The sequence below is a fragment of the Pongo pygmaeus genome, chromosome 9 (genome assembly GCF_028885625.2).
Source record: "Pongo pygmaeus isolate AG05252 chromosome 9, NHGRI_mPonPyg2-v2.0_pri, whole genome shotgun sequence".
Classification (NCBI taxonomy): domain Eukaryota; kingdom Metazoa; phylum Chordata; class Mammalia; order Primates; family Hominidae; genus Pongo; species Pongo pygmaeus.
In genome coordinates this window covers 121,384,616-121,526,259 of record NC_072382.2, presented here as the reverse complement: position 1 = coordinate 121,526,259, position 141,644 = coordinate 121,384,616, and the positions used below count along the sequence as shown (strand labels likewise).

General features: G+C 54.0%; 1 protein-coding gene, 1 long non-coding RNA gene and 1 other non-coding gene across 4 annotated transcripts; 1 reads left to right on the top strand and 2 right to left on the bottom strand.

Moving 5' to 3' along the window:
- The first annotated feature begins 29,604 nt into the window (after positions 1–29,604).
- Positions 29,605–124,106, top strand: NECTIN1 (nectin cell adhesion molecule 1). Of its 2 annotated transcripts, XM_054438541.2 has the most exons (8): positions 29,605–29,736; positions 79,441–79,791; positions 80,349–80,651; positions 80,987–81,104; positions 82,886–83,037; positions 122,257–122,404; positions 123,414–123,489; positions 123,972–124,106. In XM_054438541.2, the coding sequence occupies exons 1-8, from the start codon at positions 29,658–29,660 to the stop codon at positions 124,104–124,106; spliced, it is 1,362 nt and encodes a 453-aa protein (XP_054294516.2). In that variant the 5' UTR covers positions 29,605–29,657. The 2 variants fall into 2 exon arrangements, with proteins under 2 accessions (XP_054294516.2, XP_054294515.1); XM_054438540.2 differs by lacking the exons at positions 122,257–122,404; positions 123,414–123,489; positions 123,972–124,106 and adding an exon at positions 92,993–97,332.
- Positions 44,247–48,239, bottom strand: LOC129007506 (uncharacterized). The gene is made up of 3 exons (XR_008492335.1): positions 48,129–48,239; positions 45,161–45,281; positions 44,247–44,578 (listed from the first exon to the last, which is right to left on the bottom strand). It is a non-coding gene; the product is annotated as an uncharacterized LOC129007506 (long non-coding RNA).
- On the bottom strand, positions 101,950–102,055 carry LOC129009099 (U6 spliceosomal RNA). The gene has a single exon (XR_008492642.1). It is a non-coding gene; the product is annotated as a U6 spliceosomal RNA (small nuclear RNA).
- Positions 124,107–141,644: the final 17,538 nt, after the last annotated feature.

Here is a 141,644-nt window from a genome sequence, read left to right as displayed (position 1 = left end):
TTTCATTCATTTCATCTTCCAGGGCTGATACCCTTTCTTCCATTTGATCGCATCGGCTCCTGAGGCTTCTGCATTCTTCACGTAGTTCTTGAGCCTTGGTTTTCAGCTCCATCAGCTCCTTTAAGCACTTCTCTGTATTGGTTATTCTAGTTATACGTTCTTCTAAATTTTTTTCAAAGTTTTCAACTTCTTTGCCTTTGGATTGAATATCCTCCTGTAGCTCGGAGTAATTTGATCGTCTGAAGCCTTCTTTTCTCAGCTCGTCAAAGTCATTCTCCGTCCAGCTTTGTTCCGTTGCTGGTGAGGAACTGCGTTCCTTTGGAGGAGGAGAGGTACTCTGCTTTTTAGAGTTTCCAGTTTTTCTGCTCTGTTTTTTCCCCATCTTTGTGGTTTTATCTATTTTTGGTCTTTGATGATGGTGATGTACAGATAGGTTTTTGGTGTGGATGTCCTTTCTGTTAGTTTTCCTTCTAACAGACAGGACCCTCAGCTGCAGGTCTGTTGGAGTACCTGGCCGGCCGTGTGAGGTGTCAGTCTGCCCCTGCTGGGGGGTGCCTCCCAGTTAGGCTGCTCAGGGGTCAGGGGTCAGGGACCCACTTGAGGAGGCAGTCTGCCCGTTCTCAGATCTCCAGCTGCGTGCTGGGAGAACCACTGCTCTCCTCAAAGCTGTCAGACAGGGACATTTAAGTCTGCAGAGGTTACTGCTGTCTTTTTGTTTGTCTGTGCCCTGCCCCCAGAGGTGGAGCCTACAGAGGCAGGCAGGCCTCCTTGAGCTGTAGTGGGCTCCACCCAGTTCAAGCTTCCCGGCTGCTTTGTTTACCTAAGTGAGCCTGGGCAATGGCGGGCGCCCCTCCCCCAGCCTCGCTGCTGACTTGCTGTTTGATCTCAGACTGCTGTGCTAGCAATCAGCGAGACTCCGTGGGCGTAGGACCCTCTGAGCCAGGTGCAGGCTATAATCTCCTGGTGCACCATTTCCTAAGCCCGTCGGAAAAGCATAGTATTCGGGTGGGAGTGGCCCGATTTTCCAGGTGCCGTCTGTCACCCCTGGAAAGGGAACTGCCTGACCCCTTGAGCTTCCCGAGTGAGGCAATGCTTCGCCCCTGCTTCGGCTGGCGCACGGTGCACTCACCCACTGACCTGCGCCCACTGTCTGGCACTCCCTAGTGAGATGAACACGGTACCTCAGATGGAAATGCAGAAATCACCCGTCTTCTGCGTCGCTCACGCTGGGAGCTGTAGACTGGAGTTGTTCCTATTCGGCCATCTTGGCTCCTCCCTTTTTTTCACTTTTAAAAAATTGTGGTATATACACTGTAACACAAAAATACACATAATATAAAATTTACCATCTTAGCCTTTATTAAGTGTACTAAATACATAATGTGCAACCATCATTACTCTCCAGCTCCATAACTCTTTTCATCTTGTCAAACTGAAACTCTGTACCCATTCAATGATCATTCCCCGTTCTCTCTCCTCCCAGCTCAGGGCAACCACTATGCTACTTTCTGTCTCTATGATTTTCACTATTCTAGCTGCCTCATATAAGTGGAATCATACCGTGTTTGTCCTTTTGTGACTGGCTGCTTTCGCTTGGTATACTGTCCTAAGGTTCATTTATGTTGTAGTGAGTCAGAATTTTCTTCCTTTTTAAGGCTGACTATTCTATTGTATGTAGGGACCACATTTTGCTTACCCATTCATCTGTTGATGGACATCTGGGTTGCTTCTGTGTTTTAGCTATTGTGAATAATGCTGCTATGAACATGGGTATACAAATATCTCTTCAAGACCCTGCTTTCAGTTCTTCTGGGCATATGCCCAGAAGTGAAATTGCTGGGTCACATGGCAATTCTATGTTTAATTTTTTGAGGAGCTGCCATACTGTTCTCCACAGCAGCTGCACCGTTTCACATTCCTACCAACAGTGCACAGGGATTCCAAGTTCTCTACATCCTCACCAACACTTGTCATTTTGGGGTTTTTTGCTAGTAGTCATCCTCATGGGTGTGAGGTGGGCCACATCTTATATTTTTGCATCACGCAGTAGAGCCAAGCTCAGAGGAAATGAACAATACTGGCATAGGTGGGCAGTGTCCCCAGGGCTACAGCAGCACTCATATGCAGAGGCATGCCCTGGCAGTGGGATGGGGTGTCCTGTCCTGGGCAAGGCTGCACACGTCTATAAGATTCGCAGGCCCAGGCAGATCAAACCCACTCAGGCCTGGCTGCTCATACACAATCTTCTTCTGAAAGGAGCAAGCAATGTGTTCACTCTTCATTCCACTGAGTCCACTGGGAAAACAGAAACCACTCTAGGCCTTTCAAGCAGAGGGATTTAAACGAGGGATTTGGTTGTACAGGTAACAGAAGAGGTAGAGCAACCCAGATTAGCAACGGCAGGAAGCTGTTCCCTTCCTGGGGCTGGAAAGAGACAATGTCTCTAGAAGCCTCGATGCTGAGGCCATCAGACAGAAACCGGAGCCACTGCAGGCCCCCCACAGGGAGCTGGGCAGTGCAGGGCAGGGCTGATCAGTAGAAGCCAGAAGAGACACAGATACTGCAGGGACGTGGCCTGAAACAGACAGAGGGAAGAAATATCCTGGCTTTTCCCCTCCTCCCACGATCCACCTTCTTCCAGTGCCTCCTCTGATTGGCTGAACCAATCTAGAAGACAGAAGGTATGGGAGCCTGGGAAATGCAGCTCCCAGCAACACCAGACAGGGCAGGGAACAGGAGACAGATCTGGAGCTACCGGCAAGTGATCGGCCCACTCATTCATCCTTTCGCTCCCTCATTTGTTCGGTCAACATTTATTGAGCACCCAGGTGCTGGGGACATAATGACAAACAAGAATTCTGGGTCCTGTCCTCACCAAGCTTAAGGCCAGCAGTGCCTGGACTGTATCCCTCACTGCCCACCCCTGTTGGCCAGGGGCACCTTCTCACCTAGCCTGGGGGCAAGGGCTGCTGCAAAGCTTCTGGGGGCCCCTGGGAAGCTCCCAGTGTACAGAGAAGATGGAGCTGGGCTGTGCTTAGGCTGTGGATGTGGTGGAGCAAGGAGCCCAGCGGCTCTGCCTCCTCCTGAGCTGAAAGCTCAGCTCGGAACACAATGTCTCCAAAAAGAGGAAAAAACCCTTAAATCCCACTGTTTGTCTTTGGAGCCTGGGAAGCGAGGATCTAGTGAACATAAAACGTGCGGGCTGCTCAGAAGTTGCCTTTGAAACCTCCCCAGGCCGGCTTTGTCAAGGAGCAGCATTGCCTTTCAAAGCTGCCGGGCTCCAATCTTCCCTCTCCCCTCTCCCCACTTAACCGTAGCAGGCAGCGGCTAATCAGTGGGAGATGTTAAACGCTCCCTAATTCACAGAAGTCCCCAGGCTTCTGGGGAACCGGTAGCAGGGCCAGTGAGCTGGGTGCCTCCATTCCTGCTCACCCCATCTCACGGCAGCCTCACCTCAGCCCGGTCCCCTCTGAAGGCTGCTCCTCTACGTGAAGCTCACCCCCTCTCCCTCACGCTGGCCTGTGCTCAACCTACCTCTGCTTCCCAAAGTTGTGTCTTCTCCTGGAATCTGCCTCTTCCAAGAAGACCTCTCAGACATAACACACAAGTGATGACCAGCCACACCCTGGGTCTCTGCCCTCAACCTGGCTTTTCTCCACATCCCTTTCCATGAGTCCAGGCCCAGGGGTCCCTCGCTGGTCACCACTCGGCATAGCCTCCCTGAGGGAAAAGGTCTCCCCCTTACCCCCAGATGAAGTGAGCAGGTGCCCCTGGCCAAGGGGATGGACAGTGCTGGGCTTTAAGCTTGGCGAGGACGGGACCCAGAATTCTTGTCATTTTCTCCCCAGCACCTGGGTGCTCCAGAAATGTAATGAATGAGTGAGGAAGTGAAAGGTTGAACAAGCGTGCTGATCATCTGCTGTGGCTCCCAGATCCACTGCCTGCTGTTCCCTGCCCTGTTTTGTGCATTTCCCAGGCTCTTACCTTCCGGCTTCTGGATCCCTGATCCCTGAGTATTTATGCCAGCTAAGGGGAAGGACAAGTGAAAAAATCCATGGCTTCACCACAAAGATATCCACAGATAGGCAGTCTGGCCCGGAGTCATAACCTGACAGTGACGTATTTTCTGTGGCCTTGGGTAAGGCACAACTCTCTCTGGGCTTCAACTCCTCATCTGTAAGGCAAGAGGGTTGTACTAGACCAACAGTTCTCAAACTGGGGTGTGCGTCAGAGTCACCCAGAAAACCTGTTGAACATGAGCCACTGGGCCTACCCCCAGATTATTGACTCAGCAGAACCTAAGAATCTGCATTTTGAAGATGTCTTCAGGTGATGCTGATGCTTCTGGTCTCGGGGACCACACCAGGAACCAGTGGGCTGGCTGGCTGGATTTTAAGCCGTATTTGTCAGAATTAAAAAGGGCTGCAGGATGCTTGCTCACTCAGGGGCATGCAGAAGTGGTCATGCGGGTGAGGGTGCTGTGCAGAGCTCCCATCCACATTAACACAGGCATTTTGGCTTTAATCAGTTTTGTTTGTTTGCATGTCTGGGTAACCGTGGTCAGAGCCGAGGTTCCACGCATGAAGTGAAATGTTTGCAAACCTGCTGACTAGGCTAGGAGTCAGGGTGGTCCCTTTGAGCGCTGACATTCCAGGGTCCCATGATCAGTCCACACCCCTCCTGGGCTGTTCTTACTTCCCTTTTCTTTCTCACAGCCAAGAAGGGGGTACAGCAAGAGCAAGGCTCAGGATTTGGGTCTTTAATCTTAGGGGAGGGGGTGTGGGGACGGATGGAGAGGTGGGTCATTGTCCTAGGTCACTGTCATCAGTAGGCACATTTCAACCCAGAGATGGGCCATAGAGTGGAGTGGAGTGGGCACACACTGCAGGCAGCCCCCATCCTGAGAAGGAGGCGAGGTCCCACCTGAGCTGGGGAAGTTCCTGGAAAACCCAGAGTAGCTAAAGCTGCATCTGCATGTGCATGAGTGTGTCCACATGTCTGCACATATGTTGTCTGTATAAACTAATAAGTCACAGAGATGGAGATGTTAATTGGAATGATCAGGGTGCAGCTAGACTCTAAATAAAGTAGAAGTCTCCTAGATGCTCAAAATTTTCAAATTAAACTAAAGACCTTTAATTCCAAACTGACAGATCTGATGAAGAAACTGAGGTTCCTCTGGAGCAAGAACCAGGGTTTCTGACTCCTGGGTCCAGGCTCTGGCCCCCTGATCTAGATGGATGTCAAAGCCTCTCCCACGTACCAGAATGACATCAGCTGAAATCAATGGATCATGGCAAATGGACAAAAATTTTCACAGAAAAGAATCCAAGGCAAACTAATTCCTTTCCAGCCCTGCTTGTCCCCACCCACGTAGCCATTCCCTGGCCAGCTGCTCCTGCGGCTGCCACTTCCAGGAGGGGGCCTGCCCAGCTCTGTACCCAGCTGGGAGAGCCTGTATGGAGGCTGGGAAGGGGACCCAAAAGGCCACACAGACTGAGAGATCAGTAGCAGGCCTGGTAGAGCCCCGTCAACAGTCAGAGCTCACAGGAAGGCAGAGGGCACTAGGCAGTGGGGAAAGAAACAGGAGAAGAAATAGCCCAGACCCTTTAAAGATTAGTGGGGTTCTCCAGGCCCCAGAGCTGTGCATGGATTGGAGTGAAAGACCAGAAGACAAGCAGCTAAGAAGCAGAGGGAGGGACAGACTGAGGGTTGTGTGTGCATGTGTATGCCTGGGCGTGTGTGTGTGACACACAACAGAGTTATCAGACTACGTACGTGTGTTTGTGCAAACCTAAGAGAGGCCAACAGACAGCAGAAAATTATGCAGGCTTAGGAAGAAGAGATACACACGCACACACGTACACACACACACATACACACACACACACACACACACACACACAGAGACAGAGACTGGATGTGGATAAGGCTGGGAACAGAAGAGCCAAGGGGAGCACCAGGAGGTGAAGGGCTGTAAGAGTGAGCCCGGTGAAGGGCTGTAAGAGTGAGCCCGGTGCAGGCCTGTTTTTTGTCTGTGATGACAGGCTATGACAGAGGATGACGGAGCATGTCTGTGCATGTGTGCAGTGTGGGTATGTGCCCCAGTAATCTGGAGGGCAAGGAGACCATGGGTACCCTTGCAGTCAACAGCCCACAGGACTGGACCCTCCCAAAAGCATGCTCCCACACTTCTGGGGCCAGGCTTCCCCACTGTCCCTTTCCTGGGATCTTTTCTAACAGCCCCCCTACCTCCAGCCACTACCCAGGTCCTCTCCTGCCTTTGCCTCCCACACTTGCCACCCTGCCCCTCTGCCAGGCAGTTTCCTTCTTCCTCCCCAGGGGTTAATGTCACTGGAATATGACAGTCCTAGCCCTGGGACAATAATCTCTGCTTTGGGGACAATGGATGGCATCCCAGTTGGTACAGCTCCAACCCTGGACCCCCAACCCCACCTCACCTGTCTCTGTCTCCAAGCAGTGGATCCAGTACAGACCTTGAGTCCTACAATCCTGACATCAAAGTTCACCTCTGCCTCTTATACCACACGACCTTGAGCAAGTTGCTTAGGCCTTCTCAAGCCCCCATTTCTTCTGTTAATGAAGAAGAAGAATGGGGTTCTTGTGAGGATCAAATGAGCTAATGAGTTAATGAATGTGAAGCCCCTGGCATTGTGCCAACCATAAAGTAGGTACTTCCCTCTCTGGTCTCTTTAAGTCATGCTCCAAGCGGGTAAGTTTCTGTTAAAAAGTCCCAGGGGCTTCCCAGGTAGTGGCATCTTCTTGAAATCCTGAAGGTCCAGGAACCAAGCAGTTAGGAAGAGAAATGTGGAGGGGGAGGCAGAGAAGGAAGCAGGCAGGAAACAGGCACTGCTGGGGGCTAATATGATAGGAACCAGGGACCAGATGAGTAGACTCACCTCCTCAGTCTCCTCCTGCAGTGACAAAGAAGCCCCTGCCCCATCAGCAGCGCCTCCAAGGACACAGGAGGCCTGGGAGGAGGCAGAGGTCAGGAAGGGAATTCAGGGGTTGGTGTGCCCATGCCCAGTCTCCTTGCACTTCCTTAATTCCAAAAAGAGGGAGCCAAGAACCACCCCCAACTTAGACATATCTGAGGGCACAGTCAGCCCATACTCCTCAGCACCTGACTGGGGAGGAGACGGGAATGGGAAGGAGGCTTTCTCCAAAGGGCTCTTCATGGGCTTCCTTTCCCTGTGCAGATGATCAGGAGCCAGGGGTGTCCTGCTCATCAGCACCATGTGATCTAATGCAGAGGAGCTGCACCATTCACTCCTCCCCAAAACTCATTTGTCAAAAGTGGCATACATTATAAATATGTAATGTGGGCTGGGTGCAGTGGCTCACGCCTGTAATCCCAGCACTTTGGGAGGCTGAGGCAGGTGGATCATTTGAGGTCAGGAGTTCAAGACCAGCCTGGCCAACATGATGAAACCCTGGCTCTACTAAAAATACAAAAATTAGCCAGGTGTGGTGGCATGCACCTGTAATCCCAGCTACTCAGGAGGCTGAGGCAGGAGGATCACTTAAACTCGGGAGGTGGAAGTTGCAGTGAGCCGAGATCGCACCACTGCACTCCAGCCTGGGTGACAGAGTGAGACTCCATCTCAAAATAAATAAATAAATAAAGTGTTTCATTCATTCCTTCATTCCTCTAAGGAGGCAGTAGAGCACAAAAGCTAAAAGCATGGACTCTGGAGCCAAACTGCCTGGCTTGAATCCCAGCTCCACCAACTGATGGCTGTGTTACCTTGGGCAATTTACTTAACCTCTCTGTAGCTCAGTTTTCTCATCTGTAAAATAGCAACAATATCAATAGCTACCTCATAGGAGTATTGCAAGGTTTATATGTGTATGTCAAGTGCTTAGAATAATGGCTGACATGTAATAAAAACTAAGCTTGTGCTAGCTGCTATTGTCATATACTCGGTCATCAAGAAATTATTGAGCACATATGTCAGGGTCAGTTCCAGGCTCCCATAATAAACCATCCAGATGCAGTCTCTGCTCTCATGGAGCTTACATTTTCATGGGAGAGACAAACTTTCACTAATCCTGTAAAAATGTCCATATATAACAAACCGTTGACGAGAGCTACAAAGACCAAGGATGCAGAGCCCTGAGGACCTGTAGGGCACTAACTGAGATTTGCAGGTCGGAGAGGAGCTCTTGGGGGTGACGCATGTCCCTGCCATGTCTGACTATCCTGAGCGCACCATCAGCATCAGCAGGCATCCAGTGGGGACAAAGCCCAGCCTGTGCTCTTCACAGGCCTGGCCACAGCATGTGTCTGCTCACACCCTCAGCATGAGAAGCCCAGGCAGCACCAAGGCTCCTACATGCTACCTGCCACCTGCCACCACCCCACTTCTGGGTCCCAAGGTGGCCTGGGAACAGAACCAAGATTCCTGCTTCGAGTCCTCACATTGTCCAATCAAGAACAGGCACTCTTCCTGTGGGATTTCCTGGCACAATTTGGCCACCTTGAAGGTCCCAGCTCCCCCTCAGGAGTCCTACTACCTCCCGTAGAGACTGTCCTCAATCTGATCCCAAGCCAGGAAGATGAAGAAATGGATTGTCCGAGGTGCTTTACAGTTCGCTCAGCAAATGTTTCCAGGTGTCTCATTCTATCACCACAACTTCATGTAGTCAGTGTTGTGATTATTATTATTATACCTATTTTACAGGTGAGGAAACAGACTCAGAAAGGATAAGCCACTTTCCCAAGGTCACAGAGCTTTTAAGTAGAACAGCTAGCCCTCCAACCCAGGTCTGCTTGATTATGATCTTTGAAATAACATGAGTGACTACAATAATAGATAATCCTTCTATAGCACCTTCTACATGACAGGTATCAGCCTATAAACTTTATATATTTAAATCATTTAATCCTCATAATAAACCTATGAGGTAGGTGCTATTGCTATTCTCATTTTACAGGTGAGGAAACTGAGGCATGGAGAGGCTAAGCCACCTGCCCAAGGCCAGTTAGATGGGGCATAAGGCAGAGTCACCATGAGGAGAGTCAGAGAATGGTGGCATTGGGAATGGCCTTAGCAGCCCTCAGTCAGAGGCCCAGGGGGAGGACGGAACAGACTTGAGGCTGTGGTGGAGCAACCCTGCACCCCTGGTGGCGCCTGCTGCTCCACACGCTGCCTCTCTGACCCGTCCGTCTCCAAGGACGCAGGGGTCTAGGTTGCCCTTGGAGTCTGCCCTTCCCTGCCCCTTCAGTTTGCCCACACTAGTGAGGGCAGGGGCACTGCCTTGTCCCACTCCGCATCCCTTCTTCACCCAGCCCTATTGCCCCCATCAAGAGACACCCCTCAGCAGCGGAGTCAGGTATGGCTGAGTCCAAGGCTGCCCCACCCACAGTGATGGAAGAGGCGAGGGAGAAGGGTCAGCTCATGGCCAGCTCAGAGGCCTCAGTAAGGGTGGTGGAGAGCAGCAGAGGAGCCCCTCCACTCTACTTGGGTCTGTCTCTCCAGGTGACCTTGACCCAGCACAGTGGGCCTATCCTAAAAAAACGGGCCCTAGAGAGGGGCAAAGGGTGCCCTTGCAATATCATAGCTTCCACCCAGAGAAGGGTGCAGACCACGACTCTCCCTTGTCCCAGATACCCCACTTCCTCTCCCCCCTCCACCTACTCCAGAGACACCTCTGCCCTTCTCAGAGCCAGTCCCTCTCCCAGGAACACAGGCCCTTCTCTGTCCTCACCACAGCTTGGGAAAGGGCGTGGGGTGAAGGACACGGGCAAGGGGCAAGGATTAAAGGCAGCAAAGTACTTGGGAAACTAGAGAATTCCTCTGGCTTTTGCCTTTTAGCCGATGGCACCATCCTGGTGCCGCCACCTGAAACCCATGGGGGACTCCACCGCTTTGGCCTGCATGCTTTCCACAAGCTGAGCCACCTCTTCCCTAGGAGGCAAGGGGAATAAGAGGAAGGTTTGTTCAAGAGCTGCCCCTGGCCAGGAAGTGGAAAGACCCCTCCAGCTGGGCCAGGTGAGGTAGAGCAGAGGGAGAGAACGCAGGAGCGGAGGCAGCATGTGCCACAGCCCATCAAGGTGACCCTGGCTGTTTCTCTCCCTCCTGCAGGTCCCCAGACACAGCTCTCCAGAGGTCTAGTGTAGAGGACAGAGCCGGTGCACAGACAGAAAGAAACCCTCAGGGCGAGGCTGGGACAGGGCCCCAGGATGGGAAGGCAGGGCGGGCGGCAGGTTGTAGAGGGGCTGTGGGACCCACGTTCAAGTTGCACTAAAGCACCTTGAGGAGGCCTTGTGCTGAGCTGGCTTGTTTCTGCCTCCCAGCTGGACCACAAAATAGGAGGAAACATCCCATAAAGTTGCCGAACTGCCTCTGTGGCCGGAAGTGCTGCCAGGGGCTGCTGGTTCCCTTAATTTCTATGATTTGCAGGTCTCAGGCTCACGGAGGGCCCATTCCCCATTGTGATAGACGGGCAGGCACAGTCAGCCTGGTGAGTCAGCCCCTGCAGGCTCCGACTTGGCCCAGGCGGGTCCTGCAAGGTATGGGGCACCCACCTCTCTCCTCCTCTTCCTGGGCCCAATCCAGAACCCTGGGCCACAAGCCCCCACTGAAGCTCCGTCCTTTCTCCTGTTTCACCTTTGCAGGAGGGTCCCGCAGCCTTTCACACAACAATAGGATGAGGAGAGATGATGCGCTTGGGACCTGGGTTCAGGTTGGAGCTCTGTCATGTACCTCTGGGAGCCCCTCCTAGGGCCTGGCACATAGTAGGTGCTCAATAAATACATGACCCTCCACTGCTCCGCTGACCTACAGGGGACTCGGCCTTACACCATGTGAAATTTGGACATTTCCTTGTGACAGCGACTGAGGTACAACTGTGGAGTCAGGCTGCCTCTATTTGAATCCTGAATATGCTGCTGTCAAAGTAAACTTGGGCAAGTTGCTTAGCTTCTCTGTGCCTCAGTGTCTTTATCTTTAAAATGGGGGTAATAACACTACCCACCTTACATCCATCTTTTGTGTGAAAAACTTCAAGTATGTTGTGGTAGGCAGAATAATGGACCTCAAAGCTGTCAGCACCCTAATCCCTGGGACCTGTGAATACGTTACCCTGCGTGGCTAAGGGACATTGTGGATGTGTTTAGAGAATGACCCTTGATATGGAGAGAGGATCCTGGATGCTCTAGGTATCCCCGACCTAATCATATGAGTCCTTAAAACAAAGACCCCGTCCAGGCTGGGTTAGAGAGACAGGTGATAACAGAAGAAGCATCTGAGAGAGAAATGCATTATTTGCTGGCTTTGAAAATGGAGTGGGGAGGGGAGTCACAAACCAAGGAAGATGGTGGCCTCCAGAAACCAGAAAAGGCAAGGAAGTGAAATCACACCCCTGGAGCCTCCTGAAAGGAACACAGTCCTTCCAATATCTAGATCTTTGTTTGTTTGTTTGTTTTTGTTTTTGAGACAGAGTTTCACTCTTGTCGCCCAGGCTGGAGTGCAATGGCACGATCTTGGCTCACTGCAACCTCCACCTCCCCTCCTGCATTCAAGCGATTCTCCTGCCTCAGCCTCCCAAGTAGCTGGAATTATAGGTGCCCACCACCACACCCGGCTAATGTTTTGTATTTTTAGTAGAGACGGGGTTTCATGACGTTGGCCAGGCTGGTCTCGAACTCCTGACCTTGTGATCCACCCGCCTCAGCCTCCCAAAGTGCTGGGATTACAGGTGTGAGCCACCACGCCTGGCCCCAACATTTGGATTGTTAGCCCAGTGAGACTTGTGTCAGACTCCTAACCTACCACAGAGCTACATGATAATACATTTGTGTTGCTTTATGCCATAAGTTCAATGTTTGAAGTTTGTGATAATTTGTTACAGCAGCCACAGAAAACAAATACATATGTGTAAGCACTTAGAGCGGTGTCTCTGGCACACAGTAAGAGCTCAAGAAATGCCAGCTCTCTGTTATTATTATTATAGCACTGCGGTCACACAGGGGAGAGGACACACTGTCGCTCCACTCCAGGGCAGCTCCTCCCTGGTGTGAGCTCCTCAGAGCTCACGGCTTGCTTTGCTGGCTACTGGAGACCGAAGGCAAGACCAGGGGGTAGGGACATCCTCAAAACAACACGTCACTCAGCACAGCCACTATGTGGGCATCAGACAGATGATCAGACTCCTGCTGTCCCTTTCTTCTAAAGAACAGGAGTGTGGGCACCTGGAAGAAAGTGGTGGAGTGCCTGGCACAGGCATGATGACATTCCTATAGCTGTCAGTGCAGAGAGGACAGCCCCGGGGCTTAATTGCACTCTACCCCATCCTCACACAACTGGGACTGCCAAGGAGACAGAGTGGCTGGGGCAGGCTTGGCCATTTAAATGGTTTGCCATCCAAACGTTGTGCCAGCTGGACTATGGGGGGATGAGCGAGGCCTACAGTAGGAAGGACGTCGAGTCAGACAGAAGGAACATGGGATTCCTCAGAAGATCCAAGAGAATGGGAAGGGCTGCTTCTGAACAGCGGCGGGCTGGCAGTGGGGCCAGGCAGACAAAACGGTCTCCAGAGGTCCAGTCCTTGATGGGTTGTGGGTCCCCCTCACAGAGCAAGCCCCTCCCAATGCCCACTCCCATGGTCCCCTCACTCTGCCACCCCCTGACTAAGTGAAAGGGAGGCTTTGCCCCCACAGAACCCCCAGCCCGCCCACCTCCCCTTCATCCTTGCAGAAGCCTTTCGTCCCAGGTTTTCCTCCTCAGTGGCTCCCACATCCTCCCTGGCTACTGGGGGTCCTCAGAAATCTGTCCCCAACAGATCTTCTACCTCTGAAGGGCCAGTGAGGCCCAGTTTGGTGACTCCTTATAGTCCTCGGTCCTAGGGTAAGAGCCTTCACCTCAGACCAGACTGAGCCCAACACAGAAACCAGACTGTCTGCAATACCCACAGACCCCGCCCCAGGAGACAAGGGCCACTGGCATTAGACCTGTGCACAAAAGCTCCCTTCGATGGCAAGTTCCCTGAGGGCAGGGTCCACGCCTCTCTAGTAGGCCCACCCTACTAGAGAGTGGAACTCTACTAGTGGAACTCTACTAGTGGAACTCTACTAGTAAGGGAACACCCACTACAGAGCCTGCAGCCTCTCAGAGAGGGCCCTGGAGAAAACCTAACCCCTTGCCATTTCCCCCAAGAGGGGAACTTGGCAGAAAGAGCCACTCCAAAGAGACCACTGCTTACACCACAGGAGTGAGCAAGGCTGGGGAGCAGGAGAACCACCACTCCCAGGGGTACCCTGAACGCAGCTAAAGGGGCCACTGTCAGCATAAACCCGCCCTTCTCCCCACCAACCTCCCTTGACACATTTCCACTGCTCTCTGCCCCACCTCCACGTTCACTGACCACAGCACTTCTCCCTGATCCTCCCTCCATAGCCCTTATCCTCCACCCCCGAACTCACAATCTCACTTTCTGCTAAAGGAACTCCCCTTCCCATCTCCACCTCAACTCCAACTCTAATCACAGGACCACTGCTAGTCCCTGTGATAACTGTGCAAATTAGAAAACGTGCCTCCTTCTCCAGGTGGATGCAGGCCTGATGAGAAAAGCATAGGCTGGATTTCAGCCCCCAGCTCTTTCTTGGCCAGGTGTCCTTGCACAGTGCACAACCTAGCCACCTGCACACAGTAGCCCCGTTTGACAGACTCAGGGAGTGCACCCACTGAAAGGCCTTGATAGACAGCCCAGGCATGGAGACCCAGGAGAGTGGGCTAATTTATCCATGGTATCATGGCAAGCTGGTGGCACAGTCAAGGTCGAAGATCCAGGTATCATGACTCCCAATCCAGTGCTCATTCCCTCTCCCCACTCCACCTATGTCTCACTCTTGGAAACAAATGGCAAAGCCAAGACAGCACAACCCGTGAAAGCAGCGCCTGGGGAAGCCTTCTTGCACTAATTAGAAGAGAAATGATAACCTCATCTCAAGCTCTGTCTAGACATAAAATTGAACATAAAACTTTCTGAACCGTGTACCACCTAACCCTTGGCTGGTGTGGAACGTAAATACAGATCTTCCCTATTTATTTCCCATCTACCAACCACATTAATCTCATGCTACTTCGTTGTGAGTATGGTCCCTATGTCTGTCTAGGCCAATGTATCTGTCTTGGCCTGGAAGCACCCAGATGGAGTTTCCAGCTTGCAAGGAACCCCCGAACACACTAGTGCTGAGAAGATGGCTTTTAATTCAGATGAAGGTGAGGGCAATGGTGATGAAGAAGAAAGGGGATGGGAAGGGAAGGAAAAGGTGGGGAGGAGGAAGAAGAAAGGCAATTTCTGATGTCTTAATTTCATATCCAGTCTTCCCAGTTGCCTCTAACACCACTGAGCTCTGCTTCCCAGAAATGGTGGTGAAGATACACACACATGCCTGTGCATTCTTACTTGCTCTCTCTGTGTCTTTCTCTCTGTCTCCATCTCTCTCTCTCTCTCTTTGGGCAGTGCCTGCAATATAATGTGGTGATTAAACTCAGGCAGAGCCAGGCTTCCTGATTGTATATCAGGCGTTGCCACCTCCTTGCTGTGGGACTTCAGGCAAGTGTCTTAACTTCTCTGTGCCTCGGTTTTCTTTTCAACACAATGGGGATAACAACAAACATGACCTCATAGAGTTTCATGAAGATTATGAGAGTGAATATACGTAAAGCACTTAGTACAGTGCCTGGCTAGGGAGGTATTCTGTAAGCATGAGCTGTAACTATCTTAGGGTGCTGTGTTTTTGGCATCTTGTCCTGGTCCCGTTTTCATGCAGATGGGGTAGGGGGTGGGGAATTGTCCAGGTTGCTGGCACAGTTTCCAGCTCAGTTTTCCAACAGTCAGCAGAGATGGGCTGCCTGGAGAAGAAGTGAGCTTCCAGTCACTGGGAGTGATCAAGCAGAATCCAGATGAGCATTTGGCATGGATATGGCAGAACAGGAGAGGGAGGAGGGGGAAGGCGTCTTCCAAAGTCCCTTCCAACACTGAGAGCCTGGGAATGTGTGAGTAAACCCACATCTCCAGGCACCTGCGTGGGCAGAACCTTGCCCGCAAATGAGGACACACGTACAGGGGCACACTCTCTGCCCTGGCATTGAGGAGCAAGAAGAAGTATTATAAACCAAGCAAGCTAGCACCCCCACCCATGCTCTCCCCGGCCCCCAGCCAATTCCTGTGTGCACACAGGCATCCAGGTGGCGAGCGGGAGCTTTGAGGGAGGTACCAAGTAGATATCACTCCTAGCTCTCTTTTAACGGGTACCAACTGCCAGCCACACCCCACCCACCACAGCCCAGCTAGGAGGCAGGGCTGGGGGCAGGAGCCAGGAACGGGTTAGATAGTAGGGTGTTCGTTCTACTTCTGATGTGGGTGGACTGATAGGGAACCTGGGAAAGTCCTGGCCTCCAAAGATCAGGGTGCCCAGAATTCAGGTGTTGTGGGATGGAAGGCCTTTGCCCATCACGGAGGGAATCAAGCAGGAGTTTGTAGAAGGGCCGGACACCCCACCTCCAGCAAAGGCTCAAATTCAGCTCCACCTTCAGGTCCAAGCGGCCTCCTTTTAGGGGTAGGATAAGAAGAGAGATTGCGAAAATCCTTGCTGCCTAAACTCTCCTGCCCTGGCCTTCTCCTCTCCTCGCCGCAGGGCGCACCGTCTCCAGCCCTCCTTCCATTGGGAGCCGCGCCCCCATTAGCCATTCCGCGCTGATAAGCCCGCGCGGCCGCACACTCAGACCCTCCCTCAGCCCGTGATGCATTACTGCATATGATTTGTCTTTGCAGCAGCTGCCACAGCAGTTCTTCCTGCCTAACAATATTGGCTTCGCCTGATATTAAAAAGGGGCCGTAAGTGCCACCGAACATCTTTGCTGGGGAGAGGAGACCGCACACTGGGGGGATGGGGAGGCTGGCCCGCCCCGAATGAGCAATTTGCTGCGGATTCATCCAAAGGCCGATGATCCATAGGCAAAAATTAGGCAGGGGGTGGGGCGAGGGGTTGGGGAGGAGACGAGAGCGAGTACGGGGCGAAGAGACGACATCCGGGAGGCGGGGCTTTCCCCCCCAGGCCGGCGCGCCCAGCCCCACGCCCCCTCGCACCCCTGCCCACCCACCCCCGGGCCCTGCGGAGTGTCAGGCGCGGCAGGAGGCGGGGTGTGCCTGTGTGTGCCTCTGTGTGTGCGTGTGTGTGCCTCTGTGTGTGCGTGTGTGTGTGTGCGTGCCTCCGTATATGTGTGCTTGTGCCTCTGTGTGTACCTGTGTGTGCGCGTGTGTGCCTGTGTGTGCCTCTGTGTGTGTGTGCGCGCCTCTGTGCGTGTGTGTGCCTGTGTGCCTCTGTGTATGTGTGCTTGTGCTTCTGGGTGTGTGTGCCTCTGTGTGTGCACGTGTGTGTGCCTCTGTGTGTGCGCGTGTGTGCCTCTGTGTGTATGTGCCTGTGTGTGCGTGTGCCTCTGTGTGTGTGTATGCCTCTGTGTGTGCGCGTGTGTGCCTTTGTGTGTGCGTGTGCGTGCGTGTCCCCCCCAGCCTTCCTACCACAACCCAGCCGCTCTTCCCAATCAATGGCCTCTTTGTGGCGGAGGGACTGGAACGACGTGTGCGGGGGAGGGTGGGAGGCTGCCTCCTGGGCACCCGGCGCGCCCGACCCAGCTGACAGCCGCGGGGCAGGGCTCCCTGTACCCTAGTAAAAGTACGTTCCCCCGAGGGTCTCCACCCTCTGTGGACCTAGAGAATGGGGCCGACAGAGGCGGTGGCTGGAGCCTCTCGGACTCTGCGCTATGGCGCGGTCGCAGGTCCCACACGGGGAGGGACCGAGACGCTCTCTCCGCGGCCCGCGACCGCTAGGTGGCGCCGTGCCCGTCCCGCCTCCAGGAGGCCCCGCAGGGTCCCAGGCGCCCAGGGCACCTGGAGGCTAGCTGGGGAGGCGGGGAGGGGGTTGGGGCAGCATTCCCGCAGTCTCATTCATTCGTGCATTTGACCATGCCCACTAAATTGGACAGTCGGACAGAGGGACAGGTGCACATCCTTCTCTTGAAGGTCTAAACGCCCAAACCTCAGAGACACTAGAGAGATACCCCACAGGAAAAATGAATCCAAGGTCATCTATGGCAAAGGCCAAGCGAGAGGTATACCCAGTGCGCTAAGTTCAGAAACAACCGTAGAATTCGGCAGCACGGAACCCCGAGATGGGTTATCTTGACCATTCTGCACCAGACCAATCAGATGGGGGAGAGTCATTCATTCCCAGCAGTGCCAGGCCCTGGGCTGGACTTCGGACACTCAACTGTGACCTGTCCTCGGGGAGTTTATGGACTAGTGGGGGAGAAAGACATCAGGCAGATAAATACACAAATAATTCCCTAGCTACAGCTGTCTTGCACGTGTACAGGTGTAGAAAAAGGAAGGAAGAGTCAACCCTCGCCCTGGGTTGCCTGCTCCAGCCCTAACTAGGGTTGGAAGTAGGGGTGTTTGCCTTATGAAGAACATAAATCACTTCCTCTTAGTTCAAAATAGAAATAAGAGCAGTAGTCTAACATCTGAGGCACAGTCAAGGCAAGAGTGACCATTTTTCGGGGGTAAACTGGGGACCACAGGAAAAGAGCCTGGAGACGAAGTGCTTAATTCTATGTGCGGGGCACGGTGCATGGTTACTCCTTTAACCTTTGGTCCACTCTGTGGAGTGGATGTTAAGCCTACTTTACAGAGCAGGACACTGAGGCCCAGGGAGGTAAGAGACTGGCCCAGAGTGCCAAGAGCCAGTTTATGACAGAGCTGGGACTGGACCCTGTAACTGCCTCAGGCCCAAGTCCCATACCTCTTCTGCTGTAACAGCCTGCCTCTAGGACCATGTCTGGATGCCCTGCTAGGGCCAGAGCAGTAGCGTGGAGGGAGATCAGAAAGAGAAAGGGGCTGGGCAGGTGAAGAAGCCTCCAGATTGGGGCCCTCGTCACCACTCCCAGCTCATCACAGCCAGCCCTTTCTCAGCATCTCCTGACCAAAGCACCACCCGCTTAACATTCTGCTCAGTTTCCTCTGTACTCCGACTCCAAATGTTTATCAACACATGCTGTAATGTAATCAGCTCCTGGGAAAATACACACCAGGTAATGGATGCTGATAAGAGTGTCAAACAGATGTCCCCTCCCTGCCCCTCCCTCCCAGCCAGAGCTGGCACACCCAGGAGGCTGGGGAGGCATCTCTTGTCACACCACCCCTCCAGCCCTGGCAGTGGAGGCATTCCTCCAGAAGCTGCCCAGGCAGGCAACAGGGCCTGACCCTGTGGGGCCCAGCATTGTGCCAGGCACTGTGCCGTGAACTTTACACACCTCACAGTAGCGCTATAAGTTTGGTGTTACTATTCCCATTTTGCAGACAGAGAAACTAAGGCACACAATAACGATGAAACCAGAGTGAAGCAGCAGCAGCATCAGAAGCAGATTAAGGGGCCATCACTCCACTTCATTCATCATCAGGCCACCTCCCCACTGAACATAGCCCTTTGAAGGAAGCTGCCCTCATTACCTTTCTAAGTTGTTGGATCTAAGGCCCCAGCCTGTATGGACTTGGCAAGTCAGGTGGAGGAGGGCTTGCAACCTGTTCCTCATTTCTGGCCCAGCCAGGTAGGAGACAGCGTCCTGAACCTGTCCTGAAGGCTCAAGCAGAAGAGGGAGGCTCCCACTAGGCATGTGGGAGCAGAAGGGGATCCAAGGGAAAGGGAGAGCCTTCTTTGTCCTTTTCTCCTCCCTTTTCCTCAAGGGGCTTAAGGATCCACACGTGGACCTAGATAGAGGGGAGAGAAAGTGCACAGAGTTGAGGACAGCCCTGATGGAACAGGATCCCCCCACCCTCAGGACCTTCCAGGACCAGCTGTCTGAGGCTGGGCAGTCCTAAAGGAAATCGGTATTTGCTTTTCCCTCCAACGCAGTCAATTGCTCCTTTCATCTGGCAGGGAGTTGTAAATGAGACTTTATGGGATTTCTAATGATGGCAGTTTCCCTTTATCAGCCTCCAATTCCCACTTCTCAGCTGGGGTTGACTTGGGGAAATGTTTTGACCAGGAATCAAGAATCTAGCAGGCCCCTGCCCTGGCTGCTGCTTTCTGTAGTGAGGGCTGGAAGTTGTCAAATAGGCATGGGAAGCTCACTACCGAGAAGTCAGATCTGAGTTTCAGGCCGCCTCCCAGATGGCGAACTTCACCCCTCTAGCTTCTGTTGCTTCAACCATAAACCTGGGGTAATAATGCCTGCTCCACCCACCCATCTCACACCCATCTCACTGCTGCGAGGATCAAATGAGATTACAGGCCTGAAAGCCCTTTGAAAAATATGAAGCAATCATCCACCCTGGTTTTGCTATTATTATTATTGTGGTGGTGATTGTGTGTAGGTGCAAATGGGAAAACACATTATGGCAACCTGCACGTCTTTGAGAGTGAGCTTGTTTGTGTACACGAAGTGTATGTGTCAGTTTGCGGAAGGGTTGAGCTCTTCTGTGTGCACCTCGGTTTAAAAAATGTATGGGGCAGTGTGTGTGCGTCTATGAGTGTATCAGTACATGTGCACATATTAAAGTGTCTTAATATAATAATAGCATATTAAAATAGAATATAATAGTCCTATGTGCCAGGCATTGTGCTAGACACTTGATATGGATGCTTCTTTTTAATTCTTGTAATGTGTTTGTAAAGGCATGAGAAGGGGTCTGGGCCAGTGTAGGTGTGCGGGCATCTATGTGAGGCTGTGTATAGAGCATTTGTGACATCCATGTGTCAGTGGTGAAGGGGCATGTCTCTGATGAAGGTAATGGCATGTAAAGTAATGCAATGCCTACTCATCTCATCCAGGTAGCAGGGAATCTCTCCATGTGCTCGCCTGAGTTTCAATAAAAGGATGGGCATAAATGTCAGTGAATCTGAATGTGTGTGCGCATGCATGGTGTGCATTCACATGCATAGGGGTGCACACCTGCCTTCCTGTTCCTAGGCCGATTAGTATAATTGTTTGTTAATCATCATCTGCCTGGGCTCTGTGAGCCCCCAGCATGCCCTGAGCGCCATTGCCATGCAGCCATCAAACCCACACAGACACACTGTGGTGATAGCAGCATGCTTGGGAGGGAGTGCCACTCTGCTCTCTGGAGTCACAGTCTGTGCCAGGCAGCAGACCCCTGCCAGGGGAATGTCCAGATTGACTACACCAGGTTTGGAGCTGCAGAAGTGCTCCACAGATGGGCTAGGCTCAGAGCCTTAGAGCAAGACAGACAGAGCCCAGAAGACCTGGGCCTAACAGGCAAACCAGTGCCTGGACCAGGAATGCCATCTGAGCACAATACGGGTTGGGGCCGCTGAGTGGCCAGGTATAAAACACGCTTGCTGGGCTACAGCCCTACCATGCACAGCTCCCTGCGACCCTCAGGATGAAGTCCAAACTCCATAATGCAGCACAAAGACCCTCATGACATGGGCACGTGACTCCCCAGTCCCCTCTCTAACACTCCCCTCTTGCACTGCACCAGCCAGACTGAACGAACTACTCTCAGTCCTTCGGATCACCCAGCCTCTGGGCCTTCTTGCTGCCTTCTCCTGTGCCTGATTTCTCTACAACATGACATCCCTGGCCAGCCAGTCCTCATCCCTCAAGGCAGCTCTACTCATCTCTGCAGGAACATGTCCTGACCCTTCCTGACCCCCTAGACTAGCGAAGGGTCCCTGCACACCTGACATTCCTGAAGTCCCTAGCTTTCCCTGCTGTCCACTTCCTTATGGATCCTTGCCTCCCCCATTAGACTTTGGTCCCAGGAAGGAAGACAGCATGTTGCAGCCATTCACGGAATATCCAAATGCCTAGCACAGATCTGATTGTAGGTGGCCCATACACATTTCTTGAATGAATTATTGTTAAAAGCCAGTTGTGAGAGACCAGTTGTCTTAAGATCTCCATATACAAATCATGGTACCCATCCAGACAGGCTCTTGGTCTCTCAGATCTCAAGGCTGGGGAGAAACACCCCTTTCCCCACTCCCCTCCTCCATCCCACCCCACCAATGATAATCATCATCCCCAACAGGTATGAAGATGGCATACAAAATGCTTTTACAAAGATCCTGGGAGTCGTCAGTGTCATCTTACAAGCGAGGAGACTGAGGCTGAGAGAGGTATTAATAGTTCATTAATAGGGTGACCAACTTGTCCCACTTTGCCTAGGACCTTCCCAGTTTTAGCACTGAAAGTCCCGTGTCCTGGCAACCACCCCCTCCTCAGCCCCAGGTAAACTCCAGGTTTCATGGTTAGTAAATGGCAGGTCCAGGACTCAAACCTAACTCCAGAACACAGCATCCTCTCCCTTGGCTGCCTCCTGGCAGCACATGGTCTCATGTTCCTCAGAATTCAGTTACCTGCATGGGCATTTTCCACCCTCTGGATGTCACCTGCAGGCCACTTGGCAGCCTTCTGGATCACCTCTTTCTGGAAACATGTACTCAGGATGTACAGGGCATTAATATTAACCTAAATCAAATATAATTCAAAAGCTCATTTCTTCAGGAAAAGCACTTTACATAATAGAGAAAAAAATTAAATCTATTATTAAAGTAGCCTCATAATGATAGTAAAGTAAATTTTACATAAAATAAAAACTCTTCACCCACAAATTATTTTCATTTCTCCATGTCACCTTCACATTTTTCTCTTTATAAGTGTATATTTTTACAGAATTATAATGCAGTCTATGGATAATACTTGTTCTTTTCACTTCATATTATAGAAGTCTGGGTTGGACTTTCCTCGTTTGGGGTTCTCCATGTCATTAGCATCAGTCATTAGCCCAGATTACAGGGAGTCTGGGCTCAGGGCTGCCTCCTTCCGAAAGCACTCCTTCTTCAGCAGGGATTCCTAACTCAAGGCCCCAGCTGGGCTTCAGCAGGTTGCCACGTGAACACTGTCCTTGTGTGTATGTGCAGTTTTCAGGGACACAGCACTCATAAGATCCCGAAAAGGTCTGAGACCAAAGAGTCAAGACCCACATCTCCACAGCCCCAGCCTCACCTCCCCACTCCCAGGCAGGCGTCAACCATGAGCTTTTTCTGCTGGGGTTGGGCTGATCCAGGAACTCTGCTCTTCCCTAACAATACCTTCTATTTCGTGGTTTCCACATAACTTGCAAGAAAAGTCTGGTTCCTCTAGACAAGTAGTCCATCCTGATAATTATCCTGACCATAACACCCATCCCTGGATATAAAAGCATCATCAAAGGGAGGAAAGTGTGGGTGGGAGGTTGAGTATCTTCCTTTCTCAAAGCCCTTTTCCCTTTCGTCTTTCTACATAAGGTATGCTCCACACAGAAGCTCCACTCCATCCCTTCCCATCTTCATGACCTAAGCTCTCTGGTCTACGCAGATCCTGGATGAAACCCTCTTCTCAGTATCACTGTTGAGTTTTAAGTGCTCCCATCCCTAATCAGGAATGCCACCTCTACTCACATCCAGAATTCTTTAGGATTTGGGATGTCATGATTCACAGAAGTATATTGAGGGCCTTCTGACCAGACACAAGGCATAGACCAATTTCCCTTCTTTCTGGAGAGTTGGATGGTTCAAGATGGAACTTGGGCCTTCCTATCACCTCTCAGAGCTCAGCCCCAAATGCCATGCAGATCGCTGGGACACCATGGCCCACAAGGGAGAGGCTGGTGTCTGTTAACCATCTTGGCAGCACTTCAACACAGTGGATCATTGGACTGGGGAGTGGGTGCAGCTGTGTGTAGTTGCTCCATCCCCAAGAGCAATGGCAGCCAAGACTCTGCAGTGATCTCCATAGGAATAACAGTAATTAAATGTTGCTAAGCGCTGTGGGATACAGAGGCACCATCATAATCACCACAGCCACCAGCGTGATGATCATAGTAATTAGGTGCTGTGGCTTCCCATCTACCCTGGGAGCACTGCCTGAGGTGAGGTTGGCCTCAGGTTAGGGCAAGAGGGTAGCCATGCCAGGTGGGTCCTCTTTGGGGTTGGCTAAGGCTTTCGCCATACTTTCTTCATGGGATTCCTCCTCCTTTCCTCTCCCCTTGCTCTCAGCCTCAACTGACACCAGGGTAAGGACTGGGGACACAAAAAGAGGTGACCCCCATCCAGCATGCCACTCCAACATATCTTCTCCTATTGACAGATTTCAGGGGATTGGGGAATCTTGGGGAATTCGTAATAGGGCTCCTCTCACATCAAAGTGAACTTCATTAGCCAATTTCTGAATGACACCGAGGGGCCTGGGATATGAACAGGAGGGGAAGTCATTATTGTATTGACTTTGCGCCTTTTCCAAGCCCAACAGCCACCTCTCTGAAAGAACCTGTGGAAGTCAAGGGAGGGCTCAGAGGAGAGTTTCCTAGGGATGGCACCTTCCCCAGGGCCGATCTCTTGTCTAGTCACCCCACCTCATGCCTCCAGCCCTGAGGTGGGTGAGAAAGGTGAGCCCAACTGTCTGCTCTTCAAGTGGGCTGTCATTCCTGCAGTTATCAAGTCTCAGGGCCAGGAGGGAACGTGGACCTCATTGCATCCATGTTCCATGCCAGGGCAAGAAGCCCATGGACAGCATGCCTGATGAATGGGCCTGCTGCCTGAGTCTGAAAAGTGACTGAGAGGTCAATCCATTGTCAGTCAACTAAGATCCCTCAACAGTCTTGCTTAGACTAAACTGAAATCTACCTCCCCCAAAAATATGCCCATTGGTCCTGACTTTTCCCTATGAAGATACACAGGTGATGCTTGCTCCTTTCTCCGTGTAGATTTTGGAAGCTTGGTAGTCATACCCCACTTAACACTCCCTTTGGCCTTCTCAATTGTGAAGTCTGAAGCCGCTTTCCAACCTCTCTCTGCAGATAACTTCAGCTCCCACTGTACTGCAATGACCTTATTATAAACTTCCACTTTCACTACTCCACCCCAAAACTTCTACCTTCACTACTGTCTTCACCTTCCCTCCAGGCTCAGAGAAAGATGGGTCTTCTCCTTTCCAAGTCTGACCCCTTCCCACCCTCAGTGCCCCCCAGCCCAGGACTTACTCCATAAATGACACCCTATTTCACTTCTTACACTTGCTTCTCCACTCCCTCACTGTCCACTAGCTCTTTTCCTTCTGACTACAAGATGCTCGGTAGCTTTTGATTTCCGATGAAAAAAGAGAAAATAAGCCTCTTGGTCTGTCTTGCTAACCCTCTCCGAGCTTCTCATCCACCTCGCTCACTCCGTCCGCCACCAAACTTCTCAAAAGCAGAGAGGATACCTGCTGCCTCTGCTTTTTCACCTTCCAGTTGCTCCTCCTCCCACTTTGATCTGGGTTCAGCCCCTGCCTGGTCACCAACATCACTCTCTCAAAGGTCACTGGTGGTTTTGCCACTGCTTCCAAAGACCCCTTCTGATCCCCACCTGCTTTCTGCAGCATCAGACACTGTTAGCAACCTCCTCCACCTCCTCTATTAAATCCTCTTCTCACTTGGCTTCCATGACAACCCTCTCTCCTCACTCCCCTCCTCCTTCACTGACCAATCATCATCTGTCCATCCTACCCACATTGTTGCCAGATTCATCTCCTGAAGCACAGCTCTGACAGTTCCCAATAAGTGCTTCTCTGTTCAGAAACTTTCCATGGCTCACCACTGCCCGCAAAAATAAATAAATAAATAAATAATAATGGAGTTGTAAAATCATGCAACTATATGTAATTCATAATATACAATAATCTGTTGGGTTTTCAAACCTTTTTAAGCAGCAGAGTCTTCAAAGTCCATTAAAAGATATCTTTCTCAGAAGCCCAATTTTCAAGTACATGAAAACACATGCTCTTTAAATATGGCTCCTGTTGAGCCTAGGAAATTCTAGGGTTTCCAAAACACAGTTGGAAAACCAGTGAACAAATTAAACTCCTCAGTCTGCAGATGAGAAAACTGAGGTCCAGAGAGGGGAAGTGATTGGCAGAAAGTGGCACAGGATGTGAGTTAATCAACACATTTTCATCACAAGCCTGTCAGGTACCAGGCATCTTCTAGGTGCTAGAGATATAGCAGAGAACAACAGCAACATGATCCCTGCGCTGGAGGAGCTGACAGTCTAATGGGGAGTGAATCAAGCACTATAAACCATCACGAAAGTGGTCCCAAGTATGCAAAGTCTATAGCAGGGGATGATTGGAAATCCCAGTGGCTCCTCCTCAAAGCCTCAGAGCAGGGTGAGATGAGGCTGCAAAAGCAGGCATGGGCCCCTTAGGCCTTGTTGAGGACTTGACACTGGTCTCAGAGTCTGGCAGGCCAAGAAATTCTTCCTGGGCATTGTGACTTGACTATCCGCATTTGAAAATAATCCACTACTAAATTTAATGTTGTATCCTGGATTAAATTGTGGAACAAAAAATAGACATTAGTGGGAAAAAACCTGGGGAAATCTGAATAAATTCTGTAGTTCAGTTAATAGTATTATACTAACACTAATTTCTTAGTTTTGATAGATGTACCATGGTTCTATAAGATGTTAACATTCAGGGAAGATAAATGAAGGGCATATGAAAACTCTACCATTCTTGCAACTCTATTGCAAATCCAAAATTATTTCAAAATAAAGCTTGTAAAATATATATAAACCATTTTCAGGAAGGGGAAAACTGGATGTAGAGAGACAGATGACAATAATAATGATGACTAATACTTAAACAGTTTTTCCTGTACACCAGGCATTGTTCCATGCACTTCACATGTTTGGCTCAAGGCTCATTTAATCCTCACAACTTCAAGAGGTAGGTGCTCTTATTTCTCCCTGTTTTACAGAGAAGTTACCTGAGCACAAAGAAGTTAAGTCACTTGCCCAAGGACACATAGCTATTGGGTGTCAGAGCTGGAGTTTAAGAATTCCAATCCAGGCAGATTAGCTCTCCAGAGTTCCATGTGCTGGACCATTACATTTTACTCCCCACCTCAGTGCAGACTGGCTATAGTGTCAGAAAGTATTGTAAAGACCAGGTAGAAATCGTGAGTGCATGGACTAGATTAATAACAGGAGAAATGGAGCAATGTCACTAGACCATATATATATATTTAGATTTAGATTTAGATTTAGATATTTATATTTAGAGATATATGTATTTATATTTAGATATATATATATTTATATTTATATATATCTCAGGGGCAGAATCAACAAAATTGGAACATGGTGGTTTAGGAAGAGGTAAGAAGCAAGAGTGACTCCTGGGCTCACAGCTTAAGAGCAGGAACCAAAGCCTGCTTTCCTGCTGCTTGGTCCTGTGTTTCTTCCCTGTCACTAAAGGAAACCTTCTGGTCCTTTTGCCTTCTGTTTGCGCCTACCTGTCCCTTTCTCTTATACATCTCTAAAACGCAAAACGAACTGGAATGCCTACTGTCCTAACACAGGTGGCACCTCTCCCACCTCCACGTACCTCCATGTTCTGTACAAGCTGTTCCTTCCACTAAGGAGTCTCTCTCCTGCCTCTTTTGGTCCAAATCTGATCTGTCCTTCAGGGTCTCAGTTAAATGTCCCCTCCCCCAGCAACCTTCCCTGCTTGTTTAAAGATGATGAGTGAACAACCATACTATATCACTTACTTGCTTCCATCTTCTCCACCCAACCAATCCCCAGGCAGCCACATCTTCCCTGCTGGCCGCACCCTCTTTGGAAGCTCATTTAAGATCAGAGGATCAAAGAAGCCTGACCTAAAGATGGAGAGAGTGCAGCCGGGTACAGTGGCTCATGCCTGTAATCCCAGCACTTTGGGAGGCCAAGGAGGGTGGATCACCTGAGGTCAGGAGTTCCAGACCAGCCTGGCCAACATGGCGAAACCCCGTCTCTACTAAAAATACAAAAATTAGCCGCGCGTGGTGGCACACACCTGTAATTCCAGCTACTCGGGAGGCTGAGACAGGAGAAACACTTGAACCTGGGAGATGGAGGTTGCAGTGAGCTGAGATTGCGCCACTGCACTTCAGCCTGGGCAACAGAGCAAGACTCTGTCTCAAAAAAATAAAATAAAATAAAGATGGAGAGGATGGGAGGGTAAGAGCAGGGAACAAGAAGACATTGGTACATCTGATTGCCCCTTCAAACCATGCCTTCAGCTCCTACAATGTGCCTGGCACAGAGCTGAAGGCCACCACAATGAATTCAATTCAACCCTGGCCCTTAAAGCACTCAGCAGCCAGATGGGAGATTCCCAGCTGCCACAAACTAAATCTGATAGCGTGTTCCCCAGTTTAAAACCCTCCTAGTGGCTACCGAGCATGATTCAGGAATCTGCAGACCTCTCCTTTCCTCAAGTCTTAGGCTCAGGCTACTACCAGTCAACCCTTTGTGGGCCCCCTACTCACCTAACTATCGCTTACCTTCATTCCTTTGCTCGTGCTGACCCTCTACCTTAAATCCAGTCTCTTTTATGTCTCTGCCCTCCAGCACTTACCTTGGTCTGATAGATGACTCACCGAGACCCTGTGTTCGCTTCCCTGAAGCCTTTACACCGACCCCACCCCGGGCTAAACTGGGCACTTTTTCTGTGACCCACCAAACCCACACAATCCCATATTAAATATTTGTTTACGACATCCGTTTCTACGTCTGTCTTCCCCCACCCTTCAACTAGATTGAGTTCCTTCAGGGCAATGATGATGTCTCCGTATTCCCGAGCCAGGCACTGTGTTTTGATACAAAGAAAGCCCAGGTTACATTTGTTAAATGTAAAAGACCATACAGTGAGTGGGTGAGTGTTCATGAGAATGCCAGATCTGACTACTTCCGCAAGAAACCGAGATACTCCAGGGCCGGATTCCAGGCAGTGGGAATATGGCGCTGTCTTTGCCCCTTCTCCAGTGAGGAACCAGAATTTACATGTTATCAGAAACAGCCACTTCCCCTCTGCTCCTGCCAGCCTAGAGGGCTGGGCAAAGGGTAGAGGGAGCAGTGTCCGGCCAGGGTCTGGGGAGAATTCGGCTCTCCTTAGTGGGAAACTCTGTCTGTCTTCCTCCCCCAGGGGGAGGGGATGGGGATAGGAGGACCAGAGTAAGGGGAGCAAGGCAGGGCCGGAGGGCGCAGTCGCCTTGGCAGAAATCCTACCACACCCGGATGTGGTGGGTGGTGAACGGGATGGGGCGGAGAGTCCCTGCCCTGCCAGGGACACTGACTGGACGATCCACTTTCGCGGGAATCCCACAAATCTCTAAAAACTAAGGTCCTGGAAACTGGAGAAGAGCTCGTTTTCAGGCTATGTTTGGGCAAGGGCGGGGCGCGGAGTGCTTCAATTTTTGGAAAAGGAATCCCCGAAAGGAGCAGGGATTAGAAAAGAAACTCTACCAGAAACCTCAGTGGGCCCGTCTCACCCACTCATGCCCACCACTGACTTCTCTGGCAGCTCCCCGTCGCCCCGCGCACCGCTGCCTCTCAGTGGAACGTCCAAGTGGTGCAGAGGAGAGGGATCTCCGGAGACTGGGTTCTGTTGCGAGCTCTGCCACGTTCCGTCCCGGGCGGAACTCTTCTTTGGGCCTTTGTTTCCTCGTCTGTGAAATGGGGCCAGGGTGGGAGCAGAGGGCTTGCAGAAGCCCTGCCAGCTCCGACGCTGCTAGCCGGGATTCTCCATTCCGCCCTCTCCTCCACCGCCGCCCCCGGCCCCGTCCTACCTCCACCCCCACCCTCCTCGCCTCGGCGCCGCCGGCCGCTAGGGGTCACTGCCTGCCTTTGTCAGCGGAGGAGGAGGGCAGCCCGCGCTCCAGCCGGCTCCCCAGCTGGAAGGCGGCCGAGGGGTAGCTCCCCAGCGAGGGTCCTGAGCCGGACCCCGCGGCCCGCGCTCGCGATCCGCCTCTGCTTCGGTCGGGAAGGCGCGTGCGCTCGGGCTCCGACCGGGCCCCGGCGGGCGCGCATCGAGACCAGGAGGGGGTTAACGCTAACCCCTCCCCTCTGGCTGACATCACGGGCGAGCGGGTGAGAGGCTGGAGCTCGGCGAGTGAGAGAAAGAGAGCGAGAGCAGCGAGCGCGGCTCCACATTGTTGCGGATCGCCGGCACCCGGCAGAGCGGCGGCGGCTGGGACGCGCGGCGCCTCCGACCCGTTCTCCTCGCGCCCGGCCACGCAGCCAGAGCCACCCGGGCCGCCGACCGCCGAGCCCCGCGCCCGCCGCCTGGGCCCCGAGCCTTCCGCGCCGCCCGGGTGCGTCCCGCCACCCTCGGAGGACGGCCGGCCATGGACGCCTGCAAGTTGGAGCCGAGCGGGAGGGTGTGAGCGCGCCGGGGCCAGGAGCCCGCGCCGCGCAAACGGGCAGCCGGGCGCGCCGGGGGTGGGTCCCTCTCCCCAGCCCCGCTCTGCGTGGAAGAAGAGGGTGGGGACCGGCGCCGGGAGGAGAGCGGAGGAGGCGAAGGGGCATGACTCGTGCAACTTGCGGCGGGCATCTGCCGAGCCTCTGAGCCGGCGGCGGCCCGGGGCCCGGACTGCGGCCGCGCGGATCCCACCCAGCCCACCCCGCCCCGGCCGACGGCTGCGGCTGACCTGGATCCTCCGAGGGCCCGCCGACCGCCAGCGATCTTCCCTCATCTTCCGGGCTGGTTTCTGCTTCGCGAGGAGCGCTGCCCTTGCCGCCCCTCTCGCAGGACCCCCGGCCCCCGATGGCTCGGATGGGGCTTGCGGGCGCAGCTGGACGCTGGTGGGGACTCGCTCTCGGCTTGACCGCATTCTTCCTCCCAGGTAAGAGCGCTCACCTCTGCTTGTCCCCACCCCCATCCAATGCCTCCCCGGGGCTGGGAGTCGGATGGCGGGCACGACTGGATTGTGGGGAGTGAAAGGAGCTAGAAAAGTTGGGTCACGGCTTGGGTAAAAGGGGTGGGAGGTGGCACGGCGGAGAAAGAGGTTGAGAAGCCGAACCGCCTGCCCTGCAGGGAAGCAGTCGGATGAACGTCTCTATGTAGCATGAAAGCACTTTCTCCGCTCAGTTCTTCACAAAAAATAATAATAGTAATAGCGTTCTATTTATTTAATAACCAGCTCTCTGCTCGGGAAGCAGTTTGGAAACACTGCGTGTTACATAAATGCAAAATAATCACCGTAATCACCGTCTCGGGGTGGGAGACAACAGCCCCGGGGGAGGGCGTCAGTCTCGGAGCTGCGGGTTTGGAGTATGGCGAGGGGGCTTCGTTTCTTTCGGCGGCCCCTTTGCCAGACGGCTCAGGACGCTCGGGCCCCCTCCCGCCCCACACCGCCCCACAGCGGGCGCGGAGAGTCGGCTGCTGCGGCAGAGGCGGCTCCTCGCTCACCTGCGGTTCCTTTCCTGGAGGATGAGGCCGGGGCAGCCTCCTCCCGGCCTGGCGCGGGACCGGGCTCCCCCTCGGAACTCTGCTCCCAGCTCTGGGGGCTCTCCCTGGAGGAGACACCGCGGGCTTCCTGCCATCCAAGTAGCTGCATGACCCACTTTCCCGAGGGTGCCCCGCGTGTCCTTCCTCGAGGTGCGGTCTGCCGGCAGCCGAGGGGTTAACCTCGCGCCCGACCCCGGGGTGGCCCTGGTGGCCCATTCTGACGAGTGGGGTGGGGACGGAGGCTGGGACCAGCCCAGGCGTATTGTGCTGGGGAATGAACTGGAAAATGCGTTTAGGAGGCAAATCCGACCGAGTCCCCTCGCCTGGATTTAACCCTTTGTGTCCCTGGGGAAGCTGCCGAGCTCGCCGGCTGACTGAACACCAAGCGTGGGTCAAGGGGTGTGGGGAGTTCCTCCAGCTCTCTGGGTAGAAACCAGAGACGACCTGCAGCTCTAGCAACATGGGATTTTGGGGAGGGGGGCGGATCTTGACTGGAGCACGTGGTCCCCGCCTTGGGGTAGCAGAATAGGGGGCCAGTGTACAGAGACCATCTCCTCGTGGGGCAGGAATATTAGATCCCGAGTTCCTGCAATGTGCTTTGCCGCAGAATGGCCAGGCAGTTTGTTATCGAGGGACCAGTCTGGCTGCCTAGTTCCGGGGCTAGGGTGCACTCCTGGAAGGCAGAAGCCTGGCCTCATTCCCTTCTATGCCTCTCCTGCTGCCAGCCAGCTCACTACGAGGGCCCCGCCAATCTCGCTGAGTGGTGGATGTCTGGGAAGCAGTTTGTGAAAGCCAGTACTGGGGTGCCTCCACCCGTGAAGCTTGGGGTGCTGCCCTGCTGGCTGTGGGGGGTGGGGAAAATCCAGGGCTCACAGGTGTCACTGCCCACCCTGCCCCCAGAGGGTGGTCTTGGTGAGAGTGAGAGGTCTTCTCACACTGGATGGCCTGGGAAGCCAGCCAGAGATACAGAAGTTCAGGCTCTAGGACTTGCCTGGCCACGGGGATTTGAGTTTCCAGGAACCCTTCAATTACATATGTCCACATCCGGAACCCAGAGAAAGGAGAGCTTCCCAGAGCTCTGGTTGGTCCAGCACACTAGGGGTTAACGTAATCCTGGGATGGACAAAGCGTGGTGGGAAGGGTTGGGAGAAGGGGAAGGAACTCACCCCATTCTCCCTCCTTTTGTTATTCTCTTTCCCTAGCTTTGTGATCCCTTCATGGTTAATTCCTTCATTGGGGGCTAGAGGCCTGCTGTGCTCCACCCACTCAGGAAGTGGGAGCAGGGAGGTGAACTCACCTGGCTCAAGGTGGATACAACCCCTGCCAAAAATCTACATGAAAGGGTGGGATGCAGAGAAAGGAACCAGGGATGAGAGAGGTACTTAATAAATGCTCTTCCATTGACTGTAATTGACTGATGGGTAGCATCCGTGCACCAAAGTTCCCGGACCGCCCAGCTCCTCTGCCCAGTGGCTGGGCCCCTGGTACCTTCTCTGCTTGCTTGCTCTAGGGTCCACGGGTGCAGGGAGGCAAGTGGATACAGTTGTGCCCAGTCTGACACTTGGATGGAGGCTGGTTGGCCCAGAAGTTGCAAGCCCACACCCTACTTTGCATCACCTGCTGGCTTCCTCCCCATTGCCCGCTATAGCGTCTCTCTAGGGACTTGCCAGTCTGATGCTCTTTTCAGGGTTTTCCTGGGCTGTGACAGGGAAGCTGGGTCTGGGTGTTTGAGGAGAGGAAGAGGGAGGGGCCTGGAGTGTGTGCGATTGCCCCCAACTTCAAAACACTCCCAATCTGGCTATTGAAGTGTAAACACAGAAGTATGTTTTCAACAACACAGACTTTTCTAAGCAATGTGGTGAAGCCCCACAGGCCTCTGTTTCCTGAGATGACAATCCACGGTTTCCTCCTGTTAACTTAGAGGACAGGGTCAGTGAGGCAGGTGGGTTACATCCCAAAAAGAGACAGGGGGAGCCCGAGGAGGAGGCAGAGGACCTGCCTGAGAAGCAGGTGCATTGAGCTGTTGTCCCACCTATACCACACCCTCCCTAATTGGCTTCCCCACACCTTTTGTCTGGAAAGAGAACACACACCCCAGGTGTCATGCACACCCTCAGAAGACCTGTCGGGTCACAGCACACCCCTCTCTGCAGCCTCTCTCTGCAGCTTGTGCAGAGCCTGCTGCCATGTGGTCTTTGAAATTCCAAGTGTCAGGGCTATTGGGTTATTTTCCTTCCTCTCTCTCTGTTTCTCACATACAGTGGTGTGCTTCAGCTTGCTGGGCAAGGCATTATGGCAAAACCAATTCTGCTGGCCTGGGGTTTGCAGCATGTGTAAATGGGAATCTCCTTACCCATTTATAAGGCAGCACTGTGGAGTGCCTTGGAATTGGATTCTAGGCCTCCGTAGTCAAGGCTGGAGGGGAAGAGGAGATACGGCAGAGCTTGGGCCCAGTTGCCCTGGCTGAGTGGCCCTGAAGGCATCTCTTGAACCTGAACTTCTGAGCATATGCGACAGGTAGCCCTTGTTGCCTGAGGCTGGCTGAGGCTAAGAGTGTTATCGGTTCCCTTCTCAGCCACTCATCTTTGTACAATGAATGCACCTTGGCTACTGTTTGACCTCCAGACTCTGTTGTATGTTGCCAGGATGGTTGAGCCGGCCAGAACCCTAGTGCTGATGACTGAGCAAGTGGGCCAGGCTCGGGGGCAGAGGGTCAGTTCCAGTTGCTGTGTCTATGATATTGCCATTGTTTAGCAGCTGACTAATGTTCATTGTTCAGCACAAACAGAAAATACCCAAGGGAGGTGTGTACGTATCTTCGATTTTTCCGACTGTATCTTTTCCTGGTTAACCTGGTGAATTAAATGCCTCCTACCTCAGAGACAGACAGACAGAGAGGTGTCAGCATATTCACCTGTTTTGCTGATTTAAAAAAAAAAACAAACAAAACTTTAAACATTAGCCAGTGTGCCAGGCTAAAATGGTCATGAGCCAGCTGTGGAACTTAAGCTTGACATTTCTGACAGTCTGCATAGGGTCTCCCCTTTAGTATAAAGTGTGTGTGTGCACACAGGTATACAGGGCTTTGTGTGTTTGTGTTGGTGATCTGCCGTTCACTGTGCATGTGCGCATCTATGGGGACTAGGAGTAGAAGGTGTATGTGCTTGTGTCTGTGGGTCACTATGGGACTAGGGCCATAAATGTATAACATCAAATGTATATTCACATATAACTGACTGCTTAGAGCTTTCTGACTAGGACTTTGTGAGTGGTCCAGACTTGAGAATGCCTATCTGATGTGTCAGAGTGTCGGTGAGGGTGACTTTGGGAGGGCGCCTAGGATTTGCCCTTGGTTAGCTCTTCTAGGACACACTACCGGGTCCTTTGGAGGGTGGGAAGCCTCTATGCTGCTTCCTTTTTCTGTTCTGCCCTTGGCTTTAGACTGGGCCTCTGCCTCCTCGCAGGGAGATGCTGAAGACCTTGACCACACCAGGAGAGATATTCCTCTCTTGTCAGCCTTCTGTTGTCTCCCTGGCAGGCATAGCAGCACTGGAACCTGGCATTACCTGGGGCCTAGCCTGCCCCACGCATTCTCATGATCCATGAATGGCTGGGAGGGGCGAAGGGAGGCAGTTTTTCAGCTCCTAATTTGGCATCTTTGCTTCCTACATGGGTACTTAAGGAAAAGAACCATGGTGTGTGTGGGGAGGGGAGGTAGCATACTCTGGGCATTTAAAAAGGGCGTGAGCATGAGCTTTGGTCCTCCATGAGGGCCCTGCAGAGCTGTGTGTGCTCAGGTGGGCAACATACATGTGCCTGGAAGCATCCTGGGTTCCTGCAGCAGAAAGCAGGAGCCCCCTTATTGGAAAAAGAAGTGGGAATAAGGGACAAGGAGTGGGGAAGAGGGTGGTCCTGGGAGCCCAGCACCCCGTGCCCAAGCCGAACTGGAAAACGTTTCCCCATGATGCTCACCCCTGTCCACAGAGACCAGGTCTGCAGAGCCAGCAGCAGATGTGCTGGCTGGGGCAGGAGGTAACTTAAGATCTGAGCAGGGATCACCTTGCAGAGGGAATGCCCTGAGCTAGAGATAACACCCTTTAGTCCAGTTAACTCTTTAAGCTCTGGATTCTCTCATCCTGTTGGGGGCTAGGAGATGGGGAAAGGGAAGAGATATGAGAAAACACACGGAACATAATATCCGTACCTCACCCCGTTCCACAAGGAGAGATGAACTCAGTGTAACAGGAGAGACCCGAGATGGACACAAAGACAGACTTTCTGACAGCAGATTGTAGAATCTTCAGGGCAATTGATTATCCCAGGTTTGTCCTGGGTGGGGGCGGGGGAGGCAATAGGTATGTATTCTCGGGGGGCTAGTGGGAGGTCTGCCTTTCACAGCCTCCCAGGAGAGAGCAGAGCAGCAGTGGTCCCAGGCACTGGTAGAGGGAGAGCAGCAGACAGCTCACTTCCTCTCCCTACAACCTGATGATCACTCCATCTTGGCAGCCCAGCATAATGAGATTGCAAAGTGGGGCGCACTGGCCTGGGTTGGAATCCCAGCTCTACCAATTACTAGCTGAGTGACCTTGGTCAAGTCACTTTATAGGCCTCAGTTTTCCCTGTTTTTTTTTTTTTTGAGACAGAGTCTCGCTCTGTCCCCCAGGCTAGAGTGCAGTGGTGAGATCTCAGCTCACTGCAACCTCCTCCTCCTGGGTTCAAGCAACTCTCCTGCCTCAGCCTCCCGAGTAGCTGGGACTACAGGCACGTGCCACCACACCTGGCTAATTTTTTTGTATTTTTAGTAGAGACAGGGTTTCACTGTGTTAGCCAGGATGGTCTCAATCTCCTGATCTCATGATCTGCTCACCTCGGCCTCCCGAAGTTTTCGTATCTTTAAAATAGGTTTTTGTTAATACAGATTCCCAAACAGGTTGTGAAGATGAGATTGAGAATGTTGTATGAAAAGTGCTTAGCACATTGCCAGGCATGTGAGCACATGCAGTGAAGTGAACTTCTATCCCCTAGGCCTTCCCTCTCAATGGTCCTGGCCCCTCTGAGTCTGCTACTCGTGTTCCCTTGAGGAAGAGCCACTCAGCTGCCTGTGCACTGCTGACCTCACTTCCTGTGTCCCCAGCCAGGTGCTACTTGGGAAGCGAGTCCCTGCCCCCACTCGGGAGCCTGGCCGCCTGTGGGTAATGCACAGGTTCAGCCGAGGTGGTTGAGGGCTACCTAGGCAGCAGGTGCTGTGCGGCCTTTGTTCTGCTGCATGTCACTGAGGGCTCTCCAGGCACCTGCCTCGCTCCCTGGCTGTGGCCCAGCTGGGGCACCGTTGCCCATCTGGAGGCTAGCCGCAGCCATAGAGAGGGCCTGGGACTCAGCCCCTGCCTTCTTTCACTTCCACGTTTGAGGGGAAGGTGGACAACAGCACCCTCCCTCCAGGACTCCACTCACCCCCTGAGATGGTATCAGCCAGATGGGTAGAGAATCCCTGCTGGGGTCACCTCCTTCTCACTGGCAGAAAATCCTTTCAGCCTCCTGTTACAGACTGAATCCTTTTGCAAATTGTCATAATACTGTCTGTGGCACTCTATAGCCACAGTTTCAGCTGAGCCTCTCAGGAGCCCCATGTGAATGGCATTAGTGTTGTATTAGTTCCATTTTAGAGATGAGGAAAGTGAGACCTAGGTTTAGCAATTTGCTCACCGTCTTATGCTGTTGTGGCCAGATTAGACACTGGGTCTTCTGACTGCAAATCCAGTAAACCAGAAGGATGAAAAGATCGGGAATGGACAGATGGAAGAGGATGAACCGAGCCAGTAGGATGTTAGAAAGTATCCATGGGACGGTCCTCCACTTTACCAGCCACCACCAGCTCACACTCCCCCCACAGCGGGGCAGAGCCTGGCAGCTCCCTGGGGAAGTGAGGAATAAGTTGAGGATATAGGTTGGAGGGTGGCTTAGCTGGAGATGACCACAGAGCCCAGGTTGGTGTAGAATAGAGGATGCCTAACAATGGAACATTCCTGGGGGCCAGGGAAGCAGTGTCCTGGAGCATCTCTCTCTGGGTATCTGGGCTGAGACATGGGCAGGGCCCCTGAGGTGTGAGCATGGAGCCCTGGGGCACAGGCAGGCACAGTGCCAGGGTGTGGGCCTGGCCCGGAGCAGAGAGCAGGTGTGGACTAGACAGAGCAGCAGAGAGGCACGGGGGCTGGCCCTCTCCTGGACTATCCCCCACCCACTCTGGTCAGCACAGACCCCAATTTCATTCTCAGTTTACAAGGAGTCTCATTACCAAACCACAGACAATAAAACCCTCCTGGCCATTCTGGCCTGGATCTCATTAGAGGACATTAGTTCCACTGGCTGGTGGCTCCACAGGGACACAGCTATGGGAGTTGGGACACAGCTGCGGGCGTGGCCCAGGCAGCAAAACAGGCCAGTGGCCTTGGGCACCAGAATGGCCCACTGGGAGTCTGAGTTCAAGCTATGGGCTTAAATGGAGTCCGTCCCCACAAAGTCCTAGAATGCTTGCTTCCCAAAGCTGGAAATGTGTGTCCTGCCCACCCACTTGGATGCTCAGTTCTGCCCCCTGCCTGAAGAGGAGAAGGACACGGCTCCCTCCAGGGCTGTTCTGGGGAGCTGGCCTTCTCTGGGAGGAGCTGGGTGGAAGCTCAGCAAATCATCGTTCCGTGGAGGAAGGCCCTTGGGGACAGGGGACAGAACAGCCTCCCACACTCAGTACATCTGGATGTGCTCTGAGATATACGCCCTGGCACCAGAGATGGACTCTGGAGTCCTCGCAACAGCCTTGGCCTGAATCTTGGCCTGTCTTTCTGTCTGAAAAGTGAATGTAGGGAGTTGGGGACCCTAGAGAGGAAGCATTTCCCCTCACCTGTAGATGGAGTTTCACTGATGGCTGAAAGAGCCAGCCACTATGGAGAGCCAGCGGGTAGCCTTGGCAGGGGCTTCCTAGTCCCACCCCTCCCGGCTTGAGTACCTTGTCCTCAGTCATTGTGCTGGGGCCTTGGATTCCATCTTGTGGTTCTTCCCACCAAAGACAGGAGGATTTCTTTCTTAGCAGATTCTGGTGCCTGCTGACCCAGCAGCCTCCTCTCTGCCTGTACCTTCTCCTCTGCTTTGCGTCTGTCCCCTGCAAGCCCGCATACCTGCTGGTCATCACAACACCGCCATGGCTTGAAGGATGTGGCCATGAAAAACAAGACAGGAGCCAAGGCAAGCGTGTCCCTTCTTGATGCCTCAGGCTTGTGAAGGAAAATGAGCACCACGCCCAAATAACTGGCTTTTAGCACACACAGTCTCACTCGGGGTGCTCCCATGGGGGAGGTCACATGGGTCAGCCCACGATTTCGCAGGTGCCCGCCAAATGAGTCAGTGGAGGTGGGAGCACCAATCTGCTGGGGCAGATGTGAGTCTGCCCTGCTGTGGAGGAAGGGAGACTGAAGGACTGCGTGGGCTCGTGGAGTGCCCCTCTGGTGAGGGCCTGCCGGCAGCTGGTCTGGGATACATGCCCCGGATGGGACTGGGGAGGCAGCTGCTGTGACTGTTCTCTGTGCCCCATGCACCCTCTCCCTCAGTCCCGGTGTCTTGTGGACAAATGCTGTCAGCTGCTAGGACAAGGGCAGTGGAGGAGGTGCCTCTGGTCCTAGCCAGCTCTGCCACCACGTCATGTGGGTCCCACTGCAGGGGAGGATGGTGGCACGTCCTCAGTCTGCTGCTCCAGTCTGCCCACACTGCTCCTTGGGTGAATCCACCTAAAGCACACCTGAGGGGGCACAGCACCGCCCTAACTGGTCCCCCACTGCCCTCCCCTGCACACCATGCTTTCCATGCCCAGCGCTTTCCTGCCTCAGTGCCTTTGCACATGCTGTTCCCCACATTCCCGCTTATTTCCCATAAATATGAAATCTAAATACTGAGGTCAAGAGCCACTTCTATTGTGAAGCTTTCATGACCCGCCCCCCCAAGCTAAGGATAACTTCTCTCATCTCAAATCCCCCAGCGCCTCATCCATGCCACCCCCTGCCACCAATTACTTTCCATCCTGCTATCCAGTCACTTGGGCCTGGGATTTATCTTCATCACAAGACTGGGAGCTCCATTGCTGATAAGGCTTGGTTTCTCCAGGGCCTGGCATAGGGGACGAGTAGGCCATGCTGGGTGGATAGACAGTTGCTTGTTTGAACCGTTGATGAGGATAATAATCACACACTTGTATTGAGAATTCCTGGATGCCAGGCACTATTGTAAACATCTTACATGTAACCACTTAGTTAATCTTCATAACAAGTCATATGGAAGGTACTTCTGTTCTCCCCTGTTTTATATATGGAAAAATGAGGCCCAGATAGAGCTTAGGTAACTTGCCCAGGGTCACACAGCTAGTAAGTGGCAGAGCCAGGATTCTGATTCCAGAAGTCGGGCCCCATGTCTGTGATTATACCATGTGGCTAAGCCTCTCTTCCTGGCGGGTGGCAGACAGGTGATGGAGGAAGACAGTTTCCTAAGCCTGGAGTCCTCACAAGACTGCTTCCAGAATCTCTTCCCACCCCTGCATAGCACCTTCTTATTCACGTTCCTGTCCCTTCGATGGTGCAGCCATAACCTGGTGTTGTAGTTTTACATGCCTGATGCATTTGGGGAGTTATTAGTGCTGAATCTTCAGAGAGTCTTGGCACAGGTTGAACATCCCTAATCCAAAATCCGAAGCTTTTGGAGCGCCGACATGACGCCACAAGTGGAAAATTCCACACTTATCCTCCTGAAGGGTCGTAATCCAAAGGCAGTCAAAACATTATTTCATGCACAAAATTATTAAAGCCACTGTATAAAATTACCTTCAGGCTATGTGTATAAGGTGTATATGAAATAGAAATGAAATTTCATGTTTAGACTTGGGTCCCATCCCCAAGATAACATTTCATGTATACAAATATTACAAAATCTGAACAAATTTGAAGTCTGAAACACTTTGGGTCTCAAGCATTAGGGATAAGGGATATTCAACCTGTATTACTGGTCTATCCTGCCACAGACACTGTTGTGTCTTGGGAGTATTCATGTGGCTGTGCCAGAGTGGAATATCTTAATGTTATCACTGTTGCATCTCCTGAGTCTTTGGGCATCACTGATACCATTTGGGCCCCCCCACACACACCATGTCTCACAGTGAGACCAGAGGCAGGTATAGTAGCTCCTCTGAGAGAATCTGCCTGGTCCCCCAGCGCATGTTCCCAGGCCAGCCCCAGATCCTGGGTGGATCCAGGGCTCAGCAAGCTGACCCTATGCCAGAGCCTGTCCTAAACTTCTGGAAGGTTTCAGGCCCTCTTACCCTCACCCAGAGATCCCAAAAGATGGCAAGGGAGGGGCCCCTACCAGGGAGTGTGGATGGGGAAAATGATTTAGGGTGTTCTCCTGTGCCGGCTGCTTTGATCTCCTGGGATGAAAGGGCTGGTGCTTCCTCTGCCCCAGGCAGGATCAGGACAGCAAGCTGGGGAGACAGGCATTGATCCTGGGTCCAGGCGTCCTCAGCTTCATAGGTGAGGGCAGAGAACTATCCCAGGGAAGAAGATCACGGGGGCAGAAAAATCAAAGGCCTTCCCCAGGGTTGTGGCTGAGGACTAGGAGTTGACTCCAGACAGTTCCTGTGCAGATTGTCCTCTCGAGGGTCACCCAGGGCAATGCTCCTCCCAGCACACCCTGACCCTGCAGGTCACCATACAGGCTCAGGCCTCACAGACTCTCTTGCTTAATTAGGAAGGTAATTCGGCTGCAAAACAGTCATCTGATCTGTGTCGACGCCAAAGCGAAATTCCTCCTAGACCCTCCGCTGTTCTAGATTATCCATGCTCCGTTAGCTTGAATTACCACGCAGCCTCTGTGGCCCAGACACAAGCCAGAGCTATGCGATCAGCTCCTGGGGCTGGATCTGCCCTGCACCTAGGAAGTGCTTGGAAGCAACAGGAGGAAGCCTGACTCCCATCCAAGCCGGAGCATTGCCCAGCCAGCACGAGGGGACCAGCATTGCCCAGAGCCCCCCTACCCTGGGGCCTGCAGGTGCCTGCCGGGCTCCCAAGCTTAGCCACTTTTATGTCCCTCCCTTCTGCCCGCTGGGACCGGGCCCCTTTGAGGGTTTTGAATCAGTGGCAGAGGCTTTCTGCAGCAACTCCTAGGCATAAATTGGAGTGGAGGCAGGGACAGGCATCTCCCTGAGTGTAAATAACACTGGAGCGGAGCAGCCACACTGCACTGGATTATTTTATCATGATTGCCCACCTCCCCCACCCCCTGAACTGTCCCGATCTCATTGGCCTAGATTGCTGCATCTCTCAGAATGATGGAGGGGCTGCCTCGCCCTTCCCGGGCAGGGTGGCCAGCCCTGCCATTGAGGCACCCTCCTACCCAGCAACTTCCCAGATTTATTCCCTGTCTTTATGGTGCCTGGAGAGTCATCAGTGTCCTGGGCTGGCAGAGCACTCTGATGATCTCCACTGGCGTGATGGATGGGCCTTTGGGGGAACATGTGCGACAGCCCCCTGCTCCCGGCCTGGCTCTGCCCTGACCACAGCACCGTTCCCCACCCTCCCAGGGGTCAGATGATGGCCTCGGGGCCAGTCCTGAAGGGGCGGTGATGATGGAAGAGGGAGAGAGCATCAGTCCTCGGCACCCACCTCTCAGTGCTGCTGCAGAGTCTTTCTGGCCTCCTCCCCAAGCTCTGCTCACAAACACCCTTCCCAGGAAATATCCCCGTTACCCTCTCTTCATCTCCTATCACTCCATTACTGCTAGCCCCCCGGCACTTGTGTACACAGTTTGCGCTGTAATGATAATCTGTGTGGTTTATGTGTTTCTTTACAAGTGTTTTTATGTCCTCTGTGTGTGTATGAGGAAGGTTTATGGTGTGTGTGCGTGTATGAGGTCACGTGCTGTGTGTGTGTGTGCGTGCGTGCGCGCGCGTGTGCACACGCCTGCTTCTGATTAGACTCTGATCGCCATCTTCTCCCACACACAGGTGGGAGGCTCTCACCCCCCTCCTGGGGTTGGGGACACAGCCTGGCTACTAAGGGTGGGCGGAGAAGGAGGGGGAGCCGATCAAAGATGATGACTGTCCGGGTAAAGTCTACACTGCCCCCCAGCCGCCAGTTAGAGAACCGGCGAAGGTCAGCCTTAGATCATTGTTTTGTCTACAGGGTCACAAACAACTAGTTTGACTATTTTTCCCCAAGAAATTGACTGAACCCAGTGGTTATTTTGGAGTCAAATGATCTCAGCCTTTTATGACTTACCTGTGTCAGCGGGTGTATCTGTGTCTTCTCTAAACAAGTTCCCCTAGCTGTACAATAGGATGAGATGATAAGAGGCTGGAAGGGGTGAATAACATATGTGGTGTGCTTAGCACAAGCAATAATTTGCTTGATCCAGAGAAAGTCTTCGCACCACTGGGCTGTTATGAGCTACCACTGGGAGGGACTCCCAGTCTGGAGAAGGAGGGTCCGTTCCCTGGGGCTGGGGAAGCCAGGCCCAGGAACCCTCCTGGCTGTGTGTGCCCCAGAACGCTGTGGGGAGCCCCTCTGCTGGGCTCCTGTGACTTTTCCAGGGTGGTCAATGCAAGCAGGGTATGTCTTAGTCTCAGGCCCCTGGGTTACTGGAGATGCCCCCCCACCCCCAGATGATCACCTGGGCAGGTGTCTCCTGTGCTCCCTTCTGAAAGGACAGCAAGGGTTTCACTCAAGGTGCAGAATTCTGGCTGCCCCAAGTGCCCAGTGCCAGTCCCTGTAGGAATCCCACTGCCCTGGATGTGTTGTGGGAGAGGCAGACAGGTTCATCTCGGCATTCACTCAGCATGTGCCAGGCACAGAGGTGGGAACTGTAGACAGCAACAAACATAATATCCAGTCCAGCACTGCATGGCATCCACACTCTGACCTCTGACCTCACACACAGCAGGTGACCCCTGAGGGTGTCAGCTCTTTCAGGCAGGAATGCTAGTCAGGTTGAGGCCTGGGTGGATGGTGGAGAGATGGAGCTAGGGCCTTGTGGTTCAGGCCTCACTCTCCTTAAGCCATCCTGCTTGGACATAAAGGGACAGTGACACTAGGCAGGGGCCTGCATTCTCCTTCATTCTGCAAAGATGTGTTAAACACCTGAGCCCACCGGGCACAGTGGCTCATGCCTATAGTCCTAGCACTTTGGGAGGCCGAGGCGGGTATATAACCTGAGGTCAGGAGTTCGAGACCAGCCTGGCCAACATGGTGAAACCCTGTCTCTACTAAAAATACAAAAATTAGCCAGGCATGGTTGTGGGTGCCTGTAATCCCAGCTACTCAGGAGACTGAGGCAGGAGAATCACTTGAACCCAGGAGGCGGAGGTTGCACTGAGCCGAGATCACACATTGCACCCCAGCCTGGGCAACAAGAGTGAAACTCCATCTTAAAAAAAAAAAAAAAAAAATCTGAGCCCACTTGTTCCTCTCCCAGACCCAGGTCTGGAAAGAGCCTCCCAGCTGGACCTGCAGCTGAAGGTACCTCCCTGCCCTGCAGGGGAAGGTGGAGAGGATGTCAGAGAATCCTGGAGTCTTAGCATTGGAAGGGAAATCAAATGCTATAGCACTCCATTCACTTCCTAAAACCCCTAACCACATTCCGGCCTGTTGGTCATCCTCCAGCTGCAGCTGAATCCCTCCACTGACAGGGTACTTACCACCCTCCATGGAAGCCAGGACATCCCTGACTGCCCCCAGCTCCCCCTTCCCCCTGAAGCTCCCTCCCATTAGTGTTGGAATCGCATGGAGCTCATGTGATCCTGCAGGCATTTACAGACAGCCTCGGCCCCCATCTCTCCTCTCCTGAGTCTCACACACCTCACCATCTCAGGTGCTCCCCTCGGATCCCCAGTAACAGCTCCAGATGTGGGCTGCCCTCCCCAGGGATGTCAGCCTAGGATTCCCAGCTGCCACAGCTGTGCCAGATCTAGGAGGAGGCAGTGTGGGTGGGCCCTCCAAGCTTCCCCACCTCCCTCTATCCCTTTCCCACCCCTCACCCCCTTCCCACCCCTGTTTTCCTTAGGATTAATGATAAATTTCAGTGAAAGATCTGCTTATCTCCAGTAGGAATTAAGGAATTAAGTTGGCAATGGGGAGAGAGGGGACAGGGAGAGGGAGCATATTGCAGAGGGTCAGGATGCAGAGGGACCGTTGGCAGGGCAGGACAGGGCAGGGGACTGCGGGGATGTGGAGCAGTCCCCTCTGCCTGCATCAGTTCACCCTGGGTTGGGCTGGGCTGCTCTCCCCACCTGCCTGCACTGTCATGGGGGATGGATGTGGGGCTGCTTGGGGATGGGTGTGGGGCTACTTGGGGATGGGTGTGGTGACTTGTGGAAGGAGGTGCATCACAGGGATCCTGCAGGTGGGGTGATCTGGCAGCCTCCCGTGTCACCTGTTGCTGCTTGGTGCCATGGTGCAGTGGCTCTGTGGCACGTCACGGCCCTGGGAGGGCGAGCCACGGCATGTGGCAGGGTGAGGCACCCCGCTTTTGGCATTAGGATACAGAGGCACATTCTGCAGTTGGAAGTCCAGGGGCCACCACCCCACAGGTGGCTCATGAGTGCCATCCAGGCACTACCACAACCCCCAGGCAGGCCCTGGCTGCCCCTCAAAAGGGGCCTACGCCAGAGGCTGCTGCTCCTGCCTCTTTGCTTCTTTGGTGAGACTGACTGAGTTGGGGTTCCTGCAGCAATGGCTGAAGGAATCTCTCAGCCCTGGAGAATCTGAGCTTCAATGTATCCTCAGAGCAACTCAGAAGCCTCTGTCCTGAATACCAAGGTGGGGCCACTCAGGGTCTGCAGCATCCCTAAGCCCAGGAGACTTTGTTTAGAGTTTCTCCCCAAGTCCCCAGGCTTGCTGCTCCTTGGCACCCCCCTGGCATCAGACATCTCACTGGCAAGCAACGCCGGGCCCAGGACTGCAGCCCCAAACGGTGCCTCCCATCGCCAAACTCTGAGGCTGACCCAGGAGAGATGGGAGTTGCCCTCCAGAGGGCAGGGGGTGAGGAGGTAAGAAGTGAAGACTGGGTGGGCCAGAGGACATGACTGCCCCTCAGGTCATCTAGGCCAAGCTTCGCCTGCCCCAAATAAGTTTCAATCACTGCGATCCCATTCTTTCCTGACAGCCCCAAGGCTGGGAGTAGGGGTTGGTGTTCAGTAGCAGCAGCCACCAGGGCACCTGGAGATAAGAGGAGATAAGGGCAAGGCTGGGCGGAGACAGTCACAGTCGGGGGTGAGGGTGGCGGGGGCAGGGGAAGGGGGGAGACGGGGCACGTTGGGGAGCTCAACACTCAGGAAGCTAGGGGAGGCCAGGAATTGGGGCCTCAAGTCCAGGAGTCGAACTGGTTAATAATTAGTGACTCTGGTTAATAAATCATGGATGGTTTTTTTTCCTGATTTCAGCTTCTCCTTCCACCCCACAACCCTAGAGATCTTTCTAGGCTCTGCCCAGGCCTCAGAAAAGAAGCCCCCACGCCTACCCCTGCCCTGGGCTGTCACCTCCCAGGCAAGATTCACCCTCTGTCCCTCCACAGCCCTCCCTGGGCCTCTGCCCCCTCCCCCAGCTGGTTTCTGGTCTCCAAAGCCAGTGTGGTGTTTAATCTCCAAGAGAGATTAGTGACCTGCTTTCGCCACCCTCCCCCGCAGGCTGCTTGGATGCCCCTAAATATTCCCTGCTGGAAGGGCAGGCCCCCATGGCCACCCAGAGAGCATCTCCAGGTGCCCTCCTTGACGGTGCCATCCGCCCCACCCATTGTCCCACTTGGCTGCAGGCCCTTTCTGCTGGCCAGAAGGTGTCATGGGGCACCCTGTGGGTAACTGCCCAAATGCTTCAGATGAGGTCAGTCAGCAGATGTTCCTAGGGCATCACTGTGTGCCAGGCACTATGTGTCAAGAAAAAAATACTTTAAGCATCTGGAATTGAGGTTAAAGGCTGATGCACGTGAGCGGGGACCTGAAGACCAGATGACTCCAGGACTGGCAGTTTAGGGTGAGGAGAAAAGGGGACACTGGGCATTTTTCATCTCTAACTCCGGGATGCTTCCGTTAAAGGTCAGGCCGTTTTCTGGGTTTCTGTCCCTTTTGCAAGATTGCACCAAGGGCAGAGATCTGCTTTTGTAAGCCTTGTGGTGGTCGGGGAAAGGGAGGGAGGAAGGAAAGGGGAAAGGAGTTGCCTCCTTCCCCTTTTTTTGAAGGTTTTGAAGTTTCCCTCTTTTTGAAGGGTTGAGGCAAAAGAATGAGGGGTCCCTCTCCCATCCTAAACCTTGCACGGGCTGGGGCTGAGAGTACAGTAGTGATGGATGAACTGGCCTCAAAACAGGTGAGGCCCCTGTCTCCCGAGTGATCTTTGCACAAAGCCCCCAGAGATTTACTTAGGTGATTAAACTATGCCTGGGGCTATGGTGGAGCCGGTTGGGGGGGGGGGTCAGGGAGGCTTCTCTGGGACCGTGACCTTGATTCTGAAACCTGGAGGCTGAGAAGGAGTGGGCTGGGACGTAACCAGGACAGCCAAGGGAGACCCAGCCACGAGCATGCCTGGAAGAAAACCAGCGCCTCCGCGGCCTGTGGACTGGGACTTGAAAAGAACAACCCCCCAATCTGTTCTCTCTGATTTCAGCCTGACCTGTGCACAGTCCAAGCCCAACTTGTCCAGAGCCACCCTTGTCCTCTTCTTCCCAAGACACAGCCCTCCCTGGGCTCTTCCCATTTCTGTGATAAAAGCACAGTTCTGCTGTGCACCAGAGCCATGGCTACCTCCTTCACCCCTGCCTCTGATTTGCTGTGAGTTCTTATCCCATTTCTGTAGGACCCCTCCCCAATCCCAGCACCACCACCCCCATCCAGCCATTCCTGTGCAGGGTGACAATAAAAAGTGTCCTCAGACATTGCAGAATGTTCCCTGGAGGACAAGAGCACCCCAGTTGAGAAAACACTGGTCTAGGCCTTCACTGCAACCAGCCTCTTTTTCCAAAACTGCTTTTCCACTGACTGCTCTACACTCCCACAACTTTACACGGACCTATTTTAGGTTCCAGTCAAAATAAACTGCTCCTGGCTTCTCCAGTGCACTCCTCGGCCTTGGCTCCTGATGATGGCTGAGCCCCAACACACCCACCTGTGAAATGCAAGGCTCCCAGACACCAGTCCCCCTTCCACTTCTGTGTTGTTTAGTATTTATTTTCTCTCCTCCCCTCACCCTGCACCTGAGCTCTTTGAAGGATAGGACCCAGCCTTAAAATCTCTGCAGGCCCTAGCTCAGCGCCTTGCACACAATAGGTGTCCCATAAATGTACAGTAAACCGATGGGAGCTGGCTGGCTTCACAACCCTGATAAGCTGTGAGGTTTCCTTCTCCGTGCCTTTTTTTTTTTGAAACAGAGTCTCACTCTGTTACCCAGGCTGGAGTGCAGTGGCACGATCTCAGCTCACTGCAATCTCTGCCTCCTGGGTTCAAACGATTCTCCTGCCTCAGCCGCCCAAGTAGCTGGGATTACAGGCACCCACCACCACGCCTGGCTAATTTTTGTATTTTTAATAGAGATGGGGTTTCACCATGTTAGTCAGGCTGGTCTCGAACTCCTGACCTCAGGTGAACCACCTGCCTTGGCCTCCCAAAGTGCTAGGATTACAGGCGTGATCCACCATGCCCAGCCTCCTGTGCCCCTTTCTTTCTGGTTTTTTTTTTTTTTTTTTTTGGCAACCCTATTTAACCCCCATGCCAAGAAAGGAAAACTTCTGATGCTTCCCTTTTACTTGACACCTCCCCTCCCATCTCATTTTGTTTGCAGTAAACAAAATCATCTTTTTTCCATTTGTTCAACATTTATAAGCACCAGGAAGGTCTGCGGTTATGTGTGTGTGAAGTTGTGCGTGGATGTGTGGTTTGACAAGCGGGTGCTGTGTGATGGCATGGTTCTTTGTGTGGGGTGTTCGTGTTTGAGTCAGAAATTATACTCTCCACACCAGGACTTGTATGGGGTCTTCTCTCCCAAGAACTCCTCCACACTTCAAACTCCTCTCACACTGGGCTTATCCCCTCTGTAAGCTCTGACCTTTCAGTCCACCATGCCTTTGCTGTTCCTGTCTCCTCTGCCTGGAGGACCCTACTTCACCAACTGGCAAACTCCTACTCATCCTTCAAAGCCCAGTGAAATTTTACCTCCTGTGGGACACCTCTTGTTTCTCTAATTCTCCTCCCCACATTCATCGTTTCTTCCCTGTATCATCATGGCACTTTGTGAACAGTCCTACCGTAGCAGTGATCGTGTGAGTGAATTTATCCTGTGTCCTTGATATCCTTCACATGTATACACATGCATGCAGTGTGTGTGTGTGTGTGTGTGTTTATAGCCCTACTGGCAGGCACTTGGTAGATTCTTAATACTTACTTATTAAATAAATGAGAATAAGTTGCTTACTTGGTTTTCCAAAGCATTTTCTTTGTACTCTGTTAGAGGAATGTGTCTGTGCAATGACTCTGCCTGACCTTCCCGCACTGCTCCCGCGTGTTCCTGAGCATGTCGACCTGTGTGCATACCGCAGCGTTCAGCTGCACATGTGTGCTTGGGTGCACGTGTGTGCGTGCATGTGGCTCTGTTTCAGCGCTTCTGTAAAGGGAAAGCTGTGGCTGCCCCTCCCCAAGCTGACATTCCCTCAGCACCATGCCCCCACCTTTGAGGATTGAAGGGGTAACTGGGTGGTGACCTCCCCCAGGCAGCTTTCTCTACCCACCTGATGTCCCCCTCCAAGAACGGTGACCCAGGGTTTCCCATCCATCCTGGGGGCTGAGCTCTCTGCGGCCTCGTCACATCACACTCCCTTCCCTATCCATCTCTGCCCTGTTTAATTGGAATTTGGCTAGTGGAGACCATCTGTTCTATTCCGGCCTGTTTCCATGACAACCAAGTGGCTTGAGACTGAGGTTTGTGGTGAGAGAAGTGGCCTGGGGGATGCTGGGAAAAACCAGCTAGGTCCTCCCCCTCAAACCCGCTCCACCTCGCCCTGCCCTTTCTCCACAAACCCAGAGTTAAAATAAAGCTGTTCCCTGCCTGAGAGTTGGGGAGTCCCCGAGCATCACTCTCCTCTCCCAGCCCCCAGCCCCTAGCCCCAGTCTTTCCCAGGCTCCTTTCAGGCTTCCCACACGGGGCTCCCCTCCCTCCCTGCTTCCATTCAAGAGCACCTTCTGCCCTTACAGACTAGGGAGCTAGCCCTTCCCTTCCCCAACCCCTGAACCTCCACCCCTGGAAGTGAGTGCTTCCTCACAGCCTGGTTACAGACGCTCAGGGCCCCACAGAAAGGACTCTTTAGAGGGTAGTCTCGGCTTTCTCTGCGCCCCTGCCCCTGCAGGCTGTCCCCCGGCCCCAGGTAGCAGAGTGGCCCAGGCAAGTGCATGGCAGACAGAGGCGCCCTGGGCCCAGATGTGGAGCTGGTGATCCCAGATTCTCAGGGGCTGACACAGGCCCTGGTACACTGGGGATATGAGTGAGGGGGTCTCTTATTTCTGAACAGACAGTTCTGTTTTCACAGTGTTATTTTCTGCCCTAATTTCCCCATCTATGGCAAAGCCTCTTCGTGCCTGTTCTATTACCAAGGGACCCGCCTGTCTTCAAAAATAGGTGGTGTGGCTTGTCAGGTGACCGTCTGTCGCTCTGGTCCCAGGCATCTCATGCAGGATATGTGCGATATGTTGGCTATGTGGGCGGGCTTGGGGGGGTGGAGTGTCTCAGGATCTCTCTGGTACCCCCTCTCCCAGCAAAATCAGTCCTGGGCAGATCAGTCCTGGGCAGATCAGTCCTGGGCAGTCCTGAGGAGGGAAGCTGAGTCTTGGACTTCAGAAGGCCGGTGCTCTTAACAGCTGCGCTGAGCCGTGGGACCCCAGGGCTCCCACGCTTGGGAGTGCTACAGGCTTGCTTGCAGAGGTCTTCTGGTAGCCTGCTTGTCTCCAGCCTAGCCCTGCCATCATCCATCCTTCTTCATGTGCCTCTTTTCTTCTTTTGTCTTTGTTGAGATCTAATTCGCAAACCACAAAATGCGCCCTCCTAAAGTATACGATTCAGTGGCTTTAGTATATTCACAAGGTTGTGCAGCCGTCACCACTGCCTAATCCACAGCATTTTCATCACCTCGAAAAGAACCTCGGTATTCATTAGCAGTCACTCCCCATTTTCCCTCCCCCGGCCCCTGGCAACCACTCATCTACTTTCTGTGTCTATGGATCTGCCTATCCTGGACATTTCATATAAATGGAATCATACAGTATGTGGCCTTTTGTGACTGACATCTTCTACTTAGCATTCCACGTGCCTGTTTCCAAAGCACAGGTGTGACCATGTCACCACTTTGCTTAAAAGGCGTCAGTGGCTCCCAGTTGCCTACAGGGTGAAGTTCAGACCCTCATCTAATACAAAGCCCTTTTACAATTGGCTCCTACCTTGCTTTCCATTCACCCTGTATTCCCCTCTCCTCTGCCCCAAATATCCAGTGCTTTCGCCACATCCAAGCTTTTAAAGACACTCTTTCCTCTTTTCCTCTTCCCCTCCTGTTCCTTGCCCTCTCTCTGTCTGTCTCTGTCTCTGTCTGTCTCAAGGACTCCTGCTTATCCTGCAGGACCCAGCTAAAAAATCTCACATCTTCTGTGGTGCCTCCATCACCTTCAGACAGAATCACTCCCCCTTCTGAGCTCCCATTGCTTTGGGTTTGTATTTTTCAGAAACAAACAAAAACTGCGTTTATCACTCAGTCATTATTTGTTTTCATGTCTGGGGCCCCTGCTAGACAGAGCTTTTAAGGCAAAAGAAAATGTCTTAGTCTTTCTTATTCCTCCACGCTCCTACCTCTTGCCACTACCACTGTCACTTTCACCCAAAAGATGCCAGCACCATGCTTGACACATTGTATAGGTGTGGTAATGCTTCGTGAATTAAAGCAGGGGTAGAAGAGTGTCGAGGTGATGGATAGCCCAGCCCTGATTTGACATTTTGACACCTGCCTACAATGTGTAATTATCAAATCCGGGCTGGAATCTCGTGTACCCCCAAAATATGTACAACTACGATGTATCAATTAAAAATCCAAAAAAATAAAAGCAAGGGGAAGAACCAAAGACAGCACATTAATCTGAGACAGGCAACCCTATAGAGGAGCCAGGAGGAAGGAGAGGATTCTGCAGCTCGGCATAGCAGGGACAAGGTGGGGTATGACTGGACCTGGGAACTGCCTACATGGGCAGTTGGAGTGGGGAGACGGTGGGGAGGGGTCGTTCACCCCGTTCGACAGCCTTGTGGGGTGTCGTGGTGGTCACTAGCATGAGAGATGGGGTGCAAGGTTTGGCAGGGGTGGGAGGAGAATGGGGAATGGCCATAAAAGAGAAGGTGGAGGTGACCTTTAGCAAGAAAAGGGGAGTGGTGGGTACAGGGGAGGGTGATCCCAGCAGACAGAACCACTTGTGCAAATGCCCCAAGGCAAGTGAGAGCCAGTGCCTAAAAGACCCAGGAGTGGAGCCCAGCGTGGGGTGGGGAGAGAGGGCAGTGGTGAGGTTGGGCTGGTGGAGTGAGCAGCAGCCTGGTCATGCAGAGCGCTTTAGGACAAGGCGAGAGTGGTGGCCCTTACACCTGTGTCTGATGAAAACCTTCCTGTCTTTCAAGGGTCACTTAAGGATAAACGGCCTTTCCCTGTCCACCCCAGCCAGCAGGGGCAGTAGTGGGCCTGCTTCCCTTGCCAGATGGAAGCTACCAGAAGGCAAAATGATAGATTCTAACCCCTCTCCTTCCTCACCCAGCTCCAGGGGGAGAATTGAGGGACAGGAGCAGATTTGGGTTCCCTGCCACATACTAGCTTTGTGCCCTTGGACGCCCTACACCAACACTCTGGTCCTCAGTTTCTTCCATGAATACTGACCCACTGAGGACAAAAGTGGGATAATGATATAAACCTAGAGGGAGTTCATGAGGATTAAATAAGACAGTATATACAAATGCTCTGAAAGGGTGGTGCCAGCATTTATTCTCCTGTGTGCTGTTAGGACAAAGTGACAAGGAAGGAAGCAGAGGCCCAGGGTCTCCAGTTTGAAGGAATCACCAAGGCCCCTGCCCTCTTTTGTGCTGTTGTCTTTGATGACATTTCCAAGCAATTAGAAGCCCTGGTGGGGGCAATATCATGCTGTTTATTTGAAATCGACTTGAAAGCAATCAATACTATATTTTCTAGGGGGAAACACAAATTTAGCTTCCACCCTTACTCCAAGGGTGCAATGCGTGCAGAGAGAAGATACAGTGGCGCCTGGCTAGGAGGTCCCTCCCTCTTCCTAGGCAACCAGCAGTTCTCAGAGCAAAGGAAAATGGGTCCTTCCTGGTGCTGGGGGGTGAGTTGGGGTGGGCCCAAAGCTTTCTCCACTAGAAGTTACAGGAGCCACTGGCCCTCCCCACTGTGGGATCTAGTTCCCAAGGAGGGTGCCAAACAGACCTTCTGCCCCTACAAAAACAAACCTGTCTAATTGCCTTTAATCTTGGGCTGTCGGTCCGCTGGTGTTGGTGCTGAATAGTAAAAGGAGATCATATCTTTCCCTTTGAGTGAAAAGTTATTTGATCTCTGTGTGTCAGAGGAAAGCCTGTGCCCAGGGAAGAGGTGGGGACGGAAGGGGAAGGTGGAAGAAGAGAGGAGCGAGGGCCTGGCGGGCGGCGGAGGGGAGGCTGCAGCTGAGGGCTTTATTTCTCCCAATAACAATCATAAATAAAGGGGAACAAGCATCTCTCTTGTCTTGGCTCAGGGCCATTGTTTTGTGCAGGGCTTCTTCTTCACCCCTGCCCCTCCCCACCTCCCTCTCGGGCCCAGGATGGGAAGACAGCTTGTCTGCAGGGAGAAGGAGTGGGCTGCCAGCTGTCTCACCTGGAGGAGTGGGAGAGGAGGGCTCCGTAGACCTTGATGCAGCCCCTGCCCCATCTCTGGCCTTGGGGCTCCCTCCCCAGCCCTGCAGGGGCCGCCAAGATGCCCCAGATGATTGCAGTCACCTCCACCAGTCTCCCGGCCTGCGCTCCCTCCTGTTCATTCTCAGCAGTTGTCAGTGGTCTTGTTAAAACAAAGCCGGGTCACAGATCTCATCCCTCTACTCATGGCCTCCAACAGCACGGTCCAGCTCAGGGGAGAGGCCTGGCCCCTGCATCAGTCTCCACTGTCTAGCTACACTGGCCACAGTTACCAGATGCTCTCCTGCCGCAGGGCCTTTACACCTGCTGTCTGCTGCCTCTGCCTGGAATATCTCCTCCCAGGTGGCCACATGGTTGGCTTGCTCACCTTGTTTTGTTCTTTGCTCAAATGTCTCCTTTCTCAGTGAGATCTTCTCTGGGCATCTTTGATCTAAAATTAATTAATCCTACACACATTTTATCTTCTTTATTGTCTGGTTGCCATTGCTAGAACATAAGTTCCATGAAGACAGAGAATGTTTTCTGCTTTGTCCAATGCTCTATGCCTGAGACCTAATAGGTACTGAATGACAGCAGGAATATTTTAATAAATGAATACCCTAATGGACAGCTGCCGCCTCCTGTGCCTGCACACCCTGTTTCTGCATGCAATCACATGAAGTCTCCCTGAAATTCCTGCTCATGAAGGCCTAATCTCAAGCCCTGCCTGGCCAGCACACACTGCATCCCCCTTATGGTTCCACCCTGGCCTGTGATGTGGGCTGGCCTCCCGTAGAGCCTTATCATCCTGCAGAGCTTTATGGCATCTACACAGTTCTCTCACCTTATCTTTCTAGCACTCTCTGAGGTCAGGACTATCACCCTGGTTTACATTTGAGAAAAGAAAGTTCAGAGGTTAATGACTAATTTGCTTGAAAATACCACCACGTGTAAGTGGCAGGGCCAGGACTCAAACCGGATCTTAGCCAGAGCTGTCCCCTTGCTGCCTAAGGTCCCAGGACACCTGGTTCCCCCTCCCTGGCATGTGCAGTCATGGCTGAGCTCTCAGCCCTTTTTCTGCATCTGCTCACCTGCCCAGAGAGAGCCTCCCGAGGTGGAGTGGGGCATTCTTATCACCACCAAGGCCTGCCTCATACCCCACAGAGGAGAGGGAGACTCATTCTGAGCCCTCCCAACACTTAGTAAACCAAGTTACAGATGGGGAGGTAGAAGCTGGGAGCACCCAATGGACCTCTTCCTACCCTCAGGCGAGGGGCTGAAATCCACAGCCTCTTTCTGGGAAGCCCTTCCCTCCAGCTCTGGGCTCTCCATTTCAAGAAACATTGGGGTGGGCTGGGCACAGTGGCTCACACCTGTAATCCCAGCACTTTGAGAGGCCGAGACGGATGGATCACTTGAGGTCAGGAGTTCTAGACCAGCCTGGCCAACATGAACCCTATTTCTACTAAAAATATAAAAATTAGCTGGGCGTGGTGGTGGGTGCCTATAATCCCAGCTACTTGGGAGGCTGAGGCATGAGAATTGCCCGCCTGGGAGGTGGAGGGTGCAGTGAGCTGAGATTGCACCACTGCACTCCAGCCTGGGCGACAGAGTGAGACTCCGTCTCAAATACAAAAAAAGGAAACACTGGGGTGGTCCTGGTTGTAGAACCAGAAGGAGGAAGGAGACAGCCCCTGCCCGCAGGTTCGTGTGCAGGAAAATGATGGTGGGGTGTGAGGGGTGCACCCAGCTGTGTGACCTTGGGTGAGCCTTCTGAGGAAGCTCCTTGCCCGGAGAACTGTGTTCCTGGGTTAAGCTGGGGAGATTTGCCAGGAGGAACCATTGTCTAGGAGAAGAGGTGGCAAAAAGGCACACTAAGGCATACTCCGAGTGTGACAGGATGAGCATGATAAAGGCCACTCTCTCCCTGTGAGCGCTGTTCCTGAGCACCTGTGTGCCAGTTCCGAGCCCGGCACCCTGGATGCAGTGGAGTTGACAGGCTGAACAGGCTGAGCCGCGCATCTCATTACTCTAGCAATAAGCTGCCTTGCATTTTCCATGATCAATCCTTTTGGGATCTCATGAAGAGTGTGGGTGGCAGAGGACTTTACCAATAATCCAGGGTGATGGAAATTCAGGGTACGAGGCAGACAGGAGGCTCTTTGCTAACGTGGGCCGGGTGTGCTTTCACGAAAGAGCGTCAGCCTCTTCGTCGGGAGTCTTGCCTCAGCCACTTGCGGGTCGGGTCACCTCAGGCACTCCCTGGCCTCAATTTCCTCATGTGTACAGCAAGTAGGTTGGGCTTGTTGCCCCTGGGGAGCTCCTGCAGTCTCCTGGCCCATCCTGGGTGCACAGGGGATCTGTATGGGACCAGCTACTATAATCCTACCACTTGGACAAGTCCAAGGCGAACACCAAGAAGGGTACAAGACAGCATGGTATTGTGACTTCTGAGGGCCAGCCAGCCTGTGAGCTCTGGAGATGCCTGACTGCCCCTTGCTGAAAGACATTTATCTGTCCCTTTGGTGCCAGCATGAAGGCCCTTCCTGACTACTTGGGCCTCTAGCACGTGGGACACAGAGTGGGGCCAGGCAGAAGAAACTCGTGGTCAGATCCTCTGCCAGGAGCATTTCTCAAACCCACGTGGGTCCCAACCCCTCCCACTGGAGCTGGGGGAGCTTTGAGGCACCTTGGCCTCCTGGTCATGCCGTGTGTCAGTCACCTCTTAATTGTTGATCACCTCCCATGTGCAGGCCCTGGGAGGTGCTGGGCATCAGCTTTGAGCAAAACAGGTGCCATGCATGTTCTCATGGAGCTCACAGGCTGGTGGGGGCCAGACACTGAATATACTTTTTAAGGGTGGCAAAGGCCTGAGCCTGGTGGAAACATAGAGCAAGGGGGGTTTAACCCATACTGGGGGACAGGGAGGCCTCCCAGGGTAAGGGATGTTACTCAAGGCATGAAGAATGAATGGGCCATGGAGAAAGAGGGAAAAAAAGGAAGGGACCCTGGGAAGGCCCTGCATCTGCCAAAGGTGTGGGGGCCACAGTGCCAAAAGCTACCATCTACTGAGCAGTCCTGTGCCAGGGTCAGCTCTCAGGGCTTTGCTTATAGAGCTTTATTTAATCTTCCCTACAGCCTTTGAGGGAGTGATTATTCTCTCTCCATTTTTATAGATGAGAAAAAAAGTCACAGAGCTTGCAAGTGGCAGAGCTGGGATTTGAACCCAGGAGCCTGGAGTCAGAGGCTTCTCTGCTGTATAACTAGAGAGAACAGGGATCTTCAGCAAATGCCCCTTGTGAGGTAGGACTAGAGGGGGGCAAGTGGAAGGGCCAGGCTAGGCCCAACCAGAAGCAGAGGGAACAATATGCTTCTTCCCAGCAGCAGAGTTAGCCTAGCAGTACACAGACGGCCTCAGCCACAGCCCTGGACTCGCCTTGATGGCAGCTGGCAGTGGCTGACCCACTCCCAGGCTCTGTATCAAAAGGCTTAGGGAAATGGACTTGCTCTTCAGCAGAAGGGATTGAGATGAAACCACAGGACGAATTTCCCAGCTGTCATGACCATACGCTATTAAAACAGGCAGCCGAGGGAGGTAGAGGCCCTGGTGGGAAAGGTTAATGCCTTGGTTGCTCAGAGCTGCTGGAGAGGTGAGTGGGGCAGGGGGAGGTCCAGGATGACCCGTCCAGTGTCTAGAGATGAGATCACGTCACACAGATCAAAAACACTGTCCCACAGGAAGAGGGCACTCTCAGCTGTCCCCAGGCTGGTGCCACCCTCTTCCTGGGACCCTGTCTGCCCCAGCCCTGCCATCGGACTTCATTAAATTGCATTTTCCCAGAGCAGGGCAGGCCGGTGACAGAATGAGTCAACGCCAGCTTGCTACAACTGTCGCCCCTGGAGCCGGCGGGCATAGAGGGAGATAATTGGGAGTGGTTTGACAGCTTAATGTCTGGGGCTGGCTTCCTGGAGCAGTGGAGGGATAGGGATGGGGCCGGAGCCAGTGAGGAGGGGGCAGGTGGATTTGGGCTGCCCCTGTCTTCAGATTGACCACCCCTCACCGCCTTTCCCCTCCATTTCCCTAGCAGCAGCTTGTTGGGCAGGAAAATAAAGCACCGGGAAGGAAATGAGATCTGGAGAAGAAATTAGGCTTTCTTTATTAATTTGTCAGAACTAATTAACATCTCCCCTAGGTTTGTCTCCTCTCCAGATGCCCCCTAGAGCCCGGAGGAAGGGAAGAGTCTGGGAGAGGCCAGGTTTGGGCTTCAGAATCCCAGCCCTGGCCTCTCCCCGCAATACCAACCCCAGAGCAAAGAAGGACAGAAGAGGTGTCACTCGAAGGGGGGCCTGTGGTCCCGTTCTAGGGACTGCAAGCTGAGAGGGCCCCCACAATGCATCTTGTCCACTTGCCTAGGGTTCTGAGCCCCAGACACCCCTTGGCATTTTACCTCTCTGTGCTTGTGTCACTTCAGTGAAACAGAGTCAATGCCCACCTCATTCAGAGCTGGTGGGAGGATGGCCTGCGACAAGCACTGCTCAGAGAAAAGTCAGCTCTCATTATTTTGAGGGACAGAATGTCAATAAAGCTCTAGAAGGTTCTCAGAGTTCTTTCATACTCATAAGGTCACTTTGGTTTGACCCTAGCAATAATCCCAAGAGCTAGAAGAATCTATAATTGGTGTTCCCATTTCACAGATGACACAGCTGAGGCACAGAGCAGTTACATATGTTACGAGGCCACACAGCGAATGGCTGGCAGTGGCAGGATCAGCGCTTAGCTGAGCAAGCACCCTTTTCCCCAGCCTCCCCTCCTGAGCACACACCCGTACCCCCACATCTGCCCCACTGCAGAGACCTGACTCACGGCTGGGAGTCTCACTTACTAACAGACGCCTCACTTCCTGGGTGTAAGTTCAAGGTCTCAGCCCAGGAGCCACCCCAAGCCACAGAAGCTCCAGTGCTACTGTGGGCTGCTCTTTGACTTGGGCAAGAGCCTGGATTTGTTTCGCAGAGTTGGTGCCTTTTCTTATATACCCCCCATCCCAGAAAGGGGCCCAGCCCTGGTTTCAGAGAGTCACCAACTCTAAGAAGCACCTCTCAACAGGTGCAAGAGGCCCTTGACAGAGCCACGCCTTGCATACAACGCCTTGAAGGGTTGCAAAATCCATTCTGTTTCATATCCCGCCATGCTGTGATCACGTCCTAGTGGTTTCATTTCCGCTGAGCTACAGGACCCTCGGAATGTGGAAGTGAACACTCCCCACCCACCATCCCACCCCCAGGCCTGAGAGCTTGTTGCCTTCCACACCGGCAGCCTGTTGGAGTGTGGCTGCAGAGCAGAGACCCCCAGACTGGCCAAGCCAGATGGAACCTAAAGGAAGGATCAACCGTGCAGCCTTCCTGTGTTTTAAATGAGGAAACTGAGGCTTGGAAAGAGAAAGCCACACAGTTCACTGGCTCTTGGCAGCATCGGTATTAGTACCTGGGTCTCCTGACTCCCAAGCCAGGCCCCTTTCATGAACTAGGTGTCCGCACTTGACAAATGACATTGTAACTAAATGAATTTGTCCCATTAGGGACTCTCAGAGCCAAGAACGGGCAACCTTCCAGAGGAGGTGGGGTGTATGCCAATGGTGTCAGACCAAAGGTCAGCGTCCAGTGCTAGGTCACACCACACCCCCTCCCTGCCTCAGTGACCACAAGGGCAGATTCTCCCCCAGGCCTCCTGGCAAAACCCTCAGGTGGGCCCTCACCCCAGCAGGAGACATAGGGCCTCAAATCAGGGCCTCCAATCATGAACACGGCTGTAGCTACAGTGCCTCTTCTCCAGTAACACAGTTCCCTCTCTAGAGTTTGTTTCATTTGATGGTCTCCCCAAACCTCAGGGGCTGGGATGGTGGTGGTTCCCACTTTTAGAGGGGGAACAGAGACCCAGAGAGGTTGTGATTTTTCAACAGAGCTAGGCCTGGAAAGCAGCCCCATCCTCTGAGGCCTTGGAGAGAAAGGGTGAGCTGGTGGGGTACACACTACACTTGGAGTCAGGAGACCTGGGTTTGAATCCTGGCTCTGCCACTAACCGTGACCTTGGCAATGACGAATGCCACTTAGTCTCGATGTCTTCAGCTGTCTCCTAACACCTGCCTTGGAAGGCTGAGGACTTCCTGAGCGCTCCAGGGAATGCACCTGAGCGTCTTTCAAAAGGCCCTACCCCAGGCTTCTGCCACTCTCCCTTGCATGTTTGTGGGTGATGAGGGAGCAGGCAGAGATGGAATGCGCCCTCCAGTCATCCTGTGACTCCAGCCAGGCCTTGAGGCTCAGCCTTGCCTGCCCGCCAGAGGGGCCAGAGTACAGGGGTGGGGCGGGCCGCTGGGACGGGGGCCTCTGCTCTCCAGGACTCAGGGCTAGGCTTTGACAGAGCTGGGTGTGGCCGGCCTGGGGAGAAGGACACAGGGAGAGGGAGGAGCTGGGCTAGTTGGCGTCTGCTGGCCGGCCGTGGGAAAGAGTCCCAGAGTTCCCTTGAGGACAGTCGGAACTCTTAGACTCCAGGAACTCAGGAAGGAGACTGGGAAAAGTCCTCTCAGCTCAGGTCAAAGCTCCAGCACTGGTCCTTGTTTTCCTGCATCTTTAGGGCTCATCACATGCCACAGTATAAACACAGGCCTGTGCTGGTACCTACCAGGGGGCCGGCTGGCAGAGACACACGGCACTTCCCCTCATCCTCTGCAGAGAGGATGATCCTTTGCAGAGCTCTCCTGGGCTCTTTGCAGAGCTCTCCTGGGCCCCTACCTGAAAACCATAGGACTCCAGGACCAGGGAAGGTACCACAGGCCAGAGTGAGGATGCTGATTTTCGAGGAAACAATTGAGCTGTCTTGTGAAGCTTTGAGGCTGCCCATTTTTCTGCAGGCTGGCACAGGGCAGCTTAGACAATCCACACAAATGGGAGTAGCCGTGGCCTTTGGGGAGGGCCTGGAGCCCACTTTGGGATGCTAGAAAGGGTCTTGCTCTGACCCTGAGGGATGGTCTCAGCTTACAGCCGTGTCCATGATCCTAGGGTACCCACATATCAGTTCGCCACCTCTAGAGCAATTATTCTGTGTCAGGCACTTGGCTAACCATGTACATACATTATTTTACTGAATCCTTATAGCCATTCTGTGATAAAGTATTAAAAACTGGGATTTCATGTTACAGATGAGGAAACTGAGGCCCACAGGGTAAGGCAACTTGCCAATGAGTGGAAGAGCCCAGCCCCAGGTCTGTCCACCATGCGAACTCCCTCTCTACTCCCCACTGCTCTCTCCTTACGAGGAGGAACTACCTGATCCCCAGCCCTGGTACCTGATCCCGCAGGCCCAAGCACGCCACGGGACAGAGTGTGCTTCCCTTATAATAAGAGGAATTGAGAGTAGACATCAGGAAGAACTTCTCCACTACTCAAGGGTGTAGAACATTCTAGCAGTTTCCCGGGGGAAATGGTAGAATCTCATATGCTGAAGACTGTGAAAGAAGGGGAGACAATTTAATCACCTGGGTGGGTGTAAAACCTTGCCAGCGTCGGCGGTAGTTATGACAGCACCCTTCAGCTGGGAAAGTCTAGAGTCTCAGGCCCCCAACTCTGGTGGGGTATGACCTCTATCTGCTGCCACCTTGCCAAAAGGGTCCGGCATGGGAATTGCTTTTCCAAGAACTTTCTTGTCCAAGTCCACTTGGGAGCCTTTGCCAACTAGTGCCTGGGGCGGCATGTCAGGCAGGGCAGGGCCTGGGCCTGGGCAGGTGTGGTCCCCAGCTACCTGTCTGGGCACCAGTTGGATCCACACCGAGAGCTCTGCCATGCCAAAACCCCAGTTTTTGCTCTTTCTTTTCCCCTTCCCTGTCCCTGGTAAGGAGCTGGGAGAAGACCCAGGCTGGGCAGGACACCGAGAGCTTCAGCCTCTGCAGCTCACCCTGCCTGTCTTCTGGGAAAATCACTCTTCAGCAAATTTGTTGAGAACTTACAATGTGCACACCAGAGATTAGGCACTGCCTGCCTAGAAAGCTGGAAGCTGGTCTTAAGAGAGGGTTCTAACTGAGGAGGCAGAAAACCAAAGGTCAGTGTCAGTCTGAAAGGGAGCACAGTGGACCACAACCAGAAGACTCAGGTTCAGGTTCTGGATCCACCACCCTTTAGCTATGCAACTTGGCAAATTTCTCAACCACTGGGCCTCAGTTTCTCCCTCTGTAAAATGGGACTATCAGTCCTTGCTCCAGAAGATGGAAGTGAAAAATAGGAGATTCTGAGTGCCTGGTAGATAGAAGGTATTCAGCCAATAGTGGTGGAAATAAAATAACTTGCTGCCAGAATTCTGGGAAGCAGGAAGCACAGATACTGACCACCAGTATTTATTTTTAGGGTTGAGGGAGCCTACGAAGGAGAGGGGCTGAGCCTTATAAAAGCTTGGGCACATAATCTGTCTAATCACTTTGAAGATGAGACGTTGCTGTGAAATGCCAACCGTGCTGATGGGACCAGGGCTGGAGCAGAGATGAAGAGACACAGCAGGGCCAATTGTGCAAAAATAAAATGCATATTTTTTAATTGCTTGAGTTCACATCTCATAAAAGAAAAAATAATAAAGTGCAAGCCCTTGCCTTTCCCTACCCCCCTCTCTCGGCTGTGAGTCAAGAACCAGTTCCCACCAGTCTTTCTGGGGTTCAAAGCGTCTCCCCGCCCTAATCCTCACCACGACCTCCCCGCCCCCCACATCTATTGTGGGTGAGAGGGCCTTTCCCTGAGCTGCTCACACGCTGCCCCTCCCAGGCCCGGCCTCTGCCCGCTGCAGCAGGCAGCACACAGAGTGGTCAGGCCTGATAGGAGGCCGGGAGGGGGCTGGAGAAACAGGATGCCCTCCCGCCTCCCCTGCCAGGCCTCCTGTTGATCTTAGCGCATTGTGCGGGTGACACGGCGCGGCTATCTCACTATTCTCAGGTCTCAGCATTGGTTCTTCCCTAGACAATGTGGCAAGATGCCTTCCAGCCTCGCCCCTATCCGCCCCTATGCCGCCAGCAGTCCTGCTTTCCGGGGCCTGCCTGAGCCTGTAACCCAGGAGAGGTGGAGGCCTTGGGCCAAAGACCCACTGAGCCAACCCTGTGCAATTCCCACCCTGGGGAACCCACCCTTTCCTGGTTCCTGCCAGCCCTGGTCCCTGTGTCCTCAGAAATGGAACAGACCTCCTGCCCCTCTCTCTTGCCCCCAACACCCAGCCCTGACTCACCTCCCTTACTTCCCACTCAAGCTGTGTCTCTGGGACATGTCAGGACAGGGCACCTGATTCTGGTCCTACAGGCTCAGGCTCTGCCCGCTCTCAGTGGGGGTGGGGCAGCTGGGGAGGATTTGCTTTGACCTGCTTCTTCAGCTTCCCTCCCTCCTCCAACCCCACCCCGGGGTGCGGGCGGGGTTGAACTCCAGAACACCTCCTGATTGCACTGACAAGAGGCCCGCTCTGCTCTGTGATGCTGAAGTCTAGCTGGGGGTGGGGTGCTGCCCATCCTCACCTTACTCTAGGCAGCCTGGGTCGCTGAGCACTGCGCAGGGGGCACCAACCTGCCCTCCAAAGACAGACTCTTACCTTTGGGCTGGGTTCAGTGGCTCACGCCTGTAATCCTAACACTTTGGGAAGCTGAGGCAGGTGGTAATCACTTTAGGCCAGGAGTTCAAGTCCAGCCTAGGCAAGACCCCAACTCTACCAAAAATTTAAAAAATAAAATATATATATAGACTTACCCAGATACCTTCACCCACCAGGGCTGTAAGGCTGTGCCTTGTTGCCTCTTCCTCACCCCTTTGGCACCAAGAATGTAGAAGAAGGGTCAAGAGACTTGGATTCTTTTTGGCTTTTCAATTAGTTTATTATATAACCTATGTAAGACACCTCACTTTTCTGGGTCTTAATTTCAACATCTACAAAATAGGTAGCGCCTTCCTCTTGATTATTCCAGGATCCAGGACCCTCCTGGTAAAGGGGGCTGGAGGACAGTGATGGGATCAGCACTTGCAAACCAACCTGGGGAGCAAAGGGGGGTGCTCCTACTTCCCACTGGAGGCATGAATTGAATGCAGCCCCCACATATGCAGCCCATCAGCCTTTCTCTTACAGAGAATCTCATTTTGGTAAATAAGCATGGCCCTCACCAGGGATTCTGGTCCTTCTTTGATCACTCAGCTTCCTAAGAAGTCTTGATTAAAAGATCGCAGTGACCTGAGAAGCCACCAGGCACCCCCATCCCTGAGTTTGTTCTCTGGGATTTGACTCTGGCTCACAGTTCATCGAGCAGACCTGGATCCAGGGCCTACCGCGTGTCGGGTGTCAGGCTGTGTGCTGGGACGTCGGGGGTGAGCACATTTCTCTTCATGGCACAGCCAACACTGTGTGCCAGGGAGAGCTGTTTGAGCAAGGAGCCAGGTGCTGTGGGAACCTGAGGTCAGAGCTGGTGGCAGTGTGGGACCTGAGTGTTGAAGGGTGGGTAGGAGTTTTCCACTGGCAGCGGGGACTGGTGGGGAGGGTGGGGACCTGGGAGGGGTGGGAGAGGGAGATGGGAATATGGGCAGGGACAGATTGTGAAGGCCTGATAAGTAGTTTAGATTTACCCCAAGGCAGTGGAGAGCGACTGGGGACTTGTGTAACAAGATCTGATTTGTATTTAAATCCACTTATTAGCAGTGTGGCTTGGACGGATCACTTCACGAGCCTGAGCCTCAGTTTCTCAGCATACTAGGGAGACGGATTACCTAACGTAATACCCATTAGACAGTGGGTGCTCAGTAAAGGTGTGATATTTTCAGTACTATGATTCCAGATAAGAGAGAGTAGGAGCCTCACCTCCCTGTGGAGTTGCAGGGAGCCGAGGGAGCTGAAGGGCTGTATTCTAGACCTTCAGAAGGAGAGTCAAGGGGCTATATTGATGCAACTATGGTTGGGCCCTGGGAGGGGTAGGGCTGAGGGAGCAGCTGGAGAGAGGAATTCAGTGCACATGGAGGGCAAGATGCCTGGGGGGCATCAGGACACCTGGGTTCAGGCCCTCAGCACAGAGGTATCATTGAGGGCCTGCCCTGGAGTGGACCGTGGGCCAAATCAGCATCCCTATCCCCTTCTCTCTCCCCTATTTCTTCCTCCAGGGTTCCCCTCCCCAGAGTAATACAAAACTGGTGTGTCACCATCCAGTTCAAAGAGCAAATGTGTTGCCCACCCTGCCCTCTTCAGCCCACATCACTTCAGGCCAAGGCAGGCGGCTGTGAGCCAAGCAGGAAATAGACAGAAGGTCAGGAACCTTCTGCAATGAGAGGTAGTGAGCTTCCAGGGGACCCAGGCCTCCCAACTGCCTGCCTACCGCCAACTGCTCTCTCTCGCCACACCTGGCTGCCTCCTGGCTTGAGCTATTTGCTTATCTGGTGACCCAGAGGCAGGGTCTTTGTAACCAAAACAAGAGAAGCCACCAGGGTACATTTCTATGGGCTAGTGCTCAGTTGATGATTCTTGCCCAGGTGCTCCTGGGCCATGATCACACTGCTGAGCCAGCCGAGCCACGGAGCCAAGCCATCCAGGCTCAAATCACTCCTTCCCACCCCTGTTCTCCCTGGGTCTGACCCTGCCAGCTCCTGCTTCCCCTGATTCCCACCAACTTCTTGGCAACCTTGGAAGAGTTCCCCTTCTCTGCCCCTCCATTTCCCACTCTGTGAATGGGGAGTCGAGAGCAGACAGTCCCTGTCTCAGAGCTGCCAGCTGACCAGTACTCAGCCTGGTCTTTCCTCCTGCCCCAGACTGGTCTCAGCCTGAGTTCCCTGTCCCTTTGACTTTCCTATTTATACACAAAATTCACCCACAATATTTTAGTTTTCCAATCAAATCATTAATTACCCCAGTAATTAAATCTAATTAGCAGTGGTAGGGGCCTTTCTGAGTGAGGAGTCATTAGCTAGGGTGAAAATGCATGGGGGAGAGAGAAAAAGAAAAGCCACCCTTTCCCAGCATTAAAAATGAAAGCAGGAGTCAGCGCTGCAACACGGAGGGCCCCTATTAAAGCTGGGCCTCACTCATTAAGCTAATTTGGTGTGCTATCCCAGCAGCCTCTGCTGGGGAAGCCCGGCTTCACCGTCCAACATTAGAGGTGTGTCGGAACCCCCTGCTTGTCTTGGAGGCTGAGCTGGCCCTCCCAGGACCCCAGTGCCCCAACTCAGGGAGGGGTGTGCGGAGCCTCCGCTGACTCTTCATGAGCACCTGCTGCCACTTCCTGGGCTTCATGTTGGTCATAGCCCAGAGTGGGAGGGGCTGAGTGAAAAACGAGGAAAAGAATAACAGCATCTTCCATTCCTGGGCCTTGGGAAAGGACAGAGCTTGACAGTCACTCTCCTCTCTTGGCCCAAGGCTGAGGGGACTGCCCACCCAGGGTAGTTGTGAAGATTAAATTAGATTTTACATGTAAATTGATGACATCACAGGTGCTTGATACATGCAGCTGTCATTCACCCTTTAGTTTTCAGAGGTGCTCAGCATTCCTTTTTCACTGGGTCCTCACCACCCCACAGCCCCAGGAGGCAAAAGGTGCAGGTGCCACCTCCAGGTTTCACAGGTGGAGGAGCTGAGGGGCAGAGAGAGAGAGACTCACACCCCGAGAGTGGCAGGGTTTGGACTGGAAGTCAAGTCTCTGAGCTCTGGGACGAGGAGGCAAGGGGAACAGGGGAAGAATGGGGGCTTTTCATGTCTGGAGTCTTCAGTTATATCCTTGTGCTGGGCTGCCGGGGTTGCTAGCCCCTGTAGTCCTGAGGGAGGTGGAGGTGTCAGCTCAGCCTCCCGCAGAGCGAAGGAGGAGAGGCAGGGGCAGGGGGATGGTGCCTGCCCTCTCTGCAAGGAGCTCCCAGCAGCCCCATCGTCAGCCTCAGGCCAGCACTGCCAGCAGGCAGGGGCTGCTCACCCAGGTCTGGTTCAGAGGGTGCTGGCCACTCTTTTCCCCAGGAAGGGGAGAGAGGGAGGCCGTGGAGCCACGAGTGTGGTGAAGAACATCACCTGTGGAGACAGACTGCCTGGATCAGAATCAGCCTTGCAGACTGTGTGACCGTGGGCAGGTGACTTGACCTCCCTGAGTTTCCTCATCTCTAAGACGGGGACAATCTTGCTCCTGGAGAGTTGTAAGGATTAAGTGAATTAATGTATGTAAATATCCAGCCCTAGGCCTGGCACAGATCTGCAGTGCACATGTGTTAACTGTTCTTGCCATCCTTTGGGAGGGGCCTGGCAGGGAACCTGACCCTTTTGTACTTTCTCCCCCAGGGAGGGAAGGAGGGGAGCACTTGAACCCAAGCTTCTGCTGCTGCTAAGGGGATGGGCCCAACCTTGGGGTGGCCGAAAGGAGGCAGGTGGCAAACATGGGGTCCACTTTCCACCCCCGCCACCCACACATACACACACACACACACACATCACTGCCACAAGCCACTCCTCGGCTTTCAGGGGCCCCTCTGCGCAGAGCCAAGAGGGCATGGGAATGGAAGGAGGGAAGGGAAGGGAAGCAGGTGGCCACCGAGGCTGAGCTGCATCCGCAGCTGGGCGCGAGCCCCGAGCCTACGTGCTGGTTCCTCCGTGAGGCAGGATGCGGAGCAGGCCCTGGCACGCCAACCCCTACCCAGTGACTCCTGAAACCCCGACAAGTCTGAGCTAGAAGCGGGGCTGGGTGAGGCTCCTGATAGATTCGTGTTGGGCAGAGGGATGGTCGGGCGGGGGAAGCATGGGAAAGACCCCACTCTCGAAACTCTGACACCACTGGGGATGCTGGGAGGGAGCAGGTGGGGCTGGGGACATGCGGCCAGGCTCAGGGCTTCTATCTTCTGCCTCTCAGGCCCCTCACCCCACATGCTCCTGCCTGGCGGGGCAGGAAGAAGACAGGCCGCGGCGGAGGAGGGATGTGCTCCCCTCAGCATTTTGCCAAGTGATGATTTCAGTGCTGCCGAGAAAGAGGGAGGAAGGGAGGATGACAGCCGGGAGCTGGGAGCAGGGCAGGCCAGGCAGGAGGGCTCCCAGAAGACTCCTGGGACTGGGGAGGTCATTTTATACAGGAGCTCTCCCTCCAACCAAACGAGGTGGATGTGCTCCGGCCCATTTACAGGTGAAAAGGCTGAGTTTCGGGAAAGTTATGAGACTTGTTCATAGGTCCTACTGCTAGTTAAGTGCCAAGGCTGACATTAGCACCAGGAAAAACAAGGAAGCCTCTGCCTTCCCACCGCCCCTTTCAGCCTTCTGGGCAGTGGGGAAAGGGACAGCCCAGGGACCTGGATGTGTCCACAGGCCCTGCTGTGGTAGGGCGAAAGCAAGGCAGAGAGTGGACAGCACCGTGCCCCCTGCAAGCAGACCACCCACAGAGCAGCCTTCAGCTCAGCTGGCCTCTCCCCAAAACCCCACATCATGACCTTTTGAAGATCCCACTTTCCCTGCCCACCTCAAGATGGGGGACTCTCAGGTGGAAAGAAAACTGTGAGCCGTGGCTGCCTGCCCTCCAGGGTGACCCCAAGCTGGGGCTGGGTTTAGACCTGGAGCTCCAGAGGAGCTGAGCTCAGGCCTGCTGCTGCACTGAGGGCCATGCTTGGAGTTTGCTTCGTTCTGTGGTTAAACCACGAAGAGGTTAACACTAGGGTTGGGGTCATGACCCGGGTTTGTGTTGTGGTCTAGGTTGGCACTGATGTCGAGACCTGGACGGGGGCTACTCTTGGGGTTTCTGTGAGTGGTTGGGGAGAATGCTTTTGGTGGTTAACACTGGGGCAAGTACATTGAGTTGGGGTATTCCAGCTCAGGCTGGTGTCCTGAGAAAGCTGAGAAAGGCTGGATGAGTTTGGGAGGCCCAGCACTAGTTGAACAAAAGGCCATTGCTTATGTGTGGAGGATAACTGCCCATTTTCACAGGACCATTGGCCAGTGGAGAGAATCAGGGTTGGGGTGGTAGCTGAGCAGGAAGGTAGGTTGAGGTGAGTGGTGGCGTGAAAAGTGAGTGGCTTCTGCAGTGATGGAAGGGCCACTCAGAATCCCTGCCCCTGTCCCCGAGTTCCCCCACCTCTGTGGCATCCTGTGATGTGGGACCCTCCCCACCCCAGGCCCCACCCAGATGCTACTCAGACATAAGCCTGAACATCTGGGCACGGGCTGGTGTCCCCTCTGTGGGGTTTGGGTTCTCTCATCAGCCGAGGGAACACAGGGCCAAGGGTTTTGCCTCTTACCCCAGCAGTCCTGAGGCCCTGATCTGCTGGTGCCTGGGGGACCCGTTCTCCTGGCCCACCTCCAGCAGCCCTGCTGGAGACCCTTTGATGGGGGCTCCTGGGGCCACACTAGCTGAAGAAGTCAAGAGAAAACTCGACTTTAAGCCTTTGCCAGTTCCGTTTCCCGCTCCCTTTTTTTTTCTGGCCCCAGAACCTGGTCATTGAAGTGCATCAGATAAAGACTGCCACCCCCCAGCTCTGAGGTCCCTGATGCAGAAGCAGAGCTCATAGGTTGGCAAGGAAGCAAGGAAGCCTTTTTTTTTTTTTTTTTGGATGGAGACAGCCCTGAGCCAGGAGACATGGAAAGAGAGGCTGGCCTGCTGGGGTCTCAATCCATGGTTGTGCCACCTGAGACACTGCAGGGTGAGGTTTCACCAAAGAGGGGCTGCGAGGAAAGGAGCTCCAGCTGTCTCCTCCAGCATCACAGCTCCCTTTCCTGGCACCGCCTAAGTCCAGGTACAGAAGAGGCCCTGAGCACCTTGTGCCAAGGCCTGGTGCATTTCTTGTATCATCCATACAGGGAAGGGTTCAGCAGAAGACCCAGCCCCACCTGGGAATGTTATGTCTAACCCAGACCTTGTGTGCAATTTGAACACGGTGTCACTCATTGGGTCCAGACCACTGAGTTCTGCCCAGAAATGAAATAGCAGGTTTGGTGCCTATGCAGATACCTCCTTCTTCTCAAGCTGCTTTGGAAGCAGGTGGAGGGAAGAGATTGCTCTGGGGCCCTAGTCACTGATCCCCACTCGCTGTCCAAGAGTTCAAGGTCACCACTGTGCTGTGGCTACAAAGTATTATTTCAGGGGTCACTGCAGTGGGGATTGGTGAGACCAAGGCCTTCTTGAGGGGATGGGGTCGAGAGCCCTCCGTCCCAATGTTGCTCCAGTGGCCCCCATCTGCTGCTCTGGCAGTGCGCACGGAGCTCCTAGCCCTGCTGCCTGGTTGGAATGTGCGGGGTCAACCTTCTGAACAGTCAGGTTGCCTTCTCCTCATTGCCCCTTCAGCAGCAGGGCTCCACCCACACCCTGAAGCCTAAACCGATAGTCCCTCACTTTGCCGCTCCCTCCCACAGCAGAGTGCCTCTGGGCAGGCAGAATTCTGACTCCAAAGCCTTGCCTAGGAGCAGGAGGTGCCTGGGGCATGGATGGAAGTGCTGGGAGTGCCAGATGCCAGCCCTGGGTGGGACGGGCTCAAGGGCTGGTGCTATAGGGTCTGAATGCCACAGGGAAGGTGTGCGTGCACATGTGTGTGCTGCTCCTGAGGCTGCGAGGCTGGAACCACCTGCAAGTCTGCAATCAGGCCCTCCTGTGTTCAAAGAAAAGCCAGGAGAACCAGGCCCAGGGTGAGGAGTGCAAACGGCAAAACTTAATGACTTTAATATGAAAGAATTTGCCACTAATTAAGCACAAACACTCCACTAATGCACAGAACACATGTTGTGGATTTCACTTAAGCAGAAACCAAATGAGGTGAAAATCCTTCCAAAATGATAGCAGTTTACCAGCCGAAGGAAGACACTGCCTGACTTTGTTTCAGTTCTTAGAAACCTAGCCCAGCCCTTACCTTGGCAGCCTCCCTCCCCTCCCTGTCTAAAGGTGCTCACAACACCCCACCGCGTGTCCTCTGTGTCCCTCCCCTTGCTGCCCCTACCCACCCTCTTGCATCCTCTGAGGACACACATGCCACTCTATAACCCATATTCTGACAGCCAGCTCCCCAGAGGGCCCTGTTCTCTCTACCTGTCTCCCCCAAACACAACTTGCTGCCCCTCCTACAGAGCCCAGGCTCTCCAGACAGGAAGACCTACACCCCTGTTCCCAGCCACCTCTGGACCCTCTGTCCCTGGACAAACAAGGACAATTCCCCACCAGAGTGCCCCCCAGCTGTGTTTCCTACTCCTCTCTGCACCAGCTTGCCACAGCCAGCCCTGCATGTCCATCGTGAGCTCCACCATCCCTGCCTGAGCTTTACTCCCTTCCTCTAGGCCAGTGGTCTTACCTGGGGATGATTTTGCCTGCCATGGGAGATGCAGCAATGTCTGTGGTTATTTTGTCATCACAAGTGGAGGGGGTGCACTTGGGTAGAGGCCAGGGATCTTGCTAAACTTCTGCAACACACAGGACAGCCCCCCCACAAAAGGACAATCCCCCCCCCCTCCAAAATGTCATTAGTGCAGAGTTCATTCGTGCCCTGGGGGAGTAGCCTCATCACTGCAGGCGTCTGCTCAGGATCACAGGACGGGCTTAGAGCCGGTATGGGAATCAGGGAACCAGAGCAGGTGATTTCTAGGTAGGTTCTTTCTCCTAGCGAATAATACAACTGCTTGTGTAGCATAGCTGTGGGCCAAGCACTATGCCAAGAGCAAAACTGAATTATTTCATTGGATCCTCAAATCAGCCCTAGGAGATAGTACTATTATTGGCCCCATTTTATACATTAGGAAACTGAGGCATGGAGAGATTAATGCACCTTTCTCGAAGTCAACTGGCTAATAAGCAGCAGACACAAACCCAGGTCTATCTGAATTCAAAGTCAGCGCTCATAGATTACTTTCTACCCCCCCACCCCCACCCATGTTCCTCTTAATCTCTCATCTGTCAGGCCTTCTACACAACCCCTAGAGCTCCCACCCCAACCCTATTAGAATGAGCGTTCCCTGCAGGTAGGCATTGTATACCTTCCGCCACTGCCTTCCACTCACCCCCACAGCCATCCGAGCAGGCAGCTGCCCATAGCTGGACGGGGCATTGGGAGGGTTGGGCGCTGGGGTGGCCCCACAGGCCCCTCCTGGGATGAGGCAGATTGAGAACCCTCTGCTTCCAAACAGGTGTTGAACATCAGCATGAAGCCTGCAGGGCTGAGACAATGCAGATGTCAATACTGAGCTTTTAAAAGATTCTCCGGGGAAGCCTGGGGAATTCTCCCTCTGCTTTCTCGGCAGCCCCCCGCCTCTCCCACCCCCACACTAGCCTTCCAAAGAGGCTGCTGCCTACACTCCCCAAAATGTGTCATTAAAAATGCACACTTGCCGAGGGAAATCCAGACTGCCGTGTCTGCTACGAGACAGTGTCGTTTGCTGCAGCTGGGGTGGAGAGGGTTGGCATCAGCGGCAGACAATGGGACCTGCATGAATCTTGGCCTCAGAGCCAGGGGGTTCCAGGTCGGCCAGACCGTGAAAGGCTGGGACAGCAGAAGCCCCAGCGGTGGTGGGAGGGGTGATGAACCAGGGAGTGCAGACACAAACAAGGCTAAGATCTCCAGAGCAGGGCCTCGGGGATGGAGTTTACTTGGGTGAGAAAAATGTTTGTCACCTTATGGTCTGGCGTGAGGAAGGAGGAGGGCCTAGGTGCTGGGAACTGGGGGAGAGGAGAGAGGAAAGGAATTGAGAAATGTCTCGGGGAAGCAAGCAGAAGTTGTGGGGTTGGAGGTGGGCGAGGGTTCGGGCCAACCTTCCCCCTGTTGGGATGTGGCTTCCTGCTGTCAGTCAAGGAAGGAGAAGATTCAGACCCTGACCTGCTTCCCTTCCATGCAGGTGTGAAGCCTCACTTTCCATTTCTGCCTTTTGGATAATGTGCGGTTTCCAGGAAGCTGCAGTCAGACCTGAGAAATGGCTAACCCTGGCTCAGGCCCCCAGCTGCTCGCCTTTTCCACCTGCCACTTGGGCCCCCTGTGTTTCCCATGTGCCAGGCACTGGGTTGATTCAAGTCCTGGCCTTTTCCAAACTCAGTATGAGAAACACTATGACAGGTGCGCGCCGAGATACTGGGACCCTGGGGGTGCAGGAACACGCAACCCATGATGGTGGGGAGAGGAGGGCTCCGGGAAGCCTCCCCCTTGAAAGTCAACTCTAAGGTGATTCCGGGAGGAATGAAAAGGATTTGCGCAGGTAATGGGGGAGTGGTGCGGTTTTCGCCGAGGCAGCAACCTGAACCGACCGGATTGTTCAGTGTGGCAAGGAAGAGAGAGAAAGTTGGGAGAGGAAGTGGCTGGAGGTTGGGGATGCCCAAGATAGGGTCTAGAGCCTGGAAAAACTTCATCCTGAAGGCTGCAGGATACCATGGGAGGGTCTGAAGTAGTAAGTGATTTGCATTTTACAGAGATCCCTCTGGCAGCTGAGTGAAGGAGTTTCAGGGCGGAGCTGGAGGCAGGAGACTGTAGACTTAGCGTGATGCAGCAGTGGACTAGGGAAGGGATGATGTTGGCCTGGACAAGGGGCAAGGCTTGGGGAAATGGAGGGAGGCATGAGATGGCAGGTGCTAAGGTTCAAAGGAAAGGGCTAGTGCAAAGTCCCAGCCCGGGAGTATTGAGAAAATAAGAAAGGGAGACTGCCAGAGGTGAGGTGGAGGGAGGTGTGCACTAGTGGGAGAGGGCTTAGGAAGTTTGAATCGGGACCAGTGGGGCTGGAAAATCAAGAAGAATTCAAAAGCTGTTTAGGAGCTGGCATCAGGTGATTACTTGACTGTAGGAGAGTCCCTGTGTGCTCCAGCTTTGCCATGCTGTGGCCTGGATTTTCCTGGCATTCCACTTAACCTGGGAGGTCTTCCTGGAAGAGCTGGGCAGTGTAGAGAGGCAGAGCAGCCACTTGGTAGATAGGTCCCCAGAAGTTGATCCAAGGCAAAGGCACAGCTGGGTCAGAGAGAGCTGGACAGGTCATGTCCAGAGTGCACTCCCCCAAGGTCATCAGAGCCAATACTCCCCATTTTACAGCAAAGGAAACCACCCTATCCAAGGCCACACAGAAAAACAGTGAGCAAGTAGTGGGGACCAGAGCTCGCCTCTCCCAGTGTCCAGGTGAGCAGAGCAAAGGTGGCAGGTATAGGAGAGTGATCCAAGAGGTGACGCCTTGAAGGCTAGAGGCAGGCAGGGCCAAGAGAGAGGCTCTGTGTTCCTGGGGTGCCACGATGGCGTCAGAGGCTCGCTCAGGACCGGCCCCATGATGCGCCATGGGGATGGGGCAGCCAGCATGAAACAGGCCCGCAGGACGGAATCCAGGTGTCCTCAGCCACCTGGTGGGAGAAGGCAAAACTCAGCTCCCTGACTCATCTCTGACCCCAGCCTGTCCTGCTGGAGGGAGGTGGGACTTGCCAGAGCACCCCCATCACTGCCGCCACCCAGGGGGAGCAGAGCGGGGCCAGCCTGGCCTGTCTGGAAGATCCTGGGCTCCTGCGCTGGCTCCTTCTCGGGGCTTTTCCCAGGCTGCCGTGCCCCCTCCTCTCCCACGCACTGTGCTCACCCGCCCAAGGCACCGGGCGCCAGTTCCACAGCCCATCATTAAACAGCTCCATGTGGGGAGTTGGGGGGTCATCAGGCAAGAGGAAAACATCGGCAGTTTTTGTGACCCCAAAGGAGGGGCGGAGGCACCGACTTGGATGGTAGCAATTAGCCCCTGACTGTGGGCTCATGGGATGTTATCAGCACCTCCCACCAGCCAAAGTCTCTGCACAGCAGGCAGCAGGGGAGACAGAGATGCCAGACTAACAGCAGTGCAAGGCCAGGCCGGACTCAAGTCCAGACTGTGCCCAGCCCCAGAGAAAGGTAGCTGGAGCACCAGGACGAGAACTGGGTCTGCTGGGTCTGCTTCTGCTTCCTTGCTGAGCCCTCCTCCCCATCCTGAGTGTAGAGGGGAGTCTGGAGGCAGGAGGGGGCAGCCTGGGCACCTGTGAATCTCCTGGACTGATGGGGAAATGAGACAGGACAAGCTCAGTGAGAGCCCTGCCCCTCTGGGTTTTGCTGACAGAATGATCGGAGTCCAGGTGACACTGATTGGCAAAACCTGTGAAAGGAGGGGACCCCAGAAAGGGAGCGGGTATCTTGATTGCACGCTCCTCCACACCGGCCTCTCTCCCAGATGGAGCTGGCCTTGGCTTCAGAAGGTATGGAGCTGGCCAGCCCTGGGAGGTGACATTCGGGGAAGCGGCTGCACTGGGAGGAGGGGGCCTATAACCTTTAGGTCACTGTGCTGCCTCAGCAGGGTTTCAGATGGAGGCCCTGCCCCTCCCAGTGGGTGAGTCACTCCCACTTACCACTTAGCCAGTTTCTCACCGGACATCCTGTCCCCTTCTGCCAGTTCCTGGGGTGGGGGTGGAAGCATCCCTGGAAAGCCCTAGAAATGCATCCCGAAGGATATCGATTTCACAGAGGCCCTTATGGGGGAGCCCAGTACCCACCTCAGACACACACGTGCACACAGACCCACTCCCTCTCTGCAATGTTCCGCCACTTTACTCCAGGCCAGGTCGGCCGCCCCTGCCCAGCCACTTCAAGGCCCCCAGGCAGGGTCTCAGGAAAGGAGGGGCTAGGGTGGGCTGGCACAGCCAGGACAAAAGAAGTGGTTCATGCCAGGAAGCCCCGAATCCCCCTCGCCTCACCTAGGTACCCACATTCACCTACCCCTGAGCCCAGTTCCAGCCTGCTTGGCTAGGAAGAGAGGGGTCTGGGGTTTAAAAGGGCAGGAGCAGAAACTGCTGGAAGTGGGTATGTGGGAAGCGGAGTGTGCCACACCCCGCTGCGTGGGAACCTGTGGCACTGGCCTGTGGATGAGCTCCACGGCAGGCAGGGCCTTGGGGAGCAGGTTTGTCTGCCACAACTGAGGAGCCTTTGTGTTTTGTTGCTGAGCTCAGGCATTTGCAGGTCTGTGACGTCTCAGGGGGCCGGCCTGAGGCCCGTCATGCTGGCTCAGCACTTCTGGGGAGCGAGGCAGCCTGAACTGCCCAACCTGAGCTCTAGTGGGGAAACTGAGGCACTTGAGAACAAGCCCCAGGGGCATGGGTCCCAGATCCTGGAGCTCATAGGGTGGTCAGGGAGAATATAGGCAGTGCTTGAGGTCAGGAAAAAAAAAAAAAAGACTGATTCTTTTGATATCTCTGGGATGCAGGAGCCCCTCTGCTGAGGGCACAGGTTCTATGGATGCCTCTGCCCTTCATTCCCCACCTCTCTGGCTCTTATTGCTCAGCACATAGCAGCCTCCTGCAAGTGCCCCCCCACACACACACACACACACATATACACACACACACATACACACACACACACACACACACACACACACACACACACCTGGGATCCCCAAAGCCCCTGTTTCTGACCTATCACCTGACACCCAGTCAGATGACCTGCAGATGCAGTGGCCACCCCAGTATTGTAGCTGGTGTTTGTGCCATTTCTCACAAGGGGCAATGGTGATACTGAGGTTATATTCTGGGAGGGACACCACCCAGAAAGCGGCCCCAGGGAGTTAGGTTGAGCCAGAGTCTGTTTTTGTGGCAGGGTGGGAAAGCACTGGGCTGGGTGCTGCTGTTCTGTGTCCCTGGGCAGGTGACCTAATCCCTCCAGTCGTTGTAAATGATGGGTTGCATGGTCCATTAAGCTCCAATATGCTACCATTTTAGTGGTCCCAGTTCCCACATCTGGGCCAGCCTCTGCTTCTCATGTAAGAGGGAACCTGCTGGGAAGGAGACAGGATGTGTTCTGTGGACCAGCCCTGACTGCTTAGGGAATCAGAGAAAGTCAGCAGGGAACTCCCCAAGCCCTGGACCCTGCTAGTGTCAGGCGTGACATGGTCAACTCAACCCGAGGCCAGGCCTGCTCCTTTCATCTCCTGCAGGGGCTTACAATTGGTTGGGAGACAGTAGACAGGCAGACACATATGCCAGGAAGTAGAAAATAAAGGATTACAGGTCAGTGTTATATGTTATTGGGGTATTAATAGAGCTGTCAGCTGAGTAGGAAGAGATGACAGTCACAAGGGCGTCCTGGAAGAGGGGCACCTAGTAGCACTCCCTACGGTGTCCAGTATGGAGTAGGTGCTCAGCAAATATTTGTTGAATGAGATTCCAGGGAGGGAGGCCTGTTGCTTCATAGATGAAAGATGATGGTGATGATGATGATGGAAGCTATCATCTAATGAGCCTTTCATTTGTCCTAAGTGCTGCTTTCTGAGTTTCCCATGGACTCCCTCTTTTAATCCTTACAGCAGTTTTATAGGGCAGGTATTAACTATTATAATCCCCATCTTGCAGATGTGCAACCTTGGTGCAAAGTGAGCTACAGAGAGGTTAAATCATTTGGCCAAGGTTGCACAGCTCATCAATGGCAGAGGTGGAATGCAACCCCCTACTGCCTGGCTCCTAACAGCCTGCCATGCTGCCTGAAAGGGTGGTGACGGAACAACCCTTCAGAAGGTGGGAGACGCTAGCTCAGCTTTCAGGTTGTCAAGGCTGCAGTGTCTGGAGAAGCTTGGCAAGGAGAGGGGCTGTGCAGTCTTTAAGCCCCGTTTCTGCTGCCTGTCCCTGGAGCAGGCTGCCTTTAATCAATCCTGGTCCCTTCTCATGGCCCACCCGTTCCAGGATTCTTGCCCCCATCCAGTTCTTTCTTTCTTTCTGCTGGTGATCCCTGCTCTTCTGTAGACTCTAACATTCTAACCCCGCCTGTTAGAGTCACCCGGACTCTGCTCCCCTCTGAAAACCTCCCAATCTAAAGAATGAGGGTCCTTCTCCCCAACCCTGAGTCCTTGGACCAAGGCAGGCAGCTCCTAATAAGAGGCTTGGGATCCCGGTCCCTAAGTCTGGAGTGAAGAAGTGGAGTTTTAGGCCTTTCCAATCTTCCAGCACCTCCCAACTCCAGAACTCTGGGATCCAGTCCCCACCCTCAATGACCCTAAGCCCCTTGCTCCAAGAGCTCCCTTATGCTAACCCCCGGGTCACCTCCCCTGGCCCTGCTAGCAGTCAGATGTAGCAAAGAGGCAAACACCAAAGTGAGTCTGTACCTGCTCCTTAAAGATCCTCCCTGCCCCGCCCCACCCTGCCCATCACCAGGGCAAAAAAGGGCCAGGACTAGGGGCACCCACTTGGTGCCCAGTAAGAGAGAGGCTAGGAACGTCCTTCTCTTCCCCACCATATGGTTGCTTCTGGGAGTGCCTCAGTAGACAGAAAAGAGCAACCTCCACCCCAACATAGACGTGGGCTGCCCCTGCCTGGTGAGGGATTGGTAGATGTGAGGGGGCCTCTGGGGTGCCCGGCCACCTTGCAGCACCCTCTGCACCCCATGCCTGGCCACTATCACCCATCTCCCCTCCTGGCATTGACACAGCTCTGAGGGTGAGGTCACCACTGAAGACTCAGACAATGAATATCAGCCTGTGCCCCAGGGACTGTGCCCTGCCTGCCTCCACACCTTCAGGGGATGAGAGGAGACAGGATTGCAGGGGCTCAGAGGGCCCTGTCCCGTTGCGGGTCCACCATGCATGGCACCAATCCATGCATGGCACCAATCCCGAAATGGCTCCTGGAGCCCACACCCCTTCCCTGCGCTCTCACCTGGGGCCCAAGCCCTCCCAACTGGCTTTTCCTGTTCCTAGCTTTGTGTGGCGCAAGTTCCCCAATTATGCCCACATTATCTCAGCCGCTGGGCAGCCTCCAGCAGGCTGGGGGAGGGGTGGGGAGCACCCAATTATCCTGCTAGAGAGGGCCTAGGGCTTAGCTGCTTGCTAACTAGCCCGTCAGCAAGAGTGCTGGGCCGTCTGGCCCACTGACCTCACCATGGGACTGTTTCTGGAGTGGGGCCACAGCTGCACTGGCCTGCCATCAGATAGTTAGGGCCAGGAGGACCACTGGGACTCGGGAGGCCAGCCTGCTGCCTTACAGAGGAGAAAGACAGGGCTCAGAAAGGGGAGGTGACTGGCCACGGTCCCACTGCCTGCTAAAGGTAGAGGCAGGCTACAGCCCAGCCCTCCCAACTCATGGCTGGATGCTTCTCCCATCGTATTCCCAACCCATGGGGCCTCTGCCCAGGGAGCATCAGCTCCGAAGCACCCCACAGGCTGGCAGAGGGAACAGCTGGAGGAGTGAGGGTGGGGATAGGCCTGATGGACCTTGAAGGGCTGTGTGGATGTGAATCAGCACAGAGAAGGGGGAACCTCAGGGAAACTTTCAGAACACAGCAGGGTCTGGCTTGCTGAAGCCAAAGATAGACTTATTCAGCAAGCATTTCTTGAGTAGCTACTCTGTGCTGAGCACCAGGGATACTGCAGTGACCTAGAGACCTGGCCTGTGGCCTCTCGAGTGGAAGAGAGGGGAGCAACTTACTGCACTGACCATGGGTTTTGGGGCCCTCAGAGGAGCCTGTGCTGCTGCAATATCCCTGTCATGCCGAAGAGGTGAGTGAGCATAAGCCCCAAATTCCCACTCTTGGATCCCAGACTCCCTTGGAGGGTCATTTAGATCCCCCCCTGCCTTGGGTCAGTACAGGTCCTGGTGTTATTAATGCTATTGATGACGCTCAATAAAGTGAGAGAAGTAAGGATACAAAGACATGAAGTATACAAATGACAGCAAGGACACGGCTTGTGGGGAGTTGCAGGACTCAGGAGAGAGCTGGAGGGTACAGCCTAGTGCTGAGGACAGCTGCCCCACGTTAAGGGAGCTGAGCCAAGTTCAGGGGTAAGGAAGCCCAAACAAAGGACATTCTAAAGGGGATAACACAACCCATGTGGAGACTGGAGGGAATTTCACTCCCTCCTTCTTGCAAATGTCTGCTCTCTTGACTTCCATTGCAATTTGTGTAGTAACAAATATTTACTAGCATCTACTGTGTGCCAGATGCTGCGCTGGGCACTGGGGATACAGAGGTAGAAAGACAGACCCTGCCCTTGGAGGAGTTCACAGTCTGGTGGAGAAGTCAGATGTGTAACCACCACCTTCCAAGGCAGGAAAGAGCCAAGCTAGAGGTGGCCAGGTTAGCTCTGGTGGGGAAGATCAGGGAAGCTCCCAGGAGGAGGTGGCCTCAGGGAGCCATCCACAGGTGGAGAAGGGGAAGGACCATCTAGGTGGAGGGAGCTGCCTGGGTAAGAGTCTAGGAGTGTTGGGTGGATAGGCTCTGTGCTCCGTGGAGGCCGGGACTCAATTGCTCCTTGATATGACCCAAATGCTCACACTAGATCCTGGAATATGTCACTCGACAAATCGTAGCTGAATGAATGGGAGGAAGAGGGAAGGAAACCGGGAATGTGGCATGTTCTGAGGATGGGCCCAGTCTGGTATGGTGGGAAAGTGTGGCTGATGGAGAGATGTGGGCAAGAGGCAGTTGCAAGGAGGTCTTGCCAAGAGAAGGCATTTACACTTGGCTGTGAAGGCCATGGGGAGCCAGCGGAGGCCTGGCCTTATGCAGCGCCCACTTCCCTCTGCCTAGCTGGGTAAGAGGGGCCCAGCTAGTGCGCCCCAGGGGATGGGACTCAGCTGCGAGGGAGAAGACAGCAGGGGTGGCCATGATGACAGCCACCGTGGGCCTTCGAGCTCATCCAGAGCCTCCTGCCTCTGACGCACCTTCTCGTCCATCACGCCATTTGTTTCCCCCAGTAACCTCGTGAGGTAGAGAGGACTGGATTCTCCGCCCCATTTAACAGAGGAGGAAACCAAGGCCCAGGAAGACAAAGCAGCCAGTGCGTGGCTCCTAGGCTGGGGCTCTGCTCGAAAAGCAACCGAAAATGAGGGTGCAGACGTATGTTTACTAACACAGAGTGATGTTTATAATCTATCACTAAGTAAAAAAGCAGCTTATGGGATGATATGTACAGCATGATTCTGACTTTTTAAAATAGATAGATGGTTATGTGGATATACACGGATATAAAGTAAAAGAAGATAGATCCTTCAAGATTATCCTGAGCCGAAGGATCATGGGATGTTGTCACTTTCTTCTCATGATTTTTCAGTGTTGCCTAGAGTGTTTTTATAACAAGTAATTAATATTTTTACAATCAGAATAAAAACAATAATGACTGCTATAAAAGACAAGGCCAGAGCACAGGGAACTGTGTGGGTGGGGGGAGGCTGTGCCTGACACTGACCACTTCCTGCCATCCCCCTGGCCAGGCGCCCACTCCCAGGTGGTCCAGGTGAACGACTCCATGTATGGCTTCATCGGCACAGACGTGGTTCTGCACTGCAGCTTTGCCAACCCGCTGCCCAGCGTGAAGATCACCCAGGTCACGTGGCAGAAGTCCACCAATGGCTCCAAGCAGAATGTGGCCATCTACAACCCATCCATGGGCGTGTCCGTGCTGGCTCCCTACCGTGAGCGCGTGGAATTTCTGCGGCCCTCCTTCACCGATGGCACCATCCGCCTCTCCCGCCTGGAGCTGGAGGATGAGGGTGTCTACATCTGCGAGTTTGCTACCTTCCCTACGGGCAATCGGGAAAGCCAGCTCAATCTCACGGTGATGGGTAAGCTGCCCTGGGCCCCCTCCCTGTTCATCCAGAGGCCTGTGACCTCAGGGCGTGGCCATCCTCAGGATGCCTCAATGACCCCAGACATCCCCCTTGGGTGGGCATGCTCCCATCATTCCAGGCATGAGGCTTCCAGTCCCTTGTAGCCAGGCCACCCCACAATTCACTAGGGATTAGGGGCAGGGGCTTAGCTCTAGACAGTGGGGAACGTGATTCTTCAGGTTGAAGCCCACGAGGCACTGTGCTGGCAGCAGCATCAGACACCACGGTAAGGAAAGGAGCCAACTGTGCTGCTTGCCTTAGACATGTTGGGACTCCAGGAGGCCTAAGCTCGATGACGGGGATATGACTAGTAGGGCAGGGAGGACATAACGTTAGACATGATGAACTTCCTGCAAGAGGTTCTGGGACAGTCTTTGGTGCAGCACAGCTGAGAGGCAGGGATGGCCAAGGGGACCTGAAGACAAGGCCTGACGGACGCCACACCCTTTTGGCCGGTGCATCTTGGACAAGTCAACAGGGCTAGTCCCATCACTCTCTCTGCTTCCTCGCAGCCAAACCCACCAACTGGATAGAGGGTACCCAGGCAGTGCTTCGAGCCAAGAAGGGGCAGGATGACAAGGTCCTGGTGGCCACCTGCACCTCAGCCAATGGGAAGCCTCCCAGTGTGGTATCATGGGAAACTCGGCTAAAAGGTGAGGCAGAGTACCAGGAGATCCGGAACCCCAACGGCACAGTGACGGTCATCAGCCGTTACCGCCTGGTGCCCAGCAGGGAAGCCCACCAGCAGTCCTTGGCCTGCATCGTCAACTACCACATGGACCGCTTCAAGGAAAGCCTCACTCTCAACGTGCAGTGTGAGCAGGGCTGGCTGCCAGGGGCCTCCTGGGGTGGGCGCCACTGTCCCTCCTCCCTCCTCCTCTCCTTTCTCCTCCCTTTCTCTTTCTGGGGGTGCTTTCTTCTCCCCTCCTGTCTCCCCTATCTCCTCCCTTTGCTCGTTTTCTCTCCTCCTTCCCTGTCCCCCTCCTGTTTCCACTCCCGGGCTCTGCAATCGCCACCCTCCCTCCCACACTTCCTTCTCTCCTGGCTGTTTCCATGCCACTGCTCCTTCCATCCCTTCCTGGCTGAAGTTCCCTTGTTCTAAGTCCCGCTCTCCTGACCTCACCCTCTTCAAACATCCGTTGCCCCACAGATGAGCCTGAGGTAACCATTGAGGGGTTTGATGGCAACTGGTACCTGCAGCGGATGGATGTGAAGCTCACCTGCAAAGCTGATGCTAACCCCCCAGCCACTGAGTACCACTGGACCACGTAAGTGCTGCAGGGCTGACCAGTCACCTTGGAAGATGGCTGGCTGGACCACAGGTGATGAGGGGCAACTACCCTACCTCCAGGAGCCTTTAGGCAGGGAAGAAATTAGGGTCTGGGCTCAGTGAGAAGCGGGGCCATGAGAGAATAACCCCCCCAAAAAAACACACATATACATTACATCCATGCGTGACAGTGTCAGGGTCAGTGGAACAAGCCATTCTGCCAGAGGGGTTTCCCTTGTGATCTGCTTCCCTCGCTCTTCCTAATAAAGAGTTTTGTCATTTTCCTTTGGTGATTCAGCCTGAGTCACTCCCACCCCAACCCCCCAGTATTTATTTTTATCGAGGTGTCCCCAGGGAAGCCGGTGTTCTGGAGCATCTCAGCTCTTTCTTTGTTCCTATTCCTTCTCTCTGGCACCCCCAGATTCTTGGGGAGGAGGCAGCAGCCAGCCCAGAACGCCTGTGCTCATGGAGCACGTGCCCTGCGGCCCACTATCCCCTTCTTGGCCTCACAGTCTTCGCCTTGCCTTGCCTTCGCCTTCTCCCCTCCAGCCGGCTCTGACAGCTGGGGCCAAGGCTCTTCCCAGAGAAGAGCTGGATGGAACACACAGAAAGACAGGGACGTGGGGAACCAAGGAGAAGGTTGATATGGATGGCCAGGAGACAGCTGCCCAGGAGTCTGTCCTCTTTTTCTGGGGAGCAGAGGGCACTGGTGTGCCCTACCTATGATCCCCCACTTCCTAGAATAAAAAGTGCTTCTGAAGGTGTGAGTGGGCAGAGCCTGCTGGCTGGTTTCAGCTCTGTGGACCCAGGAGCTGCGAGGTTCAACAGAATAGCTTTGTGGCCTTAGGGGTCAGGAGGAAGGAAGAAGATCCCTTGTCCTTGGCAAATTTGCAAGTCACTTCCCACATGAAAAGGTCCTGTGACATTCCCAGCAAAAACACAAAGTAGTGGAATGGAACATACTTCCTATCTCGTTACCTGAGTGGCTTGTCAAATATAGATTCCCAGGTCTTTGCCCCAGTGGTTCTGCTTCAGGAGATCTGGGGTTAGAACCAAGGCATCTGTATTATTATTATTATTTTTTGTTTGTTTGTTTGAGACAGAGTTTCACTCTGTCACCCAGGCTGGAGTGCAATGGCGCAATCTCGGCTCACTGCAACCTCCGCCTCCCAGGTTCAAGCAGTTCTTCTGCCTCACCCTCCCAAGTAACTGGGACTACAGGCGTGCACCACCACACCCAGCTAATTTTTGTACTTTTAGTAGAGATAGGGTTTCACCATATTGGCCAAGCTGGTCTCAAACTCCTGACCATGTGATCCACCTGCCTCGGCCTCCCAAAGTGCTGGGATTACAGGCGTGAGCCACCACGCCCGGCTGGCATCTGTATTATTAACCAGCTGCCCAGGAGACCAAGGACCAACAACCATGAGATGTGAATAGAAAGTAGAAAGAGCACTTTACCAGGAGTCCCGAGATTTGGCTGGAGCTCCCATGATGCTGGTTCCCTGGCCTTGAACCTCAGGTTTCATCTGTTAAGTGGGACCAGCACCTACCTAGCCTGCCTATATTCCCATATTATGATCAAATATGAAAAGCTGAATAATATAAAACTACCAAGTGAAAGAGATTATTATTATTATTTTTCTTCCTTCAAAGACAGACTCTACCACAGAAGCTCAGCAAAAGGTCTAGGGGGCCTGGAGCCAAGTGGGTGACCCAGGAACAGCTTCTTGAGGCTGGAGAGTCATAACCCTACGCTGTGTCTCCCACTTCCCACAGGCTGAATGGCTCTCTCCCCAAGGGTGTGGAGGCCCAGAACAGAACCCTCTTCTTCAAGGGACCCATCAACTACAGCCTGGCAGGGACCTACATCTGTGAGGCCACCAACCCCATCGGCACACGCTCAGGCCAGGTGGAGGTCAATATCACAGGTAGGAAGCTGCATCCTCCCCAGCCTCTCCTCACCCACGGGTTCCTTCACCACCTGCATCCCTCACCATTGAGCGGTGCCACTGCAGGAAGAGTATCTCCTTTTCCTGCTTCTCTAGTTCTCCCTTGAGCTCTGGCCATTGGTTTTGCTTTGCTTTTCTCTTTCTTTCATTTAAGGGTGCAAATGAGACACTCAGGGTGACCCCCAATCAGAGAGGGGCAGGAGGAAGGCTCTGGGAGGGAAGAAGGAAGTGCTGTTTACAGCAATGCTGTTTTGGGGGCCAATAGAGCCTGCCCGTGGATCTGCCAGCAGAACATGCTGTGGGATGCTGGCGTGGTGGGGGGGATAGGTTTGCAGGTGGAGCTCATCTCCTCCAAGCTCTGCACCTATTGCCGAGGACCTCTTCATGGGCCAGAAAGTGAGGCTTACCTCAAAGCAGGGAGACTGGAGAGAAAGCGAAGATGTAGCCCAAAGCCATAGTGCTTTGTGTGCCCTGCAACTGAGCTTTCCCTGCAGCTTTCTGTCAACTTATCTATCTGGGCAAAGGGAGGACAAGAGCTAGGATGTTCTGAGGAGAGACTTCACCTGGGACGTGAAAGGAGCATGGGCTTAATGTCAGACAGCTGTGACCCTGGACAGGCCCTCATCTGTAAAACGGGGACAGTATGATGCGCCTTGAAGGGCTGTTGTCAGAATTCTACGTGATGTAGGTCAAGCACCTAGCACAGATCAGTCTGTCAATAAATGGCCAGTGCTCCGTGATTATTACCCTGACCTCCAACATTATCATTATTATCAATGGAAGCATCAAAACAAGTCCACACAGGGGTAAACTGCCATCACAACTTCACATGGGGAGTGTCTTTTACAGTGGACCTGAGCTAGCTGCAGGGTGACAAGGTGACAGAGTGTCTTAAAAGAGGAAGTGGTGTCCCACTGTGACTGAGATATAGGAAGTAACATGCTCAGGGACACAGAAGACTGGTTGGCAGTTGCTGGCCTCCGGCCACAAAGCCACTGCACACCTGCAAGCCACGAGGATTCATGAGCTCTGAGCCAGTGTCTCGGGAGTGGAAGACCTCATTTGTGGGTATATTTAGGGCACAGCTGCAGAAAGAGCCATGTGAAGTTGCCCAGGGTCTGCGCCTACCTGTCCTCAGAGCCGTTCTGTCACGTCTGTCACCCACGGGCGGCAGTGTAGAACCACTTGCTGTTGTCTGCAATCCCTAGACTTGGCCCCGAGACTGGTCATAGGAGGAGGAGCATCAGGGTTGGAGCCTGGGGAAAGCTGGGGGGTTCCCACGGGTTGGCAGGCGGAAGGGGCCGGTGTCACACACTTCTCCCCAGCGGGGAAGGTCCAAGTAGAGCTCAAAAGGAGCCTCATGGTTACCCGAGCTCCAGCCCTGAGATACTGGGGGAGTCAGGGGGGAGGTGGGAAGGGCAGGGCCTGTGTTCCATGTGGAGTGGCCATAGGGAACATGGCCACCCCTCAGGGAGGCATTGTCACATGGGGGACAGCACAGACCTGGCCTGAGTGTTCACACACTGGCTCTTCCTAGCTGTGTGGCCTTGAGCAAGTGCTTCACCTCTCTGAGCCTTGGCTTCCTAACCTCTGATATGGGGATACTCACACTTGTCTCAGGCTTCTTACGATCATGCAGTACTCCCTGCGTGGCGATACCTTCCCCTGATGGTGGGCTATCAGCATGTGAGGGGTGTGGGCTGGGGGCAGGAGGGCCGGGCCACCTAGGGTGGGCTATCAGCATGTGAGGGGTGTGGGCTGGGGGCAGGAGGGCTGGGCCACCTAGGGTCCCAGCTGGAAGAGGGACACAACATGGCTCTTGCTGACAGCCCCGTTAGGCAGGAGCCAGGGACACATGCACTCACTGAATCATTGATAGTTCCAGGCGCTGAGCGGCTGGCCTTCCTCGGGAGGGACTCTCAGCCCCCTCCAGAGGACTCAGGGAGTTGTCCTGAGCCTTCTCAGGGCTGTTTGTTCTTGTGCTCTCAGGCAATTTCCAAGCAGCAGCTGACCTCACCACCCTCCATCCCATGTCCGCCCATGCCTGCCACATTCTCTGGGGAGCCCACCCTGCAGGGCACAGCCATGCCCTTGCTCTAAGCCCCACTGGTCCAGAGGGAATGCATGAGCGAGAGGGATAAGTGGAAATTTAATTTTTCATTCTGGGCATTCGTTTGGGTAATAACTTTGCCCTGGGCACATCTGGAAAGGGAAATGAGGAGTGACTGGGGCAGGGCAGAAGGTGGGCAGCAGGGGGTGTGCTGGAGGGACACGTGTGTGCAGAACACGTGTGTGCTGGGCCACTGCACACCTGCGCAGACTCGCTTTGGCACGGCTTCTTGGGGACCTGGGCCCCCAAGTAGGGAGCACTGAGTGGTTGCTGGGAGATGAGTGAGTAGGTGGGGCTGGAGGGCGGGATGCCCAGGCCCGGGAAGCATGGGAAGGAAAATGGCTGGAGCAGAATGGGCAGGGAAGAAGGAGCAAGGCCTTCTCTCTGTTGGCCACAGGGAGTCTCTGAAGGGCTCTCTGCCGGGAAGCACCGTGGCGAGGTGTGTGGGTTAGACTGAGCATTCAGGGGGCTGCGTGGATGGCACTGGGACACCCGTTAGGAGCTGCCACCATGAGTGAGTCCCTAGTGGGAAACAACAGGCCCGGGCTGTGGCTGTGGCTATGGGGGCACCGAGAAGATGGACCCGACAGAATCTGTGTGTGCTTCCGTGGGCACAGGCCCCAGAGAAGCCCCTTTCAGAGGCCCCTTACATGGAGGAGCAGTTTCATGGGGTGGGCCCAGTGGTCACAAAATGAAGCTCCCTCCCTTCTCCCTCTGGGGTAATGACAAGGTGGGGAGAGGCCCAGGGTGCAGCCTCGACCAGACTGAAAAAAAACAAATGAGGCAGCCTCTATCCCTGTGGGTGTTGGGAGGAGACAGGCCAGGCCTCTCCAGCTGAGACCCAGCCTCTCGCCACTCCCAAGAGCAGGACAGGGAGGCTGCCAGGGTGTAGGATGTCCATCCCCACTCCCATCCCAGGGTGCAGGGCGTCTGTCCCAACTCATATTTCCAGTGAAGCCCAGGCTCATCCCTTGCGGGTGAGGGTCACAGTCTGTCCATCAGGCCTGGAGTTCTTTAGACCCAGAGTTGCGGGCCTTGACGGCCAGTGTCCTGGAAGGGAAGCAGGTGTGAGCCTGCAATTGTGCATGCCCAGCCATGGTATGGACATGTGTCTCTGGGCATGTAAATGTGAACCAGTGTGAGCAGGCTCCGTCTGCATGCTGAGTGTGCACGTGGGAGCCCGTGGCTGTGCCGCGGCAACGTGCCATTCTCTGAGCCAGCGAATGGCAGTGTGTTGGGAGGTCTGAGAAGGCAGCTGCATCCGTGCCTCTGGGAGGATTCGGTTCTCCCCCAGCTTGCCGAGGCCCTGCCTGATGGTCTGACACGAGGCACAGCTGCTGCAGCTACAGATGGACAGAAGGGCTTCCCAGAGGTGGACCCCAGGCCTCCCCACTCTCCCTGTGGCTGGCTGCACTGCATGCTGGGAGGTGTAGTTCTTGCAGCTTCCAGGCCTAATCTGATGCCGGAGCATTTCCTGCCTGAGGAAGCGCCAGGCATTGGTTTTGGAGGCAAACCCAAACATTCTCTTTGACCCCAGACCTCCAGATCCTAGATCCAGACTGTAAGCCCTAACACTTCACTCCACCTCAGATCTATCCAAAGCCCCCAGCACCAGTCCACCCACCTCAGTCAGAGAACCAGGACCCCAAAGGCATGCAGAGCCCCCACTTCCCCACTGTCCTGGCCAGCCAGGGACCCCAGAAGAGAGGTTACAACCCTTCAGGAATGGGGACAAGCTGCTCCCTTTGTAAGAGGATGTGAGGGAGGCTGGCTGGGCCCCTGCCAGCAAACACAAATGACCCTGCGGCCTGGCTCTTCTCTCTCCTCCCAGCTGCGGCCCTTGCAGCTCTGCTCCTGGCACAGAGACAGGAGCTACTGGCTGAGTGTAACAGCTGGAGGGATGGAGGGGGAAGGGAGGACGCTCCACTCCACGCCAGACAGCCCCTTCTGCTTGCAAATGAGTTAGGTCCCCACGCTTCTCCTTTCTTCTCTCCCTCACTCAGTATCCTCACTCGAAAGTCTTTGATGCTGGAAGGTCATCCCAGCCATTCTGCTGCTGCTACACAGGCCCAGCCCTAAACAAAATAACCAGGGTTCTTTGGTCCCAAAAAATCCCCAGGAAAGAGTAAACCTCCTTAGGACTTAAGGAAAAAAGTTGGCTAGGCACGGTGGCTCACACCTGTAATCTCAGCACTTTGGGAGGCCGAGGTGGGCAGACCACTTGAGATCAGGAGTTCGAGACCAGCCTGGCCAACATTGTGAAACCCCATCTCTACAAAATATTAGCCGGGTGTGGCAGTGCGTGCCTGTGGTCCCAGCTACTCGGGAGGCTGAGGCACAAGAATTGCTTGAGCCTGGGGGGCAGAGGTTGCAGTGAGCCGAGATCGCGCCACTGCACTCCAGCCCAGGCGATGGAGCGAGACTCTGTCTCAAAAAAAAAAAAAGGACTTAGGAAAAAAAATTAAACAGAAGACCTGGAGGAGAAAAAAAAACCTAGTATAATCTGGTCCCAAGCCACCACACCACTCCTCCTGTCACCCACTCCAGAGAAACAAGGTCCCAGTGGGCCCCATGCAGGTTTATTTGAGTCTCTCCTTAATACTTGCTCTGCCTAGAACAAGGCTTATCTCTAAGACATAATCTTGCCATTGTAGAATTCATTCTGTCATTCAACAAATATTTCTTGAACGTTGGCCATATGACAGGCAGTCTAGGTGCTTGGTATAAATCCATGAGCAAAACAGACACAAAGTCCCTATCCTTGTGGAGCTTACGTTTTCACATAGGAGGAAAGACAATAGATAAAATACATTTTTAAAAAATATGTAGGCTGGGCGCGGTGGCTCATGCCTGTAATCCCAGCACTTTGGGAGGCTGAGGCGGGTGGATCATCTGAGGTCAGGAGTTTGAGACCAGCCTGGCCAACATGGTGAAACCCCATCTCTACTAAAATTACAAAAATTAGCCAGGCGTGGTGGTACCTGCCTGTAATCCCAGCTACTCAGGAGGCTGAGGCAGGAGAATCGCTTGAACCTGGGAGGCGGAGGTTGCAGTGAGCCAAGATGGTGCCACTGCACTCCAGCCTGGGCAACAGAGCAAGACTCCGTCTCAAAAAAAAAAAAAAAAAAAAAAAAAAAGTAGTAATTTTGAAGGTGAAATTGAGGAGGAAAAAAAGAGGGTAAGGGGATCCCAAGTGCTGGGGACCACACAGGTGGAGTGGGCTTATGAGCCGCAGTTTTAAATAGGGTAGTTGGGGAAGGCCTTGATGAGAAGGGGCTATTTGAACTGGGTCCCAAAGGGGGTAAAGGAGTGAACCTGGGGCCCCTGGGGAAGTGGCTTCCAGGGGACACCAGGGGACAGAGCAGCCCGTGCAGTATGTGCCAGGAGTGGAGCAAGCCTGCAGGAAAGCGGGAACAGATGACTTCAGAGGTGGGGCGGGGCGTAGGGCACGCAGAGCATGTTAAGGCTCTAGGGAGAGTCATTGGAGGGCTCTGAGTAGATATGACTTACACTTCAACAGGATTTGTCTGGCTGCTGTGTGGAAAACAGTCCACAGAGGGAAAGGGTGGAATGAGGAAAGCAGTTAGGCAGCTATTGCAATCAATAATCCAGATGAAAGATGAGGGTATCTTGGATCAGCGTGGTAGTGAGGGAGACGGTGAGAAGAGGTCAGGTTCAAGGTGTTTTTTTTTGTTGGTTTTTTTTTGTTTTTTTTTGTTTTTTTTTGAGACAGAGTCTTGCACTGTTGCCCAGGCTGGAGTGCAATGGCACAAACCTGGCTCACTGCAACCTCCACCTCCGAGGCTCAAGCAATTCTCCTGCCTCAGCCTCCCAAGTAGCTGGGATTATAGGCACCCATCACTAGACCTGGCTAATTTTTGTATTTTTAGTAGAGACGAGGTTTCACCATGTTGGTCAGGCTGGTCCTGAACTCCTGACCTTAGGTGATCCATCCGCCTCAGCCTCCCAAAGTGCTGGGATTACAGGCATGAGCCACTGTGCCCAGCCTGCATTTTCAATTATAACTTACAAACTAGTTAGGACACCAGTCATTCTTGTGAAAACAGATATGACCATACACTCTACCATACTGCAATGATGTGGCTTGAGAGGTCCAGAAAATTCAACCTAGTTGAGGAAAATGTAGGAGAGCTTTATTTTTTATTGGGTCTCTGCTGTTGAAGAAAGCACAAAAGTAACAATAGTGAGCTTATAGACTACTGCAACACACTGAAATGAGTGAATCCCAAATGATCATGAGGCTGCCACTTCCTCAAACCCTGTCCTCATTCCTGCGGAAGAGAAGAACTTTAGCCATTTGAAAACTGGCAGAAGGACCAGAGCCAGCCATGGTAAATTCTAATTTGCATTTATTTGCAATTTATACAGGCTTTACTATGCTATGTCAGTATGTGATTAATGGAATGACCTTAGCAATTGTTACAACCAGAATGAGAGGTGCAGACCATTAGTACATAAAAATTCGAAAGAGAAAAAGATCACGGTAAACTGGAGAAGAGAAAGCTCCTGAAGAAGGGGCTGGAGAAGTGCAATAGGTGGGGAGGGAGGATGAGGAAAGGCATTCCTGGCGGGGCAAACTGCATGTGTAAAGGCTTGCAGTAAGGAATCAACTTGGATAACAAGGACAGCAAGGAAGGTGAGTTGACCAAACCCAAGATACGGTTGCATGATGGAAGCTTTGAAGGCCAGACTGCACAGCCCAACAGGCAGTTGGGGAGCCATCGCTGGTCTTTGAGAAAGCGAGTGGTTGTGTCTACACAGTGAAGATTAACCTGGTGACTGCAGGTGGGGTGATTCAAGGCAGGCAGAGGCAAAACGAAAGTGGGAGATTTAGGAATCGACCACAGCAGTAAAACCTGGCATAAGTTCCATGGTGGTGGCGGTGGAGACAGGAAGTTGTGTCGAATGGAGAGCGTTTAGAAGGAAGATGGCAAACCAGGTTGGTACAGATGGGTTTTGAAGTGGTGGTGAGAATTGCAAATGAGGATGTGCTAGAGGTCAGTTTTTCTAATGTGTCCACCTAGATATCAGTTATGTGAGACTGTCTTGGAGGCAGGAGGTATGGGGTTCATGCTCCAGTGTGTTGGGAAACGTGGCATTTGACGTGTCCCTCTAATAGTTCACAGTGTGCACGAGAAGGTAACAGGCTCTGATGCTGTTGTCTAAGCCAACATTTCGACCCCCCTATTTTTGCTGACCCTTTGAGCCAATGGTTTGAGATTCCGTGGGCCACAGTTTGAGAGATGCTGTGGAGATACAGTCCCAGAGTTGGGCGAGAACTGTGTACCCTAAATAATTTGGAGAGTCAGCAGGATAAGGGTGACTCCGGAAGTTGGTACTAGTCTGTCACTAGGAAAGAAAGCAGAGGGTCAAGGCTGAGGGTCCCAGGACAAAGCGTCTAGCGAGACAGCTGGAACAGAGAGAAGGAGCAACACAGCTGGAGATAGCACTCAGAGAGGAAAGCCAAGAACCACGGAATCTTGTATTGGAAGGCAAGGGACATGTTTCAGAAAAATGGCAGCTCCCTCCATCTGGATGCTTCCTTATCCTCCTGGCCTCTCCAAGTCCGGCCTCCTCCAAGAAGCCTTCTCTAATGCCAGGACACACCACCTCGTTCCCCTGCACCCTGCACTTCCCTGCCAGTTCCCTTAACATCTGCATGTACTGTCTCTGAGTGTCCTTTGCTTCCCTGGGGAGGCTGTGAGTTTCTCATATCCCGTGACTAGCAGGATAGATGCTCAGTATGTTTGCTGATGGGAGGGATGGATGAAGAGAGGAAGGCAGGTGTAGACGGGAGAGATCATTCAGATCTGGGTGAGAACCGAGGAGGGGGGCAGGCAGGAGGAGTACAGAGGAGGGTAGGTTCTTCCCAGCTGCCTCTGGGGTACCCCTGGTGGAGGCTGCTCCCACCTCATGGGGAGCAGTTGTGGGACCCTTTTGAGGGCGGTAAAGAGATGGGACCTGGTGAGCCGCGAGATGCTTGAGGTTCCAGGGAGGCTGCTGCGGAGACAGGTGGTCAGGACAAAGATCCCGTGAATATGTACTGGGCAGCTGCTGGCTGACCTGCACCAAGGATGGTGGTGGCAGGTGGGGAGCGGGGTCCTCCATGGCGGTGCTCCTCTGCCAGTGCCCACGTGTACAGGAGCCCCTGGGCGGTCCCGGCTCAGCCGCGTGGCCTTGGACGAGTGAGTGGCCTCCCCTTCCTTGGGCCCTGTGTTTTCGTCAGCCCTTCCAGCCCAAATTCCTGGAAGGCCTTTCCTCTTTCCTAGAATCTCCACCCTGCTGCGGCCTGCCGAGTGGGGCAGCACCCCACACACGCCCCAGGAGGAGGGAGTGGGCTCAGGGGAGGAGCGTGATTCCCATGGAGTGAGAGATACTGAATCAGAGAGTGAGCCAGCAGCAGTATACAGGCAAACAGTATACGGGCAAACTGGCCCTTTACGTGGGCCTGGAGCAAGGAGGGCCTGAGCGGCCGAGGTCAGCCTTCTGGGCTTGCCCTAGACTGGCAGCCTAGTGCCTCTGACCGAGGCCAGCTGTGGTCTCCGGTGCCACCCTGTGGTGGTGCCAGGAACCGTTTCCCTTAGCCTCACCTTAGGGCCTCTTTGACCTGTGGCATGGCCCTGGTTTCAGCCACCTTCCCAGGCCCTGTAAGGCAAGGGAAGGGGCAGTGTTGGCCAAAGAACAGTACTGTGGCCCGGCCCCACTGGCACAGAAAGCCACCCACCCAGCCTTCTCTCCCATCCCACCTGCTTCCTTTCTCTTCTTTTCACCTTTCCTGCCTCCTCATTTCGGCTGTGTCCACGGAGCATACAGATTTGCACACTCACGTTCATCATGTCGGCACAGGCATGCAGGCCCTCCTAGCATGTGCTCCCTGAGTGGTGGGCTTGCTATGACAGCAAGGGTGTGTGCCTGTGCCTGTGCCCACTTGTGTGTACTTGACATAGCCATGCACGCACACACGCACATGCTTTCACCCCCATTTCTGCCATCCTTGCCCTGTGCTTGTGCCCTGCCATGCTGGTGTCTTACACTTATAACCCAGGCTGGCAGCACTGCCAGGCCCAGACCACAGCCAAGAACCACAGCCCTGGTTTCTGGCACCTTGGCAGCTGATTGGCACTCACGGGGCATCTCCTGAGCCGGTGCCTGGGAACCTGTTTTCCCTGTGCCCTGCAGGCAGACAAAATCAGGTGCAGAACACCTAGGTGGCTCCTGGTTCTGGGTCTTGGAAGCCAAGTTGATGGTGTTGGGGCAGAGTGACTGCCAGGTGTCTGGCAGAGGGGTATCAGTGACATTTGCACACGTTCTATGTGAAGTAGAAGCAACGTTGCATCATTGCTGGGTGGCCTCAAGCAAGTTATTTAACCTCTGCAAGCCTCAGCTCCTCAGATATCCAATGAGAATGAATGGCATACCTCCTCAGGGTTGTGGCTGTGAATGGCATGGAGTGGACAGTGTGCTGCAGCTGGAACTGGCACACGTCTCACTGCACCATGAATAGGGGTTGAGCTGGGCCAGCACCACATCAAGGACTGGGGATGGAAGACCCTGGTGCTGTGGGTACTGCCTCCTGCCTCTCCTCTTGCCTGTCTCTCACTCCAGCTACCAATGCTGCGGCATGTTAGGGCTCCAGGATGGTGGGGTGCTGCGGGGCCTCTAACTGGAGCTGCTCAAACCTGGGGTGCAGACAGCCTGTCCTTCCTGGCCTCTCCTTTCCCTGCCCCCTGCCTCCCTCCCACCCCCTCTACACCCCAGGAGCACACGCTGATGCTGTCCCCTCCATCTCTTTTCCTCACCCAGAATTCCCCTACACCCCATCTCCTCCCGAACATGGGCGGCGCGCCGGGCCGGTGCCCACGGCCATCATTGGGGGCGTGGCGGGGAGCATCCTGCTGGTGTTGATTGTGGTCGGCGGGATCGTGGTCGCCCTGCGTCGGCGCCGGCACACCTTCAAGGGTGACTACAGCACCAAGAAGCACGTGTATGGCAATGGCTACAGCAAGGCAGGCATCCCCCAGCACCACCCACCGATGGCGCAGAACCTGCAGTACCCCGATGACTCGGACGACGAGAAGAAGGCTGGCCCACTGGGTGGAAGCAGCTATGAGGAGGAGGAGGAGGAGGAGGGCGGTGGAGGGGGCGAGCGCAAGGTGGGCGGCCCCCACCCCAAATATGACGAGGACGCCAAGCGGCCCTACTTCACTGTGGATGAGGCCGAGGCCCGTCAGGACGGCTACGGGGACCGGACTCTGGGCTACCAGTACGACCCTGAGCAGCTGGACTTGGCTGAGAACATGGTTTCTCAGAACGACGGGTCTTTCATTTCCAAGAAGGAGTGGTACGTGTAGCCCCCACTTCCAGAGCCTCTGTCTGTGACCGCTCCTCCCTAGCCCCTCCCCGCACGCCCCCTGCCCACCCCCCACCTCCCACTCCAGGAGCTGAACAGAGACTTGCCCAGCTGCCCAAAGCCAGCCCCGAACTCCTGGGGGGCCAGGGGAGCCCAGGGCAGCCACGACTTGGCTTTGTGTTTTATTTCCTCCCTCTCCTCCGCCCTTCCCCATGGTGTTGTGTTCGACTGTGGCTTTAGTGTTACTGTATCTTCCCTTTACGGGCCCCACCTGCCTGCCCTCTGTGTAGGGAGCCCTGTTCTCATCTTGTGTACCTGGGCATCCCTCCAGGGTTTGGGGAGCCAGCCTCCCCCGCCCCCCAACACTGGAATTTGTTTGTGTTTCTTCACTGGGGGTGGAGGGCTCAAGGGGCTCTAAGAGGAAAAAGCTCCCTACACCCCCAGATGCTGCTCCTCCTCCCAGGGAGAGGGAACCCAACACCCGCCAGTGAAAGCTGATGCAGCCGGGAGTTTGGACCTTGGGTCTAGACAGCCGGTGCACCCAAGAGGTAGCGGGAGGGGTGCAGCTTCTCCCCAGTTCCCAGGGAGTCTTGTTTGTTAAGCGGGGCCTTGGGCAGTGTTTTCCTGCTGAGGGTGGTTTTACATTTTTTTTCCTCATTGGCCCACAGAGAGTGGAGCTGGCCTAGCTCTGACGTGTCCCCTCTTTATCCCCAATGTGCCCCCTCCATTAGGGGCTCCAGGTGGGCTCTGGCCCACACTTGCTCTCTGCCTCTGCTGACGTGCACACACACACACATGCACACACTGCTCCTCTCTGCCTGCTTTCCCCTGGGGTCCCATGCCCTGCCCCATCCAGGCACTGCCCAAGGCCCACCCGTCTATTTCCACCTCATTCCCCCTTTAAGCTGAGAATGGGGTCTGCCTATAGAAGCTTCCAGAGACAGCTGAGACTGGGCCCCTGGTGTCTCCACCCTAGGCTCTCAGGCCCGCCCCAAACTGCTTCTTACAGCGTGGAGGTTTCTCTGATTTCTCCCTTATCTAGCAACACTTGGTTCTGTTGGCTAGTCAGGGCTGGGATCCCAGGGGGGATCCACCTGCAGGAGTCAGAGGTAAAGAAGCATCCACACGGAGGGTAGTGGAGAAGGAAGCCCACATGGCAGAAGCTCTGCAAACAGTCCGAGGGACTGAGGAGTCCATACAATGCCTCACACACAAAGGCCATTGTCAAAGCCTCCGGCCTGGCAGAAAGTGTAGGGGGTGGGGCTGCTAGGCCACCTCCTGCTCAGCCACCCCTGGTCCTCATTCTGGGATGAGGGGAGGGCCTGGGAGAAGCCCTCCCTTTGAGTGCAGATTCCCTCCTTGAATGGGACATTGAGTTCCTATCAGCCACCCCAGACTGGGTCTTCCCATGTATATAATGGAGGAAGACCCCTCCCAGCCCTCTCTCAGTCCCCCAGCTCAAAGTGCCTCAGTTCCTCCATCTGCTCCCAGATCCCCTGGCACTCTAGACAGGCATGCCCACGGGAAGGACCCTGGGATGGAGAGGCAGGCTTCGCGGCCCTTCATGCCTGCCCACTGGGATTCCAGTTAACTCACCCCAGGGTGTCAGGGGCTCTGCAGGATGGCAAGTGTTGGGGAGGAGGGAGGCAGACCACTCTGTGCCCCACGGGCACTGACCCACCCTGCCATAGGCTTCCTAAGGGAGCCCCCCAGCCCCTCCCCTCCCCTCCCTGGTGCTGCTATTGAACCCCCAGCCAGCTCCATTGCTGCCCCGGCAACCCTGGGCCCAGCAGGTAGGTCATCGTTGTCTGGCCCTCACTGCCCTGGCCCCAGCCCAGGCTGCCCAGTAGCCACGTAGCAGAAGTCTGAAGCCATGCCAGCCCTGGTGCGGCTCTCCCCTCTACACATTTGGGGTACTGGATGGGGTGAAGTTAGGGGAGAAAATTATGGAGTCTTTCCAGCCACAGTGCAGAGGGAGGTGGAGGAGCTGGGCTGCTTCTCCCAGCAGTATTAGTGTCCCCCAGGGCAGGGGACCTTTTCCACATTACATCACTGCCCCATCCCACCTTACAACACTCTGGCCCCTCTGCTTGGTCCCCTTTTCCCCCAGGCAGGAGGCAATCCCGGGGGCCTGCCTGATAGAGGCATTTCCTGCCCCTGTCTCCTCCTGCATCTCCTTTATCCTGCACTGCCACCCTCTATTCCTCATTCTGTGATGGATTTTGAAGACCCCAAGCCCAGCCAAAGCACTGAGTTCTTCCCACTTAAGACACCTCCACACCCTCCCCACAAGCAAAGCACAAATTTTGGGGTCCATGTAGCATGGCCCACGTAGGAGGCTCCTGACTTGCCAGGGGCCCAGCCTCAGCATACCCACCGAGCAGCTGCCAGCCTGGGCTGAGGGTGGGCGTGAGGCAGGGGTCAGCACTTGGACCTAGGGATGTGAGGTTTTCTGTGCCCCAAGTTTGTGGGAAGGCGGGCACTACTGCTGGGCCCACAGACACAGCCAGCTGGCAAAAGGGAGGTCTAGCCCAGCAGAGAGATGAGGACATTTTGCCTCTCTTTCATGCCCACAGCATGAGCTGAGCTTCTGCTTTGCTGGAAATGAAATAAACTTGGTATTAATTGTGCCAAGGCCTCCCCAGTTGTCATCCTGCCTCTTGTTGCCCTCCCTGTCCTTGCCCCCCACCCCACACCCATGCCCCTGTTTCCTTACAGATTTTGTTATTGTTCTAATGTGTAATAGAACCAGCCGAGTCCCCTTTTATCAGAAGGGTCTGAAAAGCAGCAGCATAGAGTAGGTGAACACAGGCCTGTAAGTGCGACCACCTCAGACCCAGCACATGTGCCCACAGTGGACACACTCACACCTCCAACACACCCACGCGCAGGCGTGTGTACACACACGTACACACGCATGCACGCACAGCCAGATGGTCACTCAGCACAGATGTGGCAGAGGGAATGGTCTGATCCTGCTGAAAGCCCTTAAGGAGAAACGAAGAGTTCCCAGTGCCCGGGCTGTAAGAGAGCCTTACAGGGGCCCTGTTTCCTGGGCATGTGCTTCCTCTGCCAGCCAACCCCCATGTGCCCAAGTCACTGGTGCAATAACTTTTCTGCCTTCCTCAGAGCAGAGAAATTGGGAATTGTGTTAGGTGGGTGTGGGCAGCTCTGCTGAGCCAAGCAGACAGGGGTGTCCCCTCTTCTGGGAGGAGGGGAGTGCTCCCAGGCCTCGGGGGTCCAGACAGAGACCGCCAAAGCCTGACTGCCAACAGAAACCCTCTCCTAGTGAGGGGCAGGTGGGTGTGCCCCAGGTCCCCACACCCACAGGGAGGCTTCACACACCACCCAGTGCCGGGGATGCCAGGAGGCAGGCCCCTCTGCTGTGGCCCAGGTGGTGAGGGTGCCCAGGCTTCTGCTGCTGCCACTGCTGCCAACACTGCCCAGCTTGCGAGGCCAGGAGGAGCCCCTGTCCCACTTGGTGCTGCTGCTCTTCTGACCCCTGCTGTGAGGAATGGGATTCTTGGTCGAAAAAATTGGTTTTCCTTTTTTGTATAAATGAAAAGAATCCAGGAGAAACTGCCACCCTCCCCTCCCAGCGTGATGCACTACCTTGCTTTGGCGTCTTGTCGCCCTTTCCGCCTTTGGTCCAGGGACAGCCCAGCAGATCCTCCTGGTTCTGACCTGGGGGTGTTTGCATCACCCCCTTTTACTTGTATTAAAAAAAATGATGGGGTGAAAATGTACTGAGGAAAAAAATGTACTTTTTTATAAATAAAGTGTTTAAAACAAACTGGTTTGCATCCCATCACTGCCCTGCTCCATGGCAGTGGGGGCGGGGAAGGCGTGGAGCTGGAGGGGGTGGCACAGAGGGATGGTGAGGGGAAGGGACCCCCCACCCCATGTCCAGGTTCCAGGGTTCCAGAGGAGCAGGGGCCCTGAGGGAGACTGCTCACAGGCTGCCCCGGAACCATCTTCCACGCAAGTAAGAAGACCGTGGACTTTGACGACAGCATAGCAGAGGGAGGGGTGTGGGTGTCCACAGACACAGGAGAGAGGCCTTTAAGAAAGTAAGGCCTGAGAGGGCTGGGGGTGCACGCAGCAGAGAGGGAAAGCCCTGTGCCAGCTGGTGCCCTCCTGGGGGTACAGGTGCCTCCTGCCCCAGACTCCAGTTCCCCTGTCACCCACTCCTGCTATCCTGTTCCTGCCACGTCCCCTCCTGTGGCTGTTTGGAGAAGAAAACCAGCAGTGTCACACCTGCCGTGTTAGGTCCCTGGGGACAGAGAAGAGCTGAGAGCTTTATCCTTTCATCTTCTATTTCGAAGATACTGCCCAGACCCATCCCCTGCAAGCTCTCCCCGTCACCCACCCCTCCTGTGCCCCCCCATTTCTCCCCCGGGGGGCTGGTTGTTTGGAGAGAAGTTCTTCTTGTTCCTTGGTTACCTCCCCACTCTCCCCACCAGCACCATCTGCTTCCCATCTCCTGGGCTGGAATGCAGGACAAATCGATCCTGGGGGTGGGAGTGGCAGGGGCTTCAGCGACTGCCCCGTCCCAGCCATCCCTCCGTCACCCCCCGCACCCAGTAGCATCTCCTTTCACTGAAATCCACACCAACGAACCCTGGGAAAGGGAGGGGGTAGGAACGATAAAATCAAGATGGCTGCTTAGCAGAAAACCCTCCTGCCCATTGTGGGCAAGGCCACATCCTCCACATCCAGGATTGGGGTTGGACGGGCAGAAGTAGGCGTGCAGAAGGAGAAGCCAGCAGCTGTTGGCAGCTGGCTGAGCCCCCACTGGAAGGCCAAACCCAGCATCCTAGAAAGGGCTGTGTTTAGATGTTGATATTCGAATGAGATGCAAATTGGTTGTTTAAGCGGTCACTTCCTCAGTTTTCCAGGCTGTCCGTTTAAGTTAATTTTTAATTTGTGCAGGCAATAAATGCGTAATTACATTATTAATATATTGGAAGAGAGCAATGGACAGAACGTCCTAATTGACATTTAACTAGAGCGTTCCGGCAAATTAGCCAAGACTTTCTCCAGCAGCGGAAGGAGGGCAAGCCAATTAGTCTCAGGCACAACCCCTCTGGACAGAGCTTTGGGCTGGAGAAGCCAGACTCAGTCCCTTCCCCAGGCCTTGGTGCCAGGATGTCCCCTTACAGACATCCCGGCCCAAAGGATACTGGGAGTCCAAGGGCATACTCTTAGTCTTCTAGTCCAGTTGAGCCTCGGAAGAACTTTCTGCTAGGCTGTGGCTCCTCCTGCCCAAACCACAACCCTTGCCTCCATCCCTCCAGCACCACCCTCAGCAGAGCAGAGGACCAAGGGCCAGGAAGCAGCACCTGTCTGAGTGTCTAAGGTCCCCCCTGGGATATGCCCACCATATCCGTATCTTGGCTGGTGGGCCCAGGACTAAGCTCCTCTCTGGAGACTGTGGAGGCCTTTCTCTCCGTTCCCCTATCCTACCCACTCCTGGTTGCAGATTGTTGAGGAGATAAACTTGATGAATTGAGGAATTCATTTATTCATTTACAACATATTTTTGGCCATTCTGGGACTGCAGTGCTGTGACAGCCACATCCAGCATCCCAGCTCTAAAGAACTCAGAATGCTGGGTATCCCCAATTCCAAAATGGCCAGTGCCATACTGGCCACAGGCTGTTGCAGAGCTGTGTGTAAAGCGCTGGGGTAGCACAGGACAGGAGTGGGTCATTGTGTTTGGGAGGGTCTGAAGTGACATTTCACCTGGGCCTTGAAGGATGTGCCAGAGTTCTCCAGACAGAGATCTGTTATGAGTATTTCGGGCAGCCTTGAGAATTTACCATCTTACATTAGTTGTTCTAAAAGAGATCATCCTACTCCAACACACTCATTCTGCACATGGAGAACTAAAATCTAGAGAGGAAACTATGATTTGGCCCAAGCATGCGCCAATCATGCTCAATGGCATAGCCACATCCTGAGAGCAGCAGGAGGGGAGGAACCCAGGGGAAGGGGTGGCACCAGCCTGACTCCTGGGGGGATGCTAGATCTGGTACAAACTTCTGTTCCCTTACAAAGTAGCAAGAACCCCCAGCGGGATATAAACTGAGCTTGCAGGATCCATATTTGGTGTTCAGTGGAGTTGTCGGAGTCAGATGGGGCTCATCGGGGAAGACTTCCTGGAAAAGGTGCTATCTGACATGGTTTGAAGAATGAGAAGGACATGGATTGGGTGGGAAAGTTGGAGGAGGAAAGCCCTCTGAACGCTTGAGGGGAGTGCCACCTAGACCTGCTTCTGAAACCACCTCTGTACCGGTGCCCACAGCTGGAGGCTCTGCCCCCACATCCTCCAGACACTATGCCAAGCAGCATGATGCAGAGCAGTCCTTGGGTTCTACCTAGTTGTTGGCTTCTTGGACCCCAGACCCTATTTTCTCCGGGTTTACTGGCTTGATGGCAGAGCCAGGCCAACTCCTTCTCTATGGGGGACTGCGGTTCCACTCCCCATCCCCGGAACAACTCCCAGATGAGGCGCTGCAGGCAATGTCCTCACCCCAGCCTCCCCTCTGCCAAGCATACCTCCCACAGCACACACACAGCACATACACACTCCAGGAGCTGGGGCCTCATCTAAGCTGGCCCCTGTGGCAACTTTGCATCCAAGCTCATCTTGAGCTCCATGGAGAAAAGCACACAGCTGGCCGCTTGCCTTGAGAACCAGCCGCAGGGCATCATCAACATACATCATAGGCCCCATTGAGCGCAGAGAACTTAACCCAGGCTACACTCCAGAATCATCTGGGGATTTTTAAAAATCAGGCCCCGCCCCACGCCAGTAGGGTCAGAGCCTCTGGGATTGGGATTGGGGCCTAGACAGACTTTTTTCTTTTTTTTTGAGACGGGGTCTTGGTTTGTCACCCAGACTGGAGTGCAGTGGCACAATCACGGCTTACTGCAGCCTCGACCTCCTGGGCTCAAGCAATCCTCTTGCCTCAGCCTCCCAAGTAGGCTATGGGTACCTGCCACCATGCCCAGCTAGTCTTATTATTATTATTATTATTTTATAGAGACAGGGGTCTCCCTATGTTACCCAGGCTAGTCTCAAACTTCTGGCCTTAAGCAATCCTCCCAAAGTGCTAGGATTATAGGTGTGAGTCCAGTAACAGGCTTTTTTTTTTTTTTTTTTTTAAGACAGAGTCTCGCTCTATCACCAGGCTAGAGTGCAGTGGCGCAATTTCGGCTTACTGCAATCTCCGACTCCCTGGTTCAAGTGATTCTCCTGCCTCAGGCTCCCCAGTAGCTGGGAGTACAGGCACGTGCCACCACGCCTAGCTAATTTTTTGTATTTTTAGTAAAGACAGGGTTTCACCATGTTGGCCAGGATGGTCTCGACCTCCTGAACTTGTGATCCCACCCACCTCGGCCTCCCAAAGTGCTGGGATTATAGGCGTAAGTCACCGCACCTGGCCCTAACAAACAGGCGTATTTTTAATAAGCTACCCAGGAGATTCCAATAGACAGCCAGCGTGGAGGCAGAGGAAGGTGTCAGTCATGAGGAAGAGGTGGGTCTTGAGATAGGAAAATGGGACTGAAGGGGTGGGAAGTTGGGTTATTCCGTGAGTTAACACACATAGGGTTTGAGTGCCGAATAATGCTATTTATTGTTGTCATCCATCACTTTCATATTCATCATCATCGTCACCTGTGAGACTTGGGATCCCGGATGACAGTGACTGCAATGGAGGTCACCTGTGAGACTTGGGATCCCGGATGACAGTGACTGCAATGGAGGTCGCCACCTGAGGCAAGGAGGGGGCAGGATGGAGCCACACCCATAATCCTCATGAAGCAGGTTTTTGGGGTTTAGACCACCTATAGGCGCTTGTTCCCTGGGCACCTGTCAGAAGGGGAAGAGGGATTATGAAAGAGCCCAGGCAGGAGGTCCCATAGCCCTCTCTGAGTGGAGCTCCTTACTCCATGTTGCTGTCAACCTAGAAGTGAATGTGCTTCATGAAGGAAAGTGGCAGTTCCCCTATATCCCCATTAGGCAGATGAGAGAGGACCCTCAGAGAGAGGCGGAAGGGGAGGGTGGCAGGGCCTGTGCTCTTTGAGTCCTCCACTCTCTGCCTGAGGATGGGCCTGAAGGTCCCTAACAAAGGCCTCTTCCATTCCACAGTGAGTAAAGACCTCCTTGGGGATGACTGACCCAGAGACTAGCTGGCCAGTGTCCCCCAGCCTGACCTCCTGCTCACGCCCACCGTCCCCTCAGTAGCCAGCTCCTTTTCATTTTGCAACACTCCTGGGACCCTCATCCCTGAGATCCCCCATGGCATCCAGGGCAAAAAGGGACAGCAAGTAACAGAACGGCACAAGCTGCCTTCCAACCTAGGCTGGCAGCCCCTTGAGGACTGGCATCTTGTCTTTTCCTTTTTTAATGTGATGCTTCACAAATTTGCATGTAATATTTGCACAGGGCCATGCTAATCGTCTCTGTATCGTTGCAATTTTAGTACATGTGCTGCCGAAGCAAGCACTGGGATCATGTCTTACTCATCCCCAGTACCCAGCCCAGAGCTAGCACAGAGTGGGTGATCAACAGAGGCTGAACCAAATTGAACTGATCAAAATGAGAGTCAAAAGAGGCCTTTTAGCTGGGTGTGGTGGCTCCTGCCTGTAATCCCAACACTTTGGGGACCTGAGGTGGGAGGATCGCTTGAGGCCGGGAGTTTGAAACTAGCCTGAGTGACATAGCAAGACTTGCATCTCTACAAAGAATTAAAAAATTATCCAGGTGTGGTGCACACCTGTGGTCCCAGCTACTTGGGAGGCTGAGGTGGGAGGATCGCTTGAGCCCAGGAGCTGGAGGCTGCAGTGAGCTCTAATTGTACCATTGCACCCCAGGATAAGTGACAGAGTGAGATCTTCTGTCTTAAAATAAATAAATCAAAATAAAAGAGACCTTTCAGGTGGTGAAGCCCAACCTTCCCCAAGACAGGGGTTTTCCTCCAAATGTGCCCAGCCTCTGGTGCTGGGCAATTCATTACCTCTCAAGGTAAGCCCTGATGCCACAGGGCTACCCTTCTATGTGGACAAAATTTCCCTCCCCTACACTTCACCCATTGGTCTAGGTATTTCCCTGGGAAGCTACACAGAATAACTCCATCTAGCCTTCTTGGGATAGTCCTTCAAATATTGGAAGATGGCTACTCCTCACCCAACCACATTTTCAGATATTTAAACCTATGCTATCGTCATCAGGTCACTTAGCAACACAGCTGTTAGGAGCGTGGGCTTCAGAGTCAGGCAAACCTGGTTTCAAGTCTTGACTCCATTGATCAGTAGCTGTGGGAAAGCATTGTCACAATGGCCAGCTCAGAGCAAGCCCTCACACCAACATCAAACAACCCCAGTTACCTACGGACCAGTCACAGTGTGTCAGTGTGTGTTCACCAACTACCACAAATGGACACCTCTGGTATAGAAAGTTTTTTCTTTTATTTTTAGTGTGGGATTTTTGATAGTGGGAGAGGCCATACCTATGTGGAGGTAGGGAGTCTATTTCCCATAGACTGTCTGTACCTTCCACTCAATCTTATTGTGAGCCTAACATTGCTCTTTAAAAAAAAAAAAAAATTCTGTTACCCAGTCATTGTGGCTCACGCCTGTAATCCTAGCACTTTGGGAGGCCGAGGTGGGTGGATCACCTGAGGTCAGGAGTTCGAGACCAGCCTGGCCAACATGGTGAAACCCCATCTCTACTAAAAATACAAAAAATTAGCCGGGCATGGTGGTGGGCGCCTGTAATCCCAGCTACTCAGGAGGCTGAGGCTGGAGAATCGCTTGATCCCAGGAGGCAGAGGTTGCAGTGGACCGAGTTCGCACCATTGCACTCCAGCCTTGGCAACAAGAGTGAAACTTTATCTCAAAAATAAAATAAAAAATAAAAAATAAATGTAAGTCTATTTTTAAAGAAAAGTCCCTGGGCTGGGCACAGTGGCTCACACCTGTAATCCCAGCACTTTCGGAGGCCAAGGTGGGCAGATTACAAGGTCAGGAGTTTGAGATCAGCCTGGCCAATATGGGAAACCCCGTCTCTACTAAAAATACAAAAATTAGCTGGGCATGGTGGTGGGCACCTGTAGTCTCAGCTACTCAGGAGGCAGGAGAATTGCTTGAACCAGGGAGGCGGAGGTTGCAGTGAGCTGAGATTGTGCCACTGCACTCCAGCCTGGGCGACTGAGCGAGATTCCATCTCAAAAAAAAAAAAAAAAAAGGTGTTCCTGAAGAAAAAAAAACACACACACACACACTGCCATCTCCCTCTCATTCTGAGGGCCAGGTATTAAATACTGCTCCCTGGAACTGGTCTGACCAGCAGGGAATGGGGGTGGAGGGGTGAGGAATTGTCTGTGTGTCCTCCCTGAACCTGGCCTACCCCCTCTTACACAGTGGGCACAGCCGACCCATCTGACCTTAGAAGGTTGGCATGGGACACAGAGGGGCTCAATCCTGGTGGTTAAACTTCTGAGGGCAGGAGGGGGTTGGATGGATGGATGGATGGATGGACGGACGGACGGACAGACGGACGGACGGACGGACGGACGGATGGATGGATGGATGGATATGTGGGTGGATGGACGGATGGATGGATGGATGGATGGATGGATGGATGGATGGATGGATGGATGGATGGATGAATATTTGGATGGGCACATAAACCTTTGAGTTGTTTTCATGTGTGCCACCTCTAAGCAGGTCTTCTTCACTCTGTACTTGGGCTGCCTATTTACTCCCCAAATGTAATTTTCATGCATCTCTGCAATGTTTTATCTTGGTGATGAGGGTCAGCATTTCAGCCTGTGGCATTCCTTTTGGATGCTTATTCCATCAGTTCAGTCCATGGAAGACATTTATAGAAAACTTGGTGAAAGGAAAGAGACAGGGCTTTAGAGTGAAACTGACCTTGACTGGTTCCACCACCTATCAGCTCTGCAGACCTTCAGCAAGGTGCCTGCCTTCCCTGAATTTTATTTCTCAATCTATGTGAGTAGACTGCTGGGATGAATAAAGATAGTTCATATATGGAGTAAGGTATTTGTAAAACAGGTAATAGGGATACTTGCCACCGACGGCTATAAGGATTAAAGAATTGACTCCTTGTAAATCACTCAACAGAACACCTAGAACAGACTGAGTGCTCAGCTGCGTTGAACTAGGATAGTATTCTTACTTACTGTTATTTTCACCACTGGGTATCTGCCCTAAGCGGGGAAACAGAACTCATCATGGAAACAACATCAAGAAGTAAGACACTTGCCAAGTTCCAGGTAGGATCCCAGCTCTGTGCCTTCCTGGCTACGTGGTGAGCACTACTCCCTTATTTTCTCTCTGATTTACCTCGTCTCACACCACGACCCACCAGCCTGTTGGAGGGGCACCGGTCTGGAGGAACTGGGATGTGTCCCTTAGGGCAGGGCTGGGTTGGGATCCCCGCACTGGGCCACCCTCCTGCAGGGGGCACTGAGGCCAGCTGCAGGAACGTGAGGCCACATTCACCCCGGAGCAAAGGCTTCCGGTGCCTTCTACAGTTTTATCTACAGAAATGCCCCAGGAGCCACCTGACATGGGAAGCGAGAGGATAGGTCTCAACCGGGATCATTTTTACTTACCAGGATCCTGTGTAAGGTTTTGGTACTTCGTTATTTTTCATTTTCAAGCTTTTTTTTATTGAGGAATACGGTAACAACAGTAAAGCACACAGATCTTAGGGGTTCAGCTCCATTTGTACACACCCATGTCACCACCCCCGGATCAAGACTGTGAGTCATTCATGCTCCCTCCCAGGCATGACCCCCATTCTGGAACTTCACAGAAATGGAGTCATACCTAGTCTATTCTATTCATAGAATAGACTCGAGTATACTATTTTTGCAGCTCTTTCACTCAACATGATGTCTGTGAGCCTCACCCATGAGGTCTGTTGTCCATTGCTGTGTATTATTATCCCAAAGTGTGAAAAGGCCACAGTGTGCCTCTCTCTTGTACCATCAGTGGGGATGTGAGCAGTCTCCAGTTTGGGACAATTAAACATTCTTGTATGTAACTTTGGGGCCCATCACCCTCATTTCTGCTGGGAGTGGAACTAGGGTTAGTAGATGCAATCAGTGTTCCAGAGTGGTTGTGCCAATGTTGCTCCCACCAACGGCGTATGAGCGTTCCCATGGCTCTGCTTCTCGCCCACTCTTGGTGCCATCCATCCTTCTAGCTTTTAGTCTTTCTGGCAAGGGCATAGTGGTATGTTATTATGATTTAATTTGCATTTCCCCATGACTAAGGATGTTGAGCACTTTTTCATATGACTATCAGAGATGTAGGATTTTGAAAGTTTCCAAGGCTTTTAAAAAAGAATGTTTGAAAACCTATTGTCATACATTCCCTGGAGCTCAAGAGGAAGGGTTGGTGTGTATCTGGTCAGCCAGGTGGTGGCCCTCCTAGAAGAAATCCCTGTTCCGGTGGCCTAGGAGGCACTGGAGAGGCTGGGACAGGATGGGTGGAGCCAGAAGAGGAAGGGGAGGAGACGTGCTCTGGGGGATTCCCAGAAGAATAGGAAGGACAAGCCAGACATCAGGAAACAGGAGTCGTGGGGCACAACAGAGTGATTGGCATGAGGCCTCGAGGTGTCATGGTGACCACACTGGGTGGGGTTCACTGGAAAACCTTCCTCTGGTCCCCACAATTGACCCTAAGCAATGGAAATTTCCTGGGGCGTTCATGACAAGAAGGACAGGGGACAGCAAGCCACACCAAATGGGATTTTCCCTGTTGACTATAATGGGTTGGAAGAGAAGGGCAGGTGGTCAGGGCTGGATGGCAGCCGACGGGAGGGAGGTAATATGCTGGCGGGAGGCCTGGACTAGGAGGCAGGGGGCTGGGTTCTGCAACCAGCTCTGCCACTTCTCACCAGGTGACCTTGAGCAAGGCCCTTTGCCTGTCTGATTCCATGACCCCTCTCTGCATGTGGAACAAAGAGCCTGGGCAATGGAAGATGGGTGCCTAGTGGCCTCTCCCAAGTTGCTCCTGAAGACAAAGCAGCAGGGCTGGGTAACAGGTCCGCCCCAGAGCTCTTAGACAGCCCTGACAGTGATGAATCACTGCACCCCACTCTGTCTCCATGATCTACTGCAATTGATCCTGAGCCCAGGTGCCTGGGGTGAGAGTGGCCAAGGGCAGCTTCCAGAGAAGTCTGGTGTGCAGCAGCTGCAGTGGGAGTGGGGGGATTGGGGTGGGCATGGTCTCGTCCCTCACTGTGAGAGTGACCCACTCTGCCCTCCCTGCAGAGAAGCGAAGGAGCTGCACTGCTAACGAAATAAATAATCCAAGCCCCCAAGAGAGGGGAGCAGAGAAGGGGCTCCAGGGAAAACCACGGTAGGAACAGGCTCCCCATGTCTCCTCCAATAGCCCACTTAAGGAGTATGGGGTGGCGAGGACAGACCCCCCCCAAGAAAGATTGGGGCTGTCCGTCTCCAGGATTTCCTCCACAGAAGTATCTGTTCACCCTAGAAAGATCTGGGGGCTTGATCAATGAAAACCGTAGGTCTCTCACATGATATTCTTTCTGAAGACACACCCAAGCCCCAATGGGAATTGGAGCCCCCAGCTGGCTGGTGCTGGCCTTCCTGCAGGCTCTGGGATAAGGACAGTACCCAAAGTTCCCTGATTGGGAAGGCTCTCCCTCTGAAACCCTCTGCCTCCTCTTGTTTTCTGCTGTCACCTCCCAGAGGTCAAATTCTCCCTTTCAAAGCCTGGGCTCATGGGTGTCCTATTCCACGCCCTATTCTTTTGTCCCTGTAGTTCAACTCATGCAAACCCCAAGCAAGAGGTCTAACTACCTATCCAAGAATTACAGACCGTTGGAACCTGATGGAACCTCAAAGATCATTCTCCCCAACTCTCAAATGGGGAAATTGAGTCCCAGGAGCCTAACAACAGTAAGAATTCTTTACATTTATATGATGTTTGGAAATCACAAAGTGACTCAAGATATTTTAAAAACAGCTAAGACTAACAATATCACTCCCTAAGTGCCAGGCACTGTTCAACCTACTTTATAACACTGAATCCTCACCTCCATCCCTGGAGGTAGGTATTATTACTATTACTATCATTCCCAACACAGGGACATGAAGACATGAAGAGAGCTTCCCAAAGTCCCACAGTTAGCCACTGAGGAGCTGGGCTTTAAACCTAGGCAGTCTGGCCCCAGAAGCTGTGTCTCTAACCACTCTGCAACCCTACCCTCTGCCTGCTGCCATAGAAACTGTGAAGGGCAGAGCCATATAGGCCCTGGCATCAGGGAAGAAGGAAGGAGACTGCACCAGCCTCACTCCACAGGGGATCCCAGGCCCCATACAAGTTTTTGTACACCCATGAATCAGCAAATGCCCCAGGTAGGGTGAAACCTGAGCTCGTGGGAACCGTGTTTGGTATCAAATGGCATCATCAGAGGCAGGCCGGGCTCATGAGGAAAAACTTCCTGGAAAAGATGCTATGGAAGATGATTTTGTAGAACAGAAGTGATCTGGAGAAGTAGAACACACAGCACTGGGAAGGAGCACAGACTTCTGTCAGGCCTCTGAGCCCAAGCTAAGCCATCATATCCCCTGTGACCTGCACATACACATCCAGATGGCCGGTTCCTGCCTTAACTGATGACATTCCACCACAAAAGAAATGAAAATGGCTTGTTCTTGCCTTAACTGATGACATTCCATCACAAAAGAAATGAAAATGGCTTGTTCTTGCCTTAACTGATGACTTTATCTTATGAAATTCCTTCTGCTGGCTCATCCTGGCTCAAACGCTCCCCTACTGAGCACCTTGTGACCCCCGCTCCTGCCCGCCAGAGAACAACCCCCCTTTGACTGTAATTTTCCTTCACCTACCCAAATCTTATAAAATGGCCCCACCCCTATCTCCCTTCGCTGACTGTCTTTTCGGACTCAGCCCGCCTGCACCCAGGTGAAATAAACAGCCTTGTTGCTCACACAAAGCCTGTTTGGTGGTCTCTTCACACGGACGCGCATGAAAACCTCCATGTAAATGTCGCCAGTAGTAACTAGAATAGACCAGTCCCCTTGACCTGCAGGAAGGGGACCTTGGCGCCGTGATCCTCATCACCCAGGGGAGGTGAGCAAGGGGCAGGTCTGCCCAAGCCTATTTAGCTGATGATTCACCCAAGGCCCAGGGAGGTTCAGTGCCTTGCCCAAGGGGACACGGCGGGGTGAGCGGTAGACTCAGAGCTTGGACCCAGGTCTTCTGACTCCAAGCCAAATGCTCTTTACACTGTCCCCAGCTGCCCTTTAGAAAGAAACAAAGCGCCACCGTGGCTCACAGTTTTCCCTTGGATTATATCTTACTAAATGCATTGAGCATCCACAGTCTAGCTTGAGGTAGTGCTCTGGGATCTCAAAGCACAGCCTAGACACACACAAACGCTGGTCAGTGGGCCTAGTCTTGGAGTCATGCCGGCCTGGGTTCAATCATCAAGTCTGTCTGTCAGTGATCTGGGGAAAGTAGTGTAAGATGGAGATGACAATGCCTGAGACTCCCAGGGCTGCAGTGAGGGGCAAGCGAAATGCGATGCCCGCTGCCTGTGCACAGGAACTACCGTGTCCACACCGCCTCACCCAGCCCACAGCCACCCCCAATCCCAGTCAGATCCAGCTTTTCCCCAAGAAGGACCTGGAGGCCAGCTGTCCCCATTTCTCTTCTTGAGGTTGTTTTGCCCTGATTTGAAGCTTCCCATGGTGCTGCTCATGGAAATTGCCAGAACTAAGCTGCCCCACTCCCCACCACATCCATAAATATGTTCCAGTCTTGAAGTTCCCCAGATGCCTTGAGGCTTCAGTCACCCTAGCGTATTGGAGCTCATCCTCTCCCCGACCCCCTCAAAAAACACACACACTCTTCGAACCAGAACTCCGCCTGAGGAGGGTGGATTGTGCCGTCCACCTTGGCCAGGCCAGGAGAAACTCCACGGGGTTCAACTTTAACAGAAGCATTTACATATCTAAATCCCCTCTCATTTTAATTACTTCAGACCATGCTGAGGTTATCTCAATATATACTCGATTTGGGGGATTTTCCACAAGGACCTGAGGCCACAGCGTGGGGTCCTGGGAGGACAGAGGGCCTCCTGCTCAGATGGACAGACAGCTCAACCGTCAACCTCCATCACTCCAGGAAGACAGGAAGCCCCTCAGCTTCTGACTCTTTGCTTTGGGAATTCTAAGCTTTTCAGGTCCCCTCCTCCACCCATTCCCTTCTGGGTGTCGGGGTCTGTCTTGCTAATGTGATCATGGGAGGATGACGCTTCCACTCCCCCTGCTGATGGCCCATTAACTCCAGAATCACCTCTTCCTGCCTTCTAAGTGCCCTGCAAAGGTGGACGTACCTGGAAGAAGAGGGTAAACAGATGATCAAGAGGCGAGTTGGTGGGGGTGGGCTCTCCATGCCAGACTGAGTAAGAAAAGAAATATGGGTGCCCTGAAGTTGGAGCAGCACTGCCCCAGCATGGCTCAGAATCCAAGTGAAAAGCCCAGCAAGCTTACACTCCTCTTATGTGAGTTTGGAAAAGTCACTTTGCTCTTGTGCCTCAGTTTTCTCATCTGTAAAATGGTACTATCCACCCATGTTCAGCGTATTTTCTAGGATTTAGCAAATACATGAGAATGCAGGTGAAAAGTCTTCATAAACCATGAACTTCTGTGCCAGCGTAAAGGATTATCATTATGCAATGACCTTTCAAGGTAATTTCCCACCAAAGGGACCCCAAGGCCCAGCTAGAATACCCTCCGTCAGGCCTCTGAGCCCAAGCTAAGCCTGTGACCCCTTTGACCCGCACATACACATCCAGATGGCCGGTTCCTGCCTTAACTGATGACATTGTCTTGTGAAATTCCTCCTCCTGGCTCATCCTGGCTCAAAAGCTCGCCCACTGAGTACCTTGTGACCCCCACTCTTGCCCGCCAGAGAACAACCCCCTTTGACTGTAATTTTCCTTTACCTATCCAAATCTTATAAAATGGCCCCACCCCTATCTCCCTTCGCTGACTCTCTTTTCAGACTCAGCCCGCCTGCACCCAGGTGAAATAAACAGCCTTGTTGCTCACACAAAGCCTGTTTGGTGGTCTCTTCACACGGACGCACATGAAACCCTCAGTGGCCAGAACTTCATTTCTTCCTGAGTAGCCCAACTCTGCCAGCGGGGCTGACCTTAACAGATTTCTAGTGAGTCTGTGGCTGGATGATCAATTATATCAGGAGAAGAAATAGGTGCTCCAGAAACTCTGCCATTCCTGTGTTTTTATATTTTCTGTTTTTCTTATTTTCCTGGTAAGAGTCCTCTTTTTTTTTTTTTTTTTTTTGGAGACAGAGTCTCGCCCTGTCACCCAGGCTGGAGTGCAGTGGCGCGATCTTGGCTCACTGCAACCTCTGCCTCCCGGGTTCAAGCAATTCTTCTGTCTCAGCCTCCCAGGTAGCTGGGACTACAGGCCCACACTGCCATGCCTGGCTAATTTTTTTGTATTTTTAGTAGAGACGGGGTTTCACCGTGTTGCCTAGGCTTGTTTCGAACTCCTGAGCTCATGCAATCCACCCGCCTCGGCCTCCCAAAATGCTAGGATTACAGGCGTGAGCCACTGCACCCAGCCTTTTTTTTTTTTTTTTGAGATGGAGTCTTACTCTGTCACCAGGCTGGAGTGCGGTGGCACAATCTTGGCTCACTACAACCTCTGCCTCCCGGGTTCAAGCAATTCTCCCGCCTCAGCGTCCTGAGTAGCTGGGACTACAGGCGCACGCCACCATGCCCAGATAATTTTTTGTATGTTTAGTCGAGATGGGGTTTCACCATGTTGGCCAGGATAGTCTCAATCTCTTGACCTCATGATCCACCCACCTCTGCCTCCCAAAGTGTTGGGATTACAGGCATGAGCCACTGTGCCTGGCAACATTCCTCTTAAAAAAAAATGCTCATCTTGTCCCAGGTGAAATAAGGTGGAAGAACACCTTGTTCCCATTGGCAGTGACTGTCGTAGTCATAGCAAGAAGCTCAAGCTGGCAGGGGCAGGGTGGCCTGTGGAGGCGGGGGTGGGATTGTTGAGGATCCCCAAGAGCCAAATCCTGTTGAGATGGGGAGCAAGGGAAGAGCCTGAAAGAGCTGGATGTGTGGCCCCTCCACAGGCCACCCCTCAAACCATCCAGGGAGATCCTGTCTTGGTGGGGCAAGTGGGTGGGTGAGGGTCTCCTTGAGCACCCAAGACTGAGAGAGAGTGATGAGCCCCCAAAACAGGGAGCAGAGGGGTCAGGGGACAGGCTGTTTCTAAGACCTAGGGAAGTATGTATGTTGGGGTGGGGAGAGGGGAAGTTAGGCTGCTATTCCCTCCTCTCACCAGCCCAAATACAGGTTCCCTCTTCCTCTCCACTCAGCTCCAGACCATGCCTTGTGGGTGGAGCCTGCTTTTGTTTTTGTTTTTGTTTTTTTGAGGCAGAGTTTCGTTCTTGTCACCCAGGCTGGAGTGCAGTGGCACAATCTCGGCTCACCACAACCTCTGCCTCCCGGGTTCAAGGATTCTCCTGTCTCAGCCTCCCAAGCAGCTGGGATTACAGGCACACGCCACGATGCCCGGCTAATTTTTGTATCTTTAGTGGAGATGGGACTTTACCATGTTGGCCAGGCTGGTCTCAAACTCCTGACCTCAAGTGATCCACCTGCTGTGGTCTCCCAAAGTGCTAGGATTACAGGCATGAGCCACCGTGCCCAGCCTGGAGCCTGCTTTTGAATCCAGCACTGTGGCCCACCTCCCAGATGCCCAGGGATTGTCTCCGTGGGCCTTGAACTCACATCTTTCTGACTCTGCACACAGTGCCAGTGAGGCAGGAGTCCCACTTGGCTACTCTAGTGCTGTTGCCACCCATGCCCTCCTGCCCCAGCCTCAGACCCAAGCCCCAGGAAGGGAGGCCAGGAGTGTCGGAGCCCTGCCAGCCTAGATGAGAGGAGGCTCCCTCAGGGCCACCTAGACCCACTGGAATTCCTACCCTCGGAGAAAATGGAAGCCTCCTGGGTGTGGGGAGTCCCTGTGCAGTGGCCAGCAACTGAGGGAGGGAAGGTGGCTGGAGAGACCTGACAAAGACCCCAGACACTCCCACGGCCCTCCCTAAACAGGCAGCTTCCTGGACTCTGCCCCAGGGGTTTCATTGGCTGGGACCCTGGAACATGGCTGTTTTTAGAGCTCTTTGGGGGACAATGACCCCAAACCAGTGATGTTTGGTTTCTGCAGAAACAGTCTCAGGTCCTTTGCTCTGCCCAGCTGTCCTGCTGGGTGCTGGACAGTGGCTCCAGTAGGTCTCAGCCATGGTGGGTGATGAAGGATCCTGCTGGTGCTGGAAGAGTCTGGTGCTCATCTTCATGCAGCTGGCCCAGCACCGCCACCACCACCACCACCATCACACCACCATCATCATCACCATCATCACCACCACCATCACCACCACCACCATCACCACCACCACCACCAGCATCACCACCACCACCATCACCACCACCACCATCACCATCACCACCACCATCACCACCACCATCACCACCACATCACCACCATCACCACCATCATCACCATCATCATCACCATCACCACCATCACCATCACCACCACCAGCATCACCATCACCACCACCACCACCATCACCACCACCACCACCACCAGCATCACCACCACCACCATCACCACCACCACCATCACCATCACCACCACCATCATCATCACCATCACCACCACCATCACCACCATCATCATCACCACCACCATCACCACCACCACCACCACCACCACCATCACCATCACCACCACCATCATCACCACCACCACCATCACCACCACCACCACCATCATCACCACCACCACCATCACCACCACCACCAGCATCACCATCACCACCATCATCACCATCACCACCACCACCATCACCACCACCATCACCACCACCACCATCACCATCATCACCATCATCACCACCACCACCACATCACCACCACTATCACCATCACCACCACCACCACCACCACCACATCACCACCACCACATCACCACCACTATCACCACCACTATCACCATCACCACCACCACCACCACCACCATCATCACTGCCACCACCACCACCATCACCACCACCACCACCATCATCACTGCCACCACCACTGCACCAGTACCATCATACTACCACCATCACCCCACCCTGACCCTATCCCTATTATTTCTGGGTGCCGCTCAGTGCCAGGTTCTCACGTGCTTACCTCACTTATTTCTACCCTTCCTCCCCCTTTTTTTTTTTGAGACGGTGTCTCACTCTGTCACCCAGGCTGGAAGGCAGTGGCACAATCTCAGCTCACTGCAGCCTCCGCCTCCCAGGTTCAAGTGATTCTCTTGTCTCAGCCTCCTGAGTAGCTGGGATTACAGGCGCCCACCACCACACCTGGCTAATTTTTTGTATTTTTAGTAGAGATTGGGTTTCTCCATGTTGGCCAGGCTGGTCTCGGACTCCTGACCTCAGGTGATCCACCCACCTCGGCCTCTCAAAGTGCTGGGATTACAGGCGCGAGCCACCGCGCCCAGTCCCCTTTCTCCCTTTTACAGAAAACTAAGGTTCAGCACAGTTAAGGTCACACTGCTAGCGAGGGGAGAATCCAGTCATGACTTTCCCACTGCACTTTGTGCTTTTGCAGATTTGGTGCTTCCCGCCACCCCCCACTCCCCACCCCCCCATTAAGGAAGGTCTTTGTGAGAAGCAGATAGGGAGGAAAGAGTTAGGAGCTGGCAGAGGAGAGGGCAGAGGGCACCCAGAGGAGGTGGGCAGACTGGGTGTGTGACAGATCAGCCACCCTCTCCAAGAGGACTGGGGGTCAGGTCCCTGTGCGGCAGGGTCCCTGACAGGGAGATAGTCTCTCTCCCCTCAGGAATGTGCGTGAAATCCCAGTAACTCTCTCCAGCTGGGCCTGAGCTTGGAGGGGGTTCAGAGTCAGCCTTGCTCAGGTTCCTTCTTACTCTTAATGACAACTCAAGGTGTGGAGGGCAGGGAGTGGTGGGGCAGGGGTGCTGGTGACATTGGAGAGAGCATTCCAGATAGAGGGAACATCATAGGTGAAGTGGGAAGTGACAATCCTCAACCCTTCCCAAAGGGGGTCACGGTCACACACACAAACACACACACACATACACATGCGCGCGTGCGCGCGCAAGCTCTGGCCCCTCATCCTGAGGCCTGCACAGGCCTAGACCAGTTGGGGGTGTGTGGCCCATGGATCGTGATGGTGAAGGGACTAAGGAAAGCTGAGAGCAGGGACGAGAGAGGCCAACAGGCAGGATGAGAGCAGGGATGCGAGCCCTGGCTGCTTGGTAGGTTTGCCTCAGGAGCAGGCGTGTCCCTGCCCTCAGGAACCAATGCTCACTAGGCACCGACTGTCCACAGGCACCATGCTTTAACATGCAGTATTACCTCACTCATGGCCGCAACAGTCCTGCTCTTATTTCATTTCACAGATGAAAACGTTGAGGCTCAAAGGGTTTGAGTGACTTGCCCAAGATTAGACAGCTAGGAAGGTGGCCAGCTCAACCTTTAGCTATCTTCCTCTGCAGATAAACTGAGAGATGGAGGCAGTGGGAGGCATGAAAATGGCCCCAGGCACTGCACTGAGAACCAGGATGCCTGGGTTCCTCCCTCACCTCCCTCATCAGTGAGCTGTGTGACCCTGAGCATTTCACCTACATTCTCTGAGCTCCACCATCTGTCAACAGAGGCAAAGGGGTGGGGGCATCAAATAAAATAATTTAAGTGAAAGCACATGAAACCCATAATTGATACTATGATAATGTGACCACGGGTTTAACTTGGCCCAGAGAGCCAGCACAGGTGAAGCAGCCGAGATTCCACAGAGGGGGTATGGGCCTACATCATCCTCGTCACCATCAGCAGCAACTTCATCCATTTCCATTTATTGAACAGCTAATAACAAAAATAGCAACCATGTATTACATATTGACTATGTGCCAGGCACTGTACTAAGCATTTTACGTCTGCTCCAGGGAGATGGACTGGAAGTCGAGCAAGGGAGGAAAGAGGGGAGGACTGCAGAGCCCAGGGCCCCCAGCCTCCATCCAGGAGGTCTGAAGAAGGGGACTTCAAGATGACCTCCACTTGAGTTCAGAACCAGAGCAAATTCTGTGTGGCCAAGGAGAAAAGGCTTTTTGCACTGAGGGGCCCACCAGAACAGACACAAGGCTGAAATGCAACCCAGTCCAGGCTAGAGGAAGAGACCGGGACCCCAATTCAAGGAAAAGGCCGGGAGGCAAGAGACTCCCAGCAGCTCCAGCACAGAGCCCGCTGAAGGCCACCTCAGGCTGTAGACGAGAGGGTTGAGCCTCCTAGCCCTATAGCCTAAGAGGAGGAGAGGACAGAGGCCTGGCTGAATCTGAGCCAAGGAAAGAACTCTGTGACTTCTTCGGTTTTGAGTCTCTAGGTGGGTTCCCTCGCCACCCTGGATTAGAGGAAAACACTTGAAAGAGTCCCCTCCTGTATGAGCTAAACTGAGGAGGAGAGGGGTATGTCCCCTCCTGAGCAAGGGGAGGGGAGGGTCCCACAATCCCCACGTGTGACGGTGCAGCAGCCAGCCCAGCTTGCAGTTCTGGGAAGAGGGAATGGAAATGAGATGTTGAGACGGAGACAGAGAAAGCTGGAAACACCCAGCAAGGCACGTGTGGGACAAAACGTGGGCCTGACGGGGCCTTGGGGGACAGGCTGAGGAGCTTAGCCTGGATGCTGATGCTACAGGAGTGCAGGGATAGCCACTGTTGGTCCCTGAGCATGAAGGGTGTGCCAGGAGTCCTGACGGCCTGCAAGGTCCCCTGGCTCCAGCCTATGAAGTCGGAAGCTTCCTGTCCCTGTGGATGGGGTCCTGGGTTCTCACAGTTGGGTTTCAACATAATAATGACATTCAGATAAGACTTGGGAGCCCTCCCAGCTGTGAGACCGCTGGAGTCTGCCCCAGACCTTCCGAACACAGGAGGGTTGGCCAGGATGACTTGCCTCCAGCCCTTGCCTCTCTGGTCACTGGGGGAAAGGTCAGTCCAGCACACGTGGGCTGGAGACATGGCCAGGCAGACTCAGCCACTGGATGGGCCCTGGGTGGTAAAATCAGCCCTTCCTCCAGCCAATTCAACCTCCGGGCACCAAGTCCAAACACCCAGCCTGCTCTGAGCTCCTGGCTCCCCGCAAACACCTGCGTGGCCTGCATCAGAGGAGAGAAGCAGAGGGCAGACCAACCCAGGACAGCTTCAGGGGCAGAAGTGCCAAGTGGCTGCCCTGGGGAGCTCTGGAGGAGGTGACTCTAGGAGAGCCCTGGTCAGTCCAGCTCATGAGAAAGGTAGTGTCTGTGTCCCCAGGGAGAGGCGGCAGAAGAGAGGGCATTACTATTACCTAATATCACCTATTAGAAATCTAAACGTCTGAGCATGCTCTGCCCCCTCCTCCCAGCCCCGATTCCTTGTCTTTCTCCCTTTGCAGCCCATTTCCCAGCCATATCCAATACTTGCAATTTCCCTCATATACCCCACATTCCACACACATGCCCCAGTAGCACTCCTCACTCTGCCTACAATGTTCTTCTCGCGGTGAACTCCTACTATGCTATCAAAACCCTGCTCAGAAGGCCCCCTGCTCTGTGGGAAGAGACCTCTCTTGCAGCATGAATCACAAAATAGCGTACTTATTTGTGTACATGTATGACTCCTCCATCAGCCGGGGGGCAAGCCCCTCACACCAGGCACGATGCCTGGCACATAGAGGTATGAGGCACACGTTTGTCTAACTGAAGGAGGAACAACGGGTAGGGCAAGGGAGCACGCTGTGAAGCTGGATGTCTGGGCTCACTTCCCACCCTGAGGGAAGCCTGGGGTGCAGGAACACTGACATCTGGCTAAGAGGGAAGTGGTCGGAAGAAGCAGGTGAAGATTGCTGGCTACTTGGGTGTGACCCAAAGCTCCTCAGGCTCCCCAACCACGAGGCCTCAGTGAATCCAGTAGAGCTGTTCCTGGAAGAGCAAAGAAGCCCTGGCAGCACACAGTCTGCAGCCCCCAGAATGAATCCATCTGTGTTTACCTCCTAACCATGGATTTCACTATCTCAGTCTGAGGGACAGGAAAACCAGATGCACTGTCACCATGTGACAGGTGAGAGAACTGAGGCCCAGGGAGTGTCACTGGTGTGACCCCCAGAGGCCATTCTTGCGGCCTGAGCCAGGACTGAGTGCGGGCTCTCCCAGGGAAGCCATTGAGAGGAGCCCAGGCCCTGATAACTAACAGGACAAAGAGAGACTTCAGTGGTCAACTGGACCCAAGTCCAGCTGTGGCAGCCCTAGCTGTGGGACCTGGACCGCTGACTTGACTGCTCTGCCCTTTTGCAGTACAGCAAGAGGCACATAGCCAACCTCCCAGGACCATCGCAAGGACAGGGTCCAGCCCGGAGCCTGGTGGGCAGTAAGTGCTCCCTGGAGGCCCCCCCCACCCCCCAACACTGATTCCAGCTCTCCTGGCTCACAGCCAGACCCGGCTGCCTGCAGGTGACTGGGCCTGCCCTCAAGCCTGCAGAGCTGGGAGCGGGGGAACCAATTTGTCACGGTGTAACCAGAGAGTGTCTGGGGGCTCAATGCCAGGGTTCTGGCTGGGGCCAGCACCAGGCCCCTTCCTCACAGCTGTCAAGGGGAGGCTCAGAGACAAAGCAACCAGGGCCCCCCTATTCAGGGAGGGGGTAGGCAGGGCTATGTCTGATAAGGGATGAAAGGGGGGATAGCAGGCCCATGCCAAGTGACGGATGAGGAATACTAAGACCCCACAGCCTGAGGCAGGGAGAACAGCACACAGGCACAGATCCCAGTGCCCTCAGCCACTGACTATCTGGACGATCCTGAATGAATTACTTAACCTCTCTGAGCTTTATCTTGCTCATCAGGGATAACATTATCTCATTTTGCAGGCTCAATATGAGGATCAAATATGCCCCAAATCAGCAAAGGCACCTGGCACGGTGCCTTGCATGCCAGAGACTTGAGGCCAATTTCTCCTCCTTGGATTTCCCTTTTCTTGTCCCCACGTCTCATTTTCTCTCCACTAGTATTTCTTCCACCAGGGCAGGATCCTCCAGGTGGATCAGGCAAGGCCCACGGTAACAATGGAAGTTGCACTCAGATGTTGAGAGGGTGGGACAGGGAGAGAGGGCAATTTGGAGGGAACAAAATCAGAGTTATCCACTGTGGCCCTGGCATGTGTGAGGCCTTGCCCACCACATCCCACCCTGTTTAGCCTTTGGTTTTCCTAATGCCCACACGAGTGCATTCACAGACTCACTTGTTATACAGTCAGCCCTCTGTATCCATCCATGGGTTCTGCATCCATGGAGTCAACCAACTGCAGATCAAAAATACCCAGAAAAAAAGAAAATGGAGAGTAGTGTCTGTACTGAACACGTACACCTTTTTCTTGTTGTTATTCCTAAATAATACAGTATTACAACCATTTACACAGCATTTACATTGTACCAGGTATTACGAGTAATCTAGAGCTGATTTTTTTTTTTTTTTTTTTTTTTTGAGGCGGTGTCTTGCTCTGTCACCTGGGCTGGAGTGCAGTGGGGCTATCTCGGCTCACTGCAAGCTCCGCCTCCTGGGTTCACGCCATTCTCCTGCCTCAGCCTCCCGAGTAGCTGGGACTACAGGTTCCTGCCACCACGCCAGGCTAATTTTTTGTATTTTTAGTAGAGACGGGGTTTCACCGTGTTAGCCAGGATGGTCTCGATCTCCTGACCTCATGATCCACCTGCCTCGTCCTCCCAAAGTGCTGGGATTACAGGCGTGAGCCACCGCACCCAGCCGTAGAGCTGATTTGAAGTATATGGGAGGATGTGTATAGGTTATAGGCAAATACTACACCACTTTATATAAGGGACTTGAGCGTGCTTGGATTTTGGTATTCGCCAGGGGTCCTGGATCCAATCCCCCAGAGATACCAAGGGATGGCTGTGTTTTTGTTTGCACTGTAAGGATGATGAAAGGGCCCTTATAGAGACAGCTGCCTCCCTCTCTTGGCAAAGTGGCTGCAGAGTCCATGAGGGGGTGATGGGTGAAAGCCTCTGAGAGAAGTTCCCTGGAGGCAGGGAGTAGGGGCTGAAATCCCAGCCTTTTGTCCTGAACCTGTCTCTCCCTCCTGCTCGGATCCCATGTGGGGCCAACCATGGTAGAAGAGAAACCTGAACTCTGTGAGCCGAACAGCGTATGTGTTCATTTCCCTACTGCTCCCCCTCCCACCCTAGCCCTCTGGAAATGCCAGCCTGCCTCAGCTGTGCTGAGAAGAAAAGGAGATACAGGTTTGAGTTGTGTCCAGGGAAACCGAATTTGTAGCATCCAGCGTGGAGGTGGCTGGACTCAAGGTGAGAGCTCCCCCTAGTGGAAGGTGAGGTTCCAGAGGCCCGGTGGACCCTCTCCCAGAACTGCCCACTACGCATTCAGTCAAGCCTTCATTCATTCGCCACACTTACTGAGCACTTCCGCATGCCAGGCACTGTGCAGGGCTGGGGAGACAAGTCAGACGTGCAATCACAGTCTGTAGAAAAGAGACTGAAAGAGGCCAGGCGCAGTGGCTCACGCCTGTAATCCCAGCACTTTGGGAGGCCGAGGCAGGCAGATCACGAGGTCAGGAGATCGAGATCATCCTGGCTAACACGGTGAAACCCCGTCTCTACTAAAAATAAAAAATAAAAAAAAAAATTAGCCGGGCGTGGTGGCGGGTGCCTGTAGTCCCAGCTACTCAGGAGGCTGAGGCAGGAGAATGGTGTGAACCCGGGAGGCAGAGCTTGCAGTGAGCCGAGATCGCGCCACTGCACTCCAGCCTGGGTGACAGAGTGAGACTCCGTCTAAAAAAAAAAAAAAGAAAAGAAAAAGAAAAAGAAAAGAAAAGAGACTGAAAGAGAGTGCAGGGGAAGTCCAGAGGAGGACCCCCATTCCGGTGGAGGAGGCAGGGAGGACTCTCTAGAGGAAGCACATCCAGCTTAAACCTGCAGGCTGGATTGGCCTGGCAAAGAAGGGGGAGGAAAGAGAGACCTGGTAGACAGAGTGGCTCCTACTAGCACCTGAGGATGAGAGGAAGCAGGGGCTCCCTGTCTGGGAGCTGCAAGTGGTCCAGGCTGGGGGCAGCATGGCGTTTCCTCCAGGAACCAGGTCATGAAAGGCCTCGGCTCTAGGATGCTTTGATAAAGGCCACAAACTGTTGGAGGATTTTAAGTAGGGAGGTGGCCTGATCTGATTTGTAGTTTAGAACGATCACTCTGGAGCCAGGCACGGTGGTTCATGCTTGTAATCCTAGCACTTTGGGAAGCTGAGGCGGGAGGATCACTTGAGCTCAGGAGTTTGAGACCAGCCTGGGCAACACAGGAAACTGCCTTCCCAAGGCGGCCACAGCCACCAGCTGTGGATGGATGGATGCTGGGGCCAGAGCCTTTGCAAAGAGGCCAGAGAGGGGTTGCAAATTTACTGGGAGCAAGATACCCCCTCCTTCGGGGCACTGGAGTGGAGCAGAGAGAAGGGGAGAGAGACAGAAAGTGAGTGAGTGAATGAGTGACTGAGTGAGTGAGTGGGAGGGACTTGTCAATTCCACTTTAGGAAAATTGGCTCCATGATGTTTACTGCAAACCGCAATTTGGCATCTCTATTCAGGTGCTCTCCGTGTTTAATTATGTGTAATATGGTAGTGGAGAGGAAGGAGAGAAAGGAGTACGTAAGTGTGTGATTTTATCCTTAGTCCCTACACCCCACTCCACACTGGGGTTGTAAAGGTCAGAGGTGAGAAATAGAGCCCAGCAGAAGGAGGAACTGGAAGGGCCAGCTGTGGCTTCAGAGCCAAGCCTGGACCGCTGAGAAGCAGCATGTGCCCCTGGCCACAGGGTCAGTCTCTGCAGCCTCCTGGGCTTCAGGGACAGACCGGTGTCTCCAGCTCAGATTGTGAAATACCTCAACAAGCCCAGCAATCCTCTGGGTCCATGGCCAGGTGGGTCCAGAAGGTGGGCTCAGCCCCCTCACCTTAGACCACAGCCTTCTGGGCTTTTCACCTATCTGTATTGAAGAGGCTTGGTTTCCCAGGAGGCACCCCCAGGTGCCCCTTCTTCATCGACCCTCCCAGCTCCCGCCTTTCCCTCCTGATCCTCACCCTCTCTCCCGAGCTGGGAGGGCGAAGCACCAATTAGTTCATTTGCTTGTTTAATTGCATAGGGAGGGGCAAGAAATTAAACTCCTCAACAGGAATCTTCCCTGCAGGGCCAGAAATGAAATGATGGGGTGGGGACCCCATCTCAGCACCTGCTGCCTGCCCAGGAGATACCCTCACCCTCGTTCTACCTCCATGCCCCAGATCCCAGGATCAGAGCAGGGTCTGGGGTTACAGGGTCATAGGGAAATAGAGGAGGAGGCTCCATCCCACACTGACTGGGAGCCCCTCCTAGAACTGGAGCACCATGGGGAGGGGAGCTGGGGGTGGAATGTCAAGGGCAGAGTACTGCCTCAGGGTCTGACTCTCTCACATCTCTGACTCTCCTGGGGTCACTTGAGTTTCTCTCCCTAATTCTCCCTGTCTTTTGTTTCCAGAAAAGCCCCACCCCCAGAGGGGTCTGGGAAGTGCAGCCAGGTTCCTGGGGGGCACCGTGGCCGTGTTCCTCATCCTAGGTGCGGTGCTCACTGTCTTCTTCCTGTACAACCGGCAGCAGAAGAGCCCACCGGAGACAGATGGGGCCGGGTGAGCCAGGCAGGACTCTGCCCACTAAACTCCCACTGGTCTGCTCCCCACCACCCTGGGAGCCCCAGACTTAAAGCACCTAAACTTGTGAAAGCTCAGGGCCTTTCTAGGGCCTCCCCACCCTGGGGGACCAAGAACTAACCCTTTGGCAGGAAGAGCTGACCCTCCTGAGTGGCGATTGCTGCGTGCCAGGCACCGCCCCAGTTCAGAGGGGCTTCATAAAGATGCATTTTATCCTCACAGCAGCTCAGAGGAGCAGGTGCATGATTATAATCCACGATTTATTGTGAGGAAACTGAGGCACAGAGAGGTTAAATAATTTGCAAGAGTTTACATGCTCCCAGCCGTTGACAAGGGGTGAGGGCAGACCCAGGACCAGAGAGGAGAGAGAGGCACAAAGTATATGGGGGGAGCCAAAACCCTCAACCACTATGATAAATCATATTTTAACGTGATATTTTTAAAAAATCAAAATGAAAGCAAAAATCCATGATGAACAAAATGTCCACATTGTAAATAAAGACAGGATTAGAATAACTGACTTTTCCTTCTGCCTCGGGCACCCAGCACACCACTGTGAAGGACCCTGTCATTACTTACAATGTGGATGTTTTGTTCATCATGGATTTTTACGCTGATTTTCATCTTTAAAATCTTGCATCACGTGTTATTTCTCGTGCTGGCTAAGGCTGTCGGTGCCGCATACCGTGCACCTGAGGCCTCATGCTCACCCTGGGTGAGAGCCCACAGGGCTGCTGCTGGATCCCCCCTGTCCTTTCAACTAGGAAACCTGAGACTCACATGGCTCCCATCCCAAGCTGGGCTGGGGTCCGGGGCAGAGACACCTGGGAAAGGTGGACGGGCACTCTCAGCCTCTAACCTGTGACCCTGAGAGCTCCCGGGCCTGCTGTTGTGAGTGGGGCTCAGGGACTGGTAGCTGTCTGGTGGCCTGATGGGGAGAGCCCCCGTGTGTGCTCCTGTGCTGAGCCTACCCTCATTCTGTCTCCAGGACCGACCTGCCCCTCTCCCAGAAGCCGGAGCCTTCTCCCAGCAGGCAGAGCTCCCTTGTGCCTGAGGATATCCAGGTGGGCCTGAGGCAGCAGAGGACAAGGTCCCTGGACTGCGGGGAGGGAGAAAAATGGGAGATGGCCCCAGGGAGAGAGCCCAAGGTGAAGACAGAGCCACCACGCCTCCTTGGTCCAGTTCCCACAAGGCCAGGTCCACGCTGGAGGGATCCATCTGCCTCACCCTAAGAGATGACAACCTAGGACTCTCCCTACCCAGGGCCCCCAGGGGACCTCTTCCTCTACCTCACAGTCCTTTCATTCATTTAAAAAATGCATTGAGCACCTCTCAGGTGCCTGGCCCCTAGCTGGGTCCCTGCTAGAGCCATCAAAGCTAAAGGCTCAGGGTGTACTTGTGCCCTCCAAGACAGCCACCAGTGTGGGGGATGCCAGAATAGGGGTGCATGGGAACTGAGGAGTCCCAGTCAAACTGGGAGTCCATGAGGCCCACCTGGAGCAGGGTATGGAAAGGTCTGTGCAGCACTCACCGCCTGCTCTTCCAGGTTGCCCACCTGGACCCAGGGAGGCGGCAGCAGCAAGAAGAGGAGGAGCTGCAGAAGCTGTCCCTGCAGCCCCCCTACTATGATCTGGGGGTCTCCCCCTCCTACCACCCCTCGGTAAGGACAACCGAACCTTGAGGAGAGTGCCCCCAGCCCAGCCCCACCCACCCTGGCCATCAGCCTAGCTGCCTTAGAGGGAAACCAGACAGATGACGTGGAGAAGGTGAGGGCAGGGCGGCACAGGGAGGCCCACCCAAGCACTGCAGGCACCCTGGGCAAAGGGTGACTGGATGCTGGACAGATCATTCTGGGAGACTGGCATTTCCAATGAGTCTGGCCCCCCAGCCTGGTGCCCACCTCTCCCTCCCCCAAGCCCCACACCTCCCTCCCCCAAGCCCCACCTCCAGCTCTGTACCCTGCACCTTAGTTCCAGGTGCTGCCAACGGCCCCTCCTCCTGGCCCCACTCCCAGCCACTCAGAGGGCCAGCGTCCACTTGAATGGCTGCCACCTTTGCCCATATCTGGCTCCTTTCAGCAGACTTGGGGGCTAGGGGTGTTACCCATGCAGTGCAGCCCAGAGACCCAGGCCAGACCGCCTGGACCCAAAGATAACACACACTCTCCTGGCACTGGCAGAAGAGCCAGGCCTTTGTCTCCGTGGTACAGCCATCCTTACTCTTGGCAGGAAGTACCAAGATGAACCCATCTGGAGGTGCCAAATCCTGCCCCCAGGGAGGTAGCATTCCCTTCCCAGGGTACTGAGCCCAGAGAGCCAGCCCAGCCTCCACCTTCTGATACTACCCAGGGCACAAAGGACCACCAGCTACTTGCTATTCCTCAACCAACCTAGAGGCATGCAACTGAGCTAGAACTCACTGTGGACACAACATCCATTCCTCAAACAGTAGCTGGGCAGCTCCTGTGCCACTCTCCTTCTCATCTGAGGTGCACCCCCACATCCCAGTCTGCACAGCACGGGCCTGCCGGTTCCAACAGAAGGGATCATAATGACAGTGTGGAACACTTGCTGGCTAGTCACTTTTCAAACATTGCTCTTATCACATAGATTGTTCAACCATCTATATGATAAGTCCTTTCGTTGCCCCATTTTATAGATAAGGAAACGGAGGCTCAGTGAACTTGACGTGTCTTAGTCTGTTTTGTGATGCTGTAACAAAATACCTAGACTGGGCAATATATAAAGAAGAGAGATTTATTTCTTACAGTTCTGGAGGCTGGAAAGTCCAAGGCCGAGGGACCTGCCTCTGGCCAGAGCCTTCTTGCTGCATCATCCCATGGTGGAAGGCCAGCAGGCAAGAAAGCATGCCCTGAGAGTGAGAGAGCAGGAAGGGGCCAGACTCACGTTCATAACATGCCCACTGTCTCCACAACTAACCTGCTCCCTTGATAGAGACAATCCATCCGTGAGGGCAGTGCCCTCGTGACATAATCACCTCATTAGGCCCCATCTCCCACACCCTTACATTGAAGATAAACTTTCCAACACATGAATTTGGGGGGACACATTCACACCATAACAAAAGGCTTGCCCAAGATCACCCAGAGACATTGGGGAAGGCTTCACACCCTGGGACCCTGGCTTTCAAGTCCAGGCCCTAAGCAGGCAGCAGCCAGCGTGATGAGCGGATGCTGGGCAGTTCACCTGAACACAGGGGAGCCTGGGCAGGGCTTGAGAGCCTCAGGGTCACCTGGTACAGCTAATGCCAAGGCTGCTGCAGCCCCGGGCTTACTGTCAGCAGGAGGGCCCAGCTCTGCTGCCTGGTGGCCCCTCAGCTCCAGGGGCCCAGAGAGTGAACACACAGCCCAGAGCTTGGGTTCAGAGTCCTGCGTGGGGGCCCAGGGCATTGTAAGCACCAAGCAGGGCGAGAATCTCCCACCTGCAGATACAAGCTCACGCCTGCCTCAGGAGAGAGAGAGCACATCATCCCAGGCCCGAAAGCAAGGGAGGTAAGGGAGCAGGCAGACCAAAGCCATGCCCCATTCAGGGTTCTCCAAATGGGCCTTTTCCCTCAGCCTCCAGTCAGGAGTCACTAACCTCACTTGTCCGAGACACGGTAAAAGAAGGGGAGGAGAAAGAGGGAGCGGTGGGGGCCTGGGGCTGGAGGGAGAAGGAAGATGATGGAAGGGAGCAATTTGGAAAATCATGGAAGACTCCAGTGGGATCCCCCGTAGATGGGCCCAGGCTCAGCATAAAAATCTCTGTGATGGAATGGAACAGCTGCAGCTGGCCCTAATCCCCACTGACGACTTCTCAGTCTTGCTCTCTGACTACTGCCCCCACGCCTGGCATGCCCAGCCCTCCCTGGGGGCACAAGGAACAGCTTCAGGACAGTGCCGACTGCCTTTGCCCGTCCCTCTGCACACTCCTCCTTTCGCTCCCCTCCTCTCTCATCCAAGCCCAGACCCTAGCTCATGGCCCTGACTCTTCCTCCTCCCTCACCGCCTTCCCTCCCCAGGCTCTGCTTATGTTGGGTTGGTGGAATCCCCTGATGAGTGTATCCATTTAAGAGCCACTTGGGACAAAGAGCACAGTGAGCCCACCTCCACCCACCAGCCACGGGCAGGAGGGGCGGGTTGAGGGGGCCAGGAGAGCACCTACACCCTATGTCCTGAGCCCAGGGGCCGTGGTTAGGGCGTCTGGATGGACAGAGGCTTATGAACGGCCTGCGGGGTGGTGCGTGGAAGTCATCAGCAGAAGGGAAGCTCTGGCGTCCTGGGGAGGCTCTGTTGTGGTTGCCAAAAAAAGTATAATTCCTTTTGGCTTACAGAGCAATTACCGGGCAAGAAAAGGATTTATCCCCAGAACTCGGATTTGTTGGCGGTGCAGCTTGTATAGAAGTAACATTATTGATGTTATCAATTCTCCTTCCCAAAAAGTCGTGAGAAGGAGCCAGGCAGAGAGCATGCGCTGTTCACCATGGGGTCTCCAAGGGAGGTGGGAAGGCTGCAGGGAGCCTGGGGGCCAAGCTCAGCGGCCCCAGACCGGGTGGGCCCAGGCCCCTCTGTGTGGGCCAGGTCCATGATGCACACACACCCAAGGGTGCTCACGAAGGCCATGGTACTCCACTCAACGTCCGCCACGGTTTCTGGACTAGGGACCACTCAGGTGGCAGGAACCATTTAGAGAGCTGGGAGGCTCTAAACTAGGTCTGAGGAAGGACTTCCAGAGGACTCAAAGCCAATGTCTTGACAAGGAGGGTGGAGGAGACATCCCCTGTCCTAAGGAGAGGGGCTTCCATCTCCCCGGTCTCATGAGCACGGACAGCCCAGGCTAGAAGCAGAAAACTGGACCCAATGACCTTTGGACGGATGGAGTATGAAGTTCAGGTACCCCAAGGAGCAGATGCCAAGCTGAGATTAGACATGCAAGAGTCACTGGGAGACACCTGCGAAGGACACACGAGGGAGCAGGAGGTGGCAGGGAGAGCCCCAGAGCACGATGCTGATCCACCTCCCATGAAAGCACGATGCTGATCCGCCTCCCATGAAAGGGGATGGGGAAAGAAGGAGGGCTGAGCAGAAAGTCTCAGGATGGCAGTGCGGTGTAGCCAAGCACTGTGCCATCCTTGGGCCATGGTTGCTGTTAGAGGACTCCTGCATCCCACAGGAAAGGGCCTGCGCTGGATTCCCAGCCTGTTTTGTTGTTGGCTGAGAGCAGTCTAGAGGAATTGTGGTCTCAGCACAAATGCTGGGTGGATCCAGAGGGGCGGCAGCTGGGGCTGCAGCCAGCCATGCTCCGCAGCTATCCAGGTCCACACTGCCACGGTCTGCCGTGTGCTGAGATCTGCTCTTCCATCCACGGGCAGGGAGCAGCTCCTCCTTGATTCAGTGCACCTTCCTTCCTGGGGATGTGGCCCCTGTTGCTGCAGCAGATCTTAGGGCCACACTGGTACCCATCCTCCCCTGTCCATATCCCTTCTCAATTCCCCTCGCTCTGCTGTCTCCACAGCAGGTCCTGGTGGCGTGAACAAAAATTTTATTCCTGAGGACGCTGAGGCCTTGATAAGCACAACTTCCTCAGGCCAGGGTTGTTGCAAGTGTCCATTCCTTTAAAAGAGAAGAGGCCCCCAAGTAGGCCAAGTGTGGGTTCTGCACATGTTCCTCCCTAGCCCCATTGCACAGAAGCAGCCTGGCCTCCTCCTGCTGATGGGTCAGTTACCCCTGCCACCACCCAACTCCTTTTCTTCCCTGCTGGCCCCAAACACATGCAGTCCAAGGGCCCAGGCAGCGGTCCTAGCTTATAGTCTGTGGGCCCCTCCCTCCTGCAGAGCTCAGAGTTGTGGGAATAAAAGCACAAAATTCCCCCATTGGGTCACTGGGTGTGATGGTAACCATGAGCCACTCTTGCTTTTTTCTTTGTTTTTATCTTTTTCATTTTGTTGTTGGTTTTGTTTTTATGTTTCTGTTTTTGTTTTTGTTTTTAAGATGGAGTCTCACTCTTGTTGCCCAGGCTGGAGTGCAGTGGTGCAATCATGGCTCACCACAGCCTCTGCCTCCCGGGTCCAAATGACTCTCATGCCTCAGCCTCCTGAGTAGCTAGGACTATAGGCACGTGCCACCACACCTGGCTAATTTTTTTGTATTTTTAGTAGAGGGGGGGTTTCACCGTGTTGGCCACGCTGGTCTCAAACTCATGACCTCAAGTGACCCACCCACCTTGGCCTCCCAAAGTGCTGGGATTACAGGCGTGAGCCACCATGCCTGGCCTATCCTTTTCTTTTTACTTTTTTTTTTTTTTTTTAAATCCACTCCTGCTTTCATCCCTGGGTTCCCAGGCCCATGTACTCTTCCTAGTGGGGACATAGCATCCTATAGAGGCCTTTTGGAGTACTGCCGCCAAATTGGCACTGCAGCTGTCATTTAGAAGACCATTCCAGCAGCTTCCATTGGGGTGACCACTTGATTGAGGCTATGCTAGCTGTCTTTGCCCATTCAGGCTGCTATAACAAAATACCATGAACTGGGTGGCTTATAGACAACAGAAATGTGTTTCTCACAGTTCTGGAGGCTGGGAAGTCCAAGGCATCAAGCTGTTCAGTGACTAGTGAGGGCAATGCTCTCTGGTTCATAGATGGTGACTTCACTTTGCATTCTCAAATGGTGGGAGAGCATAGAAGCTCTCTGGGCCTCTTTTATAAGGGCACTAATCCCATTCACCTCCCAAAGGCCTCACTTCCTAATGTCATCCCCTCGGAGGTTAGGATTTCAGAATATGAATTTGGGGGAACACCAACATTAAGACCGTAGCATTGGCCGTAATTCTCTAGGATCTGTCTGGTTTCTGTAGGGGCCAGACTGATGAATTAAATGAAGATTAGAAAGGGCCCTGCACCCTTGCATCCTTTAGGTCTTTAGTGATGACAATGATCTCTGCCATCTTCCCCACCCTGAGTACAATATCCTTTTTGATTTACTCTCTTGGGTGGTGAGGTAGTTTCAGAGTTCCCACTTGGCTTTCACCCCCAGAGACCTCATGTGGGTTTAGTATGTCAATCCCAATTCTGCACTTGTGCACTGTGCAAACACCATGCCTCAGCAGTAAATTTGCCCAATCCTCTGGGGTCCTTGCAGGGTGTTGAATCCCATGTCCTGAGAAAGTGCTCCCAAATCAATGAATTCTTGTTTATTCAGTCTATGTTCTGGCTCACTTGGTCAAGAACCCTCAAAATCCAACCCAGGGGTGCTCCCCAGGCTTCTGCTGGTCCATGCTAGCTTGCTGTTGCTCTCCTGGCTCTGCAGGCCTGTCATCTTCCTTCTTGATCAGATCCAGCATGTCCCCAGCTGGGTTGTGCTGGGCTTTAACCCTAGCATCAGCCGGCAACCAGGAACAGAGGAGGGGGTATCTGTTGCCTCGCAGGGGAAAGGCCTCCACAGCATCTTCCAGCATGCAGTGCTGTTAGCTCTTTAACTAGAGAAAAGTGGGCCACCCACTCAAGGGTCTCCACTCACTCATCCTCCCGTCAGTTTCAAGGACCCAGGTTTTCCCCAGCAGGGCCCTTACCAAGCACAACAGGCCTGCCTTGGCTGAGCTGCCCTGGAGCCCTCTGATTCCTACTCTCACATCCTGGGTCTGTTCCTCGGCTGTGTCCACTCCTCCACTGCAGGATATGGGTCTCTTTGGAAGCAACCAAAGAGGGTCTCCGGCTCTGAGGTTGAGGCTCTAACTGCTGATGGCCCTCAGTTTCTCCTTCTCCAACATGACTTAACAATAACCAGCCAGCTCTGCTGCCCTTGCAGCCCTGTTCCATGCACATCTTTCAAATGCCTGAAGCACTGGACCTGAAATTCCCCTCCACCATGATGTTCTCCCAGGTCCCTGCTGGTGAAAGATTTGGCAACTGGGCTACCACTTTGTGCCGGGAACTCTCCGGGGCCTGCCTTCCACTTTGGGTGAGGTCCTCCTTGCCAGCAGGTGCTGGCCCAATTCTCTATTTTACCTTTTGCCGCCTGTTTTCTTGGGACCTTCCTGGTATCACCCAGCAGGAGTCACAGGTCATTGCTTTCTGTCATCTTTGAGACAGATTCTACGATGGCTAAAGGCAAAGTGCCCAGCGCTCCCTGGGCAGCCCCACATCTTGGATAAGGTGGTCCCAAACCATGTAGTTGAGCTCCTCTCCACTTACCTGGGTGAGATATTCCCAAACCACCTTTGGCCATCACCCTCTAAACTCCAAGGCTTCCCTGGGGCTCAGAGTCAGGTTTCTCCCATCCAGTGGCATGCAGCTAGAGAAGATCTGCATAAAGAAGCTGTCTGGAAGACCTCCCCAGTGGAAATCTGTAGAGTCTTCACAACCCCAGGACACACCTGGCCTCGCATTCACCTGAAGAACCAGTCCCCAGGCATCCTCAGGATGATGGGAGGGACAAGAGGTGGGATCCATTTAGTCATGGGGACACCATCAATGTACCCCGCTGCCTCTGCAGGATGGCCTTCACACCATCCCAGAGCAGCAGCCACTCTTCCCATCTTTATGGGACTTCCTCCAGCGGAGCCAAAGTCTCGGCAGCTCCTGGGGATAAGAACTTTTGTGGCCAGGTGCAGTGGCTCATGCCTGTAATCCCAGCACTTTGGGAGGCTGAGGCGGGCGGATCACCTGAGGTCAGAAGTTCGAGACCAGCCTGACCAACACGGAGAAACCCTGTCTCTACTAAAAATACAAAATTAGCCAGATGTGGTGGCACACGCCTGTAATCCCAGCTACTCAGGAGGCTAAGGCACAAGAATTGCTTGAACCTGGGAGGCAGAGGTTGTGGTGAGCCGAGATCACGCCATTGTACTCCAGCCTGGGCAACAAGAGCAAAACTCCGCCAAAAAAAGCCCGGGCGTGGTGGCTCAAGCCTGTAATCCCAGCACTTTGGGAGGCCGAGGCGGGCAGATCACGAGGTCAGGAGATCAAGACCATCCTGGCTAACACGGTGAAACCCCATCTCTACTAAAAATACAAAAAAATTAGCCGGGCGCGGTGGCAGACGCCTGTAGTCCCAGCTACGAGGGAGGCTGAGGCAGGAGAATGGTGTGAACCCAGGAGGCAGAGCTTGAGGTGAGCTGAGATCACGCTACTGCACTCCACCCTGGGCAACAGAGTGACACTCAGTCTCACAAAAAAAGAAAAAAAAAAAAAAACACTTTTGCTCCCAGCATCTCCTACTCGCACTGTGCTGCTTGCCCAGATCCCACCTCCCCGCCCCTCAGCCACCCTTATAGCTCCCCCGACTTGTGGGTTGGGATCCAGACTTCCTGTCTATCTAGCCTCCTTCCCCTTCCTTCTGCCCCTGGTCTCCTGTATCCCCAACCTCCAACCCAGGCTGCTTCCTTCTGGAAAAGAAGTGTCTCCTCCCAACCCCCGACCCCACCTCCAACTCCAGGCAGGCTGTGGAAGCACAGGGCCAAAGGGAGGAGCAGGTGTCAGAATGTGACTTTCCCTTGTGAGGAATCAGGAGCTCATTGCATTCATCTTAGCTCTGCCATGTGTCCCTGCCCATGCCATGTGTCATTGATGGACGCGAGATGGGTGTTGCTGGAGGGCAACTGAAATCAGCACATCTGGCTTTCCCTGCTGCCCAGGCGGCCCAGCCAAGGAAAAGAGTGAGCCGCAGTCCAGGTCACAGAGATCCCTGCAATAGCACACAGCCTTCTTCCTGTACCAGCCCCTGCCCTCCCGGCGTGCGAGAGCCCTCCTCTCCCTCAGCCCCTGCTCTGTGGACAGCTGATCTATCTGCCTGCACACTGGCATTGAGCATTGAGCTGAGGAGGAGGAGCTTGTGAGGATAGATCTAGAGAGAAGAGCTGGAAGGACCTCAGGGATCATCAAGCCACCCTCCTATTTTGCTGAAGGGGAAACCGAGGCCCTGGGAGGGAAAGGAGCTTGGCACAGCCACAGGGTGAGTTGTCAGTAGCTACCCACCCTTGCTTCTGGACCACAGCATTTTCTCTACCCCAGTTCTTCCCACCAGCCACTCCCATTCCCTCTCCCAGCTCCCTGTCTCCTGGGTCCCCATTCACACATCTGCAACTCCCAGCAGAGGAAGGGAGAGCCTCTGCTACTCAACTTCATGGCAGCCCCTGTCCTTGGAGCATTCTTATTCTAATAATTTGCAAATCACACTAAGAAGTCAAAGAACTGCAGTGCCGCTGAATAGCTAGAGGTGGGAGTTGGAGCCCTGGGTTCTAACCATAGTGATATGCTTATGAGTTCTATTTTCCCATTTCACAAAAGAAAAACTCAGCTCAGATGGGTTGAGCCATCTGCCTGTCAAGCCACAGCAGGGGGTCCGGCAAAAATTTAAAGCCAGGCCCTTTGGCTCCAAGTTCCCGTTTTATGCCCCAGGAACCTCCCCGTGACCCCCTGCACAGCATGTCCCCTCTCCAGGCATCTCTCTTCCCTCCGCAAAATGAAAGGGTTAGCACAAATAATGTCTCCGAGGCAAATACAGGGGGTTCAGGAGTGGGACCCACCCTGCCTCTGTCCAGCCATGCCCATGGCCTGAGAGGACACAGCTTAGCACAGCAGGTAAATGTTTTGTGACTAATTTTTGTAAACACCTTTTCTAAACCTGTTTCCTCTGTTGTCACTGAGTAATTGGTGTTCTGCGTCTCTCTCTCCCCCCATCCCCCTGACCCTTCATGGTTCCCTTCTCTCTCATATGCTTCCCTGCACACCCACACCTCCCATCTCCCCCGACGCCTGGCCCTGGGGTGCCTCGTCCGGTCCTGACCACCCCCCCACCGACCCCTCCTGCCATCTGCCCCTTCTGCCTCATTCCTAGGGCTCTGGCCTAAAGGACACTGACATCCAGTATGCAGAGCTGGACACCTCTGCCCTGGAACTCATGCCAGGGCTGTGGACCCTTGTGCCAGGGCCTGCAGAGGCTGTGGAATATGCCACCATCCAGTTGAGCCCACCCTAGCACATAACCGCTAGCCACCCACCCCTGCTTCTGGACCACAGGTAAACCCACCCACCTTCCTCCTGCTCTGCGAGCCCCTTCTTGCCCTTCCTGGAAGGGCCTGCACCCCACCTGCTGGGCTTGGCAATGAAAGGGTTGGGGAGGTGGGCAGGGGCCTGGTGAGCACAGGAGAAGAAATGTGGACCAGGAGCCCAGAGGGCAGGAATGTTGTTCCATTTCTGCCACACACTGTTTCCCCTCTCTGAGCCTCAGTTTCCCCATCTGTGAAACCCAAATCAAGTCTAGGGCCCCTTCCTGTTCCAACAGTCCTCCTTATCCCTCTGTGGCCCCCAGAAGTGGCCTCACTCCTTGCATCCCAGCTGGCCCCTTAGGCTGGTGTCAAACTCCCGACCTCAGGTGATCCACCCGCTTTGGCCTCCCAATGTGCTGGGATTATAGGCGTGAGCCACCGCGTCTGGCCTCCACTTCATTTTCTTACCAAGGAGCCCCCAGGGTCAAGGCTGCACACCCACATTTCCTCTTGACCCCCTGGCCCAGCTGGACAGTTGAATTCAACCAACCTTTACTGAGTGCCTGCTCATTCCAGGCCCTGCGCAGAGGGCCCAGGGTCCAGGGTAGTTCCTAGCCTTGAGGCACTCTCAGTAGAGTGGCCATCTTGGGACTTCTAAGCCCTGGGCTGAAGGGGAGCCCACAGGCTCTGCAGGGATGGGCGGTGAGCAGGGCTGTCTTCACCATGGGCCCTGGAAGATACTGTGAGGTACACAGAGGCCACAGTGCAAAGACCCCAGGCAATGTCTGGGGGATGTGGTAAGATCAGACGAGTTTCAGCAAACATGTGACCTCCCTGAGAGCCAAAGGAAGGTGAAGGTGTCTCAGACTGAGAAACTGGAATCTGAGGGCTGGGGACTCAGGCCAAGGGGCCACATCCAGTGAGGAAGCCTGGCCTCGGCCCTTGTGCTGAGTGGTTTGGGATAAGCAGGGTGGGAGGGGACAGAGACGGGGACAGAAACAAGGACAGTTGGAGGAGACAGGACTGCTGGGAGGGACATGATGGCGCTGAGTATAAGAGGGGTCCCATGGGTCCAGGAGCCAGCAGGTCCCGAGAGGGCTGGCACAGGGGGATGGGCCCAGGAGGGACTTCTCTGGTGGCCCCTACAGAACCTTTCCCACCCACCAGGAGAGCCCGCTGGGTCCCAGGACCCACAAACAACAGAACTCTGCTCCCCAGTTCCCAGTGTTCCCCACCCCTACTACATCTCAACCACCTCCTATCCTCCTGTGACACGCCATCCTCTGCCACCTCAACAGAAATGTGCTTAGCCTCAGTCCCCCACTTAGGTATGGAGGAGTGAAGAGCCAGGGGCCCGAGGCCGTCTGCACAGCATCCTTGGCGAACCTGGTGTGGGAACCAAGATGTGTCCCTGCTCCAGCCTGTCCTCTCCCTCGCTAAGGAAGGGGTGCTTGGGCATGAGGAAGGGGCTGGGTGCCAGGTGCGGTTCCTTCCCTCCCCAGCCCCTATAAGCCAAAGGAGGCATGCTTGGCTACTGCAGCTCCTTGTGAGGTCTGGGTCCCGGGAGAGGCCAAGGGGAGGAAGGCATGAGGCTTGGAGTTGCGGAGACAGTCTAGGGGGCCAGAAGAAAATTCATTAATCCCATAAACCCTAATTTGGACCTCCTCCCGGCCTCTCTGAAGTACGTGGAGTTGGAGTGGGTGTAATCCTGGGCGCCCCTGAAGGAAACCCAAAAAAGGGGGGGGTCTACTGCTGCCCCCTCATTGGCTTTCACTTGCTGCCCTGAGCCCCAGAGAGGCCCTCTGTTTGGGTGCAGGGTCTGAAGGGCACTGGACCAGGGTGCCAGGACAGGGGAGGCGCTGCGGGGAACTGAAGGGGACCTGAGAGTGTGGGGGATGGGAGGGCAGTGCAAGGCAATGGGTGGGGTAGGCTTGGGGGATTAGCTGGGAATTAGCCCTTCCTGCCAGGCAGCCCACCCCACCACGCACTCTCACTCGCCTGCTTGGCAGCCCCACAGGAGGAACCAGGATGTCAGACAGGAACAGGTGCACCGCCATGCGGCAGACACCCTCCCCCATCCCTCATCCCGGCCCCCTCACCCGGGGTGCAAGCCTGGGCGGTAGATCCCTGAAAAGTCCTGGATGTGAGCTCCTCACCTCCCCCTCGCCCCATCCCCAGGCCATTGAATAAGGCCTCAGCCAGGACCTTGCTGGAACTTCTGGACCATTAGACACTGAAAGTCAGCCCATGGCAGAGCCAGAAGGGCCTCCCTGGGAAGAGAAGGGGGATTTGAAGCCGGGGATGGTGGGTGAGGAGCTGCTGGGCCCAGCCTGTCTCTCATGTCTCCCCTGCCCGCCAGGGGCACACTCAGCCCTTCCCCCTCCTGGCCTTCCCTGTCTGCCCACAGCATTTCCTCTCCCCCAGTTCTTCCCACCAGCCGCTCCCACTCCCTCTCCCAGATCCCTGTCTCCCGGGTCCTCATGTACACATCTGTTTCTCTCCTTGTGGCTGCCCCCTCTCTCTCCCACTCTGGCTTCCCCTGCCCTTTCATCTCCCCCTTCCCCTGCAGTCTCCCCACTGAAGCTGCTGGTTCCAGAGGCCGGGACTTCAAAAGGAGATCAAAGCTGGGCTCCCCCATCAAAGACCGGGCTCTGCCAGGAGCAGCCCCCTCCCATCAGACTGTAACTCTCCCTGACAGGCCAGAGTCCTGCATTCCAGCCCCCTGGGAAGTACATCATCAGCCAACACCCGGTGCTGGACAGACCACTGAGCCTGGGGGAAAGCTCCTGGCATGTGTGATTCAGGGAACCAGCTGGAAAGCTGACACAGCCAGCCCCTTTTAGGCTGTGTGACCTTGGGCAAGTCATTGACCCTCTCTGACTCACAGTTACATTAGGTTTTAAATAGGGCTATTATGGAGTTGATTGTGTTGTTGAGTGAATTAAAGGAGAGAAAGCAGGTAAAATATCTAGTGATGTGCCTGTTTTATAGCAGGTGCTCAATGAATTGCTGCTGTTAACACTACTGCCATTACAAAGCCCTCTGCATGAGCGCATGTGGAGATGAGAGCAGAGGTGCTGGGAGGAAGGCTTGCTGCTGCCCTGAAGGGCAGGGGGACCCTGACATCCCCAGTCTGAGCCCCTCTCCACACAGAGGCTCCACATAAACCCTATTCTCTAGGCCTGGGCTTTGCAGGATGTAGTGGCCACTTCAAAGTCCCCATTATCCCCATTACCCTCCCTCGCTAGGCACTGGGCTCTCTCCTCATACGGGATTCCTCTGCCCAGGCCGCCACCTCACCCTCAATCTCTGGCCCCAGTCCTCCTCCTCACCCTCAGCCCAGCCCCACATCCCTTAAGGGGATAAAGGCGTCTGGATGGGGTGGGAGGTGGGGCTGAGAGGCCGAGGCTGCATTTATGAAAATTTTCTTGGCTCTGAACATCAGGGAACTTCAGAGACGACGTGACTTAAGTAAGTCCCTAAACCTCCCAAAGCTTGTTTTCTCATTTGTAAAATAAGGGGTTAGCTGCCTCGAATCCTCCTTAGGAAGCAGATTCTGTCTACATGGTAATTTTAAAAAACCGAGGAGATAGAACTCAAAGATCTCTGAGCTCCCTCAGGACAGCAGGAGACGAGGAGGTGCCGATCTCCAGTCTGCCCTGCTTCCCACAGGCGGAACACACCCTGCGTCTCCCTGAGCCCCAAGCAGCCCTGAGACACAGACCTTGTAGGTCCTGTGTCACCAAGCAAGGGACTGAGGCTCGGGAGGGGAAGGAGCCTGCCCCAAGTCACAGCAAGCAGAGGCAGCGCGACAAAGCGGACCTAAGCCTCTCTCGGGCTCTCTCTGCCCCGCCACCTGACTGGAACAGTCCTCCTGGGTTGTAAATGGGCACATGGAAGCTCAGAGTTAAGATACGCAGACAAGGCTCCAACCTGCACCCCCGCCATGTCCCCAGGCCCTCGGATGTCTGCCCTCTTCCTCTGAGGCCCCTCCCTCCTCCCGCATCCCAGGGTATCCCATGGTAGCACCCCACACATACACTGGCTCCCACCCAGCTTCCAGCTCCTCGACCCCAACCCCCCACACCAGGGCCTCCCCCTCCCCCAGCTTAGGGGCTGGACCAGTGTCGTCCAGGAGAACAGCCTGATGGAATGTTCCACCTCTATGCTCCCCCATACATAGCCACTAGCCACAGGAGCCTATGGAACACTGGAAATGTAGCCAGCGCCACCGAGTAACCGGTGTTGTCGTTATGTTAATGCTAATGTTAATTTTCATTTCATTTAAACATGGCTACAGGCTGCCATACTGCACAGTGCAGATAGAGGCACCACCCAAATGTCTGGTCCCTGCCCTTCTCCTCTGCAGACACCTGCAGCAGTGGAATATATCAGGTGGGCAAGAAAAATTCCTGGCTCCTGAATTCCCCAGCCCAGGACAGTGTCCTCAGCTGAGCGAGTGGAGGGGGGCACACCCTGAGAAGAGAGGTGCCGCAGTGCACAGTAGGCTCCTGAGTCTGGGTGTGCAGCCCGGGAGCCCTGGAAGCCTGAGCACCCTCCCAGGCCTTTGATGAGGAGGCGGGAGGGCCCAGGCTCACCCATGGAGAGGGCTTGGGAGCCTGGTGGCCAGAGTCTTCTGTCAACCTCATGGGAGACCGGGCAGGCCAGGGTCAGACAGGAGCCAGCCACTCTTGTCCAGTCCTTAGGCCTTGGAGCCCTGGCCCCAGCTGTGTTTAGAGGGCAGAGCAGAGGCCGGCTGCCTGGGCCCTCGGGTCTTGTCGGACCCGGGATAACCGAGGCGGGGGGTGGGGGTGGGGCTCCCCCTGCTGGACAGCCTGGGAAACGTGCCCCCGTGCCATATGCAAGGCTGGGAGCCCCTCCCCAAGCTAAGCTCCCCCAGGGGAGCTGCCTGGGACTTCAGGTCCAGGGTGGGAGACAGGATGGAGTGACCAGGACCCAAGACATCCCCTCCAGGGCCTAGGGTGGTGGGAAGCCAAGTGGAGGTCAGTACAGGACCCCAAGTGAACACACCACCCCATGCCACCCACACCCTGCCCAGACAGAGTGCCCTTCTTTTCCCTCCCCGCCTTCCTCTGTCCCCGGCTCCTGGTGCAGGGGAGAGATCGGTCATGGGCTTTACAGTCAGGCAGACCTGATTTCAAACCCTGCTATGCCACTTACTTGTGTATGACCTTGGGCAAAGGGGTGGAGCTTCCTGGGCCCGCTGGGAGGGTGGGATGGACAGGGTGAGGGGATTTCAGGATGCGCTGCTTGCATGCCTGGCGGGTGGTGGGCAACCATAATCCCCAGCTCTCTTCCCCGCTCTCCCCTCTTCCTTTCTCTTTCCCTAGAACTCCAGGGTGAGAACAGCCACCCCCAGGACCTCCAGAGCTACCCTGACATCTGGGAAGACCATGACCTGGGGCCAGCTGCCCACCTGCCACCCCAGGACCATTTCCTCCAGCCTCTTTTCACTGGCCTCCCTGGGCTCTGCCCCTTCCTGTAAGGGCATTTGTGGACAAGACTCTGTCCCTCTCACACACACACCCTGCCCTTACCTGCTGCGTCCAGGCCAGCCTGGGACAGAAGCCCCATCCTACATCTCGGTTCCCTCCTCCCAGACCTCCAGAGTCCCCAGGCTCCACCTCCCTCCACCCCGATCACGGGGATAAACCTGTGGGTGAACACCTGAGCGTGACTCCCGCGGGTGAATATGAATTCTGAATGGGAAAGGACGAGTGTGCCTGAGGGTGCACAGGTGGGCACCCCGCCACTGCCACACACTCTCATCCTCTCACAGAGGCTACCAGACTCCTCCTCCGTCTCCCAGGCTCAGCACCAGCCCAGGCTGCCAGGCCTGAGCCTCCTGCCCTTCCTCTACTGCTGGGAAGCTGAGCCATAGCAAGAGGCAGTAGAACCCAAGAGGCAGCTCCCCCCACCTTCCAGCCACCCCCAAATCACCTCCAAACTCTAAACCAACATCCGTCTTCCTACGCCCTATTAGCTCAGGATCATGCCTTTAGAGGCAGATCATCTAAAGGAGCCAAGGAACTCAGACCAGAACGTAGCCTCTTCTGGGCACTCAGAGCTTCGGACATCTCTGCTGGGCCGAGTCCCTTCACCGACCATCAGGGCCAAGGAAGTCCAGGAGGCTTGGAGACTCCTGGATTGTGAGGGGGCTCCTCTTGCTAGGGGTTACAAACTTCCAGGCCAGTGCTGTTCCAGCCTGACTCTCCTCCAGCTGGGAGAGAGCCAACCCAGGAAGCCAGAGAGAGAGATTCCCATCTTCCAAACCCTCAGGCCTGGCACAGGTGCATCTCCAGAGTGAGCCCAGTGCATCCTATGGTTGTATAAGGCTGCCATTGCCCTCACTACCTCACCCCTGCTCGCAGGCTAGCAGCCCCCGTGTGAGCTGGGAGGGAATGGCCAGAGCACTGGGAGTCCAGGCATCCCCTTTCTCCTGTGCCAACAAGGGGCCAAAAGATGCAGGGAAAAGACCAGATCTACAATGGTGGGGACAGGAGCCGGCACCCTCAGGGCAGCTCAGGAAAACTTCAGTCCCAGGTAGAATAAATCTCCTGTCAGGCCGGACACAGTGGCTCCCGCCTATAATCCCAGCACTTTGGGAGGCTGAGGCATATGTATCACCTGAGATCAGGAGTTCGAGACCAACCTGGGCAATGTGGCAAAACCCAATCTCCACTAAAAACACAAAAATTAGCTGGGCGTGGTGGCACATACCTGTAGTCCCAGCTACTCAGGAGGCCAAGCCATGAGAATTGCTGAAACTCAGGAGGTGGAGGTTGCAGTGAGCCAAGATTGCACCATTGCACTGCAGCCTGGGCAACAGGGCGAGACTCCGTCTCAAAAAAGAAAAAAATATATATCTTGTCCCCCATTCTGAGTTTCATCTGGGCCCCCAGAGGCTGAGGAGGTTGGGGGCCTCCACTCCTCCCATACACACTTCTCAAGAGTCCCCTCAAGATCTATTTTCAGGATCAATGGGAGATGGAGCCCCACCCTAACAGACAGCCAGAAAGCTCTGAAGGAGGAAGGCCCAGGGCAAGGCCAGGGTAATAGAAGTAAGTGGAGGGGAGGGGAGGGGACTCAGAAGGCTCCCAGTCTGAGCTGATATAACCTGTCTGGCCTTGGACAAAAAAGGCTTATCTGTCATCAATATTTCCAGCCATCTTCCCAGCGTCTAGCCCTAGCCAGTGCCAACCAGAGCTCAGTCCTAACCCCCAAAACTGAACTATGGGTCCAGATATGAAACGTGTAGAAAAGGCCACAAACTCACCATCCCTCCCCACATGCAAACAGACTTGTACAGAGAAGGTCACAGCCCTGGCACAGGCAGACCCGGCATAGTTCTGCTGACGGTGGTTCCATTTTTTATAAGGAAGAATAGGTCAGTGTATCATAGTCACTAAATCCTGATTTCAGCAAGGCATTTGTTCAAATGCAGACAAGATAGAGAAATGTGGGCTGTGTGATACATCTAGGTGACCCCAAAGTGTCTGGCCCCCAGTGCCGTGTGTGGTGTTGCCAGGCTGTCTCTTTGGCCTGGCTCTTTTCAACTTATCATTTCCTTGAATGAAGAAATTATGCTCACGGAAGCTCTAAAAGTGAAAGAGAGAGAGTTGAGGCCGGGCATGGTGGCTCATGCCTGTAATCTCAGCGCTTTGGGAGGCCGAAGCGAGAGGATCACCTGAGGTAAGGAGTTTGAGACCAGCCTGGCCAGCATGGTGAAATCCCCATCTCTACTAAAAATACAAAAATTAGCCAGGCGTGGTGGTGGGCCCCTGTAATCCCAGCTACTAGGGAGGCTGAGGCAGGAGAATCGCTTGAACTCGGGAGGCAGAGGTTGTGGTGAGCTGAGAGCCAAGATCACACCAGTGCACTCCACCCTGGGCAACAGAGTGAGAACCTGTCTCAAAAAAAAAAAAGAGAGAGAGAGTTGAGAGGGACTAGGAATGTTCTGTAGAGTTAAAACAGAAATCCATAAAGTCTGTAAAAGGTGGAAGGTTAGATCAAAACCAAAAAATAAAGTGTAACACAGATGGATATAAAGTTCATTATTTAGGCTCAAAACTCGGCCACTGACATTTAGAATTAGAGATTTCCTGTTTGGTTCCAGTTCATATAAACTATTTCGTTGACCTCATGTTAAAAATGAGTGAACAGCTTTTCAGGTTTGCTTTAAATAGTAGGTGCACCCCCAGCACTGATTAACTTAG

Coding starts and splice junctions, on each gene's coding strand:
- NECTIN1 (XM_054438540.2), top strand. CDS start 29,658: ATGGCTCGGATGGGGCTTGCGGGCGCAGCTGGACGCTGGTGGGGACTC. Junction 80,652..80,986: donor CCTCACTCTCAACGTGCAGT/GTGAGCAGGGCT, acceptor GTTGCCCCACAG/ATGAGCCTGAGGTAACCATT. Junction 83,038..92,992: donor GGTGGAGGTCAATATCACAG/GTAGGAAGCTGC, acceptor TTCCTCACCCAG/AATTCCCCTACACCCCATCT.